We start from the raw sequence: 144,179 nt of genomic DNA on the forward strand, positions 1-144,179 counted from the left end.
TTTGTTTCTCTTGCCTTCATGGATGTATCTTGCAAGAAGTTACTGTGGCCAAGTTCAAAAAGAGTATTATCTGTGTTCTCCTCTAGGATTTTGGTGGAATCTTGTCTCACATTAAGATCTTTCATCCATTTTGAGTTTATCTTTGTGTATGGTGCAAGAGAGTGGTGTAGTTTCATTCTTCTGCATGTGGATGTCCAATTTTCCCAGCACCATTTATTGAAGAGACTCTTTTTTCCAGTGGATAAGCTCTCATGCAGAATAGAAGGAGAGATAAAGAGCTTCCAAGATAGGCAGAAACTGAAAGAATATGTGACCACCAAACCAGCTCTGCAAGAAATTTTAAGGGTGATTCTTAAAATTCCTCTTTAAGAGGAAGTCCAATGGAACAATCCACAACAACAGGGACTGAATAGGTATCATGATGACACTAAACTCATATCTTTCAATAGTAACTCTGAACGTGAATGGGCTTAATGACCCCATCAAAAGGCACAGGGTTTCAGACTGGATAAAAAAGCAGGACCCATCTATTTGCTGTCTACAAGAGACTAATTTTAGATGTAAGGACACCTACAGCCTGAAAATAAAAGGTTGGAGAACCACTTACCATTCAAATAGTCCTCAAAAGAAAGCAGGGGTAGCCATTCCTTATACCAGATAAACTAAAATTTATCCCGAAGACTGTAGTGAGAGATGAAGAGGGACACTATATCATACTTAAAGGATCTATCCACAAGAGGACTTAACAATCCTCAATATATATGCCCCGAATGTGGGAGCTGCCAAATATATCAATCAATTAATAACCAAAGTTCAGATATACTTAGATAATAATACACTTATACTTGGCAACTTCACTGTAGTGCTTTCTACAATCGATAGGTCTTCTAAGCACAACATCTCCAAAGAAACGAGAGCTTTAAATGATACACTGGACCAGATGGATTTCACAGATATCTACAAGAATTTTACATCCAAACACAACTGAATACACATTCTTCTCAAGTGCACATGGAACTTTTTCCAGAATAGACCACATACTGGGTCACAAATCAGGTCTTAACTGATACCAAAAGATTGGGATCGTCCCCTGTGTATTCTCAGACCATAATGCCTTGAAATTAGAACTAAATCACAAGAATAAGTTTGGAAGGATTTCAAACACGTGGAGGTTAAGATGAAAGGGTCAACCAGGAAATTAAGGAAGAATTAAAAAGATTCATGGAAACTAATGAGAATGAAGATACAACCACTTAAAATCTTTGGGATGCAGCAAAAGCAGTCCTGAGGGGGAAATACATTGCAATACAAGCAGCCATCCGAAAACTGGAAAGAACTCAAATACAAAAGCGAACCTTACACCTAAACGAGCTAGTGAAAAAACAGCAAATAGATCCTACACCCAGCAGAAGAAGAGAGTTAATAAAGATTCGAGCAGAACTCAACAGAATTGAGACAAGAAGAACTGTGGAACAGATCAACAAAACCAGGAGTTGGTTCTTTGAAAGAATTAATAAGATAGATAAACCATTAGTCAGCCTTATTAAAAAGAAGAGACAGAAGACTCAAATTAATAAAATCTTTTTTTTTTTTTTAAGATTTTATTTATTAGAGGCACAGAAAGAGAAACACAGGCAGAGGGAGAAGCATGCTCCATGCAGGGAGCCAGACGTGGGACTCAATCCAGAGTCTCCAGGATCAAGCCCTGGGCTGGAGGTGGCGCCAAACTGCTTAGCCACCAGGGCTGCCCTCAAATTAATAAAAACTTGAAGGAGAAAGGAGAGATCACTACCAATACCAAGGAAATACAAACGATTTTAAAAACATATTATGAACAGATATAGCCAATAAATTAGGCAATCTAGAAGAAATGGACACATTTCTGGAAAGCCACAAACTACCAAAACTGGAACAAGAAGAAATAGAAAACTTGAACAGGCCAATAACCAGGGAGGAAATTGAAGCAGTCATCCAAAACCTCCCAAGACACAGAAGTCCAGGGCCAGATGGCTTCCCTGGGGAATTCTATCAAACGTTTAAAGAAGAAACCATACCTATACTACTAAAGCTGTTTGGAAAGATAGAAAGGATAGAAAGAGACGGAATACTTCCAAACTCGTTCTATGAGGCCAGCATCACCTTAATTCCAAAACCAGACAAAGACCCCACCAAAAAGGAGAATTACAGACCAATATCCCTGATGAACATGGATGCAAAAATTCTTAACAAGATACTAGCCAATAGGATCCAACAGCACATTAAGAAGATTACATTAAGAAGATTATTCATCATGACCAAGTAGGATTTATCCCCGGGATGCAAGGCTGGTTCAACACTCATAAAACAATCAATGTGATTCATCATATCAGCAAGAGAAAAAACAAGAACCATATGATCCTCTCAATAGATGTAGAGAAAGCATTTGACAAAATACAGCATCCATTCCTGATCAAAACTCTTTAGAGTGTAGGGATAGAGGGAACATTCCTCAACATCTTTTTTTTAATTATTTTTTAAAATTTTTATTTATTCATGATATTCACCACAGAGAGAGAGAGAGGCAGAGACACAGGCAGAGGGAGAAGCAGGCTCCATGCAGGGAGCCTGACGTGGGATTCGATCCCGGGTCTCCAGGATCGCGCCCTGGGCCAAAGGCAGGCGCCAAACTGCTGTGCCACCCAGGGATCCCCCACATTCCTCAACATCTTAAAAGCCATCTATGAAAAACCCACAGCAAATATCATTCTCAATGGGGAAGCACTGGGAGCCTTTCCCCTAAGAACAGGAACAAGACAGGGATGTCCACTCTCACCACTGCTATTCAACATAGTACTAGAAGTCCTAGCCTCAGCAATCAGGCAACAAAAAGAAATAAAAGGCATCAAATTGGCAGAGAAAAAGTCAAACTCTCCCTCTTCGCAGATGACATGACACTGTACATAGAAAACTCCAAAGACTCCACCCCAAGATTGTTAGAACTCATACAGCAATTTGGCAGTGTGGCAGGATACAAAATCAATCCCCAGAAATCAGTGGCATTTCTGTCTAACAATGAGACTGAAGAAAGAGAAATTAAGGAGTCAATCCCATTTACAATTGCACCCAAAGCATAAGATACCTAGGAATAAACCTAACCAAAGAGGTAAAGGATCTATACCCTCAAAACTATAGAACACTTCTGAAAGAAATTGAGGAAGACACAAAGAGATGGAAAAATATTCCATGCTCATGGATTGGAAGAATTAATATTGTGAAAATGTCAATGTTACCCAGGGCAATTTACACGTTTAATACAATCCCTATCAAAATACCATGGACTTTCTTCATAGAGTTGGAACAAATTATTTTAAGATTTGTGTGGAATCAGAAAAGACCCCGAAATAGCCAGGGGAATATTAAAAAAGAAAACCATATCTGGGGGCATCACAATGCCAGATTTCAGGTTGTACTACAAAGCTGTTGTCATCAAGACAGTGTGGTACTGGCACAAAAACAGACACATAGATCAATGGAACAGGATAGAGAATCCAGAAGTGGACCCTCAACTTATGGTCAACTAATATTCGACAAAGGAGGAAAGACTATCCACTGGAAAAAAGACAGTCTCTTCATGTAGGTTTTTAAAGATGGTATTGGAGCAGGTGGAAATTCTTTTCTGAACACTTCGATTTTCTCACTGAAGTGAGAAACCTTCAAGGAAGGTTGTTTGATTGAAATTATAAATTTGAAAATCATTGGCATAGAGATAATTCAGCTTGCAACAAAGAAAAAACTTCAAAGAACAAACTAGGCTGACAGGTTGATATTAAGATCATTGTTAACTGTTCTTTTCACTAAGCCTAAAGGCCACTGTCCTTTTGTTCAGGTTTTTTTTTTTTTTTTTTTTTTTTGTTCTCTAGAGGGCCAAATACCATGTTCTTTTAATGTTTCCATATAGAATTTTCATGCATTTTGATGAGAAAATATGTAAATATCATATAATTAGCCTTGGCACTGTTAATTTCTTCAAATAGAGTGTGGCATATACAGCATTTTCACCTAAACTGATTTTACTAGTCCTATTCTCTAGCTACTAATTTTCCATAAAAGTTTACTTAGAGGGAAAAGAGAAATAAAAGCAAAACATGTTTTATTAGAATTTTGATTAAACTGAGCTAGATTGTCCACAGTATGAGAATTCATTTACTGTTAATATGGCCTCTGTTGCTAATTGTCTTTCCCTACAAATCTAGCAATCTCTGTGAAAGGCTAATGCTGCTGGTTAGTAGTCAATGCATCCACAGCTAATATATCCAAATGCCTTATTTTTTAATGATCATATGTGTGCTTCTCAAGAGGCTTTTTAAAGTCCAGAATCCAAATAATCAAGCATTAAAATAAACAAAAAAAAATTAACATTTTATTTATTTATTCATGAGAGACACACAGAAAGAAGCAGAGACAGAGACACAGACAGAGGGAGAAGCAGACTCCATACAGGGAGCCTGATGCGAGACTCGATTCCCGGACTCTGGGATCATGCCCTGAGCTGGAGGCAGATGCTCAACTGCTGAGCCACCCAGGCGTCCCACAAAAGATAATTTCTTAATTTATTATATAGAAGCTAGAGTTCTATATTCCTAAACCCATTTAAGTTTCTCAACATACTGTCCAATTGGTGTTATTATCTTTAGTGTAGATTAAAAAAAAAAAAAAAAGGTGCCTGAGGTTAGGTCATTTTCCAGAAGTGGCATATCAAAGGAAGCAAATTTAATATCCATGTACTTTTGATTATAGTGTACTACTTCCCCAAGTCCAAAAAGCAAACAAAAATGCAAGACATTATGGATAAATAATACTTCAGGGAGGTTTAGAATTCATTGGCCATGCAAGCAAGAGTTATTGACCACTGGTTCCAAAGAAGTATACATCTTTTGTATGGAAAGAATACCAAGGATTCTTCTCATTGTCCTTTTTTTTTACATTATTATTGTGTGCATTTCCCTGATGCTTTGGTAAGAATTTGGAGTCTTTACAATGAAAGATGAGACCTTTATTGTGACAGAACAGCAATCTAATTTATCTCTGACAAGGTTCCCCCTTCATGCCGCATAAATGGAGCGCCAGCTTAATGATGTCATTCCCTATAATGTAGAGTATAAAACAAGGAGCAAGTCGTCTGGGGCCTGCACTGGAGAAAACAATGAACAATGTCTTTTAGTTTCCTGTGAACACCACTGTGAAGGTTCCTAAATTTATCCCTAGAGTTTCAAAAAGGTAGAGATTGAATCTTGCACTGAAATGAAACGAGCCTCACAGGATCGTTCTAAAGATAAAATGAGATAATTTGAGTAATGAGATCTAGCATAGTAGTGGCCAGCACTTAATACATTTTCACTTTATTTTCTTTTTCTTCTTTCTGTTTCTAAAGTTGATTACTTCACAATTTTGTGAGAAAATCTGTTTTTGCAATTTATTCCTAAAGTTTAGTTCTCTAAATAAGAAGGGAAAACATATAATTTTCTAGTTTCAGTGTTCTATATGCTAACATCCAATCTCATCTAGCCTGTAGGGAATAAATAAATTGACAGATCTGCTGAGGTTAAAATATTGAAGTATTTATGTTAAAAATATATAAACAGCAGCAGAAATAAACACAATATTCCAATGGAATGTAATAAGTAAAAAAACTTAAAGTAAAAATGGAATAGAGAGAAAGAAATAAGCTAGCAGAAGCTAGGCTTTATAATCATGTAGCTGATTTAAAAGATTTTTGGAATTTTCAGGAACTATATGTGAAAAAAATATACATTTAGGAAAGGAGGAAAAACATGGGAAGATACACAAGGTACAACAGTGTGGCATATTTAGAGAACTATGTAGAATTAGGCATCGGTAAAATAAAAAGGCCAAAACCCAGAGCTGAGGTGGGGTCCAGATCGTGGTCCATAGCATAGATGCTAAAAAGGTGCACTTTATCCTCAAAGCATAATGGAGCCACTGGAAAGTTGTAATCCTAGGAATGCTATGATGTGACCTGGGTTTAAGGAATAACTGGCATCAGTGTGGACTTTTTCAAATTAACAGCCAAGTTTCATCCTCAGCTCCTTTCTATCCCTCACATTCTTTCCATATCAAATGAACACAAAAGTTTGTTCATTTTGCCCCTTAATTACCTCTCAAACTTTTCCACTCCTCTCCATCCCTCCCAACACACTCCTGATCTGAGCCACCATTACATCCCACCTGGATTTTGTATGGGTTTCCTTACTGATCACCCCACAAACCCCTTTTCCTCAGGTCCAATCCATATAGCTTGCACCCAGAGGTCCTTACAAACTGCAGGTCTGATCCTGTCACACCTTCTCTAAAAATTCTCTAAATTGCCTTCTCATAACTTTACACAGAATAATCTGCAAGACCCTGAAGAACCTTGACATCTTCCCCTCTCCCAGTCTATTCCATCCTTTCCATAATACTGACCCCCTGGTTTTCCAAACTCCAGCCCTATGGAAGCCCAGTCATTGTTTCAGACTTTTCCCAGTGCTCTTCCTCTGGCCCAGGACATGCCTCTCTGACACCATCTAGCAGTGACACCCTTCCCTTCCCCTGGACTTCAGACTTCTCTTTCACTCTCACTCATTATGCTTCCCGGTTCAGTGTTTGTCTTCTTGCCTAGGCAGGGAGGTTGCAGGGTTCATGTTTTCCTTATTCACTGGTGAAACCCAACTGCCTAGTATGGCCCTGGTACACTGCAGATATTTAATGAGCTTGTGCTGAATAAGCTTGCTGAGTAAGTTAGTAGAACAGGTTCTCTCACTATGCTGTGTCATTGCTATAAGGACACACCTAAGCAGGATCCTTTGTCCTCAGGGCACTCACAGTCTGTTAGGTAAGAGAGAATAATGACCAAAATGTAATCATCTGTGATTCATCCTACTGCATAGGGATAAACAAGGTCTATGACAACACAGAGTAAGGAGTAAACAAAGCACAATCTCCATGGTAGGGGTGAAGTACTAGAGGAAAAGTATTTTCTGAGAAGAGTCAAAAGACACTTTTGTCAGGCTGCTAGACCCTCCGGGAAAGGGAGAAGGCAAAGATGTGTGCTATATAAAACAGAAAGTGGATCATTAGTGTCCATGGATCTAGTAATCACAGATTTGAGTATTTGATAGTAGCCTTTAGGGATAGAGATAGAGAATAGCAACAGATTTAACTTTCCTGAATCAGAAATACGAATTGTTTGTCCTGCAAGGTGAGTATGCAGAGCTGTTTGCTAATAAGTGAACCCAGCAGCCCCACCAATGTATCAGTTAATAGCTCCGCAGTTTTAAAATCTATTGCCATTTACTCAGAATAGTTCAAGATACTACTTTACATAGATTATAAATACTGTATAGATACTCTTCAGGATTCATTGACATTCATATAGCTTGAGACATAACCCTCCTAAGTTTGAAGAAGCCTAATATTATGAGCATTAGAGTATATATTATATATACCTAGTATATATGTACTTATTCATATACTTACAGTCCTATATACATAGAATATATAGTAATAAATAAGAATGGTTATTATTTATCAAATACCACATTTAACTTTTTTATTGTGGTAAAATACATATAGCCTAATATTTACCATGTTAACCACTTTTTAAGTATACAGTTTGGTGGTATTAAGAACTTTGATACTGTTGTGCAGCCATCACCATTATCCTCCAAAGTTCTTTCCATTTTCCCCAACTAAAACTCTATAGCAATGAAACAAAAACTCTCTACTCTCCCTGCCATTTTCCCTCTGGCAAATACCACGTTGTTCTCTGTATTTATGAATCTGTTTCTGTTTTTGATTATTCATTTGTTTTTAGATTCCACATATAAGTGAAATCATATGATACTTACCTTTCTCCATCTGAACCTATTTCATTTAGCATATCTTCTAGGTACATTAATGTTATCATGAATGGCAAGGTGACATTCCTTTTTCTTGATGAATGAGATCCCATTGTGTATATGTACTATTTCTTTATCCATTCATCCATCTATTGATGGATACTTAGTTTGCCTCCATATCTTGGCTATTGAAAATAATGCTGCGATAAAAATAAGGATGCATTTTTTTTTCAAATCAGTGTTTTTGTTTTCTTTCAGTGAATACCTAGAAGTGGAATTACTGAGTTATATGATATTTCTATTTTTCAGGTATTTTTGAGGAATCTCCAAACTCTTTTCAACAGTAGCTGCACCAGTTTACATTCCCCCAACAGCGCATAATGGTTCCCTTTTCTCTACATTCTCATCAAAATTTGTTACTTCTTGTCTTTCGGATTTTAGCCATTCTAACTGGTGTGTGGTTGTATCATATTGTGGTTTCCATTTGTATTTCCCTGATGATTGTGATGTTGAACACAACATCTCGTGTATTATTGGCCGTTTTCTTCTTTGGAAAAATATCTATTCAGATCCTTTGCCCATTTTTATTGGATTATTTATGTTTTTTTGGTGTTAAGTTATATGACTTTTTTTTTACTTTTTTTATATATTTTGGATATCAACACCTTATCAGTTAAAGCATTTGCAAATGTCTTCTCCCATTCAATAGATTGCCTTTTTGCTTTGTTGATGATTTCTTTTTAGTTTGCAAAAGCTTTTTAGTTTGATGTCCAATTTTTTTTTTAATTTTTATTTTTGCTTTCCTTGACTAGGAAGATGTATCAAGAAACATATTACTAAGGTTGATGTCTAAGAGTTTACCACCTATGTATATATTTTAGGAGTTTTATAATTTCAGATATTTAATCTGTTTTTAATTTATTTTTGCATATGGTCTGAGGAAATAGTCCAGTTTCATTCTTTTGCATGTATCTGTCCAGTTTTCCAAGCACCATCTATTGACCAGAATGTCATTTCCCAATCATCTATTCTTGATTCTTTTGTCATAGTTCAATTGACGGTATAAGTGTGGGTTTATTTCTGGGCTCTCTATCCTGTCTTATCGATCTATGTATTTATTTTTGTACCAGTACCATATGGTTTGGATTACTACAGCTTTGTAGTATATCTTAAAATCAGGGATTGTGATACTTGAAATTTGTTCTTTCTGAAGATTGCTTCAGCTATTTGGGGCCTTTTGTGGTTCCATAGAAATTTTAGAATTATTTATTCTAGTTCTGTGAAAAATGCTATTGGTATTTTGATAAGGATTACATCAATTCTGTAGATTCCTTTGGGTAGCATGGACAGTTTAACAATATTAATTCTTCCAATTCATAAATATGGAATGTGTTGCCATTTATTTGTCATCTTTAATTTCTTTATTTTGTGTCATCAGTCCCTTACACTCTTTAGAGTACAGTTCTTTTATCTCATTGGTTAAATTTATTCCTGGATATTTTATTCTTTTTGATGCACTTGTAATATGATAGTTTTCTTAATTCCTCTCCTAGCTAGTTTGTTATTAGTGTAAAAAATAGAAAGGTTTTCTATATATTGATTTTGTATTTTTGCAACTTTACTGTATTCATTTATTATAATAGTTTTTGGTGGAGAGTTAAGGTTTCCTATATATAACCATGTCATCTGCAAATAGTGATAGTTTTACTTCTTATGAATTTGGATGCCATTTGTTTTGTTTTGTTTCTTTTCTGATTGCTTTTTTTTTTTAATTTAAGATTTTATTTATTAATGAGAGATACAGGGAGAGAGAGAGTGAGAGAGAGCAGCAGAGACACAGGCAGAGGGAGAATCAGGCTCCATGCAGGGAGCCTGACATGGGACTCGATACCGGGTCTCCAGGATCAGGCCCTAGGGTGAAGGCGGGGCTAAACCGCTGAGCTACCTGGGCTGCCCTCCGATTGCTTTTGTTAGGACTTCCAATATTATGTTCAAGAAAGGTAGTGAGAGTGAGCATCTATATCTTCTTTTTGATATTAGAGGAAAAACTTTCAACCTTTTATCATTTAACATGGGAGTTGTGTCTTTTTTCATATATGGCCTTTATTATGTTAACATATACACACTTTGAGAATTTTTATCATTTTATGATACCCTCAAAGTGGGTATCATTTTATACCCACTTTGAGAATTTTTGTCATTAATAGATGTTGCATTTTGTGGAATGCTTTTTCTGCATCTAATGAGCTGATATTATTATATAATTTTATCAACATCATCATGTGATGACTTTAATCATCAGCATATCATTTAATCCTTCATTTTGTTAATGCGTATTACACTGATTGATTTACATATATTAAACCATCCTTGCCTCCCTGGAATAAATCCTACTTGATTGTGGTGAATGATCCTTTTAATGTGTTTTTGAATTTGGTTTGCTAATATTTTATTGAGGATCTTTGTATGTATGTTCATCAGGGATATTGATCTGTAATTTTCTTTTTTTGTAGTGTCATTGTCTGGTTTTGGTATTAAGATAATGCTAGCCTTAGCATGAATATGTTTAAACACATTTCTTTCTTTTACTTTTTAGACTAGGTTGAGAACGATAGGTATTACTTTTCTTTAAATATTTGTTAAAATTCATCTGTGAAGCCATTTGGTCCTGCAGTTTTGTTTATTAGGAGTTTTTTGTTTTGTTTTGTTTTGTTTTGTTTGTATTTAATTACTGATTCAATTTTAACTTTTCTGTTCAGATATCCTGTCTCCCTGATTCAATCTTAGATGATTGTTTCTAGAAATTCATCCATTTCTTTTAGGTTGTCAAATTTGTTGGCATATAGTAATGGTCTCTTAGAGTCCTTTATATTTTTGTGGTGGCAGTCATAACTTCACTTTCATTTGTGATTTGTGTGTGTGTGTATGTTGGGGGGGGGGTCCTCTTTTTCCCATGATGAATCTGGCTGAATGTTTATCAATTTTATGCTTTCAAAGAATCAGCTCTTGATTTCGTTTATCTTTTATATTATTGGTGGGGTTTTTTTTTTTGTCTTTATTTCATTTGTTTTAACTCTATTATTTACTTCATTCTACTAACTTTGGGATTTGTTTGTTCTTCTTTTCTTAGTTCTTTTAGGTGTAAAGTTGAACTGTTGAGATTTTTCTTATTTTTTGAATGAGGCCTGAATTGCTGTAAACTTCTCTCTTAGAACTACTTTTGTGCTTCCAGTGGTTTTGAACTGTTATGTTTCCATTTTCATTTCTCTCTAGATATTTTGGTTTTGATTTTTTTCATTGACTGATTATTCAGTAGCATGTTGTTTAACAAATCCCATGTGTTTCTTGTTTTTTCTTTTTTTTCTTTTTGTAATTGATTTCTAGTTTTATACCTTTGTGGTTAGAAACTCAATATGATTTCAATCCTTTTAACATTTACTGAGACTTGTTTTGTGGCATAACATGTGATCTCTCCTGAAGACTGTTACATGTGCACTTGAAAAGAATATGCATTCTGGTTTTGGATGGAATGTTCGGTTATTATTTGTTAAGTCCATGTGATCTAATGTGTCATTCAAAGCTGTGTTCCTTATTGATATTCTGTCTGGATGATTTATTCATTAATATAAGTAGGGTATTAAGGTCCCCTACTATTATTACATTACTATCAATCTCTCCCTGTATGTCTACTAACATTTGCTTTATATACTTAGGTGCTTCTATGTTAGGTAGATAGATATTTACAACTATTAGGTCCTCTTGTTGGGTTAATCCCTTTATTTTTATGCAGTGCCCTTCTTTGTCTCCTATTACAGGCTTTATTTTAAAGTCGATTTTGTCTGATAAGTAGAAGTACACTAGCTTTCCTTTGAGTTTCCATTTACGTGGAATATTTTTTTCCATCCTTTCACTTTCAATCCATGTTTATATTTTCATCTGGGGTGAGTGACTTTTAGGTAATACATAGTTGTATTTTTTTGTTGTTGTTGTTATCCATTCAGTCACCTTATGTCTTTTGACTGGAGCATTTGGTTTATTTACATTTAACGTAATTATTGATAAATATGTACTTATAGTCATTTTGTTAATCATTTTCTAGTAGTTTTTATAGTTCTTATCTATTCTCTTCTTTTTCTCTTACTCTTTCCATGTGATTTATGATTTTCTTTAGTGCTATTGCTATATTTATTTCTTTTTATTTAAGTCTTTGATCTAATATGTATATATTTGTTTTTATCAGTTAATTTTTTCTTTCATAATCCCTTTCTAATTATGGACTTTTCTGCTTAACAAAATCCCCTTAACATTTCTTGTAAGGCTAGTTTAGTGGTGTTAAACTTTAACTTTTCTTTGTCTGGAAAATTCTTTTATTCTTCAATTCTGAATGATAGCCTTGCCAGGTCAGGTATACCTGGTAGCTTTTGTTTGGTTGGTCATTTGGTTTGTTCTGTTTTCCTTTCAGCACTTTGAATATATCATGGTACTCTTTGACCTGCAGTTTCTGCTGACTTTTTTTTTTTTTTTTTTAAGTTTGGTATAGACTTACCAGGTTTTCTATCTATATAAATGATTTTCTCTTGCCATTTTTAAGATTATCTCTTTGGCACAGCCCAAGTGGCTCAGCAGTTTAGCGCCGCCTTCAGCCCAGGGCCTGATCTGGGGACCAGGGATGGAGTCCCACGTCGGGCTCTCTGCATGGAGCCTGCTTCTCTCTCTGCCCATCTCTCTCTCTCTCTCTCTGTGTCTCTCATGAATAAAAATAATTAAAATCTTAAAAAAAAAAAAAAGATTGTATCTTTGGCTTTGATTTTTGTGATTTCATTTATTATGTGTCTTCAGTCAGACCTCCTTAGGTTCATCTTGTTTGGGGTTCTCTGTTCTTAGACCTGGATGTCTGTTTTGTTCACCGGATTGGGATAGTTTTCAGCTATTATTTCTTCAAATTAGTTTCTGTCCCTTTGTCTCTCTCTTCTCCTTTTGGGACCCTGTATAATTTAAATGTCATTACACTACATATTGTCACAGATGTCCCTTAACCCACTAGTTCTTTTTTTTGTTTGTTTGTTTGTTTGTTTGCTCTATAGTTTTAGTGCTTTCCATTGCACTATGTCCTGAGCTCGCTGATTTGTTTTGCATCCTCTAGTCCTCTATTGATTGCCTCTAGGGCTTTTTTCATTTCAGTTACTATATATGTGTATTATATATATGTATATATATATATATATTAGCTCAGACTGGTTCTTCTTTTATATTTTCTATCTCTTTGTTGAAATTTTTACTGAGTTTATTTACTCTTCTCTCAAGTCTGCTATGATCTTTATGACCATGACTTTAAGCTCTTTATCAAGTAGATTGTTTATCTCCATTGGATTTAGCTCTTTTTCTGGGGTTTTGTCCTGTTCTTTTGTTTGGATCATATGCCTTTGTCTCCTCATTTTGTCTGACTCCCTGTGTCTTTTTTTTTTTTTTTAATAAACCATATGTTAGATTATCAATTGTTCCTGATGTTGAAAGTAATGGCCTTATGTAAAAGGTAGCCTGTAGTGCTCAAGTAGCACAATCCCACATGGTGACCAGAACTGACACTGACAGTGCCAGGGTTATCTTCTGTGTGGACTATGGGATCTGTACTATTGTGGCTAAGCTGCTACTGCTGCAATAAGGCTGGTGGACAGGACTGTCCCTTAGCCTGGCTGTCAGCAGTGATTTAAAACTACTGTAACACACTGTTAGGCAGGGATTATCCCTGGCACAGCTGGTTCAGCCATCCTTATGCTGCCCTTATTGGTGTGTTTGTAGGTAGGGCTTGCTCCCAGTATAACTAAATAAGAGGCCAGGCTCTAGCTATTGTCTGTGTGCTGTTGGGTGTGGCTACTACCTCCCTCCTTAGGGCAGGAGTCCCTTGGGAGAGGAACCTGTCTTGCTTGGGCTGCCTGTTGACTATGACAGGGAGTGGTCATTCTGAGGGGACCCGGTCCCAACTAAAACTACCCACTTGGCATGGTGGGGTAGGAGCTACTTTGGAGTGGTACCTGCTGGTGCAGGCACTTTAAGTGGGGGGCTGGGCTCCAGGGGAATGCTCAGGCAAGGCAAACAGTGCTAACAAGGCAGATGGAGAGTGTAACAACTTGTGCACTCAAGCTTTAGGCTAGAAGCACTGAAGGAGGACAAGAAAAATGGTGCCTGCCAGCACCTCCAATCCCAAAGAAAGATTTTGTAGATCCCTACACCTCTGGCACACATTCTAAATTTCATAAATAAATCTCCTTTAAGTATGCCCTAAGTGCTTTCCTAATTGTGCTTCTATTCTGGGTTTCGGGCCAAGTGATATGGCATGTTAGCTCTATATGGAGTGGAGACTCCATTTCCTAAGACCCTTGGGTTCTCTTGGAATTAAGCCCTGCTACTTTTCAAAATCAGATATTATGAGGGCTTGTCTTCCCAGTACCTAATTTGAAGATTTATCCTCTTGCTTTTCAGAAAGGACCTCTGTGCTTATGATATCTCTCCTGCTTGTGGATTGTTGCCATTTAAAGGGGTTGGTTCCTTACTGTGTCTCTTCCCTTCCTCCTTCTTTTCTCAATATGACCTGTTCTTTAAGCTTTTAGCTATGGAAGATCTGCTCTACCAGGCTCAGGTCGTTTTCAAAGTGAGTTGAATTACATGCAGTAATTGATTTGTTGTGACCATGGGACAAGGTGAGCTCAGAATCCTGCTATTCCACTATCTTCCTATCTCTTCTCCTCACACTAAATATTTTTCACATATTATCTAACTGTATCCTAAAAAAAATTTCAAGATATTGATATTAATATGCTATCATACAAATGAGGAATTTGAAGACTTCATAGGTTAGGTAACTTGTCCTGTATTTTATGTAAGAACTATGATTTGAACTCATGTTTCGGAGTTCACAACCCATTCCTCAAAGCAATATGATATATTGCCAAAATAGATATAATTGATATCTTATGAAACCATAGAAATGAGGAAAAATATTAAGGTTCTTTAAGGGAATAAATGAAAGATATAATACTATGACAGAGAAAATAGTCCTTAAGCTTCAAAAGCAACTGCCTGCATGTATATTGAGTTTGTTGGTTTTGCTTTCAGCAGGAAGTGCAGTCTGCATGACTAAGCTTTCCCACTGCTATGGGATTAATTTCAGGTATCAGAAGTGTGTTGGTGTGCACTAATGGCTGGGTCTAATGCTTCTGAAAGCACACCTCATCCCTCATGCCATGATAAGTCTTCTCTGTTGCCCTTCCATGTGTAAAATAGAATAAACTTCCTTGGTATTGTCTTATAAAATATATTACAGAGGACTTAGAGTGGAATTGCTTTGTTTTACAAGACAAACAGAAAGGGAGCCAGATAAGTCTGAACACAGATTTGCATATCCTTTCCACCTATGTGGGTTTATCTATTATTTGTTGTATTAAAAAAAAAAAACAGAAAACAGTGTTGAGTGTGCCTAGGCTTTTGATATAGGTTGACTCATTCTTGTTGATGAGAAGGGCAGGTGATAGTAACATATGCACAGGCATCTTTACTTTAGGATTTCCCTAATAACTACCCTTCTTCCTCCTTTTCTTCCTCTTCATCATCATTGTCATCATCCTCTTCCTTCTCCTTCTCCTTCTTTTCTTCTTCTTCTGCTGCCGCTGCTACTAGTCCTAGTCCTAGTACTATTGGTACTAGTTATTCTTCTTTTAACTGAGGTATAATTGACATAAAACACTATATTAGTTTCAAATGTACAACATAATAATTCCATATTTATATATATTATGAAGGTGTTATTACAATAAGTCACATTAATATCTATCACCACTCATAATTAAAGAATTTGTCTTGTTGTAATGAGAACTTTTAAGATTTACTCTCTTAGTAACTTTCAAATATGCAATACAGAATCATTATAGTCAGCATGCTGTATATTATGTCATCATGACTTATCTGTTTTATAACTAAACGTTTGTACCTTTTGACTCCCTCCACCCAATTTATCCATCCCTTGCTGCTGGCTCTGGCAACCACCTTTATTCCTTGTATTTATGAGTTTGTTTTTTGTTGTTGCCTCATTTCTTTGTTTTTAGATTGCACACATAAGTGAGATCATGCAGTATTTGTCTGTCCTTTTCTGATTTATTCACTTAGCATAGTGACCCAATGTTATATCTATATTGTTGCAAATAGTAAGATATCATTCTTTTTTATGGCTAAATAATATTCCATTGTGTATATATACCACCATTTATTGATATATTCATGTGTTGATGGACACAGGTTGTTTCCATATCTTGGCTATTGTAAGTAATGCCACAAAGAACATAGGAGTGTATATCCTTTCGAGTTTATGTATTTGTTTTCTGTAAACAAATACCCAGAATTTGAAGTACTAGATCATACTTTAGATGTATTTTTAATTTTTTGAGAAACCTCTCTACTGTTCTTCATAGTGGTTGAACCAATTTACCATTCCACCAAGAGAGCATGAAGGTTCCATTTTCTCCATACCCTCACCAATACTTATTATTTCTTGCCTTTTTGATAAAAGCCATTTTGACAGATATGAGATGTATCTTATTATACTTTTGATTTGCATTTCCCTGATTAGTAATGTTGAACAATGTTTCATGTACCTCTTGGTCATCTGTGTGTCTCCTTTGAAAAAAATGTCAGGTGTTACTTTGCCCAATTTTATGATTTTTTTTCTATTTTATGTTTTTTTTTTTTTACATTTTGGATATGAATTCCTTTTCAGATATGTAATTTGAAAATATTTTCTCCACTTTAATATGTTGCTCTTACATTTGGTTGATAGTTTTCTTTGCTATGCATAGCTTTTTTAGTTCATATAGCCCCATTTATTTATTTATGTCTTTATTGACTTTCTTTTGGTGTCCAACCTCAAGAAATTATTGCCAAAACCAATGTCACAGAACTTATGACTTATACTTTCTTCTAAGAGTTGTGTGTTTTCATGTCTTACATTCAAGTCTTTAATCATTTTGAATATTTTTTGTGTATGATATAAATTAGTGATCCAATTTCATTCTTTTGCATGTAGCTGTTCAGTTTTCCCAACACTATTCATTGAGGAGACTGTCCTTTCCCCATTGTACATTCTTGGCTTTGTTGCTGTAAATCAGTTAATGTGTGTGGGTTTATTTCTGGGCTCTCTATTCTGTTCTGTTGATCTATGTGTCTGTTTTTATCCCAATACCATACTGTTTTGACTACTATAGATTTGTAACATAGTTTGAAATTACAGAGTGTGATGCCTTCAATTTTGTTGCTCAAGATTACTATGGATATTTGGTGTCTTTTGTGATTTTCCCCAAATTTAGAATTGTTTATTCTTGTTCTGTGAAAAATGCCATTAGGATTTTAATAGGGATTGCAATGAATCTGTAGATTGCTTTAGATAGTATGGACATTTTAATAACATTAATTCTTCCAATTCAAGAACATAAGATATCTCCCCATTTATTTATATCATCTTTAATTTATTTCATCCATGTCTTATAGTTTTCACTGTACAGGTTATTCAGCTTCTTGGTTATATTTATTCCCAAATATTTTATTCTTTTTCATCCAATTATAAATAAGATTGTTTCTTAATTTCTCTTTCTACTGGTTCTTACTAGTGTAGAGAAAAAAAAATGATTTTCTGTATATTGATTTTGTATTTGCAACTTTACTGACTTCATTTATTAGTCACAGCATAGTGAGAGAACCATGTCTGGTATAATATAAAAGTGTTTATATATATATATATATATATACATATATATATATATTACTTCTTCTTTATCCATTCATCTACTGATGAACACTTGGACCTGCTTCCATAATTTGGCTATTGACCTGCTATAAATATAGGGGTCCCTTTGAATTAGTGTTCTTGCATTTATGGGGTATATACCCAGTACTGCAATTACTGGATCTCTTAGGATAGTTCTATTTTTAACCTTTTGAGGAACCTCCATACTGTTTTCCACAGTGGCTGCCCAAGTTTGCACTCCCACCAATAATGCAAAAAGGTTCCTTTTTTCTCTATATCCTTGCTAATACTTGTTTTTCCTTATGTTTTTTATTTTAGGCATTTTGACAGGTGTGAGTAATATTTCATTGTAGTTTTGGTTTTATTTCCCTAATGATGAATGATGCTGGACATTTTTTCATGTGCCTGTTTGCCACCTGGATGTCCTCTTGTCTTTAACTTTTGATATGTTAATTATAAGGTGTTCTATTATGGGTTTCTTTGAGTTTATCTTATTTTGAACTGTCTGGGCTTTTGTGGATATGGATAATTTTCCTTCTTCAGGCTAGGGAAGTTTTCAGCCAATACTTCTTCAAATAAATTGTTCCCCTTTATCTCTCTTTTCTCTCTGGGATCCCTATAATGTGAATAATAGTTCACTTTGTATTGTTTCTCAAGTATCTTTTTGGCTTTTTTTTTTTTTTAAGATTTTATTTATTTATTCATGAGAGACAAAGGCAGAGACATAGGCAGAGGGAGAAGCAGGACTTGATCCCAGGACCTGGAGATTGCAACCTGAGCCAAAGGCAGATGCTCAACCACAGGGCTATCTAGGTGCCCCATTTCTTACGTATGTTAAGCTATCCTCACTTTTGCTTTTTCTTTTTTGCTACTCTGATTGGGTGAGTTCCTCTTCCAGGTCTTTAAGCCCAATGATTATTTTTTTCTGTATCATCTAGTCTTTTATTGAGCCCTGTAGTGTATTTCTCAGTTAAATTATTGTATTCATGAGTTCTATGACTTCTGTTTAGGAATTTCTTATATTGTTATCTTTTTGTTGAAGCTCTCACTGAGTTCATTTTTCTTCTCTGTTTATGTGAGTACTTTTATGAGGGCATACTTTTATGACCAGTTTTTTGAACCTCTGCTTATCTCTAATTCACTAAGATTTCTCCTCACCTTGAGATTTTATCTTATTCTTTTATTTGAAACCTGTTTCTTGGGGATGCCTGGGTGGCTCAGAGTTTTAGCACCTGCCTTCAGCCCAGGGCCTGATCATGTAGTCCTGGGATCAAGTGCCACACTGGGCTCTCTGCATGAAGCCTGCTTCTCCCTCTGACTGTGTCTCTGCTCTCTTTCTCCGTGTCTCTCATGAATAAATAAAATCTTTTTAAAAATGTTTTTTTAAAAAAGAAACCTGTTTCTCTGCTTTTTATTTTCTTTTGTTGTTGTTGTTGTCGTTATTTTTCCATTTTGCTTGACTTCTTGTATTTGTTCCTGTGCATTCGGTGAAACAACCACCTCTCCCAGTCTTGAAGCTTTGGCCTTGTATAGGAGATGGGTTCAAATCTGCCCTAGCTCTTAGTTATCTCTCAAACCTTTGTGATTGTCCAGGAAGCTTATTTTATTTTTAATAGCTCCCATTAGTAGAGGCTGTGCCAAGACCAGTCAGTGTCCCAAAGGGGAGGATCTTGGCACTTAGCTTCAAGCTTATGGGAAACCAGAACTTTAGGCAACAGCTTTTAAAAATATAATTATATACAATCCTATGGAATTTTAACTGTTAGCACTGCAGACCCCAGAATCAGGCAATCTAGAACTGTCTTCTGGAGAGCACTTGCCAAAAATGGGGCTCCAGATGACTACAAGCTTCTTTCTGGGTAATTCTAGTGAACTTTAGTGAGGCAGAGAGAGTACAAAGATGGTATTCCTTTGCCTACATTTCTGAGAGCACCTCCAGAGGCTCTAGATATATACTAAGCTTGCAGCCTATTCCAATGCTGAACCTCCAAGACTAACAAATAGTCTTCTTTCACAGAAAGGGTAAGTATTTAAGTCTGCTCTCTGCAGTGGCCTGAGGATGGTAGTCTCCCAATAACTGTTTCTCTGATTGTTATAGTCCTATGGGACCTGGGCATGCACGTCCTCCTGGCCACAAGAGCCAGGCAATCAAGGGGCATGCCTTGGGCAACACCTGTAAATCCAGGGCACCAGACATAAAAACTGTATAACCTGACATGTATAAGAGCCCTTGTCTGATAGTTGCTAGAGCTCTGGAGCATGGCAAATGGAGGGCACAAAATTAGTACCTGCCTTCTGATGTCTCAAGAAAGGTTTTACAGCCAGCCTTTAGATGTGTGTTTAATTGGAAGTGTGCCCCTCAGGCTGTAGCTATGATGATAAAGTAATAGGCTCTTAAACGGAAAGATTGAACTCCTGGGTCTGTTGCTTCTTTCTGTGCATGGGAGTGCTAGCAATTTAAGAACATTTCCTGTGTTGCTTATATGCCTGTGGGATCATAGAGTATAAGCTCCCCTGGTCACCAGAGCCAGGTGATGTAGAGGTGTCCTCTGGCATTAGCCACAAAAATCAGTACCAGACAAGGGTATAAGCTTCTTCCTGTAAGATACCGGTGATCTGGAATAAGGCATAAGGAGAGCAGAAAGGGATCCCTGGGTGGCGCAATGGTTTAGCGCCTGCCTTTGGCCCAGGGCGCGATCCTGGAGACCCGGGATCGAATCCCATATCGGGCTCCTGGTGCATGGAGCCTGCTTCTCCCTCTGCCTATGTCTCCGCCTCTCTCTCTCTTTCTCTGTGACTATCATAAATAAATAAAAATTTAAAAAAAAAAAAAAAAAAAGGAGAGCAGAAAGAATGTATCTGTCCTCTGCCTCCATTCCCTGAGATTATTTTGGCACCTTTAAGAGTGCCAAAACAGAAAGCTGCCCTGCAGGCCAAAACTCCTGGACAAGCAAATAGGCTGTTGTTTCCAGAAAAAAAAAAAAAAAAATAGGGTCTTGTTTCAGTTTGCTATCCATGCAGTGCTCTGAGAGTGTTATTCTGCCAAGAACTGTCTTTCCATTTCTTACAGTCACATGGGAACAAGAATGAAAATCTCCTTCACCTCCAGAGACAGGTGAGCAAGGGGCATCTCCTGTGGCAACAACAAAACCCTGTCACCAGATGTAAAAACTGGAGCACCAGGCATGTGTAGGAACTTCCTTCTAGGAAATACTTGTGCTGTGAACATAGCAGGAGGAGAAAGAGCAAAAACGGCACTCTCTGGTTACAACAAGACAAATGGGAATGCAAAGATATCACCTACTGAAAAAAAAAAAAAAAGGAAAGAAAAGAAAGGGAAAAAGAAGAGGAAAAAAAGGAAATAACAAGGAAATGGGGGTAGGAGATGGTGTTCACCAGCTTTAGCAATGCAGAGGGAGAGTGTGCAAGGTGACACCCGTGGGAAAGGAAAAACAAAACAAAACAAAACATGAAGATACTTGCTGCCTTTAGCAAGGCAAAAGGAGTACAGGTAGATTGTACTCACTGGTCTCTGACCCCAGAGAGTATCCTAAACAGGCCTCTGTCCCTCATACTAAAGTTTTAAATTAGGAAATAAGTTTTTTTCACATAAAGTCTGGGTGCTTTTCAATGGGCTACTTCTGCTTTGGGCTTGGAATGCATGAGTCTGCACACAGGCCATTTAAGAGTTGGTGTTACTTAATTTGCCGCAGCCCTGTGGGTCTCATGGGCAGAAGTCCTGTTTGTCTTCAAAGCCAGATAGTTTGGGGACTTGTGTCTCAGGTGTCAGTCTTAAAAGTCAGGGTGTCAACAGTGAGATGTGAATGCCTTGTTCTTTAGAGAGAATCTCTGGGTTTTGAGTTTTCTCCTGATTGAAGGTTCACACCACTTTTTACTTCTCCCTCTACCCAGAAGAAATTGTTCCGTATATAGCTATACATTTCAGCATGTCTGTTAGAGGAGTTGAGTTCTGTTTCTTCCTCCTTTGCCATCCTCCCAGCTCTCTTCCTTATACCGCTTGTGCTTTGCTTTTCTTCGTGTCCATTTCCATGGGCCCACTTCATATATTTAGTTCATGAGACATTCTGCTGGACTTATGTTCTGATTAGTACCCTTAGTTAAGTACCTTGAAAGTTTTAGGTTAGAGCTTCCCCACAGAGCTCTTCCAGACTTAACAAGACTGTCCATTTGACACTTCCCATCAGGGTAGGCAAATCAAACATAGTCTTCCAACTTTAATAACCTTTAGCACTAAGGATTGTGGAAATAAATGAAGACCACTCAAGTTAGAATACACAGCACTTGCTTAGTCCCCTAGATATTCAGAGCTATAACAAGAGTCAGCCACCATCACTTGTGTTTGGCAGAAACTCAAAGACAGGACAAGGAGTCGTAAAACTTTAGAGTGAAAAAAAAAAAAAAAAGGTAGGCTTCAGGTCTGCTCTGATTGGAGGTTGTTGACATGGGAAGGCTAGAGGTAGGCTAATTAGAACAAGGCATTCCTGTATGGTTGACTGGGAAAGCATATGTAGCTTTTTCTGGTAGGCTTGAGGTGGAAGTAAAGACAAGATAGGTTGGCAGTCATTGACCAAATCCTAACTGGTTTGGTCCCATTGCTATTGAGGCTGTGGTTTGGCTTCCTCAGCTAGTTGCTGCAGAGACTGTGAGTCAGAAATCTGGCTATTTTTCCAATTGCATATTAAGTCTTTTCAGGATGCACACATGGTTAAATATTCTCCTTAGCTTCAATGACCTGGATCTATCAAGGGAAACTGAATTGTACTTAGGTATATTACAGTAAAAGTTACAAGACACAATATGTAGTAATAGGTATGTATGCAAGGTGTAAGTGGTGGTATTGTTTGAGAGAGAGATTATTATTGGGAAAGTCAGGGAAGGATGAATCCTATGCCAGGATTAGTAGAATTTTGCTATCCCAAGAATAAGGAACAACATGTGTAAGTAAATGCAGAAAAATATGAAGTAACAATATATGTGAAGGGATGTGACTATTTATTTTGGAATTTTGAAATACTATGCTAAATTTTGAGAATATGGCTACACTCAAATCCCAATAGGACATTTTATACCGTGGTAAAAAGTTTAATTACTCTTAAAGGAATGGGGATCAAAGAAGGTATTCTCAGACCCTGGAATGCTGATGTCCAGTTTGCTAAACGACAAAATATACTGTCCAAGGTGTAGATATTTACAAAAAAGACCTTGGGATGTCCTGTACACAATGACTAGAGAAAAAATGGAGCTAAGGTCAGTAACAATATGTTAGAAAGAATGGCTCTGTGTGGTTGAAGATAGAACAGGAGTGTTAGAAAAATGCTCCAAGTACACCTGGGTGCCTCAGCGGTTGAGCATCTGCCTTAGGCTCAGGGCATGATCCCGGGATCTGGGATTGAGTCCCACATCAGGCTCCCTGTGGGGAGCCTGCTTCTCCCTCTGCCTGTGTCTTTGCCTTCTCTCTCTGTATGTGTCTTTCATGAATAAATAAATACATATTTTAAGAAAAAGAAAGAAGAAAGAAGAAAGAAAGAAAAGAAAGAAAGAAGAAAGAAAGAAAGAAAGAAGAAAGAAAGAAAGAAAGAAAGAAAGAAAGAAAGAAAGAAAGAAAGAAAGAAAGAAAGAGAAAGAGGGATCCCTGGGTGGCACAGCAGATTGGCGCCTGCCTTTGGCCCAGGGCGCGATCCTGGACACCCGGGATCGAATCCCACGTCGGGCTCCCGGTGCATGGAGCCTGTTTCTCCCTCTGCCTGTGTCTCTCTCTCTCTCTCTCTCTTTTTCTCTATCATAAATAAATAAATAAATCTTTAAAAAAAAAAGAAAGAAAGAAAGAAAGAGAAAGAGACTCCAAAATCAGGGCATGGTCAAGACAGGGAGGTAGCAGCCTGTAGGAAAAAGAGCAGGAGAGCAGGGTGGTTGGGTTCTTCCAGAAACCAGTATCTCGCTCACTTGTGTGTCTTATAAGGACTAGGTATGAACATTCTATTTTATAATGATCAGTATTTTAAAAAGCTACTCAGCATGAGACACATAAAGGCTGAAATAGATGCACATTTTGAACATACAAAATGTTTGTAAATATGATTATGATTGCTCCCTTTCTATTGTTAGCATTTACAATAATAACACAAATAATTAGGAATAAATGATAAAAGAAAACATAAAAATGTTTGTCTTTCAGCTAAAGATCTCTAGTGTCATGCTTTAGAACAGGGGCTAGCAAATTATGGCCCATGGGCCAAATCCACCTTGCACCATTTTTGTAAAAACATTATTAGAACACAGCTATACCTATTCACTTACCTATTGTCTATGGCTACTTCACACTACAGCAGCAGAATCAAATAGTTACAAGATATGGTCCCCAAAACCTAAAATATTTACTGTCTGGACATTTACCAAAAAAAGTTTCTCAGCCTCTGCTTTAGAACCTAGGGACAAATAGAGCAAAATACATTCTAATGATGTGGCATGAAAATGAGCACAGTGAACCAAGCATATTTTATGTGCCTAGATCTTCATAGGAAATATTCTCAATCGTGTGATATAGATGAGGAAGATAAGGCTCAGAGAGGTTAAGTAATATTTTGAAAGCATACAACTAGTATAAGTATAAGACTGTGCTAAGTTCTGTAGTGACACAAAAATGACATGGCAACTTGCTTTTGAGGAATTAAAAACTAGTGAAAAATTCAGACATGTAAATATGGCAAGGTATGCCATATATATGCACTAAGGTATGTGAAGTGGTATTACACGTATAATATATAGATTGCAATCTGATGTTAAAGTTAAGAACACACCTCTCAAAGCCAGACTGCCAGGGTTGAACATCTGGCTCCACTACAAGTGAGCTGTGCCACCATGGGCTAGTTACAGAATCTTTCTGTCACATACTTTCCATATTCATAAAGTGGAGATAGCAGTCAATTACCTTATAGGGGTGTGAAGGACTAATACATTATTTCATTCAGTGTATCCTATTGAGCACCTACTAGGTGACAGTATTCATTGAGGCACTTGAGATACTTCATTGAACAAAACAACACTCCTTATTTTTTGAAGCTTACCATTTGCCAGAGGGAGACAGGCAGTTAACAGTTAAGATTGTAAATAAGTCAATTGTATGAAATGCTAGAAGAGAATGGGTACTTCTGAAAAAAAGAAAAGAGAGGAGAGAATGGGGATCCATAGCACCGAGCAGTGGGGAAAAGAGTGGTTTGGGAGAGCCTCACTGAGAAGTTGTGGTTGTAATGAAGATTTGGAGGAGGTGGAGGGTTGGCTCTGTGGCTGTCTTATCCGAGAGAACAGCAGGCACAGAGGTCAGCGAGAGCCTCGATGCTGCCTGAGGTAGTGTCTGAGGAGTAGCAAATGGGCCAGAGTGCCTGAGATAGAATGAGCAAGAGGAAATTGGTGAAGAGGGGTCAGAGAGTGTTTGGTTCACCTAGCACTTTAGGGACCTTGTGAGGACTTCGGCACTTACACTGTCTAAATGTTCTTCCAGGGTTTTGAACAGCAAAGAAGATCACGCATCAACATTTAGAGTAGTGTTTTGCCTGTCTAATAAGAAGTACTCAATGCATATTCGTTGTAATTATTATTATTATTACTATTATTATCATGGTGCATCAAGGAATGAAGGATAACTCATTGTCTATGAAGGAAGTCAGTGATATGAAACAGGAGAATTAAATTGTTATTAGACTGCAATTAGTGTCACACCAAAGAATTTGTACATCATTGAGAAGACCATGAGGAACTGAACCAATTTGAAAATCATAGTCACAGGAGGACTATGGAATCAATCTTGAGCAAACCCAATTTGAAGGATTAGTATCATACCATAGTTTTAGTTAAGTCATTTGTCATATTCATACACAAGGCAATAAAAATCTTCAATATTAATAAATATCTGTTATGACCTACAAAGGCTTCTAGTTGCTTTACATGTATTGCTTCCAAAACTCTAGAAGTTGTACTTTTATCTCCATTTTATAGACTGATAAAGACCAAGAAAGATTAAGTGTTTTGCCCAAGATTATATAGTACCTTAGTTTGGGTTCTCTCAAAACCAAGGGACTACTTACAAGCTAATATATGTGCTACATGCAATCTCAGAGCAAAACAATGGTACAAAGGACGGTGAGGCAAGAAAAGAAAACATAAGGTATTGTATTACCCAATTGACCACAATTTTTTTTTTTTTTGACCACAATTTTTAAGACAACACAGTCAACTGCTCAGTCATGCTGGACAGCTTTCAGACAGAACTTACAGATCCACCATGTCTCAGAGGGGAAGAAAGGAAGGAAATTTATCTGATGGCTCCTTCTTGTCTTCCTTTCTTTGATTCCAGTTATCCCATAGGATGTTAACTCCCTTTTCAGTCTGGATGTGTTAATTGGCAAACTCTGGAGAAGACAGATCCTCATTTTCTGGCATGGTGCTTTACACAGGCCCCCATTTCCTTCACATGGTGCTTCCCATAGGAGAGCTTATCAGCGCCCACCTGGATACTGGAGCAGTTGGGCTTGTACATGGCAAGCATGCTGGAACCCTGCCAAAGACTGGCTTCCCTTTCTGGGAGGCTGAGATAACCAGTGTTATAGAGGAGGCACCATGGCATCATAGCAGTTGCTCTCCTTTAAGCAAGTGGGGTTCACTGGATGTTTGTGGTTGATAGATTCCTGACAAGTGCATACACTGGGTCAGATGCACACAGCTAGGAAATAGATTTTCCAGGAAGAATAGATTGAACCAGGAAGTCTGATTCCAGAAACATCAAAATATGTCCTTAACTGCTACTGCAGATTGCCTACTAAGGCTACTCCAAGAAAGGGTCACAACCCTTTAAACAAGGATAATTCAAAGAGATCAAGATTTTAAATTCTGCCCCATTCAACATTACTGCACAGACTCATATGTTTTGGTCCTTCATTTTATGGATTTTCATTAATAGTATGTGATTTTTAATAAAACAATGTATTAAAATCTAACCTTACAGAAACAAATCAATTTTATAATAATAATTACTATCATATAAAACTATTTCTCTTTCATACCAGAAAAGCTTTCATTTTACTAATAACTTTTTTTGCTCTAAATGGTGGTACATATTGGACCAATTTACAGATCATTAATTATTTGGTGTAGTACTGTACGGAAAAGAAATAATTCTAGTTTATTGACAAGGGCACCTTCACATAAGGATTTAACCACAGATCATAGTGTCAGAGACTTTAGGGTTCATTTAGGCCAATCTTTACTCAAAGTACTTAAACACTTCAAGTGCATTAAGGAAGTTGCTGACCTGGAGCTGTGTCATTCTGCTGTTTGTCAACTATAAGGAATAGTAAGACCTATATAGAGGAACAGTCTTTGCTCATCACAATTTCTAACCCCTTATATTTGAGAAGAAATAGAGTAATTAGTAAAGTAGAATCTATTTATCACGTATGCATTAAATGCTTATAAAATTTTAAAACATTGTTGTAAATGTTGTGGGGAATAGTAAGTTACAAGTGACAAAGTATGTCCCCTCTAAGAACTCACAGTAGTAATAGATAACATTGTTATATGCCCCTCATAGGTATTACTCATTAATTCTCAAGTCAATCCCACGAAGCAGTCCCAGAACTATTCTTATTTGATAGACATAGAAACTGAGACTCTGAAAGGTTAAGTTCTACACAAAGTTATTTAAAGAGTTCATGCCTGGGATTTTAATACAAGGAGTTTAGCTCCAGAGTCCCAGACTTTAGCTAGAATATTAACTGGGAAAGAGAGAATCAAGTTTGATGTCTCTGAAATGAAGAAAACTATATGGAAAGTGTTACAGTAGAGTCAGAAACAACATAAGATCTGTGAGGGAAGAAGACATTAATTCTAACAGGTGTGTGTGTTGGGAGGCCATGAAGAGAGGGAATCTTGATTAGATTGGTGTCTTGAATTACTAAAAAACAAAGTAAAGGTCCATTGGGGATCTTTCTAATGGAGATTAAGATTTAGTTATTATAAAGTATTCATATGTTCAAAGATTTCATAGAACAGCAGAAACTTACAGTTTTGTTCCTGGCAATAGAAATCCATGGTGTAAGTCTAGAATTTCTTTGTTATCAATTAAATCCTTAATCTTTTTTGTTTTTTTATAACACTGTTTAATAATTAGGAGTTTGGGGATCCCTGGGTGGCGCAGCGGTTTGGTGCCTGCCTTTGACCCAGGGCGCGATCCTGGAGACCCAGGATCAAATCCCACATCGGGCTCCCGGTGCATGGAGCCTGCTTCTCCCTCTGCCTGTGTCTCTGCCTCTCTCTCTCTCTCTGTGACTATCATAAATAAATAAATAAATAAATAAATAAATAAATAAATAAATAAATAAAAATTAAAAAAAAATAATTAGGAGTTTGTCTAGCTGCTCAAGACAGAAATCCTTGATCTCATCTGTGACTCTAATTTCTGTCTTCCCTTTTAAATCTACCATAAATCCCTATCCTTAAAAACCTCTGGAATCATTCAGTAGTTTCTAGCCCTAGACCACTCTTCAGTCACTATTGTCTCTCAACTGGAATGATATAGCAGACTCATGGTTAATATTCCTGGTTCTTCTCTGCTGTCCTTTGAATCTGATCGTGTAATATTCCAATTCAGTTATTGAAGTGATTCCTCATTGGTCTTTTAGGATATCTATATAGCTCAACATGATCTAGAAGCTCCTAAAGGCTGCAACCCATGTTTCCTATCTAGCTTCATCTCCCATCAGTCCTTCATGCTTCTTCAACCACTTCTCACCCCCGGTTTATACTCCCTGGTCTAGCCTATATACATTTATAATAAGCTCCACTTGTCTCTATCTCTTATATAGGCTCACTCTTCTACCAGGAATAACCCTTCTCTCTCCCAAACACTGGCTGTTTTGTGTCACTTATTAACTTGTGATTTTATATATCCTTTAGGTCTCTGCTTAGATGTTACATTCATTGAGCGGTCTTCTTGAGGACAGCCTGTTCCCCAACTTCTGGTTGGATAACTTCCTCTGATTTTCTTTGATAATCTATACCATCCCAACTGTATCATATGTCTCCCTCAAATCTAGGATTTGAGAAGAGAAACTTTATCCTTCTCAATGCCCATCCCAGTGCCTCTAATATAGGAAATAAATAAGTTGATGGGAAGGGAATGAACTAATCCATTATTTTCAACTCCCTATTATATGCCAGGTGTATATATTACATCTAAATTTTATAACTAACCAAAGTACACAATGTTGTTTCTATGTCGAGAGGAGGAACATGAGCCCAGTGTTACTTCTGTGTTCCCTTAGGTGAAAACAGCTACATAGACCATGTTGCTTTCCACTTTCTATCAATGTTATGAATATTTTATAGCCCAAATGTAAGATGTTGCAATGATCCCTGCTAAATTAAATACTGTGTGTTTCAGTTCCATTTTCTGATTATAGAGACGTTCTTAAATCCTGATTGTTATATCCAATAATCCACTAGCTTTGTGTAAAGCACATACTTAATAACTCTTCAATGTCTTAATCCAAAGAAATTATTGATTTTTTAAAAAGATAAAAAGTATTGATGACTAAAGGGAAGTCTTTAGGGAGTTAGCTAGGAGAAATATTAAAGTTTTAATTAAAAATGTGGGGCTATGATTATTTTACAAACTAACAATCACAACTGATAATTTCTTCTTTTCTATGTAGACATGAGAAATATTTTATGGTAGAAATAAAATATTATGATGATAAAATTCTACTTATCTAAAAATGTAATACCTTTCATAGCAAAACCTAATTCATGGTACTTTCACAGAATTTTGTTTGTTTGATAAAAACATGCTAGTGCTCATGATCACCTTTTCCTTATAAATAAGAAGCAAACTGTGAATAAAACAATATTTTCTTATTGTTTCTCTGCCTTATAATAATTTGCAGTAGTTTTAGAGAGGTTATTAAAGTAATTATAGATTTCCTTCCCTTCCCTTCCATAATTCTCTTGCTTGGGATCATGTCTCAAACAAACTTCTAGTTTCATGGTTGGCTTCTAGAGGAACCCAATCTAAGACTTTATCAGTTATGTCAGATAAAGGTACAAATTCCAAGCTGGTGCTCTTTAAATTTTCATCCTTTTCTTTAGAATGTCCTCCTCTAATTGGGATGCAGAGAAAAAGAGAGAGAGAGACAGACAGACAGACAAGAGAGAGCATGAGCAAGCTCGCTCGATGCATCCCAAAACTTTTATCCCCTAAGATATGATTTAACCTATCATGTATAAAGGAAATTTATTAGGCTACTAGTTACTACATGTATATTTGATTGTTGCTATATACTGAGTTCCAGCTTACAATGCTGTAAGCTTTGTGGAACCTCCACTCCTGTCAAAACAGAATAGGATAGGATAACTTGGGAGCATCACAGTCAAAGATGTAAATGGTCCCAAGAAGGTGTTTACAGCAATCTGAAGTAATTCACTTGGCAAAGGCCATTTTCTATACCTGATTCTTGCTTAACTCAGGGTGCTGGTAACAAAGATAAATGATGCCATGACAATTGGCACTACAAGCAGCCTGACATGTCACAGAAAAAAGGCCATCAGTTCTGATTGTTCGCCAGCAGTTTATTTCTCTCTCCCTCATCAGACTAAACATAGCAGCAATGGTGAGTGTGTGATTTATACTACTCAGTAGTATAGCTTGCACACATCCTTCTTTTGAAGGAAAATGATGAACAATACCTGTGACAGGTTCCTTCCACTCAAACATCAGAATTGTCTGATGACTTGAAGAAGAGGGTAAAGGGGAGTGTCTGGTCTTTGCTTGTCAGACAAATAATAAAGGGGAAATATTTTATTGGAAACATTATGTGCTCTCCAGTGGTGGTGATGAACTCTGTTCAAGGTTTTGAGAGAACCAAAGTATCCTCATTGATACTGTGACATGTGAGAGACAGGTTCACAGTTTCTTGCTTCTGTTGAGCTCTGTAGGAAGTAGATTGATGTGATAAAAAGAGCACAATTTTGGTAGTTAGACCTGGGCTAGAATATTGTCATTGCCACTTTCTGAATGTGACAAATTTGGCAAGATGTCTTCACCTCTATAAGCCTCAGTTTTCTTAATTGTAAAGAGCAGTATTAACAACTATTATACAAAGTGACTGTAGGACTTAACCTTGAAATTATAGAATTTTTACAGGCACATAGATGCATGTGAGCTACATGATATAAGAATACAGACCTTTTTAGTTGGATTGGTTTTACATGAGCCTCAATTACCGATTGAAAACCCTTCATATGCCATATGCTGTGTTGACAGTGGAAACTCAAAGTTGAGTAGAACATACTTGTCTGCACAAGAGTTCACAGTCCAGTTTGGGAAGAAAAATCTATATATTGCTGGAGTGTCTATATATTTTCTGCTAAACACTTGTTTTTCTTTTCTTTGTTTGTTAACAGAGAATTATCACTCAGCTTTTATCCACAGACAATGAGGGTCTTTTGTTTTGCCTTCCATCCCACATAATGAAACATATATGCATGTACCTGGAGTAATGTATTCTGTAATAATGTGTTATACATATATGTGTGTGTAATACAATTAAATATATTAATATGTAATAAAAACCTATCTTGATGATGATAAGGAAAGGTGATAATTTTACTCTTTTATCAGATAAAATAAAATCATGTTCTTCGAGGAACAACTTAGACGTAGTCAAATAAGGCATTACCTATAATATATTCTCGTTCAGTCTTATTATCTGATACCTGAATTTTGTCATTGATAACTCAAGCAGGATTTGTTTGCAGGCAAACAGTGGCTCTCAGTGCAACAAGCAAGACAAAAGAAGCTATGATGGGGGGAAATCAAAGGCAAAGGGTAGCAATTCAGATAGTGCTGATTCCTTAGGGAAAATGAATGGGCTTAGTTCATTTGGGCTTGATTATTGCCAAGGCCAGCAATCACAGGGACTGATGCCATAGGTAAGGCAGGGTGATGTGGTCCCTCATGTAGGGTAGTGCTCACAGTCAGCAAGGCTGCAGCATTATGTTTGTAAAAGGTTTGTAAAATTTAAAGAATTCTTACTTCTGACTGAATACAGTTGATTATTGAATAGTGTGGAGGTTACTCAAATTTGCATATATCTTTTGACTCCCCCAAAAAACCTAACTACTAATAGCATATTATTGTCTGGAAGCTGTATCAATAACATTAGTCAACACATATTTGTATGTTGTATGTATTATATACTATATTCTGATAATCAGGTAAGGAAAAATAAAATGTTACTAAGAAAATCCTAAGGAAAAGAAAACATATTTACAGTACTACTGTAAAAATTTCTTATATAAATGAATTCCATGCAGTTCAAACCCATGCTGTTCAAGGATCAGCTGTATATGCAGGAAATGGTTTATATTCCCTGGGGTGAAGTTAGAAAATATTGGTGAAGTTATTCTTGAATCTGAGTACTATACATTAGAATAACCTGAAAAGCTTTTCTAAAACTAAACAAAACAAAACAAAACAAAAGCAATGTCTAGGTCATACTCCCTAAGTAATTAAATCACAATCTCTGGACTGGAGTCATTTTATTATAAAAATAATTAAATATACAGCAAAATTTTAAAAAAAATTTACATGGAACATCCATGTATTTTCCATTTAGAGTCTACATTTAAAAGTTTGCTATACATGCTTTATCAAATACCCACCTGCATATTCATCTATCCATCCAGTAATCCATTCTATTTTTGGTGTATTTGAAAGTAAATTGCAGATATTAGCAGCATTTCCCTAAATACGTTAGCTTGCATCTCATTAACAAGAATATAGTATTATATACAACCTCATTTGATTTTTGAAGTTGTGTATGCGGGTGGGCCCCGCTGCCTGGTCTGCGGAAGCAGCTGCGGTGGCCAAGCTTCCACACCGTGGCCTTTGCCCTCTTTGGGCAAGTGTGGTCCCAATGGGGTATGCGCGCGATGCTCTGTCATAGAGGATGAGCTGATATATAAAATGTAATACACATCTCTCTAGTGTCCACTTGCTGAATTTTAACAAATGCATGCACCACTGTAACCCAGACTTTTTTCAAGATATAAATAAAATCCTACCGTGGTGCTACAAAGTTTCCTAAGCCCTTCCCTTGTCAGTATCTTGTCCCTACTCCCCAGAGGCAATCATTATTTGACATTTTTCCCCTACTACAGATTAACTATTGCCTTTTTGAGAACTTAATACAAATGGGTTTATATAATATGTACTGTTCTGTGTAAGGCATTATTCACTTTGCATAATATTTTGGAGGCTAATGCCTCTGATAGTGTTTTTTTTTTCCTTTCTATTGCCGAGTAGTATTGTTTGACATAAATATACTGTTTTTTTAAAAAAAAATAGTGAGGTGGGCACTGGACGGGATGAGAACTGGGTGTTATTCTGTATGTTGAACACCAATAAAAATAAATTTATTATTAAAAAATAAATAAATAAAAATAAATAAAAAATTTTAAAAATAAATAAATAAATAAATAAATAAACTTTTTTTTCATATATTCTCTTTTTGATGGGCACTTTGGCTGCTTTCAGTTTTTAGCTATCATAACTGATCCTTCTATAGACATTTTTTCACAAGTCATTTTGAACTTTTTCATTTTTCTAGGAGTGGAATCATTAGGCCATAGGGCACATTTAGTTCAGTTTTATAAGAAAATGCCTGAACATTTTTTCTAGATGATTATTTTTTTATTCCCACCAGTAATTTATTAGAGAATTCTAGTTATTCCACAACCTCACCAACACTTGGTTTCATTGATCACTTTAATTAGAGTTATTCTGACATATATATGTTGATGCCTCATTGTGATGTAAAATGATATTAACACTTTTTAATATTCATATTGACCATTTATCTATCTTCTTTTGCAAGGTGGCTTTAAAGTTTTGGCTGATATTTTTGGGTTCTTACCTTTTTACTATTAAGTTTTAAGAGGTTTTTTGTCTTGCTTGTGTATTGTTTTGTTTTCTTATATATTTCTCTACATATCCTGGACACCAGTTTTTTTTTCAGATACATGCTTTGTGAAAATTTTTCTCTCAGCCTATACGTTGAGCATTCATCTTCATGGTATTATTGTTCAATGAAAGAAGTTTTACATTCTGCTAAAGTCTAATTTATCTTTTTTTTTTTCTTTTATAGTCACTGCTTTTTTAGGCTAAGAAAAATTTCTTTTTCAAAACTTTGCAGGTGATTCTAACTTGAGGCCAAAATTGAGAACAACTGGATTACAGGGATCAGTGAGTTTCTCTGGCAAGCTATAGCATTAATCAGAACACAGAAACATTGAATTTTGGAGAAATTAGTATATTTGAAAGAAAACTGGCCTTGAGAGATTCAGGTGCCTCAGCTTCATCCCAGAGCATAGGTTTTGGTGGCTACTTAAATCAGACCCTCTCAGAGTTCCTAACATGTTTTCTGACTAGATTGTGATAATTTTAAATTCTGAACAAAATGGAAGTTGTAATATTGGGGGTATCAGTGACTGTAGTCAGTCAGGAAAAAGGAGAATTGAGGACTAAAATCCTTAACACCTGAGTCTTCAGCATCCTATCTCTACCAGGAATAGATTCAATATCCTGGGTCATATAATTTCCCTGTACTACTTTTATGGAAGAAGTTAAGGGAAAAACAAAAATTAAACCTAAAAAAATATTATTGGCAAGTGTTAGGTTAGTTTAAGCTTAATTTATTTTGTATTATTTATTTTAAAGATATTATTTATTTCTTCATGAGAGACAGAGACATAGGCAGAGGAAGAAGCAGGCTCTGGAGCCTGATGTGGGACTCGATTCCAGGATCCTGGGATCATGACCTAAGCTGAAGTTAGATGCTCAACCATTGAGCCACCCAGGCATTCCAGTTTGAGCTTAATTTAGGACAGAATCACAAAATCAAAATGCTTAGTAAGGAAAAATAAATTAGCTCATGATAGTACTGGTTGACATTTATGAAATACCTAATGTCTATCACCAATTGGCGAACTGTGGTCAACAAGCCAAATCTGTCCCACTGTCTGTTTTTGTAAATAAAGCTGTATTATAACATAGTTGCCTCCTTGATTTCCTTTTGTCTATGACTAATCTTACACTGCAATGGCTATTGAGCAGTTTTGACAGGAACCATGGCCCACAAAGTCAACAATATTTACTATTTGTCCCATTCCAGAAAAGTTTGTGGACATCTGTTATCCATTATTTTTAAATTATATAAGATAGCCATAGGAAAATGTCTTACTTCCATTTCAAAGTTGGAGAACTGAAGCTCAATGAGTTTAAGTGACTCATCCAAGGAAGTAAAAGGAAGACCAACATGTATGAATGACTTCAGTGTATATACTCATTTTGTTGCACCATATTCTCCCCCTCAGTGTATAGAAGAATGTAAATAAGATAAATTTAATTATTAATATCATTGAAAGAATTTGACATCCTTTCGATATTGGAAGACAAAATGAGTGATCAATGTTGAAAGATTACAACAAAGTATCAATATGTAATTAATCATGCTTAATCTAAATGCTAGATTTTATGAACATAATCTGAACTACACTTTGCAGTCCTATGTTTAACATTGATTCCTTCTTTGGACCAAAGAGATAGGACATATATGAAACCCTGTAATGCAAAGCAGGAATGGATCACAAGCCATTTTCAGAGTAGGAAGAACCTTTGGCTACAAAAGCACATGTGGTGGAAGAAACAACATTTTAACTAGTCCTTGACAAATAGGTAGAATTTAGACTTATAGCATTGCAGGCAAAGAAGCCAATTCATGTGTAAAGAACAAGCTAAAGTTCAGTTTTTCTGGAAAGTAGACTGTAGGAGGGATTGCTAAAAAAAAGTCAGAAAAGAAGGTCACTGTTAGATAATAGAAAGTCTTGAATGCCTGGTTAAGAAGCTGCAAATAAGTGGAGAAGATTTACAGCTAAGATGACCAAACATCTTAATTTGCCTGGAAAGCAATTTCTGGGGTACGGGACTTTTAATGCTACAACCAAAACAGTCCTGGGCAAATTGGGATGGTTGGCCACTCTATTTACACCTTACCCCCACAATGCACACACACACTTTTATAGTAGCTTATGTTCCTGCAAAAATAATGCAGAACTGTAATCCTTACTAACTCCTATGTTAAAGTTTAATAAAAAATAATCTAAAAGATCATAGGAAAAGAAAGGATGGATTGAGTCAACTGGAATTTACTTGAGAATGATGTGAGAATTTGCTACTGAATTCATTATCAATTATATTTCATTTTAGCAGATCCCAGCATTACTGATACGCAGTATGATAGCTATAGAAAAGTGTTATAGACCAGAGAGGCTAATTAATAAAACGTTCTTTTCTAAGGAAAAAAAAAAAGTGACAAATAATCAAGCAATCTCCTTTTTGAATTGGTTTTCAGATACAGTTTTTTTTAATTAAAAATTATCTCATCTTATTTTTTTGTTCTATGTTAATAAAGAGTTTTAAATTATAACTAGCACATTGGGCATTATTACAAACTTTGATTACTTAAGGACACTTGATATAAAATAACATTTGATTTATTCTTTTTTTTTTTTTTTTTTGCTCATTTAACCACTCAAGGGAGAGTTTTTGAAAGCCTACTAAAGGTGGGAGAAATCAAGATAAATAAGACAAATGCCCTAACCTCAAGTAGCTCAGGATCCCCTTAGAAAGAAAAATGTATAAAAAACAGATATTAACAAAACAAAGAGGTTAAAAAACAACGATAACAGTAGTGAATGCATGTTAAGTTATGTGGAAGAAAGGAATTATGTCCACTTTAGATAGGGTAGTCAGAGAAGTCTTCACAGAAGAGGTGAAATGTGAGAGGAGCCTCAACAGGTATTTAGGCATACATTAGTGTCCAAGTTTTGCTTTTAGAGAAATGAATGAATAAAATGGAGGAATTAGATATGAGAGTCTGTACTGAACTAGCAGACCGGCAGTTGGGTCTTGGTGATACTTGTGGGATACTTATTGAGAAAGTAGAGGAAGATGCTGGTAAAAATCAGTGTAACCACGGAATGGATATGGATCAAGGAGTAGGGTATATGAATGCCAGGGCTACCACTGTGGATTGAGACTGAGGAGAATGACAGTTGAAAGGATCACAAATGCTCTGAAGTGATCAATAGACTAAGAAGAAATGGCAGAGAAAATATACAATAGATAGGCAAAATTCAGAACACTTTGAATCTCAGTGCCAGGTAGAGATTTAAGCATGCTTATGCATTGTTTTGGAGATGGTAGACCAGCCTATGCATTCATTTCTTTTTTAGGATTTTATTTATTCATTTGAGAGAGAGTGAGTGAGTGGGAGAGAGAAGGAGAAAGAATCTGAAGCAGACTGCACTGAGCACAGAGCCCAACATGGGGCTTGATCCACAACTGCAAAATCATGACCTGAGCCAAAACACTTAATCTACTGAGCCACCCAGGTGCCCCCAGCATATGCATTCTTGAGAGCAAGCTCACACTCTTTAGGAAAAGTAGAGTAAAATTTGCTGACTCTATAACCTAGCTATTCTACTTTTGGATCTGTAGTCCAAATAAAATGTTCAGATCTGGAAGTGGGTTTTACAAGGTAGTAGCAAAATGTTAATGTTACCTGGCATCTAATAAAAAACTGTAGCACAACTGCACAATGTTAAAGTTGGAAAAGGTCCATATATACTAAAATACATACCCATTACAACTTTGTGTTGAAAAAAACCAGAATTTTATCTTGGGAAAATGGGCACAGGGAGCGTTGCAGCTTGTGAGCTACTGTGAAGTGGTGGAATGAGGCTTCAATATCACATAGAAAGCTGTATGTAATGCGAGTGCAAGTGTGGATGGTTCATAACATGTGGTGAATTGAAGTAGCTCTGTGTGTGTGTGTGTGTGTGTGTGTGTGCTGTATATTCCTACAACGTTCCAGTCTGTGGGGTACAGTTTTCTATATTCACCTGGTGTTTCTCCTGGACAGAATTATGCATAAAGAGAAATTTGTGTTATGCTTAAACTGTTCTCTATGTCAATGTCATTGGAACAAATTCATAATTTCAAAACAAGCATTATAGCAGAAATGGCTATGTGAATACATCCAAATAAATGAGAATAAGACGTTGTGAAAAGGAAAAAAAAACAGTATATAAAATAAAGGAGGGGATTTTCATGGACTGATGATATTAATTGATAATATATCTGAATTAAAGAATATTATTAATCAATCTTTAATTCAGAGGGAAAGAGAGGAGGAGGGAGTAAGAGAAAGGAGAAGTAAAGGAGAGGAGAGAGATTGGGAAGCGGGAGGGCCAGAGAGAGATGCTATATGGCCAAGGTGAATATTTCAGGGAAGATCCCTAAGAAAATCCAGGATGCCTGAGATTGTTTTCATGTGTAGTGGGAGCTAACCAAAAAGAGTTTATTAAAAAAAAGAGAAGAGAGAGCTGCAGAGGATCTTAAATCCAGGTATCGACAGTAAAGAATGGCATTAGTGATGGAAGAGTGCCATTGCAATGGCCCAGGAAGCTAAGCAACATGATCGTGCAGAACTAGAGACAGAAAGACAAAGAGGATTGAAAGAAAAAAATCCACACAGATAATAGTTGATAATAAACAGGAAGTTGATCTCTAAATCAGCCAAAGACGCTAGTCTGAGTAAGCTCCCTCGCATTTTGAGCTTTGTGAGTGGTAATACCCATATATCCTTCCCAATATATAGCTGACTGAAAAGAGCGAGCAGATTATATAGCCGAAAATCATTGATGCTGGGAAGTTGCAGAGAATACCCAATAATTTAGTGACTGCCGCTCAGCATGATCACGGGACACAGAGGGATGGTTATGCGGAAAGACAGAAACTGTAAAAGGAGATGCGAAAAGTAGTCTGCAGAGGAAATAAAAATTGTGGATTCAAGGACAAAAATGAGAAACCAGCCTCTGGATGGTAATGAACAGTAAGACAGTTGATGGTAAAAATGAAAGGTGATAATGAATCACTTTTACACAGATGAATATTCACTGGGGTGATATGGCTTAAAAGGGGGGAAAAGTGCATTCTAGAGATTGAAAGATCCTGCAGTTGGAACAGACTAGCTAATATTTCTCCTTTGGAATGATGTGGGCTGGACTACAATGTAAAAATATGTACTCCAAAGTAAAACGAGAACATTTTGATTAAAGGCTATATATAATACCAACCAAATACAAATAATGGAAGGAGAGGGTTATGGGGGGGTCGCTTAATAAGGGCTAGGTAATGTGATGCATGGTTATTTGCTTGCCAAATTAATGTGATTATGCTTGAGTAACCAGCTCTCAGGATGTTCCTTATTTCTCAAAATCGACATAACATTGAATTTCCTCTCCTCACCACCTACCTGTGACTGTGGACATAGAGTGCTTCCCTAAATATATTAAAAGATCTCTTTTCATGGCCACTCACGTGGCAGGGTACCTGGTCTGTCCTGAGTTGTCTTTGTTGACCTACACTTAGAACTCTGGTTCTTCCACTTCTCTAAAATTAACACTTCTGGGACATCTTGATGCCTCAGTTGGTTCAACATCTTTCTTAGGCTCTGGTCATGATCCCAGGGTCCCAGTATCAGGCCTGTGTTGGGCTTCCTACTCAGCAGAGTCTGCTTCTCCCTCTTCCTCTGCCCCTGCTCCTCCCCCACAAACTCCGCTCATGCACTCTCTCTCTCTCTCTCTCTCTCTCTCAAATAAATAAAATCTTCTAAAAAAAATCAACACTCCTAATAAACATGTATAAGTCTTTTAGACTGTCCTTAAGATGTGTATAAAACAGAGAAGGGTTTATATCATGCAATGTAAACAACTTAGAATAGAATATTAAGAAATTTTGCTCTTATGATGCCCTTAGTTAATGCACTGTGGAGTTTCATACATCTTTAACCCCAGTTGACTTTAGCAACTCCCCATTAGGGTCTTCTGTTGCTTTTCTTCCCCTTTTTGTCTTCTAGGTTCTTTTGATCTCCTCCTCTGTTTCAAGTTTAGTTTTCCCACGTAGCATCCTGTCCTTCTTCCCTGAAGCTGTGGTGACAATCAGCTAATACCAGAACTTATCAAGGTGCTTTTCTGTAAAACCGTTCTCTTCCTAATAGAAATTCTGGTTGTCAGAATGATAAATTATTTCACTTCTTTACACTCATTTTAATGGATAACAGTGAAAGTTCAGCTAGGTTAAATGACATATACAAGATCACAAACCTTCTAAGGAAGATGAGCCAGTACTCAAGAGCTGTTATTGCTAATGAAAAGGAGAAGCATATTTTGAGTGTTCCTGATGAAACAGGCATAGTACCAAGAGAGCCCATTGATTAACTACAGAGCTACCCATAGGGTCTGATTGGTTCCCCATAGATGCAGAGACATAGCCACATGCTAGTTTGCTCTGAGAGCATGCAGAGCCCTGTCTGCAATTTTGATATTTTCTTGTCCATGAAATTGATGCATTTTTCTCTTCCCCACTCTCTGTTCTCAGAGTTTTCTGGTTATTGGGAAGTCCAGTTATTTTTTGGATTATGGATGGTAGCAATAAAGAAGATATCTTGTTTCTGATTTGGCCAACTGTTCTCTTGTTTCCTCTGTAAGGCCGGCAGTGTGAGGATAGTTTTGGACTTGCCTATTAGAAAAGGGGTCTTTGTCATCAGTCTCTCTCTGCATGTGGAGAAGTGTGGTGAGAAAACTACTATCTGCAAAACATTGCTTTTTTTTTTAGGTGGGAAAAGATTATTTACAACTTTCTTTCCTTCTTTCTTTCTTTCTTTCTTTCTTTCTTTCTTTCTTTCTTCTTTCTTTCTTTCTTTCTTTCTTTCTTTCTTTCTTTCTTTCTTTCTTTCTTTCTTTTTTTAAAATTTATTTATGATAGTCACACAGACTGAGAGAGAGAGAGGCAGAGACATAGGCAGAGGGAGAAGCAGGCTCCATGCACCGGGAGCCCTACGTGGGATTCGATTCCAGGTCTCCAGGATCGCGCCCTGGGCCAAAGGCAGGCGCCAAACCGCTGCGCCACCCAGGGATCCCTACATGTTCCCTTCTTTAGAGATTGGCACTTACCAAGATGGTGCTAGGCTAAGCCACAAAGTGACATATGGATGGGCTGTTGTAGTATCCTAGCAGGAACTTTACACAGGACTCATTATGGCATATTCCTGGTCCCAGGAGTTTCTCGGTGTCCTTATTTTCTTGCAAACCAGGCCATGGAATGATTATCATTCCTCACTCCTTCCCCTTCCAGCACTGCAGAATGTGAACCTGCCCTACAGACCAGCTCATAGGTTTTTTTCATTTTTTACAAAATTTACAAATTTACAAAGAGGTATTTGTTTTAGCGGTAAGCGCATATCCTCTGGGTTCAAATTCCATCTCTGTCACTACCTAGTTGTGTGACCTCAGGCAAGGTACTCAAAATACCTATGCCTCAGTTTCCTTGTCCATCAAATGGGGCTGTTGATGGTAGTACCTATCTTGTAAGGTCAATATGAAGGTTAAATTAGTTAATATTTATAAAGTATTTATAATGGTGTGTGACAGGTATAGCAAAAATATTATAAGTGCCTATTAGATTAAAAATGCAATATATGACCTCTGAGAATAAGTAGACATGGGTCTCAAAAGTTAAAACTTTCCCCTAGCCCTGTGGATCTGGGTTTGGTACCCAATCTCAGTTCTCTTGGTACTTTTGTTCCTGATACATATCTCACTTTATTGAAATGACCTCATTCATGACTAACTACAGACTTCCTGAGTGAAGAACACTTTTGATCTGATTTATTGTTTTATCCCTACTACATATCACTGCATAATTAACTGAAGCCCTCACTATTTCAGTCTTCTGTCTATACTGCAAATTTACTTTTAGAAAAGTAAATGAAAGAGGGATTGGGAGTCTGTCCCCTGCTTTTTCATTTCTGACTTCTAATAGAAAGCCAGGGGGATGCCTCTTCTCTTCAGAAATTTCCTTGTCATCATAAGGAAAGAAGCCATTCAGTAAGTAAAAAATAATTATAATAGTAAAATTAAAAATTAAATAAAATAAAAAACAAAAGCCATGTAGAAGAATGAGGCCCTCCATACTGGGCCTGCAGCACTTTCTAGAGGATCTGTCTGGGAACAATCCCCTTTCAGCTTTTCCTTCTGTTACCTGTGGTGATTTCAAATTAGGGTAGATTGAGGTCATTCAAAAATCTTGTACAACTTACCCAGGGACCAGTGATGTGGAACTGAAGAGTTTGGAAATGGTCCAGGTTATTTTGAGGAAACTTGGGGCTAGGAGATCTGGAGCTTCTTAGAGCTACCTAATTTCCCTGTGGAAGCTTTTGGCAAGTGTTACACCATTGGTAAGACCAAATAGCTAAGGCAATTTGGCATGACCAAAGAGAAATGTGCTTAAGGGGAGATAAACTCATTGCTAGTGCCATCCACATTGGGAAAAAATTTGAAATTCACAGTAAACTATTTTGCATGTAACTGCTCATGTTATAAATATAGAATTGGAGCTTCAGAAAGTGAAAAATAATCATCATTAACAGTAATGGCAAATAATAGCTTTGAAAGACCAAGTGTAGAATTTCACAGATGAAGTACAGAATTTTACACTTAGATACACTGAGGATTATATTTTGTGTGTGTATGTACATGTGTATGCATTTGTATGTTAATTTATAGAAAACTGTTTTTAAAGCATAAGTTTCACCCCTAACAAAGGCAAATTATTGGGTTCAGCAATGAACTGACTCTTTCTAAGCTCCTCTTATCCATTTGTCCCAGGACTGGACACACTCATGGCTCTTACCACACTTTGATTCCAGAAATACTGTGGAAAGAGCTTAGGCCTTCTAGTCATGCAGACTTGCATTCAAATTCAAGCTTCTCCGTTTATTTGATGTGTAACCTGAGACAAGTTAATCAGTATCTATAAACCTCAGGGTTTTATCTAGAACAACTAGGGAGTAATGAAAATATCAGTTCTTCAGAGTAGTTGGGAGAACCAAATGAGAAAATATCTCTTTAATCACATGTCTCAATTCTTCTCAGTTAACAAGATCCACTAAATATTTACTGGATCTTCTAATTTATGGTAGAACAGATACCCTAGATCAGTGACAGTAGCCTGTGTGTTCTTGGTAAGAGTGAGAATCTGGACTGTTCTGCTTTCATTACACTTTATAATACATTTCATTAGGCTCTTTGCAACCCAAAGAACAGAGTACTGCCAAGACAAACAGACTTCCTTAAGGGGTGCTGCCATAACTACTTTATATTTTATTTTACAAAGGACTTTTTGTATAGTAAAAGGCCAATAAACATTTGTAAAATGAATTAATTAAAAACTAACAAGCCTGAATCCTCAATTAACAAGGTGTTGTTATTGTATTTTCCTACACTCCACTGAGGAGGAAAAACACCCAAACAAACAAATAATGACAAGCTACTATTGGAATTTAAGGGAATTCAATTGTGCATGAGCATGTGTGTTAATTTTTTAGGTATATTCTTGGGTAAAAATTCAATAGGATACACATACAAATTTTCTATTTCTTCTGCATCTATATCTTCCCTAGATTATGAAAATACATCCTCAGACAGGATATTTGATTACCACATACATTTATTGATTTGGGAGAATATGGTCAGTGGGGGAGAGGAGAAGAGAAGCAACACAGAATTGGCACTTAGACATCTGAGTTCTGATCCACAAATTAACTGTGTAAACTTGGATAAATTGCTTCCACTCTCTCAACTAGTTTTTCCATCAGTATGATGAAGAGATTGGATTTGATAATCTAGTATTTTCCAGTTCTAAAACTTTTACAATTTTGTGGCAAGAAATGTGGTTGTGATGCTTTAGAAACACTTGTGGATGCCTCTGTTATAGCATTTGACAACATATATAGGAATGTTATGTTTATATATCTGCTTGCTTCATTAGACTGTAAACTTCTTTAGGACCTGGCTTAGAGCCTAGGACAGAGTAAATTTTAAAAGATTAGTTGATTTTCATTAATTATACTGCTCAGATGTATCAAGAAATTTCCAGGTTTGATTTGTGATTCAGTTTGTCTCTTAAAAAATGACAACTAATGACAATTTTCAAGTGGCCTTACATCCTATAAACTTAAATGGACTTCAGATAAATGCACTGACCCCAGGTTAAAATTAACCAATTAAAACAATTTCAGTCTGCCATTTTTCAAAGGGTACAGATGTACACTGCTGAAAACAGTCCCAATTCTTTCTCATAGTGGGGGATATGCAGAATACATGGCTCTGCCTTCAAATTTACTGCAGTCAACATTTTTATCTGTGGCTTTGCCAAAGTTCTAGTAGACAGTTCATCAAATGCAAGAGTGACAAGAATTTGGAAAGTGAATGCATATAGTTTCTGACTGAATCAGATCTAAAGAGATTTTAACAGGCTGCAATAAGACTACTTAATTCTCACAAAATGCCATTTAACAAAGATGAATGTTCTCTCTAGAGATAAAAAAAAAAAAAAAACCACAGACACACAAATGTGTTTGAACAGGGTCAGGGAACTGTGGTTACAAATACAAAATATATTAAGTGTTCTAAAATAATTATAGTACTAATCATTACAAGAGTAGTGGTCATTTTTTGAGTACCTATTATATGCCACTGACTATCTCAGATGCTTCAAACTCTGAATTTGAAGACCAACACCTTTCCAGCATACCATATTGGAAGTGCATTTAAGACAACAAATGATAGGATTCCTAAAATGCTACCTGATTTGGGAATGAATTTAGTTAGGTGCTAATCAAGCCTGGTTGGAATTTGTGTTCAAGTCTAAATTTCACAATTTTATAGGCATATAACGAGCGTGTTCCAGAAGTTGAGGGGTCTAGTAACTTTATTTTCTAAGGATTCTATATGGATTTCTAAAGTTACTCCATATAAAACTCTGCAAGATACCATGTGCATACACCTGTGATATGGTGATTTATTATAAGAAATATATATTTTTGGTCTCTGCCCCTATTCTGGCTCACATCTCCAGAAACCCTTGGAATTTCCTGTTGAGAGCAATAAAAGTGTCCTTTGTTATATTAATAAAGTGATTTGTGGAAACCCCCTAGGAATGGGAGCTAGTGGCCAATGAGCCAAACTCCAGATTACATGGAATTTTTAGTCTTATCCCCTGACCTCCAGGAAGTGGGTGTGGGGCTGAAAGTTGAATTAATTATCAATAACCCATGATTTAATCAATCGTGGCTATGCAAAGAAGCCTCCATTAACCCTGAAAGGATAGGGTTCAGAGAGCTTCCAGGTTGGGGAATGTGTGAAGATTGAGAAGAGTGGCACACTTGCTGAGGGCATGGAATCTCTGTACCCTTTGCCCATACTTCGCCCTATTCTTCTCTTCCTGAGTTATATCCTTTTATAATAAACCAGAAATGTAGAAAGTAAAATATTTCTCTGAGTTCTGTGAGCTGTTACAACAAATTGAACCTGAGGAGGAGGTCCTGAGACTCTCTGATTTATAGCCAGTTGATCAGAAATGCAGTTAACATGAGCTTCTGACTGGTTTCTGAAGTAAAGGGAGTCCTGTAGGACTAAACCCTTAACTGGAGGAATCTGATGCTCTCCTGGTAGATAGTATTGGAATTAAGCTGCATTGAGTTGAATTCTGGGGACACCCTGCTGGTGTCAGAATTACTTGGTTGTATGATAGGAACCCTCCACACACACATATTTGAATTGGTCTCAGGACACCAATTTAGGAGTTATGATTCTGACCCCTAAAAGAGTATGGTTAAGATATTTCTGTAGATTCATTGCTTTCAGTTTTTAAAATTTACTTCTCATAGTAATCCTACACATTATCAAATGATAAAACTGAGACTCTGAGAAGTTAAGCAACATGTCCAGCATCATACTTTTAATCAGTAGGTATGTGATCCAAACATGGATGATTAACAATTCTAAATAATACATCTCCCTCCACATTTTCCTAAGTATCTGCAAATAGGGGCAATTTTAAAAAGGCCTTCAGTTTTGGATCTTTTTAATTATTAAAGCCATGCATATTTATTGTGGAAATTTGGGAAATAAAATAAAAATAATAAAATAGTAGAATAATACCATCCTTAACACGACCATACATAAAATTACTCTTAATATTATACTGTATAATTTTGTGGTATTTGCGTACATATATTTTATGAACTACATACATATATAATTCAAAACAACCATTATATACAAATTTATACACACATACAAATATATATAATTTGCAAGAGGAAATGGGACCAAGTACTCTGTGGTGTTCTTTGTCTTTGGAAAGAAAATGTTGTGAGCACAGTCTAAATTTCTAAATGTTCTTCAAAAACATACATTTTATTTGCTTCAGCCTAAAGAAATATTGAGAGGACACGAGAATCCATTTTTATTGACATGCGAGTAGAATGATTCCCTCACAAAGTTGAGACCTATTGTCAGTCATTAGGGACTGAAGAAACCTTCTGGTCTGTCTGCCCTCAGACCTGGAGATGTATCAGAACAGTTCAGAAGAGTCCGTGGTTTCTTTTTGCTTCTGGGCCTGCCTGATCTAGCCCCTGTCCAGCTAATTTTGTCTCTCTGCCCTAAATATTTTGGCTTTATTATCTCCCCTAAAATTGCCAAATGCTATCCAACCTCATATTCTCATATCAACTCATATTGACAAGGTCTAAAAAGTTTTCATTAGATACTTTGATCTCTGCTCCAACATAACGTCTTCAGGTGTCTTTCCTGACTGGCATACCTGGGGCAGCTCTGGCCTTCCTTTCTTCTTTACATCGCCCAACATTTACCCCACTTTGGTTTCTGGATCCTACTTTGTTACCTGCAGTTGAATCGTATTGCACACGTATTTGCTCATTGCTATTTTTCTTCTCTTTTATTAAGTCTAGGGGCCATAGGATACTTCCATCTTGTCAGTAGTAACCTACAAAAGTGGCTGGCATGGGGTGGGACCCAACACGTGCTTATTGCACAAATGAATAAGCAATAAGTTCAACTATATGGTACAGTGGGCTTGTACCATATAGTTGGCAAAGAGATTCTATTTTATTTGGAGCTGATTGGGAAGCCATGGATGAGTTTGGAGTTACTAATATTTCTATTGTCCTGATTTGAGGGAAATCATTTAAGAGAGTGAAATTTACCACAGAAGTGGACTTGTTCTTTTCTATTGGAGTTTTTAAGAGAAGAACACAAGGGATCCCTGGGTGGCGCAGTGGTTTGGCACCTGCCTTTGGCCCAGGGCGCGATCCTGGAGACCTGGGATCGAATCCCACATCGGGCTCCCAGTGCATGGGGCCTGCTTCTCCCTCTGCCTGTGTCTCTGCCTCTCTCTCTCTCTCTCTCTCTCTCTGTGACTATCATAAATAAATAAAAATTAAAAAAAAAAAAAAGAGAAGAACACAAATCAGAAGTTGTCCTGAAGAAAGGCCAGGAAGAACACCGCTTTGCCAATATGAGGAAGTCTAAACAGGGAATAGGAGAATAGGAGAGAATAGGATAGGAGAGACCCAAATGGGGGAGGGAGTCATGGGGCACCCGGGTGGCACTGTTGGTTAAGTGTCTGACTCTAAGTTTTGGCTCAGGTCTGATATCAGGGTTGTGAGATCAACATGGAGTCTGCTTGAGTTTCTCTCTCCCTTGTTCTCTGCCCCTCCCCACTGCACTTTCATACTCTTTCTCTATCTCTCTTACAGAAATAATAAATTAATTAATTAACAACAACAACAAAAAAAACCCAAAATAATAAAAAAACAAGAGTCACTTCACAGTGGCACCTAATAGATAAACCTGGGGAAACTCGCAAGTCCAAGTCCAAGTGCTAACATTGTCTTTCTGAGGACTTTTACACTTATTTAAAGGGTCCAGAGTAAGCAGAAACAATCTTATTTATTTATTATTTTTAAATGTTATTGTGATCCCGGGATCACTACCTGAGCCAAAGGCAGATGCTCAACTGCTGAGCCACCCAAACATCCCAACAATCTTATTATTATTATTAGAAGAATAATGTTAAGCTTATTCATTGTCTATGTGGATAGATATTATAAGCCTCAGAGGTTTTCTATTTACTTGCATTTTTAAGATCCTGTGAAAGAAAAATGCAATCAGGTTGTGATTTTTGAGGAGAGAGTTATCCATCAGCATTAGAGTCTTGATGAAGCTGCATAGATTTCCTAAGAAAGATACTTCTGCAAAGGTGATAACATAGTTATCTCCCTGTCACGTAGTATAATTGATAGCACTATTCAAAATTAATGGACTCTGGTGTGTGGTAGATTAATGCATGGTGTGCTCAGAGCAGAAACCTACCACTTTTGGGATTTCAACCCAAATCTGGAATTAAACTAAAGTGAAAGGGGGAGACTTTGTGGCTAAGGATACAGTAAAGACAGACAAGTTTTACATGACATTGGCCATAAAATTAGGCTTAACAACCCCACAGTCCTACAAATGAGACAGAAGTATGTTCAAAGGAAGCCCACACTTCTTACTAGAGTCATTTTTCGTATTTATTTCATTACTCAGAGCTCATAGTTCCCATTAGTGGCTCTGCTTGAGCTCCTGTAAACCTGATAACATACGGTACTTAAGAAATATTACATCAATAGGGAGTTTCTATTGGTCTTCTGTGACCTAGATTAATATTGGGACAGTTTAATAGACACAAGTTGGCAAGCTAATAAGAACAAATTTACTAGCAGATGTCGTCAAAGGGATGATTATTTTCTACCTGGATTGTGGGGGAAGTGAGGGTAAAAAATGAAGTCAAATCAGGAAGAAGCAGAAAAATGGAAGGAGATAGAGCCCACAGAGGCTGCTACTCATCAAGAAGCTGATGCAGAAGCAGCAGGTTTTCTTGTTCCCTAAGGACTGGACTGAGAGAAGAAAGTACTTTTCTCTAAGGCTTGAAGAGAGCTTGCCCAAGGAGTGAAATAGTGTATATTATTGTGTTTGTGTGTGTGTGTGTGTGTGTGTGTGTATATATATATATATATATATATATATATATATATATATATATATAAATTCCTGATTCCTGAATATACAAAGCAAGAATTTTGAAGCCATAGATATTTTGGGTTAAATCCTGGCCCTTTTATTTGTTCTGTGTATCATTCTTGGACAGTTATTTAAACTCCTCAGGTATAAATCTCCTTATCCATACAATGAAAGCAAGCAAACCTAATCTGTAGAATCATTGTGAGGAATAAGTCAGATACAATATGTCAGACACAGAGCACATTGCCTGGAACAGGGACTGTCATTGACACCACTTGGTTGTATCCTGTACAATCACAAAAAGGCACCATTTGCATCTTTATAGGCCAAACTTTCAGCACCCCTCCATGATACACACTTCCATCTTCACTAAGCACCTTGGATAACAGCACTCTAAGTCAAGTGGTCTACTCATCGTCATCTCTCAAGGTGTCTACTTTGAAAGTAGGCAAAATCAAGATGGTCTGTGATGTTTATCACACATATTCTGGTAAAAGCAGGGATGAGAAAGGCGAGCTGGGGCCAGTTTCTGGGTCAACTGTATGTGCTCTTCCCTCCATTTCAGATAAGATTCTTCCCTCATAAAGTCAGACATTTTGTGGCTTATCAGGAAGTATTCCATGATGCCTTACATGCTTTTTCACCCCATGCTGAATTAGATATCAGTGTCACAGGTTATCACAACCTCCATCATTGTTCCCACAGGTTAACTATCTCAGTGGAGCTGACCCTCTGTATATTTAAGATTCTTTTTGAAATTTATTTATTCATGAGAACAGAGAGAGAGAGGCAGAGACACAGGCACCCCAGGACCCTGGGGTCACACCCTGAGCCAAAGGGAGACCCTCAACCACTGAGTTACCCAAGGCTCCCCAACATCCTATTTTTTTATGTGTTATTATCTATGACTCCACAACAAGAGTGTGAATTACTTAAAGTCTTCATTTATCTTTATATGTTTAGTTCCTACAACCATGTCTGGCACAAGTACTGTTCAGCATGTGTTTATTAAATGAGTGAGTATACAGAATATTATATGCAAATCTAGTAAGACATAACCTTGAGAAAGTACCAAATGCTTCTGAGCCTCAGTGTTCTCATTTGTAAAATGAGAGATCATGCATACCTAAAATGTGTTGAGCTACATGAAACACCTATCCAGAGTATGCATTCAATAAGTAGAACAATGGCTTATTACTGTTATATTATTCTAAAAATCCTACACATATAAAGTAAAAAAAATGCATGATTATTGAACAATTTTTGAACATTTATTGCAAGCCATGGAGTCCCTCCATTCTTGAGGTTTCTGTCCTTCCACAAGATAACATTTTCCCTTTTTTCACCACAGGAATCTGTTTCTATTTTCATTTTGCACTCTATCATAACTTCTTACATCTGTTCTGTCTGACACACACAAATCCATTAAGTCTAATGAATATCTATTCTGACATCATGCTGTTTAAATATGGCTAGTGTGCCTAATGATTTTGCTTGTAACAGTGACTCTGTGTACTATGTATTTCTAAAATTTAGCAGAGCCAAACCTCAGTTTAATATCCCTTAAATGTAGAGAGTAGCAGTTAAATTTCTACTAGTACTTTTGAATATTGATTATATAAAAGATACAGTACTAGCCACTGAAGAGGGATATAAACTTGAGCATGGCTATGCTTCCTCCCCTTAAAGTTCAAGATGTTAGGGATGCCTGGGTGGCCCAGTGGTTGACCATCTGCCTTTGACCCAGGGTGTGATTCCAGGGTCCGGTATCGAGTCCCACATTGAGATCCTTATGGGGAGCCTGCTTCTCCCTCAGCCTGTGTCTCTGCCTCTGTGTGTGTGTGTGTCTTTCATGAATAAATAAATAAAATCCTTAAAAAAAAGTTCAAGGTGTTAGATCACGTAATATATATGTGATCACACAGTATATATGCTGAGAAGAGACACTCAGTGATAGTCTCCATAATAGTATATCAGATCTCTTGAGTTAAGGAAACATTGGTTATGCCAGGTTGGGACCATATGCTTTGAAAATGGAGCTGAATAAGATATATACTCTGCTTTTCTGGAGCAGGTGATTTACTGATTAAGAGAGAATAACACCACATTATGTCAGTATAGGAGGTTAAGCATTTTATTAGCATTGAAATAAGCAAAAGGAATATTGGTGATAATAAGCAGTCAAAAAAATTGGACTAGAGATTAAAGAAAACCTTGAGAAAACAGTGACCTGAACAAAGTTTTGTTAAAAAGACTGCTAATGGGAGTGACCACATTATGATCTTGTGAGAACCAAAAAGAATCTATTTTTTAAATTTGCTTAGAGATTTTATTATTTATTTATTTATTTATTTATTTATTTATTTATTTATTTATTATTTAGAGTGGAAGTAGGGGAAGGGGCAGAGGAAGAGAGAGAAAGAAACTTTAGCAGACTCTGCCCTTGAGCACAGAGCCAGATATGGAGCTCAATCCCACAACCTTGAGATCATGACCCTGAGATGATGACCTGAGCCAAAACGAAGAGTTAGGCACTTAACTGACTGAGTCTCCCAGACACTCCCCCTAAAAGAATCTTTAACTCAATGCTTCACATAGAATAAGTCCTCAGAGTTAGAAAATATTATTATAAAATAAAATTTTTAACAATCATTATAATTATCAAATACTTATTTCTAGGTGGAAACAGTTGAGGTCAAAGGACATTCTAGGCAGAAAGAAAATAGGAGATATAATACAAATGTTTGAAAAAGGTTGGTGTGTATGAAGTTACCACCAACTGTGGTATTGAAACCACAGCTTAAGGGTGAGGATTGGTGGAAATTAGGTAGGGGCAAGATGGGAAAGTGTAGGTATGTCATGCCAGGCAACTAGATTTTATGAGGAGATATGGTTTTAAGAAAGCATGTGACTCAGATTTATTTTTGTGAAAACTACTTCGCCACCACATGTAAGATTGATTTTAGTGGTTCATGAGAGAACACAGAATAGTTAGAGGCCAGTGGTGCAAGTGAGAAGGGATGAAGGCCAGAATGTTGGGCAGGGCTAGAGGAGGAGGAGTCATCGTGAGGCCATTTATTTGATGACTTGCTTGATGAAAATAAAGGGGAGACAGAAGGATCAATGAGAATACCAGGATTTCTATCTGGATGGATGGTGGCATGGAGAGAAGCATAGTTCAGTTTGGGTCATATTGACTTTAAATTGCCCAGTGGAGAAGTCCAGCAGGCATTTTCATATATACATCTGAGCTCAGGGAAACCACCACTGTTGGATATAGTGGTTTGGGAGTTTTCTGCAAATGGAGACCATAGCAAACTTAGCATGGGATGGGATTGTCTGAGTAGAGCCTGTAGATGAGTAGAAGAGGGTGAGCTAAGTATAAAACTGGATAGAGATTTAGGACGTATTTAGGTATGCGATGGCCCTAAATAGAAAAGTGGCAAGATCAGAGTGGTCTTTAGGAGCCTAAAGCTGATGGCTGCCTATAGCAATTATCAAAAACAGTTCATAATAAACATCTGGGATCCCACAAAACAGATTTCCTGGCCCCACTAAGGGAATCTGATTGAATATATTTAGTAGGGGGCCTACGAACTGCATTTCCCAGCAAACACCCAAAGACCCAAAAGCAGAAGTTTCAGAGATTGTACTTTGAGAAGCACAAGGGATATCAGTGTGTATCTAGGAGAAGATGACCTGGGGAGCTTGATCGCCAAGGTCTGTGCTGGAGGAACTAGATGTGAGCCTCCTCAGATTTACTTGGCAGGTAAGTGACAAAAAATTCTTGTTACCAATCGTCAGTTATTTCCTGAGCCAAAAATACTGTCCAAACCCATGTCAAAACTTCACATACCCGGTGCAGAGTTTGCAGACACAAATAAAAGTCAGGCTGGGGAAAATGAAGGAAATCCAATGCAATATATTTGTATTCTGTCGCTGAGGCACTGTCTAATGTTGCTGTAACTATGATGTATAGGTCTATCAAAGCATGTGTTACCATGGTCTGAATTTCCCGACTGGAGAAAAATGATTAATGTAGAGATTTGCATTCAATGTGGGCTTGGACATCAATATTTCAGCTTAGGTAAACAGGAGCTTTACCTAATTTATTGGCTCTCATTATGGATGGCTTGTAGAAGCCAAATTCCCCCTCTGCCTCCAAAATGACCTTTCATGCTCTACAAATCAATCTAGAAGAAGTGAAGCAAGTTGGTTAATATTTTAGGGAGAAAAAAATGACTTCACATGTCAGAGACTTAATTGTTGTGATTTTGACCCATTTTGAAATTAGTTAACATTTGCTTCAGGCCTCTGACTTCATGCATTATTTATTTTCATGCTGGCCTTCCTTAAGTCTCTCCATGTGCAATATGCCTGTAACATGTTTGAAGCTTTTTCTCAATATTGCACTTGAATAATAGCATCATGAGGTAGAAAATGTAAAGACCCACATTTGTCACCTCTCCACATATGCAGGCATATGCACACGTACAGACAAGTGTGTGTGTATGGCCCTGCGTACACATACATATACACCTGCACTCATACATATACACCTGGTTTTAGGCCAAGCTGCTTTTGAGTATATTTTAGCTCTCATTGGCAATGTTTCGAGGTGTTACAGCCAGCATTACAGAGCAATTTCCCTCTAAGAGTTTTATGTTGCAAAGTATGTCAGAAGTTAATCAAAGGGTAACAATGCAAAAGCCTGCACATACGCTTCTTGGATACCGGAGCCAGTCCGGGCTGTCAGTCACTGCCAAAACTATAGCACACATGGGCGTATTGCTCCTTTTTCTTTCCTGTGAGAAAATGTTTCTGCCCACAAAGGTCAGTGCTTTTATGGCATAAATCTATTAGCCTATTGCTGTGGTATGAATCCCAAGGAGAAGGCATCTCGTCAGCTGTCTGGCTCAGATGCAAAGTCTTCCTTGCAGCAGAAGGTCAAGCTCTGCATCTTGCCTCTTACTGTCCACATCAGCTTTGGTCTGTCCTGTCATAACCTCTGTGTCCCAGTGAGTAATCACTTACCCTTGGCCTTGAAAATGACTATCCCATTACTGGTTCTGTGTAATCACAGGAGAAGAGTGCTTTTGGAATCATTAAACTAGCTACGCCCTCCAGCCAGTCTAGATGCCCTCGGAGCTTGGATGGGGTAAGGTTATCCATGAGAACATTCTGTTATGCCAGCTCTGTGAGAGGAGGGCTATTTAGCTCTCAGAGAAAAAAATGCTCAGAATTTCCTGTGTATTCCCAAAATGTTTACCACCTTCTAATCACCTACATTCCTTTAGTCTTGACACTCATTTGAAGTTAAACAAAAACCACTGTAAAGATGAGGCTCGACAGCTGTTTCCCAGATGTACTAAAATAACCATTGCAGCTGTCTGAAACTAGGGCATTTGCATTTGCATCAGTTTGGATTAAATCTTTCATTGATTTGGGTCATGATTTATGTACAAAGCTCATAGAACAAAGGATGTACATGTCCAGAGCAGCTGTTTTAAATCTTTAAGCAAGAATATAGAAACTTGAGATTGCATTCACCTGCTAAAAATGTAATCTTACTGAAGATAATCTTCAGTGCACAGGCTTTTACTGAGTATCTACTATGTTCATAGCACATTTTCTCCATATGCTTAAAGCCCAGTTATCCTTCCAACTTTACTGTCACCTCCTGGAAGCCGGTTCCCAGAGTTAGAATTAATTGATATATTCCCTCTGGAGTTTGGTTCCAAACTCATCAAATGTGAATATAATGGTCTCATTTCCCAGCAGTGTTCATGGAAATAATTGCTATGGTATCCTGTGCCAACTGGAAGGAGGGAAGGAAAGAAGGAAGGAAGGAAGGAAGGAAGGAAGGAAGGAAGGAAGGAAGGAAGGAAGGAAGGAAGGGAGGGAGGGAGGGAGGGAGGGAGGGAGGGAGGGAGGGAGGGAGGGAGGAAGAAACGAAGGGAGGGAGGGAAGGAGGAAGAGAAATATATTTCTATTAATTCAAAATGTATAGTTTTAGAGCAAATATTTATATAATAGTTATAATTCAGAAGAACTACTTTGTTAGCTCTGAATATTATATTTTAATATTCTCATATATTCTTTAGTGTGGAGCTTATCAATATCCCTTGATATTCTTCAGATGGAAGAATCTGAAGTCTTCTAAATCCAAATCCTAAACTCTCACACCCTGATTTTGTTGCGGAGGACAAAATCTTCATTTTTCTTGAATTTCTTTTATCTTAAATTCAGAATCCCAGATCCCCAAAGTATCTTGGTTTTCCTCTTACTTATAGAATCCTTCCCCAGTGATTATTTTCCCTTTGTCTTGAACACTGTTCTACCAACCACCCTAGATCAGGATTTTCACATTGGCTTTTCTTTCCTTGTCTTATGTCCATAAGGCTCATGCTTATCTATATCAACAAATCCAGGCTATCTTCCTAGTGCAAAGACTATTATTTATGGCTGAAATCTTGAGACACCTTACAAATACTTCAAATGCAACATGTTCAAGACAGAATATATTATCTTTCCTGCCAGGACTTTTCTTCCTACACAACCCATCTTGGTTCATGACACAACCATCATCCACTCAGTCTCTAGAACCACAAATCCCTGTGTCTTGCTCAATTTCTCTCTTGCTCTCACCTTTCGCATCCTGTCAATCTTGATTCCAAAAATGCCTTTCAAACCCAACTCCTCACTAGTTGCCTTCCATTTTTCACATGGACTGTGGCACAATACCCACACTGAATTCATTTTCATCAATTTGCCTGCTGCAGGCTCATCTTTCTGTAATGCTACAGACATTCTCTATCTTAAGGTAAATAAACAAATGTGTGTGTGTGTGTGTGTATGTGTGTGTTATGTCCCTTTCATCTTCAGGAAAAGTAGTTTTCTAATTAATCATAGCATTCACTTATTCATTTATTAATCATAACATTCATGACATTTCTTCTTCGAAGCTGACATTCATCCTCACCCTACATCATCCTAGCACCTCGCAACACCCATCCCAGACACTTAGCTCCACACTTTCTAAACAGTCTTCTTGAAATTTTCAAATGTAGCACTGCCTAATCACACCTTCCCCTCCTCACCCCCACCACCATGCTTGTGCATATGTAGTTTTCTCTGCCAGGACATGCCTTCCTCCCTGCCTGATGAACTATTGCTCATCTTGGAAGTGTGAGTTCTATAAAGACAGTCCTAATTCCTGGCACCCAAACACAATGAGTGTTCTTCCTTCTGTACTTCTGTAGACCCTGGGCTTCTCACTATTAAGAACAGTGTGGTCGCTTTTCAGATTTCTTTCTTTCACCTACCAACTCAAGCCTCCTCAAGACACTCTTTTCATCTTTAGTATCTGACAATTTGCTTCCAACTTAATTTTTTTATTAAATAAATGAAACTTTCATTTTGTCTAACTTAAATCTTGATATTTTATTCTTTTTTTTTTTTCTTTGCCTTCATTCTGGTGTAAGACCTATAGTTTGTTCCTTTAATTATCTTTTTTAGTGCAGGTTTTATCCTTGGTTCAAGAAAGATGAATGAAGTCACTGTGGATGCATGATGGGGTATTAAATATTTTATATATATGTTAAATTCCCATATTGTAGTTTCTTCCACTAGTGAAAAAATTAACCATGTAATATTCTACTTATTCAGATATTAATTTATTTTAATGAACTCTTATCAGAAATACAATGTGTCCCAGACACTATGTGGGGTGACCAGGGTGCATAAGTGATTGTATTACCATTAAAAATTAAAGACATGTTGATGTAGTCTAAGGTGTTTTGCTATTCAGAAAGTCAATTAATGTTCTAAGAAACTTCAGTTACCATTCATCTCTCTCAAAGACCAGTGAAGAGGATTGGAGGACATGGTCCCTAAGCTTCATAAAATTGTTTTCTCTCCAGCTCTTAAGTTCCATTTACTTAATAATCCCTCAAATTTCTTACCAATCCAGAAACTAACCAAATACCTAATTGATTAGCTTTTTCTCCTCTTTCTCACTCCCTCTCTTATTTAGCCTTTTCTGACCTTCTGTGATGACTTACCCTTCAGTTTGCTGCATTACCCCCAAGCTGTGCACAATCTTTGACATGCATTTCCTCTTCTGTTTTCCTCTTGAGAATCAACTCTCTTGGCTTCATCCTTCCAAACCCCATCTCCTTCTCTTCCTTTCTAGTTCTAGTGTTCTCCATCAGTTACCTGAATTCTGCATCACAGAAGTGTAGAAGTGAGAAGAACTATATTCAAATGAGGTGGAACTGTCTAGAAATGACAAGGGACAATCTATGTGAGCAAAGTCCCATTGTGGGAGGTTTTGTTTGTTTTTTGTTTGTTTGTTTCTAATAGAGGTGGGGTAAATTGTGAGCATACCTGTTAATAGTTTTTGTCTTATCAGTGACTCAGCTGTGGTCACCTCCTTCATGCACATACTAAATCATCAAACATTATATTACATGAAAAATGTTATGACAGAATTAAGTGCAGGGCATTCTGAGTATGTCTCAAAAAGTATCAATTTTAGTCCTGGTTTAGGAGAAATAAGGACAAGAGTATAAGAATGATCAGTGGTTGTGATGAATAAATTTGAAATGATACGTTTAAAGTTTGCTTGGTGACTATATGTCAATGTTAATTGGAACCTGTAAAGGAAATTATCTGACAAATTTATTAAGTTCAAGACTCTCCCTAAAGCACATTATTTATTAGTGATCAGCTTTTTTAGTTAGGATTCTTACATTGGAGGTGTGGATAAAATGCCAACGTGGATGGAATGTGACTAGAATAGTGTCCCCTGAAAATCTAAGAATCTTTCTTTTTCTAGTGGAAGTTTCGTACCAATTTATCTTCTCTTATGATCTTAAAGAAGACTGATTTCTAATACTGACATTTCATGTGTCTCATAACATATAAAACCATAAAATGTCTTCTATTGAAATGTTACATGAAGAATGGAGAAACAATGATATTGAAGATATTAATGCAGTGTTAGGTTTGTATATATTTGAGTAAAAATGTTTACACTGATAGTTTAAACATACAAATGAGAAGATTTTTCACCTTGACCTTTGTGAATGTGAATGTGAATGTGTATCTTATTATTTGACGTTCTTGGGATATTAAAATAAAACCCATGATTGTAAGTCATAAGAGTTAGAATGATTTGAAGATACAGAGTTCTTGAATCTTAGAAGAATCATAGGGTTTCTACTGAAACTGCTTTGTACTCTTAATCCATTCATAGGGAATAATAACAGAGTGTATCAATCATGATTAATTATGCATTTCTTTGAAAAGAAAATAAACATAGTCCAAAGAAGGCTTCTTTATTACAATTTTTTTAAACGTATAAATCTTACTGCATCAGAATGTTTTCAGTATTCTTTCACGCTGAAGAAAATGCTCATGCCGAAGTGTGTGATTACAGATTTAGGATTAGACTCATCACTTCCATATCAGTGTGAATTAAAGTTGCTTATTAACATAGGGGCGATACCTTCGGAGAAGTCAAATCATAGAAGAACATACACATGTTTTTCGCTTGCTATTTCAGAAGCATTTTGTAATTATACTGGATTCATTTTCTAGACCCCTCCCTGAGCTAATGAGGTCTGATACTGCTGCGGCTCTTTGCTTTCAGAAAATTGAAGTTAGAGAGATTAAATGACTCTAAAATGACTCTTGTTTCATCTTGCCAGGTCGTTTCTGAAGGCTAGGCTCAACATGGGTCTAAATTTTATAGGTGGTGTTTGAATCACTTGATAAGAACATTATTTTCTCTTACTGCATTTTTGTTCTTTTTCTGAATTATAGAGATTCTTGATTCGTGCTGAAAGAATTGAACTTATCTGATGCTTATGTTACAGATTTTATTTTCGTGTTACATTCTTCTCATTCTGCTCCCCTTTCTTAGATAAATCAGCGCTTTCACTGGACTGATTGGACTGAGAAGGCAAGGCTGAGTGAGGTAAGCCCCTGGTGAGCTGCCATGAGCACCCACATGTTAGGGCCAACAACCTTGTGGAGAACCTCAATTTAACCACTGTGTCTTCAGAGTGTGCTAGGTCCTACCCTGATGTCTTCCTTGATCAGACTCCCACAAACAATCACATGGGTAAAGCAATTGCTGTTTTGGTCCCTTGGGCTCAAATTGGTCAGCAAAATGTGGCAGTGTACACATATAGAAAATACATAGACAATTTATTTGAGCTGGTTAGGAATTGTCAAGAAAAGGTGAGATGGTAGGAAAACATAGCTGGATCGTGATTATCACTCAGGAATTTGTCCACTTGCTGTAGGAAAGGGAACCAGGACACTACAGGGTTTCAGGACCCTTCCTACCCATTTTGCAGGGAAGTGGCATGGAATCCTTTTACTGAGTAGAAACAGATGGTTTGACACAACACATGCTTTGAAATCGGTTCTGGAATTGGGAAATTTAAAAAGGGACCTCACAGGACCAAAATAAGGTATAACTCCAGTGAGTGCCAGCTTCTCTGATAGAATTTGGATTCTAGGAAAAGCCTTTAAGTATGTTGGCTTATTGGGCTTATTGTCTCTGGTTTTAAATTGCTTTTCTAGTGTAAACTAAATGACTTTTCTTTAAACTAATAGAGAAATATGTAAGTAAAGTCTTTAAAATATTTATGCCTGTTGATCTGTTTCAATTGGGGATAATCTCTTTTAAGGGACTCATCAAAAACAAATACTAACATTTATATTAAAAAATGCTTACTGAGTCATTGCTTATAATAATGGAACATTGGGGAAAAACCCTACTATCCAATAATTAAGGCTTGCGAACTAACTTGTGACATAGCCACATAATGGAGTATTATGTAGCTATCAAAATTATCATTTTTGAAAAAAAAAATTGTAATCCTAATAGAAAGTATTGAGGCAAGTGAAAAAGCACTATTAGAAAATATCTGTTAGATATGACCTCAATTTATAATAGAAATTAGATGGAAAGAAAATACAGCAATTGGTTGGTTCTAGGATGCAGATGTATTCCCATTTCATCATTGCAAAACTCAGCATGTGTCTTACAATTAATGGAACCTTCTAGTTATAATTACAAGCATTTGGGGTTTTTCTATTTGTTTGTTTTTTAGTGTTACATAAAATAAGGTTGCACCTCTTAGATTTGAAAAAATAATATGCCAATATAATAGGTTCGGATTTTACTGCGTGGCATTACTATGTACTTTCCCCCCTCAATGAGGGCATGCTTGTGAGAGTATGCACACATTTAGAAAAGAAGCAATTCTATTTCAGTCCACTGATATGTGACATTCTGTACACTCTCACCTAGTAAAATTTTAGTTTATCTAGGACTCTCTATTCAACACCCTAAGCAAGTTTCTAGGGTCTACCTGGGTCAAAAATTCATTTGGGATCAAGTTAATTTTTCACCAGAATTCTGTTTGGAAATCCAAAGTACTCAGATCTATCTATGGACTTTTGTACCTTCCAACAACATGAGTCCCTTACTCATCCCAGTTCACTCAGAGAATTCTTGGTGTGTGACTTGCCCATCAACTTTTCTTCAAATCTGAGTCTCTTTCTCTTATCCTGTTCAGTCTGCTATTCTCCACTTACATTCATAATATATGCTAATAAATGTTCCTCATGGGGGCTGGGAGCTCAATGAGAAGGGTGTGGCTTAGAATTCACAAACTCTTAGGTTTGAAACCTGTTTCTGCCCATCACTAACTATGTGACCTTGGGCAAATTACTAACCTCCCTATAACTCAGTTTTTGTCTTGTAAAGTGGAAATACCAGTCCCATAGGAATGTTGGATGGATTTTCATGAGCTAATGTGTATAAAGCAGTAGATACATGTTCATATGTCCAATAGATATTCATTTTGCTTTCTTTTTTATTTTATTGATATATGGCTTTGGCAAATAGACATGACCTCTCACATAGTTTTCCAAAAGGGTTCTCATCAGTGCACACTTAATTCATTTCAAACCCAGGAGACTTCCCCATGCCTTTGCTACCTGGGAAACCTTTCCAACTACACTTCTTCCACTTACATATAAAAACTTCTTCAGGGGATCCCTGGGTGGCTCAGTGGTTTTGCGCCTGCCTTTGGCCCAGGGCGCGATCCTGGAGTCCCGGGATCGAGTCCTGCGTGGGGCTCCCGGCATGGAGCCTGCTTCTCCCTCTGCCTGTGTCTCTGCCTCTCTCTCTCTCTCTCTCTCTCTCTCTCTGTGTCTATCATAAATAAATAAAAATAAATCTTAAAAAAAAAGAAAACTTCTTCAGAGGTCTACAAATTCTAGCTTATACCCCACAGTCATCTTTCCTCGATTCTATTATCCTTACATAACCAAATTAACTCCTTTGGATTCTAAGCTGACTGAATAATTATCTTCTCTGCACTGACTCTTACAAGGTTGAGTAAAATGGAAAGGGTGGAAAGGTAGAGAAATGTATGAGATTAGCAATAGGATTTTCTAGTAAAAAGCAAAATCCTGGGGCCTACAAGATAGACCAAAGAAAAGTGAGTTCTCTCTAAGTAGCTCCAGAAAAGTATCCTGAATTAGAGCTCTGATTTTCTAATTTTCTTAGGACCTCTGCATCCTAACCTAATCCTGTTGTCTTATTTGCTGTCACCTTACTTTGTGCTCTTTCTTACCCATGTTAGCCTTAATGGTTTACATTCTAACCCTACATTCTCTCCACCGTACTGTCTGATTCAACCCTATGTTTCCTTATAATTTGCTCAAAAAAATTTCCTTATATTTAGTCTCTAAAAAAAAAAATCAGTTTGACATTCAGACTTCATTACTATGATATTAGGCCTGACTTTATTCATTCTTTTTCTAAAACTTGCCCTATTCTCCTATTGCATCAGAGACCTCAGATGGTATAGGTAAAAACAGGGACTCATAAGAACATATCTTGGGATACCTGTGTGGCTCAGTCAGTTAAGTGACTGGCTGCCTCTAGGGTTTGGCTCAGGTCTTGATCTCAGAGTCATGAGATGGAGCTCCGTGTTAGGGTTCTGTGCTCTGTGGAGTCTGCTTGAGATTCTCTCCCACCTGCTCACATACTCTTCTCTCTCTAAAGTAAATAAAAACTTTTTTTAAAAAAGGGCATAGCTCTACCTCTCTTTAGAAGGAATTGGAGAACTCAAATAATGTTGAGAAAAAAATTAATAATGCTTTAAAGTACATCTATCGGGAAAAGCTAAATGGTCTTATACAGGGAGTTATGGTGCTGTCTACGAGGGAGTTTTATTTTAAAATCTAGTTCCTACCTCTCAATTGGGGTTTATAACTCTTTCTCATTACTGAAAAATGTTGACCTGAGAGGGTGAACCATAACCATATGAAAAGTACCACAAAGAACTTCACAATAGGTAAGGGTTAACAGTCTACAAAAACAGAAAGCTATGAGAGTTTAAGGTCCTCTAGGAAGAAGCAAACATCCCGGGAAAGACAAGAAGGGCAAAAAGAATACTGAATTACAAAATGCCAGTTCTGGACATAGTACATTTACTCCCACAACCACAGATTATCACTAAATTCTTTAATGAGAAAGAATTAGAATTTAATAACAAAGCATAGAGGGTAGGCTTCAGTGCAACCTCATGTTTTACTTACAACCTGTTCTCTAGAGCCAACATTCTTTAAGTGAAGACAAGCAAATGAAAACAATATATGCAATATATTCCATAAAAATGATAACATTTGCTACTATTTATTAATCATTGTCAAGCAGTGCTGTGAGCACATGGATTCTTTCATTTAATGCTACAACCACCTCTGCAGCAGCCACTGTTGTTCCCCAGTTTTTTCAGTTGGGAAGAAAGCCTGAGGCTCAGAAAGGTAAATTAGCTTGCCAAAAGTCCCTAAGTTAGGAGCAAATAGCTTTTGGATTTGAATGCAGCATGTTTAACAGTGCATACGGAGCTCTTAATCAGGAGGTCATATTGCTTTGCATAGTGAAGAGTGGAGATAGGATTTACTTGGGAGAGTTTGGAAGGGTGAGGAAGAGTTGGAAAGTCTGCAGAACTGGCGGGTGTAAAGTGGCTTAGGAAGGTGCAGGAAGCAGTAGCAATTCCTGCTCTTCCATGCCACTTCTCCCAGGCTCTGCCCATCGCTACCTCCACCCAGTCTTATCTTCTTACACTTACTATTTGTCCCAAGGAGGCCATACTAATCTCCCCCATTCTCCCACTGAGTAACATGTTCATATTTTTTTATGTAGTAAATATATCTCCTCCTGAAGCCTCCCAACACTCCTTCCCTTAAAAAACAAAAACAAAAAAAAACAAACAAAAAAACCCCAGCAATACCTTGTTTGCTGCTTGAAATGTGTGAAATGTGATTGTGTTTACTTTTTGAGATTGAAACCAATCACATACAAAAATACCTTTTTAGAGGAGAAAGATGTCAGTTCTAGCTGCATTCAAATATCCAATCTTTTCTGACTCACATTGAACAACCTTGAGCAAATCATTCTCTAGTTTCTTTTCTCTGCTTGTGCTTTACAGCAGCAGTGAGAAAGGCTGCTCCAAGTATGGTACGATCACTCAAATATTAAAGCTTTTTACGCTCTTTGCTTCTGTTCATTCTTTCTTTCCTTTTGATCTAACAAAACTTCTTAAATTATAAATTAGAAAGTTGAAGCTTTTTTTTTTTTTCCCTTTCCAAGATAAGGGAAAAATTTATGACTTCAAAAAACTGTAAGTAGCATAGGGCAGCAGACCACATCAATGTTTTCATTTGGTATGTGGCAAGAGATACCCTGAGAAAGATTCCACATTAGGATGATCTCTTATGGATTTCTGTTTGTTTTTAAATATAGTGAAACAAGCTAGTTGTTTTTACTTCGAAGATGAAATATCCCCATTCCCTTTTTAAAAATATATAATCAGCCATTTTACAAAATCCAGCTCTATTTTGCCTCTTGAGATTTCCTAGTACATCAGCTGGTAGATGATTACTTTTCACCCTTGAAACAAATGAGAGAAAATTAGTCAATCTAACAAATAATATAGTGGGGAAGTTAGAAATGGAGTTCTTTTGGGGGGATATTACTTTCTGCAATACAACTGGCTAGTCATTTTGAGAATTTGTCTTGTTTGTTTTTATCTTTTCTGATATGTAAGAGTGTAACCTTCAGGTTACCTCTTCTGACTGTTTTTCCTCCTTGGTCAAGGTGATCTTCTGAGCTCTCCTGTCTTGATGTGCAAACAAATATCAAGGGATTCATCACACTGAAGTATGAATAAACATTTGTCTTCACACTAGCATCGGAACTTCTTCAGAGCAGGGAGCCATGCCATTTCCTCCCTTTATCTACCAGTACAGTATGAGGCAGAGTAGATACTCAGTATGTGGTTTTGGAAATAAACTGAATCTGGCTGTACTTTAATGGAAATATGATTAATGATGGGGACATTTGTCCAGGATGTTTTATCTCACTGAATGGAAGAGAAAGTTTAGAGGTGAATTCCAACGTACAAATAAAATGACAAGCATAAAAACATACTCCAAGTATTTCTTCCCTTCCTTAAGCCAAGAAAAAGTGCCAAAATCTCATAAGAACAAGTTGGCCCAAACTATGTTTGAACAAGTCAGAAAAATTGTGAGAATAGGATTTTTTTTCTCACTGCATCATTTCTGAAAAAGAATGAAAAAGATAGTACAAATCTGGGGAGTTAACAAAGACACTTAACTTTCATGAGGAAAAAAGTAGCAATAATGCAAAAGCGTAAAAACCCTTAGATGGTCTTTGCATGATGATCTCAAGCATTCTAATTTATCCTGTGGGTTTGTCTGTTTTTTTTTTTTTTTTCCTAAGCTCTAAAAGATACTGTTGCATAGTCCACATTCGTGGCCAAACAGCTGATGTATATGATGTCCAGAAACCCTCAGGACAACTATTAGGATAAGATGTGACATTAATAATGATGCTTCTCTGAATTAGAATAGCACTTCACAGTTTATAAATATCTCTACATATAATATCTGAATTTATTCTCATCAAAATTGTATATGGTAGAAAAACCATGTCCTGCTATTATATCCCCATCTTACAGAAGGCAAAACAAATCCTCAGTATCTCCCTTAGGATAATAAGGCTTTAAACCCATCTATGGCTTCAACAGCTGTGATGAGAGTCAGCCATGAGATGCCATAGCAACGGGCAGGACCCGACCAGCTCAGTCATTCAGTCCACCACCAGGGTTTGATACCGATACCGAGATTTTACTTGACTCATGCCAAATACAAATTTAAGACAAACAGCTGAGTTCCTGCAATACAATAAATATTTTTTGACCCTTCTATGATGTAGAGTCACATAGTAAATGTGTAAAGCATTAAAGGAAATATTATTTACTGATTTTTTTATATAGTTGCAAGCATTTAAAGTGGTTACTTGAACTTCTCATAAAACTCCACAGAGCCAGCATTATTACGTCTATTTTCTACAATATTTCCAAAGTAGCAAAGCTATAAAATGTTGGAGCTGGAACTTCAAACCAATTTTGCCCAACTCCAGAGTCCATTTCATGACATCATCCTGCTTTCCTGAAGATGCAGCAGGGGATGTTTTTTATTACTAAGACTCCTAGAAAACCTGAGTAGGTCTTTGAGGCAAAATATGCTTGAAAATAAAACATTATTTCCAAGTAGTAGTCATTATCAGCTCATAATTGAAAGCAAGCTTGAAGAAATGCTACAAACCAGTGTGTTCTGACACAAAAGCTGTCTGCAGGCATGTGGTTGTGGTTCCAATTCTCACTTTGTAAACAGTCAGGTTAATCTGATTTGTTTCTTCTTTGCTTTTGTTTCTTTGAAATTGATGTCAGCTTCATTCGTGGTAGGAAATTGGTTGTTCCACGGCATTCAAAATCACATGTTTGCCTCACCTGTCCAGCTGAATTTAAAATGGAAAGACTTGTCTTACAGCAATTGTATATACGATTTATATAAGACATGTGTATCTGCAGATAGATTAATTTGGTCTAAAGTTGTTATAATGACAGGATCCCTGCATGCCAAGTACAGGATATGATAATGGAAAGAATATGGGGTTTCAGAATCCAGCTGTGCTCTCTTTTAAAACTGAGTGACCTTGAGGAAGTCATTTCTCTGCTCTGAACCTTGGTTTGTTTTCATGTTGTTACAAAGATCAAATAAAATCTGAAGGACTCTAAACATGAGGTTGATTGTCATCATCATCTTTGTCATTAACAAAACAATAGTAGGAAAATATTTTGATAAAAGAGAAACAGTATTCTCAACAATATTTTTGTGAAGATTTAGATCAATTTATTCACAGGAAGAAATAGAAACGACAGTAAAAAGGAGAAATTTGCAAAAGATAGGATGGTAAATCTATATTTCCTCTCTCTTCCTGTTTCTCATTACCTTAACAGTGCCTCTTCCTTTCTGCATTCCTTTCCTCTGTAATCTCTTGACCCTAGCTGAAGAGCAAAGAATAAAATGATTAGTCTTTTATGCTCCTAGTTGTTTCCCGGGGTTATGGTGGGGTGGGGTAGGAGCTAGTGGCAGAGCAAAGCTAGCACTTAACAAGCAGTTGGCAAAGTCTCTTAGGAACACAGAGATAAAAAAGGAAGAAGGTGATGTAGATACACTATGGTCAAGCAACTTGAAGGTCAGGAAAGGGCCAAGGATAAAAGAAAGATGGTAGGACTTCCAAGTGTGGTTGGAGTTCACATTTTTCACAATTACAGGGAACTGAAAGCTTTTCAACTTCACAATCCTCATCTAAACAGCTTTTGTTTATCTCAGAGGGTAGATATGGTAATTACATGAAATAGTATATATAAAATTGTTTTGAAAACTATGCAGTCCTATACAAATGTTATTATTGAATATCACTATTCCCTTACCCTTATCCTTACTTTTCTAAATATGGCTTGTTGGACATAGGTACTGCTCACAATGGTTTGCCCGAAGACACTCCTTTTCAGGTGTGGTGTGTAGTGTTTCACAAGAGTTAACATAATCATCATTTCCTAGCAAACTGTTCTAACAGATCACGAACATGCTATTCTATACTCTTTGTTAAATACGATTTTTTTAAACTTACTCTAAAAAAATCAGTGCAGTGATATTAAAAGAATTTTATATGTCCATTTATTTGTCTTTAATTTATGCAGGTATATACTGAAAGCAAACTATATGCTAGGTGTTATGCTGAGTTCTACAGATAGAGCAAGCAAACTTTGTCAATAGCCAGCAAGGATATGAGGGATTAGACTTCACATGATACCCTTATTACACATATAAAATAATTTTTCTCTGGACCATTCTTTTTCTTCTCTTTCTCTTTCTTTCCCTCTCTCTTTCTTTCATGAAATTTTAGAAATTTGCAATTTTAGAAAGAGCCTAGGGGATTCTTATGATAGTGATTGGAGGATTTTGAAAACCACTGTTAATAACCATTGCTGCAAAAAAGACATTTGTAATATATAATGTGTTCTTTCTAACTCATAAATTTCATTAATTAACAAGTAGCTGGAAAGACCTGTTTGTTTGTTTTTAACCTTGTTAAAGTTAGACTGAAATATCACATTAGCTACTAGATCCCACATTTGCTTATTCACTGTTGAAAACTATTTCCTTATTGAGGCCTAGTTGATTCAAGAGGCCTAGTTGTGAAGTTGAAAATGCATCTTATCTGCATTTTGTCAGCATAAATTCAAGCCTTTTAATGGTCAAAGGCAAAGATAGACTTCTTGGGTCTGTGAGCCTTTCTGATTACAGTAAGAGAGCATATCAGTCAAGTCTAGACTCATATTTTGGTTCCACTATCTAGAACCTAGTCACAATCTAGTGATTTTGCCCTTCTGATTTTGCCCTTTGGTTGCTGTCTAAAAACTGGGACTATAATACTGGTCTGAATAGTGTTGTGCTTAATGAATGGAATAGTGTATGTGAGCATGATCAGCACACTGGTGTTGAGGAAATGGTCAAACCAATGAAAATCCACTCAATATTGACATCTTTTAGATTAAAGAACCAAGGTTTTTTTTTTGTTTTCGTTTTTGTTTTTGTTTTTGTTTTTGTTTTTAATCCCTTCACCTATTCAACTCCTACTCATTAGTAGGATGAATTTGGAAATTAAAAGAAGTCATTTGGAAAGCTCAAGATTCTGGCTATCTTAATTTTCTTTAATCTGTCTATGAAAGGGACTTGAATGGCAAAGAAAATGAGAAGGCAGCCAGCTCCAAGAAATTTCATGTATTATTAAATATTTTCAAAAATATTACCTTTCTTCTGTCCACTTCACTCTTCTTTGTCTTTGATATTTAAATCTTAGGGCAAAAATAGGAAAACACAAATATATTCCCTTTCATTATGTTTAAATTCTAAAAAAGAAGAGGCTTTCCTCATTAGAATGAAACATTCTTTTTTTTTTTGAAACACTCTTATAATAAAGAAATTTTGAATATGAAAGAATTAACTGTTAAGATTAGTAAAATAATAACATGATTATAAACAATGCGATAAGTAATGCTGTTATTTAGATATTAATATATCAAAAGCAATACTATTTGGATATTTGAAGCTGCATATTACACATCCCATGTATTATGCCAAGTAATAACATTAAGACATCAGCAAAGCAAGTATTAATTTTACCCATTTTACAAATGAGGAAACCGAGGTGCAGAAACACTGAAATTATTAAATGCAGGAGGTAGAACATGAATTCTACTCAACAAATTTGTTGTTCTTTTTTGTTCAAAATACAATCACATAAACAGTCATAATATTTTAATTCTATTATTCTTCTTTATTTCCCATATGCAAGGCAAAATCAGCTCAAAACAAGTGCAGCTCTTCAAAGGAATTTATTTATTTATTTATTTATTTATTTATTTATTTATTTATTTATTTATAAAGATTTTATTTATTCATTCAGGAAAGACACAGAGAGAGAGAGAGGCCCAGACATAGGCAGAGGGAGAAGCAGGCTCTCTGCAGGGAGCCCGATGGGGGACTCGATCCCAGATGCTCAACCGCTGAGCATCCCTCAAAGGAATTTATTATAAAGCGATTTCATACAGAAATTATTGTAGGGCTTGTGCTCTTAAAAAAAAAAAAAAGTGAATATACTCATGATGCTGGTCCTCCATGAACTCTAAATAAAGACATGAATAGGTTAGAAAACAAAATTGAGAGTGCCTATTCTGAGCTAGACACTACGTGCATAGGCTATTTTGTTTCATCTTCGCACAGAGTTAATATGTGTTTTCTTGACTTTACAGATGGGGAAACAGATTGAGGTATAGTTAGCAACATACCTTACCCAAGTAGACATAGGCATGAGGAGAGACAAAGTCTAAACTGGAAATTTGATTCATGTGACTTGAAGAATAATGCACCTTTCTCTCTGTATCTTTCTGCCTCCCAAGAGGGAAACAAATGATTTGTTGGGTTGATGTCACCTCCTCCCATATCCCTTTCCCCTATCTGGTGAGAAGGTTGAGTGGATCTCAGGTATACTGAGGAATCCATGGCTTTACAGTAAAAGGAAACAGGCCTCCCTGCACCCTCTTCTTTCTTGTGAAACAAATAGCATATTATTCCAAATTGCACCAAATGGTGGGTGCAAATATATACCAGTCTAAGGGTTATTTATATATGTAGTGAGGAAAAAAGAGAGAGACACTTAGGTCTTTTTTTTTTAAGATTTTATTTATTTATTCATGAGAGACACACAGAGGGAGAGGCAGAGACATAGGCAGAGGGAGAAGCAGGACTCCATGCAGGGAGCCGACCTGGGTCTTGGTCGGAGTCTCTAGGATCACGCCCTGAGCTGAAGGCTACGCTAAGCTGCTGAGCCATTTGGGCTGTCTGACACTTAGGTCTTAAAAAAAAAAAAAAAATCAGATGGATTTGGGGCTGAGAGTATCTTTACCTGTATACAGATGGATTCAATGAAAATTGGTTAAGCCTCATGCCTTCCAAAAAGGCAGATGACTCACTCATTCCAGTTGTAAATGGTTAAATTTAAGAAGCACTTTTCTGAGAAAAAAAAAAAAAAGATAATACTTTTAAGGAGAATTGATTGACTAATGCCCAAAGGAAGAGCATTCTCAATTTTATTTCCTCCAGAGATCTTTGAGCCACTCTGCAAACCAATACCTAAACGACATGGAGAGAAACTAGATGGAAATGAGCCATAAAGAAACTGAAAACTGGGAACATTGTATAGCCATTATCTGAGCCGTTAAAACTCCAGCTAAGCAAGAGGGTGACCAGAGCTCCTCTACCTTGCACCTGAATCACCAAGCCTTTCATGTATTCTTTGGGGTTGCTTTGGAATCAGCTCAACATTTTATTTTGCCTTATAAGTGTGGGATAGTGAGAGAGTCATAGCTTTGGAGTCACACAAAATTCAAATCTCTCTTTGCCGCTTACCAGCCAGAAATCAAAATTGAAACCCACACTCATGTGGCTCCAAAGTCCTTGTTCTTTCTTTGAATCACATTGTCTTTAAAAGTAGACATTTCTCAGCAGCCCTTTGTAATATCTGATATGCCACCCTTGGAAGCAATTTATAGTTTAAGAAAAGGAAAACTAGTATTTATTGAATGCCTGTATGCCTATCACTCTGCTAGGTACTCATTCATGTGTGTATAAATGTAAATATATATACCAATATATATAGCAATACATATTGGTATATATATTATATATATTATATCCTTATCAATATATGAGGTAAGGATACAACTGGGGCTGGAAACTAAATACACACACAAACACACACACATATTTGCATTTGTATTTATCTATCTATCTATCTATCTATCTCATACAATTGTATATGTACACATACTCATATATATATATATACATAAGTATCTTACATAATTAACACAATAACCCTGCTAGTAAGGATCACATCAATTAAGGTATACAATTAACAAGTTGCTACTGGAATTTGGTTTTAGAGAGGCTTGATTGCAAAGATAAAGCTTGTTCTACCATAACTCGCAGCTTTGGGGGATCAGTGTTCCTTTCCATTAAAAAAATTAAAAAAAAAAGTGCTTTTCTAGTATAGGAAAACCTAGAATAATAAATTCATGCTGGTACCCAGTGAGGTCTGTAAGCTCTTTGAGGTTAGGGAGATTTTTTGTTATATCCTACACTGCACTCCATGTGCTGCCAATCTACAAGAAATATCTAATAATAACAACCACTTAGAATCTGTTAGCATCTGGGGTGTGTCTGACAGTACAAGTCTATAATTATGATATCTTACGGTTAAAAGGTCATGAATCTTTGTATTTATCTATTTATTTATTTATTTATTTATTTATTTATTTATTTATTTATTTCTTCTGGCAAGTTTGTAAATGACAGATTGGAATAGTTGACTTCAGTTTTGTGGCTTCTCCTTAATTGCTTTTATTTTTCTTCTGCAATAGGACTTCTCTTGTGATTTTTAATCAGGCTTTTAGCAAAAATATGAATCAATTAGCAATTTTCCACCCCTTTTATGAATCCTACACCTCTTCTCCCCTCTTGTGAAAGATACTTCTACATCCCAGGGCATAGACAAAGAAGTAAAGCCCAAGGTGAGAATAAAGGAATTCCTTTGAAATACAAATGGGATAAGGATGAACCTGGAGCTGGACACCAATCTTTTGGCTTCCTGATCTAATTAGTTGGTTTTCTTTGATAATTATGCTAATTATACTATTTTCTCCCTTCCTTCCTTCCTTCCTTCCTTCCTTCCTTCCTTCCTTCCTTCCTTCCTTCCTTCCTTCCTCCTTCCTTCCCTCACCTCCTTCCCTCCCTCCCCTCCCTCCTTCCCTCCTTTCTTCCTTCTTTCCCTTCCTTCTTCCTTCCTCTCTCCTTTCTCTCTTGTGTACATATGAAAGGGGAAAGTGTACTGGCAATTTAGAGAAATAAGATAAGGTTTAGAGGCTCAAGGAAAACTAAGTGGTCTGTAGGTTGCAGAAAGTAAAATGTTGTGTGCAAAATCTGAAATGGTAGTGATACTGTCAGTCTTTCCTTTGTTTTTAGTTCCAATCTTGACAAAGTTATACAGGTTTTTTTTACTGCTGCACAACAGAATGAAATCCCTGGCATATGCATCCCAAATTGTGCAGTTTAATGTTTTGGGATATACAGGAATCTATATATATTCTAGCATAGTTCGGATCATCACTATGTTGTTTAGCATATTTGTTACATCAGGCTGATATGCTGGATGAAACCAAGGTCTCTTATTAGTAGAAAAGGGAAAGTTGTAAAGTAGAAGGCATATGGTCACTTTAAGGTTTTGATAAACCATGTGTTTTGGATGAAAACACCATGCAGATTCAAAAGTTTAAAGTGCTTTATTCAGAGGACCAGATATAGAGTTCAACTAGCTATAGACTCTTTTAAAAAATAAATTTTGGTGGAAGCCAGAGATTCCCTCTTGGAAAATAAAAATTGTTATATTTAAATCATGTCTGTGCAGAATGAGAGAAAGGAAGTAAATAAGGAAAAACTATGTAAGAAAATGAAGGGAAAAAAGCAGGAGGAAAGAATGAGGGGGGTTTGGAGGGACCACTAGGAAGTATTTGCCAGTGGGGTTGGACAGTAAGCTAGAAGTCCCTATTTTGGAGTGGAATGTCAAAGACAAGTTTGTCCAAAGTTATGTGTCAGCCAAGAGAAGGAGAAATGTAAGCTTTGTTTCACAAGGTATTAAGTGTGAGTCAGGTTGCAATTCAGATCATGTGTCAGTTCTGGGGCCCTTGTGCTTTTTAGCCTACTGAGCTTGAAGGATTTCTCATTCATCTATCTATGAGTTTGGCACTGAAAAGCCAATCAATCAGTATCTGTGGAAGAGAGAGGAGGAAGGAAGGAAGAGAGGAAGAGAGGGAGGGATGGAGGACAGACCCAAACAGGAGAATCAATAAGATTGAGAACCAATAAGAAGTTCATCCATGGAGGGATGCCTAGGTGGCTGAGTGGTTGAGCGTCTGCCTTAGGCTCAGGGTGTGATCGCGGATTCCAGGATCAAGTCCCACATCAGGCTCCATGCAGAAAGCCTGCTTCTCCCTCTGCCTATGTCTCTGTCTCTCTCTGTGTCTCTCTCATGAATAAATAAATAAAATCTTAAAAAAAAAGAAGTTCATCCATGGATAATTTGTTATATACATTTTCCATTCAACAGACTATGGCACAACCATAAATGTATTGCTGGATATGTATTATGGCTTGACATGAAGACATGTTCATGATATAATAATCTTCACACAGGTGAAGCACAGTATTTTGGTAGCATATTTATTTGTTTAAAATATGTATAGAAAAAGTAGGGAAGTGCATTTAACAATGTCAACAATTATTTTTCTTTTCTTTCAGAATTCCCCATTTCCTTTTAATATAATGCCCTTTATGACTTTATGATAACAATCATAGTAATAATAATTACATTGAAATACATGAGAGAAAATAGGAGTGTTCTGGATAAGTTCTAGAGAGAGGTTATCACACCTGGGCCACATTTCTTGTAGGTGCCTCTAGCATCTTTATGTAGTTGGATGTGTTTATTCACATCCAGAGGACCTGGGGGGCGATGCTCACAGGTGTTTACCTTTCAGCTCTCTCAGGTGGTCTTAGACTGTTCGTCCTTTTCTATAGCTGGAACATGCTCTCCTGTCTTAGTATTTCTATTGCATTTTAGCCAAGGTTGCTCAGAAGGGTGAAGGGGGGATGTTGATAAAAATAACTTGGACACCTTATAAAAAGGAGTGGATAGGTAAATTAATGAATGAATAAATGAATGAACGAATGAATGAATGAATTGTAATTTGAAATCAGAGGTCCAAATGCAGTTCAGCTACTAACAGTCTTTAATGTTTTAGCATCTGCCATCTTCCAAACTTATTTGCTTCATAAAATAATTATAGCAATATATATGACTCTCAGAAATATCAGGAAAATTAAATGAGATAACATGTAAAATTTTCTTCATGAACTTTAAGCAACATAAGCATACTCCTTACTTATCTGGAACACAGCTCTTTATACTTTTTCCTGTAATAATTTTCCTGTGTGCATCATTTCCTCCAACAAGATTCTAAACTCTTTAAGCATTTGAACACAATCTGGTTGAAAGCTGTCTCCATGTTTTTTTATCACACTGTCTTTCTCCATAATTGGTTGCCAATAAATATTTTATTTGTTTTATTTATAAAATGCTTATACAACATCCAACCCTATTGGAAATATTCTCTCAAAGTAACTCATTTAATCCTCATTGCAACTCTGTGAAGCAGGTACTACTATTATCCTGTCACTAGAGACAAGGAAAGTAGGGCACAGAGGGTTTAACTAACTTGCCTACAGCCACACAGGTAATGAATAAAGAAGCCAGATTTTGAGCCCAGTTACTCTGACTCCAAAGTATATAAAATACATTTAAAGGGTTGCCACTATTATATCACCAGAATGGATAGAAAGGAACTTCTTTGAATGGATAAGATAATTAATGCAATTTATTAAGCAACCTCTATGTGCCAGGCACTATTCCGAATGATTTATATCCATTATCTGATTTAATTTTTTGAAGGAATATCAATATCCTCATTACCCTTCCTCTCCCACTTACATAGGAAAAGATTATGTAAATCTTTGAAAAAAATCGTATCTCCATAGCAAATTTTTATTAAAGAACATTTTAAAAGTCATAATTAGATTTTAGGTGATAGCTTTATTTAGTCCAGACTGATTTAATTCATTTCCACTGGGGCAAGTACCTGTAGGCTAACTGGAGATAGAGGAGGCAAGTTAAACCCATAGATTCTAAATGTTACAACTCACTCATATTGCTCTCAATATTAGCCAGATATTTCACCAGATATTTCCTCTTAAAGAGAAGACAAATGAATTTAGGGCCCATACTTAGAGTAGCAATCTGAGCAGAAAAGAGGATGGACTTTAGAATCAGACAGCCCTGGATTCAAATCCTCTGTTACTCTGTGTGTGTTCTTAGGCAAACAACTCAACTTCTCCTGGTCTCTCTGTAAACAGAGATTAATAATACTTATATATTAGAGCTGTTGAAAATATAAATACAGCCATGCAAGTTAAAGGGCCAAGAAGAGTACTAGGGAAGGCAATGAGCTCCTGCAACGGGAAAGGTGAGAAAAGTGGCCTGTAAGAGACTGAAAGAAAGCACAGAGCAGGGCAAGAGTGTGGCAAATGACACGGTCAGCAATGACCTTATCATGCAGAATCTAATGAGCCATGGTAAGAATTCCTACTAAAAGCAGTGAGAAGCTTTCAAGGGCTTCTAAAGAACGAAGTGGTATGTTCAGGTGTGTTTATTTTTTAAAGATTTATTTACTGGGACACGTGGGTGGCTCAGTGGTTGAGCATCTGCTTTTGGTCCAGGGTGTGATCCGGGATTCCCAGGATCAAGTCCCACATCAGGCTCCTTGCATGGAGGTTGCTTCTCCTCCCTCTGCCTGTGTCTGCCTTTCTCTGTGTCTCTCATGAATAAATAAATAAAATATATTTTAAAAAAGAGATTTATTTATTTATTTGAAAGAGAAAGAGAGAGAGAGCACAAACCAGGGGAGGGGTAGAGGGAGGGGAATATAGAGAATCTCCAGCAGACTCCCCACTGAATGAGGAGCCTAATGCAGGGCTCCATCCCATGCCCCTAAGATCATGACCTAAGCTGAAATCAAGACTCGGAAGCTTAACTGACTGAGCTACCCAGGAGCCTCTCAAAATACCTGTTTATTTTTTAAAGAACTCTTTAGTTAAAGGATGCATGCAAAAATTATATAGTTTTACTTTAAATCCAGTTTGACTTCTTACTAAGTGTCAAGGACTATACCAACATTTTTTTCTTCTATATTACCTAGTTTAATTTTTATACATCCTGAGAAAAACTGAACCTAAAAGATTTTACATTTTACAAATGAGGAACTCAAGTGATAGGAGAACTAGAATTTGAGTTCAGGCTTATCTGACTCCAAGTGCTCTTGACACCACCTGGCACTCATTGCTATCACTCACCGCTATGTGTAGCAGTGTAGGGGGTAGGCAAGGAGCACCAGGAGTGTAGGGTCTCAGGCAGATATACCTTAATATAACCCTCATGTAGGTCACACCTGCATAACCCCTTCTCTTTGAACACAGCTAGACCTGGAACTTGCTCTTAATATGGCAAAGGTAAAGGAGATATTCATTCCCATGACAGCATTATGTTATGTAAGACTGCTTTAGCAGACTGCAGCACAAGACTCTTCTACTGGCTTTGAAGAAATAAGATGCCATGCTGTGAGAAAGCTATTTGGCAAGGAACTAAGGGCAGCCTCCAGGAGCTAAGAGTGGATACCTGGCTAACAATCAGCAAGAAAATTGTGCCTCAGTCTTACAACCACAGGGGACTGAATTCTGGGAACATCTACCTCATCTTAGAAGAGGTCCCAGGATCCAGAAAAAAATGTGGCCCAGCCAACACTTTGATAGCAGCTTTGTGAGAACCTGAGAAGAGGAGGCAGCTAAGCTATGCCTGGATTCTTGACCCACAGGTCAGTGATTGTACACTAGTACAGGTTCTGCTGTATCGAAGTGAAAGAAGAAATTGTGGCCACTTGAAGAGTAATATTTGACTCAAGGCTGCCCAATACCTGGAAAGAGAGAAAGTGAGAGAAGAACAAATTCTCCAATGCAGATTCACAAGTCAAGCCAGAGATAGGGCATAGATTATAACTGTAAAGGATACAAGGTGGGGTTACCTGTGAATTGACTCAAAAAGCTCCAATTCTACCTTTTCCGTTTTTCCCTTTTCTAGACATTCTGTGCTTATCTTTAAGAGTAATTTTGGATTTTACCATACATAATACAGGAAGATAGAATTCCTGATATTTAGTTTTTTGTCCCAAGTGACTTTTCTTTAGCTAAGTTCAACTGTTTATTTACTTACTTATTTATTTATTTACTTACTTACTAACTTACTTATTTAATATCTTCTGAACAGTCAGCCAGAGAACACATGGACTAGGTGCTTATTCCATATACCATGTTCACAAGTAAAACAGAAATATTGAGCCATTAATTGAACATTTTCATCCATATTTAGGGTGATTATGTAATTTTTTCTCTTTTCCTTTGAAAAATGATATAACAATATAAAGATATTTTAAAACAATTTTTAATGAATTATACTATTTCCTATATATGTGTTTGTCTTTTTTTACCAGTCATTGTCCATATGCATTTATGTGTTAGAAAAGTATGGTCTTAATGAGAATTTTTTTTTTTTTTTTTAGCTGAAAGAAATAGCAAGCCCAACTAAAACTGACTTGTACTATAGGGATTGTGATCTCATATATTTCAGGAAGTCCAGAGGCAGAGGTCATTTATTTAATGCCGGTTTATTCAAGGTAAGAAGCTAACAGAGATATAAAGGCACTTTTGCCAAAAAAATATTGGGGAAAAAAAGTGGCTATCGAGATCAAGGTTTTAGTTTTTTTTCCATCTCTACAAACTGCTGTAGTCAATGTTGGTTCCATTCTCTGGTCAAAAGATGCCTGCAATGTTTACAGGTATCACATACAGATAAGATGGTGAGCTGAGAAAGCAGAGAGAGCCCACATCTTCTTGCAGCTTTCTTAAGAGCAAGACTATTTTTTTTGTAAAAGCCCTCATCAGATTTCCACTTTAGCTCTTGAGCTAGATGTTACACACCTTGTCCTAAACCAAGTCACTGGCAATGAGAATCGGATACCCCCCTAAAACAAGTAAAACAGTCTAGAAGTTGACTGCCTACAAGATGAGGCAGGAAGATAGCAGAACAAAATCAGGTAAGGCACCGAGGGAGAAACAGATTCCAGGTGATGTCTACTACAAAGTGCATTGCATTTGTGTTTAAACTGCTTTCCTACATCATCTTAAAAATATATATTATTGTGATGAAATACCATAATTTACTAACCTTTGCCCTAATTCTTTGTTTAATTTCAATAGGTTTATACAATAAAATGTGAGATCATGTTTTTCAAACCTCAAATTTCTTTGCCAGTGATTTCTAGGGATTAGAGTGGGTGAGATTTTTCTATGAAGCTAGTTTAAGTTATACTAGAGAAAAAAAAGTTTTATATGAATTGAACATTAAAGAGATGATACTACTATTTTAAAATATCATCTTGGTATTTTAATTAGCCCTCAAACAAGCAGTAAAATATATATATAATTTTTCTGGGATTGAGAACTAGACAGTACAGGCAAGGTCCATGACAGGCTAATTTATTCATAATTAGACCCTGCTAGCATTTAGTTTACTTATGTTATCTCGGGCTCTCAAACTTCTAAGTAAATTTTACTTGGGAAAATCCCAGAATTTTTTCAGCATTTTTAATATCAACAACAGCACAATCTTCTCCATTTATTGGGTGCCTATTATCTGCCATATTATCTTTTATTATTATAATTAACCCTAAAAAATCAATATCATTACCTCCAGAGATTACCTGTAAGTAGATTACAAAAGGACACTTTCCAGAAAGTGGTGAAAATAGCTATCTCGTCTTTGTTTTCTAACTCAAACATCCATAGCATTTCATTGAGCTAAATTGCCCAGAATAGTAGCTGCTTAATAAATAGTTGTTGAATCAGTGAATGAAAAAATTTTAAGCTCAAATGAGTGTTTTTGCTCCCCTGGATCATTAAAATGCCATTTAAATATCACACCATATATTCTCTACCAATTAAGGTACATTTAGCAGAATATAGTCCATTCAGTTTAAATTGATTCACTTGATTTGATTTGGTTTGTTGTAATAGGTGAAAGTATGGTCCTCCCCAGAGCTTTAAATAATGTTCCTAGTTCCCCCCAATCGCCCTACCTAAAGTATAGCTAATTATGTAGGAAAAAGAATCTTCTCCACAGGAAAGTCATTTTGTCTGCCTGGCTATTTTAGATGGAGTTTATTAGCAGAATGGAACCAGTAATGAAAGGATGGCTAACATGGGTGACCTTTCTCATTAGTCACAAAGATCAGAAGGCATAAAATTGTGGAGAAACCTTTCCATCCTTACAACTTTGTTAGGAAGAATTGCAGATTAAATCCATAAACTCAGGACACTACCATCTTGAAGCAGAGCACTTTCAATTTCCTTTGGAAGCAGGCAAGCAACAAGTGAGCCAGCTCCTATTTCACATGCTCACTGACACGAATCTTGTCAGGATTTGAAGTGTAGTATGAGTTTCTGTGCATTTGTACATGTCTGTGTATGCACATGTGGGTCAGCCTTATTTTGCATCTCTCATGCTACTGGTTTCATACTTATGATCCAGTGAGTTGTATTCACCTGTTGCTGCCTGGAATCCTATACTCATCTGAAGACTGCTGTCAGCACAGGCTAGACACCACAGTACAGTTGTTGCTAGAGATGATGAAATAATAGATCCTTCATAACCTCAATCACTGTGTGTCTTAAGCCACCAGGTATCTGCCACCATGCCACTCACTTATGCTTCCACATGAGTGTTTAGGAAGTAAAAGGGAAGTAAGAAATTTAAGGGATGTTACACTGGTTGACTTCCTCATATATGCTGGCTATAAGGCACTTTGTGTATCACCTTCTTAGTCCTCCCAGTGATTCTTCAGTTAGATATTATTCCAGTTTCACAGATGGGAAGCAAGGACCCTGGGAGTTAAACAGCATACCTGGTATCATAAAGCCAGTAAAACTGCAATTGCAACTCGGGGCTCAGTTGAGGAGACAAAAAGAAATCTAGAGATTTTTGTAAAATAAAAACATTATTAATGGGCTCTTGATATAATCACTCAGCAGATTAATACAACTGCTTCTTATTCTAATAAGTATGTAGCATCCAGATGACACATTGTTATATATTATGATCTTATTGTAAGCACACATCAGAAATAGGATGTTTAATGCAGGTAGCCATATTTATGAAACATTTAAAGACTTCTGTGTGTACACAGAAAGATGCTGAAGGAATAGAGAGTTCAGAAATTATATGACAAGAGAATTTTATTATAAGCTACAATCATAAAATACCTCAATCTAGCTGTCTCATTGGAGCACTTGAGGCTAAATACCAAAAAAATTAATTCCCTTCCTAAAGATCTCTGACCTTTCCACTGCATCAAGTGATGGTAATAAAACAATCTCAGGAATTTTCCTTACAAGGAGTCACACCTCAGGCTGATTTTAAGTCAAAGGCCTTGCCTCCAGAGTTCAAGTAGTATCTTCCCTTGGGGTAGCGTAGGTTCCCCAAGAAAATGACCACATTCCATTCAGTCCTAGGAAGAGGGTCTAAGAAGCTGTAGATTCATATTAGGTAAAATTTTATAAAGATTATAAATGTCTGACAACAAAAGGGGAAAGAAAGAAAACTCCTATTCTCCTTCTCAAAACAAAGTGATCTGTCAAAATCCCAATATTATGGGATAAAATCATGTCTTAACTGTCTCAAAAAGGAGAAATCAATGCTTGGATACATTTATTTTTATTTTAGGTTAGAATTAATAATTGTCAGAGATGAATACTAACCTGAGTCCATTTGACTCCAAGCTTGTGTTCTTGATTTCTAGCCATTGGTTCCCAGAGACATTTAAGTGGAAATTATTCAGTTGCCTGTCAGGGGTGTGTTGAAAGGAACCTCACATTGAGAAGCAGGCTGGTCTTCGTAACCTCTTAGATCTTTTCATTTTCTCAGCTTCTTTGATGTTTTGATGCAGCTGGGTGACATACTTAAAAAACTCAGGTAAGGCTAATGATGAAAATTGGTGCTTAAAATAGAGCTTTGGAGGCTTTCACTTACCTTGATCTTCTCTGTATAACTCTGTGGATGATTGGCATTTGGCTCCATTAAAGGTTTATACACCATGGGCAAAATGTTAGAAATTGCTCCCTCCAACCTTATTATAACATGGTTCTTGGCAGCTAAGCCACATGCCAACTCCTGAGTGGTTTACTTGGTGTGAAGATAATTACTCTAGGGTTAATTACAGAATTCTTCCAGCTTTATTACACAGATTCCTCAGAGAGAGTGTCTATTTTTTTTTTTTTGGATGCAGTATGTAAGACTGACTACATATAAATGTGCTGTATCATTTGCAGGCATGAATCCATATAATTGAATAAACTTCCAAGAGGCTGAATGGTGAAGTTTACTTGGTTCTTCCATTCCTACCTCCCATTTCTTTTTTTAAACATTGTGGGCATACAGTGATAGTGTGTTAGAAATTTTCTAGATTTACCATGGGCTAATTGGGCACATGAGTTAGAAATTATGAGATTTTTTAAAACTGTAAATTCCTTTCTCTGAAACATCTAAAACTATTGAATATTCTCATTTTAAGTCCTTTTTCTGCATTGTCTCCAAAGTTTTGTCAACCAGATTTTTTTTTGCTTCAATTAACAGAAACCATAAAGGGATTTAAATAATGAGGACATCATATGATATGTAACTTTCAAATTACAAAAAAAAAAAAATACAGATATAGGGATATAGCGAGTGGGAATTATATAAGCTGTCTGGCTCTGCCTCTTTGGATTCTCTTTGTTTTCTTCTCAGTGTCTTCGCTGTCTTCAGGGTGGCTCATCATGGCTGCAGAATGGTTACCAACTGCAACTGGGGCACCATGTTTCTCAGGCCACATTCATTGGGAGAAAATGAGAGATATTTCTAATGCATGCAATATGAGTCCTTCATTCAGTTTATGCGGCACAACCTAGGTTACTGGACCAGTACGAGTGTAGAGAGAAATGCCTCTGCAAATCTGGAATGATTCAGAATGATTGAAATTTATTTCTAAAACTGAGATGTTAGTTCACAAACTGACTGTTTCACATGGAGGGCAAGGAGAGACCAAAGAAAGAAGTAGACTACTACAGATTTATAGATGACATGTTTTAATAAGCAAAGGAAAGCTTTCCTTGGGGGCAAGGGGGCATGGGACAAGTGGATGTCTGCACCTACACACCAGAATTTTTTAAGTTTATATAGAGTCCTCACTCAGCAACACTTTAGTCTCTAAAAGCATATGTTTCGGGGACATCTCCCACTGTGAGAATGGTGGACAGAATATAAAGTTAAAGGACAGGAGAGGGGGTGAGCAATCTCTGGTAGCTTGGGTTTAGCTTGTGGGTCAGCCAGCAGTCATGTTCTTTTCATTACCTCCTGAAGCATGGGGATGGATTCAATTTCCATTCTGTCTTGTGAGAAGGGCAGAGTGGGTACCTGAATATCACTGGTGTCCTGCTAGCAAGCAAGGAGGTGTGATAAGTAATGGATAGGCAACCAAAGGTTTCCTTTATGCAAGACAACACATTCTTCCAGTAACTCCTCACTCTCCTAAGCCTATTCTCCTTTCACAGATGCTTCAGTGCTGGTGTTCTCAGGATTCTATACTTGAAATTTTGTCTTTACTCTAGAGATGATTTGTGTGTTATTATAATAGATAGCATGCATATCTATATCATAGATGTATATGACTAAGGGAACAGACTCTGAAGCCAGGCAACCTAAATTTGAATTCCATTTGATTATGCGTTGCTTGATTCATCTTAAGCAATTTCTTAAATTCTATATGTCTCATTTTCTTAAAATGGAAAATTAGGACAAAAACAGAATTTATCTCATAAGGCAAAAGGTTTTATAAGGATTCAGTAACAAAATATGTAAAACTCACAAAGTCCCTGGCCTCATTTTAAAAAACCTTCCTTATGGTTCTTCAGCCTCAAGAAAGGTTAATATGAGCAAAGGAAGGAAAAAGAGAGAAGACAAGGCATCATGTCCTGTGTCTTATTATTTTATTTCAGGTTCAAAAGGACAACAATGATAAATGTTTTAAGAAACAACTTGTGTTTCTTTATACTCCTTCGGAGGAGGAAATCAACATGCATTGTGATCTTGATATATGCTGAGCGCTGCTGGGGGTACTTTAAATTCACCTTCTTTTGTAATTTCCTTCAAACCACATGAAGCAACATTGTTGTTATTCTTTTACAATAAAAGATCCCAGGCTCAGAAAACATGAAGTACTTGCCCAAGGACAGATAGTACATAGGGAAATCAGGATTTGAAGTCTGATTAGTGTAACTTTGCTTGCTTATTTTTACTTATTCCTTAGACTTTGGTTTAATCATTGTTTCTTCTTTAATGCCTTTTCTGACCACTCAGACTAGTTTCTGTGATTCTTTGCTTTCAGAAGAACTTCTGCTGCAGTGGTATTGTTCATCACATCACCTTGTCATTGTCTGATATTGTCACATTTTTATGTGTTTTCCCCCATAAGACTATTTCCCACCCAGAGACTTTTACTTCCTGTTATGTTTTCAGCAGACAGCAGCCATATCAGTAAGTGTATATCGAATGAACAAATAAATTAATGGACAGACATGAGAGTCTTTAAATCCTATGCTGTTCTTTCTTCTGATACTTAGATCTTCAGTCTTCCCTTAACAGAAATGTGCCACTTTGGGAAGGTGGGAGATGTATGTGTGTATGTATGTGTGTGCATATATATGAAAACCAAATGATTTGGCAAAATCTGATTTACATATACTGGTAAAATAGGTCATATTAGTGTAGATTTATCTGTATATTCTGGAGATATTCTAGTAAGCTAGAACTCCAAAGGACCTCAGTACCTTACTTCTTCCCACTCAAGGCTGGGATGGTGTAGACTGGAAAAATGAAGGACAAAAAGAAGTAATCAAGAAGTCCCTTGATTAATATCGGGAGGAGATATGGCAGACTTGAATTCTTAGGTCTCCTGCTCTTAAATGAAGATCTACCTTTTAAACATTTCTGCAGGGCACACACATCTGGTTATATCACTTTGTCAGATCATTTGACTTTCCTTTGTAAAGCAGAAAAAAATCTTGAGAAAACTTTAGATTATAACAAAAGAACAAAACGTATATGTATATGTGTGTGAAAATGGAATACAAATCTTATAGTTTCTCGTCCCCCTTTAGCTTTTTCTTTTCACTTGTTTTTCCCTTCTTTGTTACTATTCTTAATTATTCATTTATCAGGGGCATGCATATTATACACAGTCAGAAAATATCAATTTATTGTAAAGCCAAAGATTTAGATATTTATTGTGACGTGGAAAATGGGTTCCAAGAGAAAGGTTTGTGGTTGTTCTCCAAATTAATGTACAATATATAGAAGCACTGAAGGAAAACAATTTTTATTTTCACAGTAAGTAAACACTGACTTTGTCACTTTAAATAGCTCTACAGCTTTCTTTGGAAGGCAGGTAAGGAACACTTCATAAAAATAAATTTTATGGATGCAATTTATTTCTTACATGTTGGGTTATTCATAAATCTATTAAAGCCACTCAGATGATTAGGTGATCATATTTACATAGCAAATATTTACTAAGTGTCTTGTAAGCATTAAGTGTTATGCTGAGTAAAATGCTAGATGAGTCTTAGTTATTATTCTCAAGGAGTTTTCCATCCAGCAGCATCAACCTTATGTATGGTACACACCAGTTTATGAAGGTTGTCGTTATTGTCATTTTTATTTGCATTAACACATGTTGATAGTTATAACAGTCTTAAAGCAAGGTGGGTGAGTATGTTTTTTTCATTTTACAAATGAGAAAATGGAGATTTAAGGATGTCAAGTAACTTGGTTCAACTCAAAATAGTTAAATGATGCCAAGATTTGAATTCAAAGCACTTAACATAATGCCCCATGGACTTCACACAGCACCATGCCTTAGATTCTAGTAATAAGGGAATTTGCATCACTTCGTTTCTTATATTATGAAGCTGGAACTTCAATGTATGTTATTAGTATTAATAGTCTAAAACAATAACACCAACAAAGTGAAATGCTATCACTGCATAGTTAATTTTTCTTACAAAGCACATCATTTATCATAGTATTGAAACTCATTTTGTGTATATCAGTTACTACACTGGATTGTGTGTCTGTATCTTGCTTTCTTGGTTTTTTTGTTTTGTTTTGTTTTGTTTTGTTTTTACCTCTCCCTTCCAGAAAACAAACAAAACAAACAAACAAACAAACTCCTGGTATTTTTACATATAGTGCTTACTCAATAACAATGTGTTAGGTTGAATTATATGTGTCTACCTCTACAAGACAGTTTATTATAGTGTTAAACAAGTTCTGGTGTCAGACTCTTTGGGTTTCAATCCTATCTCCACCACTGATAAGCTTTGTGACCTCTGGCAAGTTTCCTAATCTCTCTGTGACTTTGTCTCCTCATCAAAAGCAAAGATTAATGTAATTATGTCATACTGAGTCCTTATTAAATGTGAAGATGTTCGTAGCACACTGACAGCTTCAGTTAGAACTGAATTTCTTATATTTAAAACTTATTCCTGTTTCTTTCTCATTTTACTATTGATCTCAACTTGATTATATAGAAAAATCTCCTGGCAACCTGCGTAAAATGTAGAGTCCTGGACCCCACTTCCCAAGGTAATTATACCCTGCAGGCTTGATGTGGACTCAAACAATTTGCATTTGTCCCAAGCATTCCTGGGTGACTTTACTGTACGTGGTCCACCATCCACATTTCGAGAATTCAGCAGTGGGGTACTTACATATACATTTTCTTGTGTAGTCTGCATACCATTCCCGGTCCCTGTCCTGTGTCCTGGTTGGGTGACAACACTGTGTGTTTTCATAATTCCCTGAATTGCTACCCGCAAGATGGCAGGGACATTCCAGGTTTCCAGTCATATTCACATTTCAACCCTGCCCAGCATCTTCACTGAATCATTAAGTCTCTAAAAGCTGGAGGGAACTAAGCTTTTTCCACTAAACCACCAATCTCTCTAATTTTTTGGGAAGGTACCTTGAAATGTCAAAGGGACCTCAGAAGCAACATTTTCAGCATAGCTATTAGTGGGTAGACCCACAAGCCAGTTTCCAGGAGTTAAATGCTGATGACAGTTCCTTCTTTAGAAGGAAAATAGAAAAGAAGAAGAAAAGTTAAGAAGCTCATATTAAAATTATGTACATGTGGAGTTAGAATGTGGCACTCATGCATTCAGATGCCAGAAATCCTTCCTGGAAAGCTCATATGTAAACAAAAGTTGGGGCTTCGGTAAGAAAGTAAAGAAAAAACTGAGCTAAGCCAGCTCCTTGACTGGAAGGAGCTGTAAATAACAAAAATTGCTTCTGCTTCTCTAGTGCTAAGTGCCAGGCACTATGGCACGTATCTTCTGCCCATTTTACAGGGTCAAGATCTTATATATAGATACGGCTAGCCAGAGGTAGAGATAGGAGTAGCTCAGCCTCTCTCCCTCCCCAACCTCATAAAAAGAACACACTAGTAGTCTCGTTGGCTTCTTTACCATGATATTTCTGGCCAGGTTATCTCTGCCAGAAAGGACCTGTGGATTTTTTTTTTTAATTAATTTTTTTTTTTTTTAGGACCTGTGGATCTTAATAGTGCCATCTCAAAGAATAATTCAGCCTGATTGAAGGAGAAGAGGGGAAGTAATTAGTTAAGAGGATTAACTGAGTTACAAAATGAAACCCCTTTATTTCCCTTTAGTGAAAAGTAGAAGGAAGAGGCTTTGAAAAAAGGAGGAGAGATGCCTGGGTGGCTCAGTAGTTGAGTGTCTGCCTTTGGCCCAGGGTGTGATCCTGGAGTCCTGGGATCGAGTCCCACATCGGGCTCCTTTCAGGGAGCCTGCTTCTCCCTCTGCCTGTGTCTCTACCTCTCTCTCTCTCTCTGTGTCTCTCATGAATAAATAAATAAATAAATATTTTTAAAAAAAGAAAAAAAGAAGGAAAACAAAGCTGAAGTATGTTGAGTAGAGAGAGGTTTTACTTTGTTTTAGTGGTAGAGATCATTGTTAGGTACAATCCGTGCTCTCCTAAACTAAGGGGTAATATGGTATTCTAACCTACTGGCTGAGAACACAGTCCCTAGGTTTACATTTCATCTGCCTCACTTACTTTGTGACCTTTGCAGTTACTTAAACCCTGCATGCCTTTGTGTTTTGTCCTACCTCGTTTTCTCTATAAATGGTGATGGTGATGGTGATGGTGCGCTATCTCTTTGGACTGGCACCAAGAATAAATTATTTTAATGTAGGTAAAATGCTTAGAAAAGAGCCTGGAACACAATGACCACAACTGAAACATTTGCATTTGCATACAGTCATATTCATGTCTGTATTCTTTAAGCTGTGAGCTCTTCGAGGTATGGAGACATATCTAATTGTTCCTCATTCCTTCAGTTTCTAGCATGGGAACTGATTCCGAGATGAATTAGCTATTCAGATGAATAAGACTCTGTATTTTTCCTTTTTCACGAAATTCATTCCACTAAGCACCATATAGGAATAGTTCTGAGTAGTTTAAGATCATGCCAGAGAAGCTCAGGGTTTAAGCACTTTTCTCGTTTCAGGTATTAGAGGGGAAGTTTTTGTTATTGTTGTTTTTTGTTTCAGTTTGACCACACTCAGAGCCTAAATCCCATCCAAAGGAAGAAATGGCCATAAAAAAGTAGATGGAAAAAAGGTAAGAGAAAGAAAGATGCCAAGATAGAAAATATTTATTAAAAGTCACGGGTGCCTGTCCTGCAGCAGACGTCATCTCTTTTAACGTAGAGGGTTTTTTTTTTTTTTTTTTTTTTTTTTTTTTTTTTTTAGCTCTCTCTTCAAATATTTGCTTCATTTGAAGTATTTTGTTTACTTTGAGTAGGAAGTTCATTCATGAACATGAGTTCAAGGAAATCCACGCACACTTCCCTACACATGCACACTGTGTAGGAGGAAGAGAACAATCTTCATTTTAACACTTCTGGATGTCAATAGAGATGTTCCATAACAGTAGCTACCTTATTGGTGGCCTGCTGACTATTTCTATTCTAGCAAAGAATGGAATGAATGTGATTAATATGAGGTACTGCAGAACATATTCTGTCACTGACCCAGAAGAAAGCCTCTTTCAACTCTCTGAAATTCTCGCTTTTTCCTGTTTACAGTATGTGGGCTAACCAGCTGTGTGTTTGGTTCTTAGTATGAATGGATGGATGGATGGATGGATGGATGGATGAATGAATGAATGAATGAATTTTTCCTGTTCAAGAAATCTACTCAACTCAAATTTCTGTAGCACACTGGGCCAGGGAATGAATGTTTACCGAAGTCAGAGAAGAAGGAAGTTTGTTTCAGTTTTACCACAACCAGCAGTTAAAGCAGGTGGTGTGTTTAAGAAAGCAGTTAAATCCCAGCATTTAAGCCTGTCATGATCTTCATTTGGTCACTTTATAAAGAAAAATCTCTGACCCTCCTTTTCTGGTGAAATTTGCTAGGAAAAATCCATAATGAGGTCTGATTATTGGAGGCTTAAAGTTTCTTTTCTGGCATTCATTTAAAAATAATGAAGGCTCGAAGCCACCTTAACAATAGATCTGATTTGACCTGACTGATTAAAAGGGTCAATGGGAATTCATTTTTTTTCTCCATTACGGGGTGGGGGGTGGGGAACAAACTTAAGAAAAATAGGCCTTCTGCATCTATATTAGGACATCTTTGTGATTAGAAGAGTCAGAATTCACATACAGCTGAGCAAAAGAATTCTTTAGTAAAAGAACCTGTACCACCAAACTGTAGTTATCTTAAGTCAGGTGGAAAGCCTTTTCTGCTGTATTTGTTTTATTTGCCTAAGTTGTCTTTATGGAAGGAGTATATAAATAATTATATCAAGAGTAATTGAGAAGGTTTTCCATTGGTGAACATTTTGGTGAAGGTTAGTCTCAGATAAAGCACATGCACCTCAAACAAAACCAGCAACCTAGATTAGGTTTTACAAGTGGTTTGAAGCCAGAGAGCACTAGAATGAACAATAAATCTGTCACATATTGCTGTGTGATGTTGGCTGAACTACCTAACGGCTTGAAGCCTTAGTTTTCTCTTCTCATCTGTAAAGTGAAGTTAATACTTAAATAGCTCAGACCCTCAATATATGGAATGATTGTGTTGTCATTATTGGTTTTGTTGTTGTTATTTGATTATGTTTATACTTACCTGGCCTAGTATCTATTTCTGATCCCATCTACTCAATGAAATATTCTATTCTTGCCCACAAAAAATGAGCAGATAGACTCCACTCTTTAAAAATGCTATTTAGGGCAACCCCAGTGGCCCAGTGGTTTAGCATCGCCTTCAGCCCAGGCCGTGATCCTGGAGACCGGGGATCAAGTCCCATGTCGGGCTCCCTGCATGGAGCCTGCTTCTCCCTCTGCCTATGTCTCTGCCTCTCTCTCTCTCTGTGTCTCTCATGAATAAATAAATAAGTAAATAAATAAATAAATAAATAAATAAATAAATAAATAAGCTATTTATTTGAAGCCCACTTATGAGTCAGTTACCTGAACACTAAGATGATTTTCTTCTCCATGTTAATAATAGCCAACTCATTTCTAGCACCTATTCTTTGCCAGACTTTGTGCAAATACTTTACATATATTGTGCTGTTAATCTCTATAAATGTCCCATAGAAAATTTTTAAAAAAGCTAAGGCTTAGCAATGGTATTATTTTCCAAGGTCACACAAGGTAGTTTATAGCAGCACCAAGCCCAATCCAGATTTTCCCAACTCAAAATCCCTGTCTTTTTTTTTTATTGCACCATTTTGCCTTTCACTGGTCAGAAAAGTAATGATCCAGGACAGGATGGCTCAAACATGGGGCTAATTTGCAAAAGCTCACCAAACTCAGAATGTAGCTAACTTTTAGACCATTGTCTCTTTGTGTTGGTATATCTCAGGAAGCCTTCAGTTACAAGGAACAGGAAAACCTGACTCAAACAACTGTACAGATAGGGAAATTAATCACCCCACCTACTACAAGATCAGAGATAGGAAGAGTGTTAATCTTAATTCATTTTGTAGTGCAACAGCACTTTAAAGGTCCAATGTCCTTTCCATCTCTCCTTTCTGCCTATTCAGTGTGACTTTTTTTTTTTTTAAGATTTTATTCATTTATTCATGAGAAACACACAGAAAGAGAGAGACGGGGGCAGAGACACCGGCAGAGGGAGAAGCAGGCTTCATGCAGGGAGCCGGACATGGGACTCCATCCCTGGTCTCCAGGATCATTCCCTGGGCTGAAGGTGGCGCTAAACCGCTGAGCCACCCAGGCTGCCCCATTCAGTGTGACTTTATGTTTGTCATACTAAAATGATTTCTGAAGGTCCATATATCATATATGGATATTTCTTCCTGTATCTCTTTCTTAGGAATGTTGAATCGTTTTCCAGAAGCCCCAGTAGACATTTTTAATTTTTTTTTTCATTTTTGTTTTTTTTAATATCTCATACTAGGATTGGGATATATGCCCATAATAAACAATCAATGGCAAATAGATTGTGATTAATATGACAGGCTCAAACTTTTGAAGTGGGATGGATGCTGGAACACAACCAATAAACCTCTCAAATGCATGTGTGTGTGCATGTGCACATGTGCACACACATGTGGGGAGCCACATGGAGGGATCTTGCAATATTTCTAAACACAGTGGATAATATCCCTACTTCTCTGAAAATAGAGTAGCTTCTTATTCTTCTTAGTGGTATCCATTCCAATGTGGAAATAGGGAATATGTGACCAGCTTTTACGGAATTGAGAATACTCCTTCCAGTTATTTAAGTATACGGTAGAATCCATCAGATATGAGAAGTCAGGTTTGATAAAGCCAGGAGTGCCTTGACTCTGGTCCAGTTTGTTATCACTTGCCACTCTCTAATTGAATAGGAGTGGCAATTGGATAAATTAAATAAGCTCATTCAGGGGAATCACTTGAATAAGAGAATCTGGAGTCATAATGCCAAAGGCTTACTCATAAGGAAAGTCCTTCAACAGTGCATTTTAAGAACTGTGATGAGTTGATTTATATTGTATAGAAGTTTCAGTGAGGTCTCCGTCAATATTTTCATTTCTTTTTGGATAAACACTTTGGATTGGTATTGCGAAGGAATAGGGCTAGGGAATTTTGCAAATTGATATAACTTTTACATTTTGACTATCAAACTAGAAATATGTTTCATGAAAATTTAGTGTTGATTTATTTTTAAAAATTAGCATTCTAATAGGTATATAGTGGTATCCCACTTGAGTTTTAACTTGCTTTTCCCAAAGGATTAATGATGTTTTGTACTTTTTCATGTGTTTGTCATTTCTATGTCCTTTTGATGTGTATAAATATTTGCCCCATTTTTAATTGGGTTATCTGTCTTTATTTATGATTTAATTGTAGGAGTTCTTTATATGTTGGTGATACAACTCCTTTGTAAAATATGTTCTATAAATATCTTCCCAAACTATAAATTATCTATTATTTCCTTTACAAAATCTTATATTAAGCAGAAGTTTTAATTTTGATTAAGTCTAATATATAAAGGTATAATTTTGGTGGTTAGGGTATCTAAATAAATTTTGTGTATACTTAGATTGCAGAGATATTCTCCTATATATTTTTCTAGAATTTTAGCTTTTATGTTTATGTATATGATTAACCTCAAAATAATTTTTGGGTATACTTTGAGGTCGATATCAAGGTTGTCCCCCTCTACTTTCTATGGAAGTGCAGTTATTTGAGCACGAGCATCATTTGTTGAAAAGATAGTCCTTCATTGGTTTGCTTCAGTGACTTTACAAGAAATGAATCATCTATAAGAGTTGGTCTATTAATGGTTTCTTTATGAAATTCTATTAACTGATAATCTCTTTCTGCTAACACTTCGTGATTACTATAGGTTGGTCTTGATTCCTGTAAGTTTGGAAGTTAACATTATTAGTCTTCCAACTTTTTTTTTTAATTAAAAAAATACTGTCTTTATTATTCAAGTTTTTTTTTACATACAAATTTTAGAATCCATTATTAATTTTTACAAGACTGCCTGCTGGAATTTTGATTAACATTGCATAGATGGAGGATAGAGACACAGATATACAGATAAAACTAGAAATAATTGGTATCATAATAACAAAATAATCTTAGTAATGTAACCCATAGACATGATAGATTAATGACATAGCTGGGTCTTTTAAAACAATCTCCAAATAGAACTTTGCAGTTTCTGATGTAAAGTTTCCACATATTTTGGTAAATTAATTTCTAAGTAGCTTTTGTTTGATAATGGTATGATAATGATAATCATTTTCCATTTTGCTCTCCATTTGCTTATAGGTATGTAATTGATTTTTGTTAATTAACCTAGCCTCCTGTGATATTGTTAAACTCATGTTATTACTTCTGGTAGGGGTATTTTGGTATGTTTCTTATCAATTCCTGTAAACATACTCATATCATCTGTGAATATTTGAACTTTTCTCTTGCCTTTATTTTTCTTACCTTTTATACTGGATTGAAACATCTGTATGATTTTAAATAGAAATGGTAATAAGAGATCTTAAGGGAAAATATTCATACTGTTCTATTACATATAATATTATTGGTAGGATTATTATATATGCCCATGATCATGTTGAGAAATTTTCTTTCTAACCCCAGTTTGCCAATAATTTTTGTAATGAATACATGTTAAATTTTAACAGTTCTTTTTCTGTCCACTCCTTCTGGGACTCCATTTATATCTAAGTTTAGTCACTTAATACTGTCCCATAGCTTACTGATCCTCTGTTAACTTTACTTCAGTGAATTTTTTTTTTTTTACTTTTTTTATGCTTCAGTGCAGAAAATTTCCATTTCTATGTCTCTCTCTGTCTTTTTCGTTATTAGATTGGCAGTTAATTTTATCCAATGAATATTTCATTTGAGGTGTTGGATTTTTCAATTCTAGGAATTTTATTTTACTCCTTTTAAATATCTTCCCTTTCTCTTCTCTTCATACTCTGGCTTTTCTCTACCTTCTTGAACATATTTCTTTAAAATAGCTGGCTTAATACCCTTACCTACTAATTCTGTGATTTGGATTTGATATGCTAATACTTTTTCTTTCTTTCTTTTTTAAGATTTTATTTATTTAACCAAATAATTTTATTTATTATCCACAGAAAGAGAGGTAGAGACATAGGCAGAGGGAGGAGCAGGCTCCCTGGGGGGAGCCTGATGTGGGACTCCATCCTAGGACTCCAGGATGAAGACCTGAGGTGAAGACAGATGCTCAACCACTGAGTCACCCAGGAGTCCCTTGATATGTTAATACTTTTTCAAAGTCTTCTTCACCTGTGTTCATGATGAATATCATTCTTTGGTTTTTATATATAAATAAAATATATATATATATTGATATCAGGGTAGTTTATAAATTGAGTTGGCAAGTTGTTTCTCTATTTTGTGGAATATTTGAATAAACTTAGTTACATATATTTTTTTATTTGAATGCATGATAAAATTTACCATTGAAGTGACTGGTCTGGTAGTTTTCTTTCCAGAAGATAATTCAATTATAAATTCATTTTAAAAACTTTTAACTTAAGCTCACACTACTTTAATTTCCTGTTACTTCCCACATCAATTTTGACAATTCGTATCCCTCAAGAGAACTGTTCATTTCTTCTAGGATTTTTTAAAATTATCAGCATCAATTTGACTAATATTACCTTTATATGTCTTTATAATCCCTATAAATCCAGTGGTGATGTCTTTTTATCATTGGTAATATTCTTAATTTGGGATTTTTTTCTATTTTACTGACCACTTTGCATTTTTTAAATATATATTTTCCAAATGCAGCCTTTGATATTATTTTTCTATTGTGTTTACACTTATTACTCTGAATTTTCTTATTTAGTTTTACTTCCTTCTACTTATTTTGGGTTTAATTTGACCTATTCATCTATATTTTTCAATTGAAGCTTATTTCTTTGATTTGAGAGCTTTCTTTTTAGTAAAAGCAATTTTTTTAAAAGCTCCTTATTTTAGGGATGCCTGGGTGGCTCAGTCAGTAAAGTGTTTGCCTTCCAGTTCACATTCTGATCCCAGTGTCCTGGAATGGAACCCTGAGTCAGGCTCTCTGCTCAGCAGGAAGCCTGCCTCTCCTTCTCCCTCTGCCAGCTGCTCTGCCTGCTTGTGTTCTCTCTCTCTCTCTCTCTCTCTCAAATAATAAATAAGTAAAATCTTTAAAAAGCAAAAAACTCATTTTAGGTGGATTCCATTCATTTTGATAAGTTATATTTTCATTTTCATTTCACTCAAAATATTTTCTAATTTACCTTATAATTTATTTTTTCACTCCATGGAGTATTTAGAAGTATGTTGCATTGTTTCCAAATAGTTGTGAATTTTCAAAATGTTTTTTGGTCTTGATTTTTAATGTAATTTTGTTGTGATCAGAGAACACACTCTATATTATTTTGGTATCCTTTAAAACTTTCTTAGAGTTCTTTGTTGGCATAGCATATTACTTTTCTTAGTTAACCATTCATTCTTGGTAAAGAGCACATATTTGCTGCTATTAGGTAAAATGTTCTATAATGTAAATTAGAAAAAGTTTGGTGATAATGTTCTAATGTTCTCTAAAGTTACTGAATTTTGGGAGCTACTAGTTATATCAATTACTAAAAAAGGATTTTTAAAGTCTCCTACTGTAATTATGTATATTTGCGTATTTTATTTTTCTTTCGGATTTGTCTTCTCCTGTGTTATGAATTGTGAAGCTCCATTTTTAGATGGATAAAAATTTTTTCACAGTCCCTAATAAATTGGCCTCTTTATCATTATAGGGCATTTTTTCATTGCTGATAATATTCTTTGCTTAAAAGTCTATTTGTTTGACATTAGAGCAGTCACTCCAGCTTCCTTCAGATTAATGTTAGTGTAGTCTATCTTTTTGCATTCTTTTAACCAATTTGTGTATATTTGTCCCACATCTTTTGTTATTTTTTCCTATATATTTACAAGTGTTTTTAGTAAGTAATATTATTCTATTACAAATATCATATTGACTTCTAAGTACCCTTTTCTATATTTTATGTTGTTAATGATAACTCTAGATTTTATAGTATGCATATATAACTTATTATAATTGACCAACTATTAATATTATACCATTTCATGAATAACATGATGGTTATAACAGTATATTTCAATTTATTCCTTTCTTGTCCTTTGTTGTATTGACATTATACTTAGTTCTATATATGTTTTAAACCTCATAATACATTATAATTTCTCCCTAAGTAGTCAATTATCTTTTTTAGAGAAATACATACATGCATGTATTTATGTGCCATTTTGGTGATCTTTATTCCTTAGTGTAGATCTGGGTTTCCCCTGGTATTGTTTTTCTTTAGTTTCAAGAACTTTCTCTGGTACTCTGGGTAGGGCAGATCTTTAAATTCTTCAGCTTTTGTTTGTCTGAAAAAAATTAAGGTTTTACTTATTTTTTAAGGATGTTTGTTGGTTGTACAATTCTAGATTGATTTGTTCTTTCTTAACATTTAAGAAGAACATTCCATAATTTTCTGACTTAAATTATTTCTTATGAGAAGTCAGTATATTTCTTATTATTGTTCATGTATATATAATGCAATTTCTTCTTCTTACTACTATACTTTATCACCGGTTTTCAGCAGTTTGACTCTGATATGCCTGGATGTGATTTTCTTTTATTTTTCCTGCACAGAGGTTTGTTGAGCTTATTAGATCTATTAATATTTTTCATCAGATGTGGTGAAAATAGGGTCTTTTGAATTACACTTTATTTTTATTTCATTTCATATTATTCCATTTTTATTTTATTCCAGTATAGCTAATATACAGTGTTGTAGTAGTTTCAGGGGAAGAATATAGTGATTCAAAAATTCTATACATTGCTCAGTGCTTGTCATTACAACTGTACTCTTTAATACCCATTTCCCCACATATTTCCCCTGTGGTAACCATCAATCTGTTCTCTATAGTTAAAAGTCTAATTCTTGGCATGTCTCTCACATATGAGTGAAATTATATGGTATTTGTCTTTCTCTGACTATACTTATTTCACCTAGCATTATACTCTCTAGCTCCATCTATGTTGTTGCAAGTGGCAAGATTTCATTTTTTTATGGCTAAGTAATATACCAACACACACACACACACACACACCACTTCTTTATCCATTCATCTATCAGTGGCTGCTGATAGCTTAGCTTATCTTTGGCTGCTTCCATATCTTAGCTATTGTAAATAATACCACAGTAAAAAATAAACATGGGGTGCATATACCCTTTTGAATTAGTGTTTTTGTACTCTTTGGATAAATACCCAGTAGTGTGATTGCTGGATCATAGAGTAATTCTCCTTTTAATTTTCTGGGAGACCTCCATGCTGTCTTCCACAGTGGTTGTACCAGTTTACATTTCCACCAACAATACATAAGGGTTCCTTTTTCTCTGCATCCTTGCTAAGTTATCTCTACCTGTGTTTTTTATTTTTAGTCATTCTGACAAGTGTGAGGTGATATATCATTGGACTTTTGATATGCATTTCCCTTGTGACGAGCAATGTTAAGCATCTTTTCATGTGTATTTTGGCCATCTGCATGTCTTCTTTAGAAAAAAAATGTCTATTCATATCTTCTGCTTATTTTTAATTGGATTCTTTGTTTTTTGGGTGTTGAGTTGTATCAGTTATGTATATATTTTAGATATTAACCCTTTATCAGATATGTCATTTGCAGATATCTTCTCTCATTTTGTAGGTTGCCTTTTAGTTTTCTTGATTTTCTTTTGCTGTGCAGAAGCTTTTTATTTTGGTGAATTCCCAGTAGTTTAATTTTGCTTTTATTTCCCTTGCCTTAGAAGACACATCTGGAAGGATTTTTATGGTTTCAGATCTCACATTTAGGTGTTTAATCCACTTTGAATTTATTTTTGTGTATGGTGTAAGAAAGTGGCCTAATTTCATTCTTTTGTATGTGGCTGTCCAGTTTTCCCAACACCATTTGTTGAAGACACTGTCTTTTCTCCATTGCATATTCTTGCCTCTTTTGTCAAAGATTAATTGAACATATAATTGTGGGTTTGTTTCTGGGCATTATGTCCTGTTCTATTGAACTGTGTATCTATATTTATGTCTGTGCTATACTGTTTTGATTACTACAGTTTTGTAATATGACTTGAAATCTAGAATTCTGATACCTACGGTTTTGTTTTTCCTTTTCAAGATTGTTTTGGCTATGCAGGGTCTCCTTTGGTTCTACTTTAGTATTTCTTGTTCAAGTTCTGTGAAAAAATGCTGATGGTATTTTGATAGGGATTGCATTAAATCTGTAGATTCCTCGAGTAGTATAGACATTTTGACAGTTATTTGTGCTTCCAATCCATGAGCAGGGCATATCTCTTCAGGTGTTTGTGTCATCTTCAATTTCTTTCATAGCTTGTGATCCTTGGTATAACTGCCATCAGCCTTTCCTGTTTGAGAGAGGATTTTTCAAGAAATCCCCACTTATATCACCATCACAAGGTACCACCATCTTGCCACTCAGTAGTCCACTGACAGAATGATTGCTCAGAGACTGTTTTGGGTTGCAGTACACTTCGTTCTCTAGGGCTGGCTGGTAACCTGTATAGGTTACTTCTTCACGGAGTCATTGTAATCAAGGATCTGGGCTTTCAGTGGTCAGAATGTTCAATTTCACTTTGCAGTTCTTTTTGCAGAGCCTGTTTTTGGGTTTTGAACTGCTTATGCTCAAATGCAATAACATTGCTTTCTTCAGTTCTTTCTGAAAAAAAAAAAAAGACACTAGCTCAGGAGATAGCTGAGCTTTGTGGTTTAGGAGATACATGTTTTCATCTCTAGTCTCTTACAGTTGTTTAAGTAATTAATTTTGTGCCTGAAGCTCTAGTTTCCCTTCTTTCAGTAACAAATAGTCACTCATCTCTTTTACCTTGTCTTTCAGCAGGTAGTTTTGCTTTGTTATTGCCAAAGATTGGTCTTTGACAGACTAATTCAAGCTCAAGCTCTTTGACACCATTTACAGAGTGATTAGGTTCTTCCTTTTCTGAATTAATAGCTGTGAGCTTCTCTTGCACATGTGCAGCTTTTTCTTTATTCTTCCTTTCATTTTCAATCAGCCTGATAGTTCTGGTGATAGAGCAGTCTTTCACTTCAGGTTGATACTTGAGAAGTTCATTCCTGAACTTCTAGTTATAGCTCTCCTAACTCTCTTTACATTCAGCTCCTGCTTGCTAATGTGTCAGTTATGCTTTTATTTTCTTCTTCTTGTAGCGTCTGAGCCAATTCAAAAGTTTCAATTCATTGCTTCAGCTCTGCTTCTCTGCCTCTTAGCAAATCTCTCTCTTTTATTAGAAGCTACCTCTGAGCATAAATTTCTTTGGTTTCAATATCTTGGTGCTTTTGAATTCTTTCAAGAGACATCTTTTCCTGAGAAATGAGGTTTCAGCCTTTGCTTGACAAGCTTGCCTTGGTTTCACCTCTTTAGTTAAGTTTATTCCTAGGTATTTTATTATTTTTGGTGCAATTGTAAATGGGATCACTTTCTTAATGTATCTTTCTGCTGCTTCATTATTAGTGTATAAAAATGCAACAGATTCTGTGCATTGATTGTATATGCTATGACCTTACTGAATCCATTTATCAACTCTAGTAATTTTTATGTGGAGTCTAGGGTTTTCCATATATATTATCATGTCATCTGCATATAATGAAAGTTTTACTTCTTCTTTACCAAGTTGGATGTCTTTTATTCTTTTTTCTTGTCTGATTGCTGTGGCTAGAACCTCTAGTACTAGTTTGAACAAAAGTGATGAGAGATCCCTCATCTTGTTCCTGATATTAGAGGGAAAGTTCTCAGTTTTCCCCCATTGAGTTTGGTGTTCATAGTGGGTTTTTCATATATGGCTTTTATTGTGTTAAGGTGTGTTCCCTCTAAACCTACTTTCTTGAGGGTTTTTTATCATGAACGGATATTGTACTTTTTCACGTGCTTTTTCTACACCTGTTGAAATGAACATATGATTTTTAGCCTTTTTCTTATTGATGCGATGTATCACACTGATTGATTTGTGAATATTCAACCACTCCTGCATCCGGGAATAAATCCCCCTTGATCATGGTGAATTATTTTTTAATGAATTATTTGATTCAGGATTTTTACACCTATGTCCATCAGAGATATTAACCTATAGTTGTTTTGTTTTGTTTTGTTTTGTTTTGTTGGTGTGTTTATCTGGTTTTAGTACCAGGCTAATTGAGTCCTCTTAGTATGAATTTGGGAGTCTTTTTTCATCTGGTTTTTGCAGTAGTTTGAAAAGAATAGATATTAACTCTTTAAATGTTTGGTAGAATTTACCAGTGGACTTTTGCTTGTAGTAAGTTTTTTGATTATCAATTCAAATTTATTGCTGGTTATAGATCTGTTCAAATTTTCTATTTCTTCCTGATTCAAATTTGGAAGATGATATGTTTCCATTTTTCTTAGGTTGTTCAATTTGTTGGCATATAATTTTTCATATTCTCTTATAATCTGTATTTCTGTGGTGTCCGTTATTTCTCCTCTTTCATTTCCCATTTTGCTTGTTTGAGTTCTCTCTCTTTTGATAAATCTTGCTAATGTTTTATCAATTTTGTTTATCTTTTCAAAAACCAGATCTTGGTTTATTGATCTGTTCTCTTGTTTTTGTTTTGTTTTCTTTTTTTTTTTTTTAGTTTTTATTTAAGTTATTTCTCTCCTAATCTTTATTATTTATTTTCTTCTACTACTTTTGGGTTCTGTTTGTTCATATTTTAGGTTAGCTCTTTTAGGTAAAAAATTAGGTTGCTTTTTGAATGTTTTCTTCCTTCTTGAAGTAGGCCTGTATTGCTATAAACTTCCCTTTTTGAACTGTTTTTGCTGCATCCCAAAGATTTTAGACCATTGTATTTTCATTTTCATTTGTCTGCATGTATTTTTGATTTCCTCTTTGGTTTCTTAGTTGACTCATTCATTATTCAGTAGTGTGTTATTTAACCTCTGTGTATTTGTGTTCTTTCCAGATTTTTTCTTGTGGTTGATTTCTAATTTCATAGTGTTGTAGTCAGAAAAAATACATGGAAAGACTCATCTTTTTAAATTTGTTAAGACTTGTTTTGCAAGTCTTTAATGTGTGATCTATTCTAGAGAATGTTCCATGTGCACTTGAAAGGAATGTGTATTCTGCTGTTTTAAGATGGAATGTTCTGTATATATCTGGGCCAATGTGTCATTGAAAGCTACTGTTTACTTGTGGATTTTCTGTTTGTTTGATCTACCCATTGATATAAGTGAGGTATCAACTGCCTTAAGTACTTGGGTACTCTCATGTTGGGTGCATAAATATTTATAATTGCTTTATCTTCTTGTTGCATTGTTTCTTTAATGATTATACAGTGTCCTTCTTTGCCTCTTGTTATGTTTTTTTGTTTTAAAATCTATTTTGTGCAATATTAATACTGCCACCCCAACCTTCTTTTGACATCCATTTGCATGATAAAAACTCCATTCTTTTACTTTCAACCAGACCTATTTTCTACTTTAGGTCTGAGCCTCATATAGGCAGCATATAAATGGGTCTTGTCTTTAAAAAAAAAAAAAAAAAAAAAAAAAAAGATTTTATTTATTTATTCATGAGAAACACAGAGAGAGAGAGGCAGAGACATAGATAGAAGGAAAAGCAGGCTCCTCACTAGGAGCCCAATGTGAGACTTCATCCCGGGACTCCAGGATCACACCCTGAGCCAAAGGCAGACACTCAACCACTGAGCCACCCAGGCATCCTGGGTCTTGTCTTTTCTAACCATTCCATCACCCTATGTCTTCTGATTCGAGCATTTAGTCCATTTACATTCAGAATAATTATTGATAGGTATGTATTTATTGTCGATTTCTTACCTGTTTTATAGTAGTTTTTTATAGTTTTCCTCTGTTCCTTTCTTTTCTTGTTCTCTTCTTTCATAATTAGTTGACTTTCTTTAGTGATATACTTAGATTCTTATCTCTTTATATTTTGTGTGTCTATCACTCGTTTTTATTTTGGTTACTGTTCAGTTTATATATAACGCTTCTTCATGTAGCTATCTATATTACGGTGATGGCCATTTTAAGTTTTAACCCATTCTTTATTCCTCTCCCCCCACACACATTTTAGACATATTGTGTCATATTTTTCATCCTTTTATTTTGTGAGTCCCTTCATTATTTTTACAGACATAATTATTGTTACTGCTTTTTTTGCTTCCTACTTCCATTATTCAAACGTATTGCCTTTCCACTCACAAACTTCCCTTTAACATTTCTTGAAAGGCTGTCTTAGAGGGCTTGAATACCTTTAACTTCTGTTTGTCTGGGAAAAACTTTACCTTTTTATTCTAAATAATAGCCTTGCTGGATAGAGTATTCTTAGCTGCAGATTCTTTTTTTTTTTTTTCCCCCTTTTTGCACTTTGAATTTATCATGCCACTCTCTTCTGGCCTGCATAGTTTCTGTTGAAAAATCCCCTGATAGCCTTATGAGGCTTCCCTTGTATGTAATTGCTTTCTTTTCTTTTGCTGCTTTAAAAATTGTCTCTTTATCACTACATTTTTCTATCTTAATTACTATGTGTCTGGTTTTGAACTTCCTTGGGGGAATCTCTGTGTTTCCTGGATGTGGATATATGCTTCATTCCCCAGCTTCAGGAATTTTTAGCAGTTATTTTATCAAATAAATTTTCTGCCTCCTTTTATTTTTCTTCTCCTTCTGGGAGCCCTATAATATGAATGTTATTATGCTTGATGAAGTCACTGAGTTCCCTAGGTCTATTCTCATTTTGCATAGCTTTCTTTCTCTCATTTGCTCAGCTTGATTACTTTCTATTACTCTGTCTTCCAGGTCACTAATTCATTCCTCTGCTTCTCTACTCTCTATTTAGTCCATCTCACGTATTTTTAATTTCATTTATTGTATTTTTCATCTCTGATGGGTTCTTTTTCATGTTAACTCTTCATTAAGAGTTTCACTGATATCTTGCACCCTTCTCAGATCCAGTACTTTATGATCATCACTTTAAATTTTCTATCAGGCATATTATTTCTATCTGTTTTACTTAGGTCTCCTGCTGTGGTTTTGTCCTATTTTTTACTTCAGGCATATTCCTTTGCCTTCTGATTTTGTCTAAACTGTCTATGTCTGTCTCTCTGTGTTAGGAATGACAGCTGTCTCCTGCACCTGAAAGTAGTGTCTTTATCTAAAAGAGATCTTGTAGGGATCCCTGGGTGGTGCAGCGGTTTGGCGCCTACCTTTGGCCCAGGGCGTGATCCTGGAGACCCGGGATCGAATCCCACGTCGGGCTCCTGGTGCATGTAGCCTGCTTCTCCCTCTGCCTGTGTCTCTGCCTCTCTCTCTCTCTCTGTATGACTATCATAAATTAAAAATAAATAAATAAATAAAAGAGATCTTGTAGTACCCTGCTATGTGGTGTTTCTTTCACCAGATCCTGGCATCTCAGGAGTGTGTTCTATATGTGATGTGTGCACTGTGCTTTTGTGGCTGAGCTGCTTTTTCCTTCAGTCTAGTTGTCTTCAATGGCTTTATTTGCCTACTGTGGGCAGTATTTAGTCCCTATGATATTAGTAGGCCAATCTAAGGATTCCTTGGACTTGACTTGATTCAGACCAGGCATTTGCCAGAGGTGTAATAGCACCAAACTGCAAGGCACATTCCTTATATTGTCACCTGAGAAGCTTTTATTGGTGGGCAGGGTCTGCAGTTAGACCAGTTGTCTGCCTCCAGCCCACTACTGGTCCCCTCGTCTGACTGATATATATGGTTATCTTTCCCTCTCTCTGAGGCAGAAGTAACCTTGAGTGGTGCTGGCCACTGTAGGGGCTTTACTTCCAGACCTGTGGCACCACCCTGTATTGGAGAGGGTGGATTTGCAGAAGCATAGCGCAGGGAGCAATGGGGTACAGTGATGGTGCTAACAAGCTTTGAGTACTATCAGTCCTCTGCAGGAGGGGTACTGCAGTGTCTGGACTGAGGCAGGCTGTTCAGAGAAGTGGATTGGTAAAGCACAGTGTAGGGTACTGACAAGTTAAGCAGCAAGTCCAGCAGATGGGTAGGTGTTTATGTTGGCCGGAGGCAGAAGAGGGAAATGGTATCTGACATTTCCTTTCTTCCTAGAGGAGTTTCCCAGTGATTTCTTCCAAATAACCCTTCCATATGCCCCAGGTGCCTTTGAACCTTCTGCTTCTATGCTGTATCTCCAAGGGTAGGGACTCCATTTCCTCTAGCCCACCTGCTCACCCAGAGCTGAGCTGCTTTTTTTCTTTTCTTTTTTTTTTTGAATCCCATCTTTTAAGTCGTGCTGGTTGTAACAACTCACAAAATTCAGCCTCTATGGTTTTCAAAGCCAAATGTTATGAGAATTCATCTTTCCCAGCTGTGGGGGCCTTTTTCTCTCCTCTCCCTGTGCCAGTGGTGTGCCTTCCTCCCCTCAGACAGTCCCACAAGTCTGTTTAGTTCCCAACTGTGTCTCTGCCTTTCCTCTCCTCTTCAAGTGTGGTCTCTTCTTTACATTTAGTTGTGGAGTCTATCCTGCCAATCTTTGGGTGGTTTTCTGGGTTATTTACACTAATGTGAGTGCTATTTAGTTGTACCTGTGGGGCAGAGTGAGTCTAGGGTCTTCCTACTCTTCCATCTTCCCCAGAAGAGCTGTTTTCATCATTTCTTTAACATTTTCCTGCTTCTCATTCTCTTCTAGTACTCCCATCACAAATTTTGGCTGTTAGGTATTTTCAAACAGATGAATGAGGATGTATTCCCCCACCCTCCACCTTCCCATCTCCAGTCTTTTTACTCTTTATGCTTTAGTCTATAGAATTTCTATTGCCATGTCTTCAAGCTTATTTCTATTTTCTTTTGAAGTGTCCAATCTAATGGTAAATGCTTACTAAGGATTTTTCATTGCAGATGCTGTGTGCTTTACTTTTATAATTTTTCTCTTTTCTGATAGTTTCCATTTCTGTTCATATTTTCTATTCATTGCTTTAAAGTCTTTTTCTGCTAATTTTAACATCTCTGGATATATTTATGTTTGCTCTTTTTAATATTTAAATAATTTAAATTTTAAATATTATGTTTTTTCTGCTTTTTCGTGTGTCAAATAATTTGTTATTGTATTTGACCATTGTGGGTATTATATTGAAAATATTTTACATTTTGTTGGTTTTCCTTGGAAACTGTTGATTTTTATTCTGACATAATTTACTGGAAATCAGCTTGATTCATTAAAAAACTCTGATTTTAAATTTTGTGAAGATGATTCTACCATAGTCCTTATTATAAGACCGATGTAACTCTTTTTCTAAAAAGTGTTTCTTTTGTTTTTTTTTTTTTGCTTTTTGTTTTTTTGAGGAGTCCTAAATTCAATACCTGGGTTATTCAGGAGAGTTACTCATCTGGACTGCTCAAAATGTCTGTATCTTTCAATATTGTACTGTCAGAGGGATTTCTACTTACCTTGCAGCTTTCTAGTAGCTGTTCTCTTCCTGGCCTTGAAAAATCTCACTATACACATGTGTAACTTGGTATTTAGCCAAAGAGTAAAGGACCTCCTATCCTTATTTTTAGTGCTACTTTGTGTATCTCTATCCTGGTATTCTCTCTTACAAATTCCAGCTGCCCCAACTTGCAGTTATTGCTTCCTGCCTTAGCAAGGCCACGATCCTCTGCTTAAGTTGTGAAAAATATTGATGCTGAATCTCAGCTCATATCTCCTAGATTGTAATTTCTTGGATTTTTGAAAGTCCACAGTTCTTATCTGTTTAGATTCATTGTGGGGAAAAACAAACAAACAAAAAGAACTTTTTAATTTTAGGAAGATTAGGGGAGACTTTGTGAGTGAAAGATCAATTCATTTGCAATATTTCATGTGACAAATATTGAAAATATGAACTAGAGCAGCAGAAATGAGATTGAAAGACATGAACAGATATCAGGGATATTTAGGAAGTTACCATATCACCATATTTGTTTATAGATAAAGGAAGGAAAAGGGACAACATCTAACACAATCATTAGCTCCTGCATGATGTTGATAATAATGCCACCAAAGAAGAAAGCAAGTACATAAATGGAATGACTTCACTTAAACATATATTTCATTTTGCAATGTCCTGATAAAATATGATGAGGACCTGAATAAGACAGTAAATTGGAGACTGGAAAAAGATAATAAACATAAGGTATATCTATCAAATACCATTAACAATATTTGGTGTCCTAATAGATGTAGGTAGGAGAGAGACTCAGAAGTTTCTAGTTTAAGTAGTAATGCAGTAAATTGAGATTGAGAACACTGTTGAATGTGCTAGTTTTGAGTTGGAAGTATTGGGACAATCAGGGCAGGTAATGAATTCTAAATTGCACTTAGTGATTTTGAGGACACATAGGCAAAAAAGTCTATTTAGTGGCCAAATATGTAGGCATAATGGCAAGGAGAGGGGTACAGTTTAGAAATAGAATGTTTATTTTATTGACCATTTTGACCAGTCAGCTGTTACTTTGCACATTATGAAAAAGCAAATCAGAGCAAAGAGTTAGTTGTGAGTCCAAATGATGAGCAGATTGTAACAAAAAAAGAAAGAAAGAAAAAAAAAAAATTTTGCATTTGGGAAAATTCTAAACAGTGTGTGTGTATTGTGTGTGATTACCTTTTTTCTGGTGTTGTTATTCTGTGTCATTGCAATCGATGTAATTGGATCTTGTGCATACTTTACAACATGTGTTTTGCCCAGATGAAGAGTAATCACAACAAGTAATTTGAACTTGTCATTTGGTAGCATTACTATAAATGGCAGGAGAATATTCCGTTAAATCTTTATGACTTGGATATGCATTTTTGTAACCATTCCAAAAAATTTACTAAAGGTGGCAGATGCCTGGTGGAAATCTTCCTGTTAGACTGTTCTTGTGGTGAAAAAAAAAACCATAATGGACATTTTGTCCTCCACTCTCCTGTGTATTTTTACTCTGTAGAATCACAGGGAAGCACATCACCTGCTTTCCTGCACACACATATTTAGACATATGCACATCCTATAGGTAAATAAGAATCTGAATATGGAATGATTTCTGTACTACTTTGCTATTTGGGGGGAAAAATCAAGTCACCAAGTCTCTTCTGCAATGGGCTTACAGTTTTTCGAGCACTCTGTTATCTATCATGCTTCTCTGTGATTCACTCTCTTTCCTATAGTTGGAATGCCCTTTATCTACTTTTCCTCCTTGTCCTGGTTCCCTGTCTGTTATTGCTCAAGATTTTCTTGTAGTGTTCTTGCCTTAGACTGATGTAGATACTCCCATGTGTGCTTCTTATGTGATTACTGTGGGATACTATATGTGTAGGACACTATATGTGCAGCATTTGAGCTCTTATTATTCTGTTATGTCAGTTATTTGAGCAATCCGATATATGACTGTGATCTTCCTGAGATCAGAAACATTTTCTTACTCATCTTTTTATAGCCCCAGTATATTGCACTGTGCCTAGAACATGACAAGCCTTTAACCGACCACTCGACCATCACTCCTAACCCTGAGTGAATTTGTCTTTTTATTAGTCAACAAAATCAGAACTTTCTCTTGGGTAAAAGTGAGGAGCAAATAGGCACGTGCTGAACTCTATCCTAGGCACTATAGAGATTTACAAACCCTGTCATGAATTCTTTGTAATTAAGACAAAGTAAAATAAATATTCAATCCGTGTGTAAATAGAAACATCTAATAAAATTTAAAAAATGGAGTGGTAAATTCTCTTGAGAGTCTTCATGGGAGAAATATCATTGTCTCTCTGCTCTAGAAATATGTAAATTTCTCTGGCCAGAAAAGAGAGTGTAGCAAAGATTGAGCAAAGGCAGAGAAGCATGGGAACACAGGTACAGCTATGGGGGATGAGAGCTAGTCAGTTCTCTAGGGCAACTGCTTTAATAGAGAAGGAAGCAAGGCCAAGGTGCTGATCTGAAATGGGTGGAATTAGGTAGTAAATGCAGTCAGCCACAAACATGAACACCTGCATCTGAAAGAATTATTAAAATTGCTGTAGGTATGTGTGTGCTATTATGAAAACAAATTTAGTGCATGTGTTTATAAATTTTCATTTATTGTGAATATTTTAAACCCAGGTTATCAGATATAAGGTAAAAATACTGGACAAATGACTTATGGTAATTTGAAAACCAGCAGTAATAAGCAGTTGCTTTTCTTTAAAAAAACACAACAACAAATTATGTAGGGAGATGACACTATAGGAAACCTTAAAAATATATATCTATCTATCACTGGTATATTATATAAATTATAGATTAAAATTAAAATTTCAGTATGTTGGCCTTGATAAATTGAATATTGTCTACTATTCTTTTCCTTTTCATCCACCTTCCTTAACTTTCTGTTTCTATCATTGCAGTCTTTTGCATAATGTCAGGTTTAGCCAGTAAATTTCTCTATAAGAAAATAGAAAAGAAACAAACAAACCTATCTACTGCCCATTCCTATTAATTGACAACAGTAATGACATATTAGTATTTGTTCTCTTACCTAGTAGAAGTGTTATAGAGGTCTACCCATTGCCTGGAAACTTGATCTTGTCAAATGAATCAATAATGAAAGTACAAATTTATATGAAGGGATATAGGTAAATACCTTTAAACAGTATCTACCATCACAAGAAAGATACATTCAAATCCTAAACATCAGTACCTATGAATATTATTTTATTTGAAAATAGGTTGTTTTCTTTTTTAAGATATAACTAAGTTAAGGTGAGGCCATACTCTATTAAGTGTCCTAAAGCCAGTAACTGGTGTCCTTATAAGAAGGCCATGTAAACGCATGACTCATGTAAAAGATCTTGTGACAGCAGGCATATATTGAAAAACAAGCCAAAGAATGCCAAGGATTTCTGACAAACATTAGAAACTAGGAAGAGATAAGGAAAGATCCTTACCTAGAGCCTTCAGAAAAGCATGGTCTTGAACAAATCTTCACTTTGGACTTCTAGCTTCCCAAAATGTGAAATAACAGATTTCTATTGCTTTAAGCCATTTGGTTTATGCTAACTTGTTAGGGCAGCCCAAGAAACTAATTCAGTGTGTTAATATAGCACTCTTCATGCTCACTAAATGAGGTGTTATAGTATGAAGTGAAATCCCTGAACAGCTCTTCGGAGTGCACCTATACCAGTTTCCTTTAAGAGAGAGAAACTTATAGAATTGGCACAACATGCCAGTCATAGGCTTTGATTATCAAAGAGATAATGATTGCCAGTTCCAACTCTAATCAGTTGTGTGACACTGGGCAAAACATTTATTTTTTTTAAAGATTTTATTTATTTATTTATTTATTCATGATAGACACAGAGAGAGAGAAGCAGAGACAAAGGCAGAGGGAGAAGCAGGCCCCATGTAGGGAGCCCGACATGGGACTCAATCCCAGGATTCCAGGATCATGCCCTGGGAAGAAGGCGGTGCTAAACCTCTGAGCCACCCAGGCTGCCCTGGGCAAAACATTTACTTCTCTCACCTTCATTTCCCTATCTATATAATGGCACTAGTTGGCCCTTTTCTATGGCCTAGAGAGATTAAGTCCTTCAGGATAGCACAACTAGTAGGATATAGAATCAAGCCTTATGGTTCAAAGGCTTCTAGTTTATCCCACAAGGAAATATATATGTAATATGTACCTGCTCAAAAGATCTATGAAAACTCTAAAGGAAGTTCAGCCATTCTGATAGGCCAAATCAGTGAAACTTTTTCAAAACAAGTGGAGTTAGAGTGGCTACATCTAGCCCAAGGAGAATTTTGATAGGTGGCAATGTCAGGGGCCATACAGACAAGTCAGGGACTAGGACTCAAATCCAGCAAAGATGCTGAGGCTCCAAAGTGGGTGGCTTTTGCTGTTTTAAATGAACAGCAAATAGACCCATGGGATTAAGTAAATGTAGTAGAAAATGAGGTCAGAGAAGTAAGTCAGGCCAATTCTGCAGGGCCTAATTACTTGCTGAGTTCTGGAATGCATTCTTGTTAGCAAGACACCATTGAAGATTTTTAAGCAAGAGAGTGGCAAAATATATGAGTTCTATGAACGTCATTCAGTAATTCAGATTTAGTCATTTAAAGGTATAGTTTATAATAACATAACATTATGTAATACATATCTATATCAGAGGTTTTGCATGCATAGTTATATTGACATTTATGTTTATCTTTATCTGAAAGGATATGTACCAAAATGATAGCAGTGATTATCTCTAGTAATAGATATCTGGGCAATGCTTACTTTTACTTTTACTTTTTTGGTTTGTGTTTCCCAACTTTTCTGTAATGAACTGCTTTTTATGTCAGTAACATGGCAAAATTCAAGCTAGGGACAAAAAGGCCAGAGGAAGAATGTAGCAGTAATTCAGAACAGAAAAGGTAAGGCCCTGTGCCATGGCTGAGTCCAAAGCAGGCATGAAATACATTTCCAGGTAGAACTGACAGGATTTGACAATGATTCATAGGGGGAAGATGTTGGAGAGGTGGATCTGAAGATGACACAAATATTTCTGTTCAAGACAATAGGAAGGGTGGAGCTTCCATTAACTGAAAGAGGGAGATCCCAAAAGAAAGAGGTTTGAGCAGAGGGTCATGAGAGGTATAGATAATGAGGTTAGTTTGAGACATACCGAATTTGAGGTGACAGCTAGACTGCCATGATTTTGAGAAGAAGTCACAAGGGCTATCCCAGAGGGCCAAAGTGTTGAGATAGAAAGAGACAATAGATATGGTAAGATATTTCCAGAGGAGCTTTAAAAAGCCAAATGATGATAAGTATAATTGTCTGCCTGGTAATAAAATCTCAGAAGCCTTCTGATGTAGGTAGATTCACATGAATTGTTTTACTAAGAGATATAAAGTGATGCATTCTTAGAAGATAGATATAATTCACAAATTATAGTTAATGTGCTGTGGAATTATTAGGCGTTCAAATATAACTAAAAATGCAGTAAACTCAACCACCTCATAATAAGGAGCTGACAAGCGACGCAGAAAGTCTGCTTGAAAAAATACATCCCTGCTGCTTGTCACAGTGTCGTCCCAGATTAGGTACATAAATAAACATGTCACTCACAGTGTTTTCACATACTCCCACAAGACTGTCAGCAAAATGGGGTAAGAGAACAAAATCACAGGCCTGACTAACAGAATCAAACAAATAATAGTAACAAAAAAGGAAGAACCCTCTTGGCTCAATGTTATGTGCCTATAGAGTATGGAGGAAGAGCCCATGTGTGTCTGGGAGAATGCAGTAAAGCCTGCCCATCCTAGTGGAGTCAGCTTCAGAGTCTAGTGATCACATTGTTCCTTTTGGCAGCATTTTGAACACCATATTAAAAAAAAAAAAATGACACCACACACACATATGCCATATTGCCATGTCAGTAGTAGAGACTATCTGGCATTGTTACTCTATTGTGTGACCTTCTTGCCAGATGAGTGAACAGAAACTGTGGTGCAGATGAATGAGAGTTTGATCCATAAGGTTTTAGTCAAATTGCTCATATTTTTGAGCCTCAGCTTCATCAGCTTAATTGGGATTATGATAGCAATCTACAATGGATTGGGAGAAATGACTTAAAGAAGGTATTCAAAGAGTTTAGAGTGTCCTAGTTAAAAGTGGAATATTGGGGAAAAAATTCATCTCTCTCCCTTCTGAAAGCCACCTGAAACAATAGTAAAAGGTTAAATAGTAAAAGTACAAAGAAGCAGAAATTTACCAGGATAAAGAGAACAGAAGAGTAGAAAGAAAAAAAAAAAAAAAAAAAAAGGAAGCTGGAAAACAGAAGATGAGTAGGAATTGATTTAGCTGACATGAGAAAACTGAATTCTAAGCCATTTAGTAGGACAATTGGAAAGCAACAGTGTTTGTGCCAGAGATCTTTAAATCACTCAAGAATTTGCAGCATGAGGGACCTCTGGAAGCAGGAGTAGGAGCAAGTGGGGGAGGATAAAATGGGTTGAAAGCCTCTTTAAGAGGCTAGATCCTCCTATTCCATCATCTAGACTATGTGACTAAACAACAGGATTCCTTTCTTTTGCTTCCCATCAAAACAGAAGATTAGATTATTTCTTTAGACCAAGTAAAATTAAGCGTGTCTTTGTTTCGGGATATGATACTGAATGAAAATAATGAAAATAAGTAAAAATTTGCATAACAAAATAGAGTTGAAATCCAGCCTTCCTCCCCTACTTTACTATCATAATCCGGATAGCTAGTTTAGACTTCCATTCTGAATCTTGGATTTCCACCCTGCCCCCCACCTACCCAGATGAAACATTTTAGATCAAGAGAAGCATTTAAAGATACTGATGTTAAGTCACTAAACACACTTACACACACACACACACACGCACACAAGTTTTCTTTTCTTTTTTTTTTTAAATTTTTTTATTTATTTATGATAGTCACACAGAGAGAGAGAGAGAGGCAGAGACATAGGCAGAGGGAGAAGCAGGCTCCATGCACCGGGAGCCGACGTGGGATTCGATCCCGGGTCTCCAGGATCACACCCTGGGCCAAAGGCAGGCGCTAAACTGCTGCGCCACCCAGGGATCCCCTGTTTGTTTGTTTGTTTGTTTGTTTGTTTTGCATACAAGTTTTCATATGAAAACCAGACCAGGGCAGCCCAGGTGGCTCAGTAGTTTAGCGCCGCCTTCAGCCCAGGGCCTGATTCTGGAGACCTGGGATGGAGTCCCACGTAGGGCTCCCTGCATGGAGCCTGCTTCTTCCTCTGCCTGTCTCTCTCTCTCTCTCTCTCTCTCTCTGCGTCTCTCATGAATAAATAAATAAAATCTTAAAAAAGAAAAAAAAAAAAAGGACCAAAACAAAGAGAAATAAGCAACTGGAGGAACAGAGACTATGCAGGAAAATAGAAAGATCAAAAGAATCTTCCTTAATATTTCTTATGAATATAAAACCCAAAATAGGCTGTCCTATGTAACATGTAGTCTTAGCCACATATGCCTATTTAAGTTCAAATTAAGTAAAATTAAATAAAATAAACATCCTGTTCCTAGTGGGTACTGTATTTAGAAGCAAATAATGTAGAACATTTCCATCATAGCAAAAAATTATGTAAAGTGCTAATGAAGAATAAGAATTAGGAATTTTAAAAAAAGAGGCTTCAGAAATTAAAACCACGAGAAGGAGAACTGGAAGATACAGGTAAGGAAATATTGCAGAGTAGAACAAAATACAGAGGAGAGAAAAGATAAGATTCATCTAGGAGGTCCAAAACCAAATTAAAATGTCCAGAAACGTAATCAGAAAGAGAGAAAATCACTTAAGAGATAATGTCCTAGAATTGAAGGACATGCTTTTTTGATCAATGTCCCTGTTCATGAACCAGCATAATGGACAAATTTGACCTATGTCAAAGTACACTACCATAATATTTCAGAACACTGGGATGAAGAAAATCCCAAAATATTCCAGACAATGGGGAAAAATACATAATATATGAAAGTTTAGAAATCCAAATAATTTTGCATGAATTTATCAATAGCAGCACTGGAGCTAGGAAAAGAAAGTTATTACTAATCTAGAATTCTATATATATAGTCAAATATATCAACTTTATGGGTAAAATAAAGTTATTTTATATGCATACATGGTAGGACTCAAACATTTAGCTCCTGGAGGAGATGTTCCACCAAAACAAAGAGTAACCCAAGAAAGAGAAGAAATGAGATTCTGGAATTGCATGATCTAATTTAAGGGAATGGAAGGGAGAAAGAAGGAGTAAAGAGAAGGAGAAAAAGAGAAGGGATTTGGGGATAATGGTATGAAAGTGATGAGAGAATCCCAAATGACAGCTATCCACTAAAGATAGCAATGAGTGTGTGAAGAAGGTGCAAAATGCCTTGGAGAGATGCCCTCAGTACACTAAAACTGAGAGAATTCTGATGTATTTGAATATATTGAGAAAAGATATGGACAACTGGAAGAGAACTTGAAATTTAATTATAAAGTGCCTAGAAAACTAAGTAAATATATATCCTATTAACTTTAAACAAAACATAGTATTTGATAACATAGAAAAAGTAATTATAGTATACTATATGGCTAGGCAGTGAACCAGTTTCACATACTCAAATAAATATAAAAATACTGAATATTGAACTGACAATACTTCGGATAAAACTATGTTGAATGGTTGGGGGCAATGAGAATTCTGCATGTTATTTTTAAGTGTGAGAACCATATCTTCATAGATAGGTAATACCAGAATTTAAAAATCAATAAATAACAATATAACATAACTTAGAGATAAGGTAGTAACATTAAAGTGTGTTTGCCTCTGCAAAACATTACATGTGAGGAAGGGAGTTTAGAGCATTGCTTGTAGACAGTTTGACTTTTAGCTATGTACATCTATTATTTTGATAAAATTTTTAAATATTAGTATATTAATAAAAGTTTAGCATGTTGCATGACATATATCAACTCAATAAATGGTAGCTGGATCTGAATCAGAAATATAACCAACTTTATGTTTACTATGACTAAACCTTTTTCCTTTTAGAAAAGGAAAACCACTATCAAATACACATAATTAGAAATGTTTATGTAGGGGCGTCTGGGTGACTCAGTCAGTTGAGAATCTGACCCTTGATTTTGGTTCAGGTCATGATCTCAGGCTCCTGAGATGAAGCTCTATATCAGGCTCTGCAATCAGTGGGGCATCTCCTTGAAATTCTCTCTCTCCCTCTTCCTCTGCTCTGCCCCCACCCCATGCTTTCACTCATGCATGAAAACTCTTTCTCTCTCAAATAAGTAAATAAATATTTTTTTGAAAAAAGAAGTGTTTATTTAAGTTTATTATGTTGAACTAAATTGTCCTATAGGCTTGGAATCACAGAGCCTACAGATCCATAGATATGTTTTCTCTTTTCTTTTCTTCCTATTCTTTCTCCGTTCTCTTTCTCTCCTTCCCAACTACCTCTCCCTTTCTCTCATCTGTTCTCAGTATTTTAAATCAAGATTTTTTGTTAGCATCTCTTGGAAAGAAGAAGATATGGCATTAGTGGCCCATGTCCTTACATGGCAGTAATGAGCTGAAGTTAACTAGTGATTTCCCCATTTAAATGAGGTATATGCTCTCCAGTTTGCCATAGACCTACAACAACCTTTTGCTTCTTCCTGAACCTGACTTTATGAAAGTGCATTATTTATCTGATATTGACATGGGAATAGTGAAGTCTCCATTTTCAACTGTCACTTAAAAAATGAGGAGCCATTTTTACTCTGATGACATTTACTATTGGTTAAGTCTTATATGCCTATTTGCATTCTCATGCAAATGTCAACTTGACTGGTGGATATGAGTGGAATTTGCAGAAGGGACTGTGACTGGGGACATAATGTGAGAGCCACTATTACAGGGAGACACATTTGGCACCTGGGCACTTGATGAGATTTCCTAGGAGCCAGGGTGTCTGGAGATGGGGACCATTGACAGGGGTAGTAAGAATGTGTGGGTGTGGTCTTTCAAGACTGCTGTGTGATTCTTGTCAGAAATGCTGGAAAGTGGCAGAGATAACATGAACAGAAGGATCTCTGTTAATACTCTAGAATCCCTATATTCCTTCCAAAGACATGCTAAAGTCAGGGAGGTCTTTAGTATCAGGGGCTTTGAGCTTGGCTTTATAGAGGACCTACTATATAGATATAGTTCATAATCTATGTGGGTAACACATTAATAAAAAATTAGAATATAGTAGAAACATGAATTTTAGAAAATGCAAAGAAAGCACAGAACATAGAAAAGAGCTAGCTGACTTTGTAGGGACTGAAAGAAAGTTTCAAGGAGTGACACGTGAAGATCATCTTGATAAACCAGAGATCAATAGATGGATTAAGGGGAAAATTCACACTGTAAATACATTTAGAGAGATTTAATTTACTTATCAAATTATTTAATAATTTATTCATCCATTCAATTCAGTATATAAAGGACATAGACAGTGTACACAGGATGTACAGACCTTGTTCTCAGAAAGCTTACAGTGTAGTGTAAAAGACAGATACATGCAGTTAGCACAGTAGAAGCTAATAAATGACAAAATAGCAGTAAGTAAAAAAGTAACAAGGATGCTTGACTCTCTGAGGAAGTCGACAGCTCTAGAATGATTACTGAATTCCAGAGAAACTGATTTCTCTGAGAAACCATGATGCTATGATTGACTTTTACAATGAAGAGATAGAGAAGAGGAGAAATCTGATGAGCTAAAAATTAAATGGTCTAAGGAATAAAAGGAAGAAAATATATCCAAAAATAGTGAGAACTATTGAATCAGAGATTGGTTCTTTGTTAATAAGCTTTTAAATATATATATATATATTTTTTTTTTTACTTTTATATATATATATATATACCTATATATATATATATATATATTTAAAAGCTTATCTCTCTCTCTCTCTCTCTCTCTCTCTCTCTCTATATATATATATATATATATATATGGAACAAAAAACAGTGATCTAGATCAACACTTCCTAGAATATGTTACCAAAGTTTGATTCCTTGAAATACATTTCAAAGTAAAGCTCATCTCTTTGACAAAGCAAGGCTTGATCTGCCATATACACTACTATTATGGTTCATTGGGCATAGTATACATTCCTTAATTTTAAGTTACCCTAGGTTGTCAAAAAAGGCAAAACAATAAATAAATAGATAGATAGATAGATGATAGATGATAGATAGATAGATAGATAGATAGATAGATAGATAGATGATAGATAGATAGATAGATAGATAGACAGATAGATAGATAAAACTTGGGAGATCTAAAATATTTGATTTTATGAAAAGGACCTACTAAATCCACTCAGCCATTTCAAGGATTAAGAAGATTCTGTGCAGCAAAAACATGAAATGTCCTTTAGTATTGAAGCAAAGAATCGTTACATTTTTATTTAGTCTAAAAACTTAGAGATGCCTGGGTGGCTCAGCGGTTGAGCATCTGGCTTCGGCCCAGGGTGTGATCCCAGGGTTTCAGGATTGAGTCCCACATCAAGCTTCCTGCATGGTGCCTGCTTCTCCCTCTGCCTATGTCTCTACTTCTCATGAATAAATAAATAAAATATTTTTAAAAATTTGAAAAAAATAAAACTTGATATATTTGCTTCAGTACTATGATATAAAAGTCTTATGACTCAGAGTTAGACAGGTTGCTTTATATCTAGGCAGGATAAGATGTGGAAAGAGAGATTTAGAGTCAAGTGGAACTGTACTTGAATTTTTGCATTGCCATCTAACAGGGGAAATATAAGTCAAGTAAGTCAAGTAACTTCTTTCTTCCGACTTTATTTTCTTCATTTGTAAAAGAAGAATGGTTCTGCCTCACTTCCAGGTCTTTCAGTAGCCCGTGCTTACCCTAAAGCTATCTGTTTATAGTTTGATATCACAGTCCTTAACTAATACTTTCTAAGGACCAGCAACTATATCTTTTTTTTTTTTTTTGTCTTCTTCTTTCTGTATATTCAGTATCTACCAATCCCTGTATATTCAGTTTCTGTGCGCCTGGCACATAGAAGTCATGCAACTGATGTTAGTGGCCCCATAATAAAAGAATTTCCTCGAATGAGTGACAGTAATAAGAATTCTCTTCATTACTGATAGTCTTTTCTGTCCCACCTCGTACATATATGCTCACACATACCCCGTACACCAGAGGCACAGTTTGAAGCTTTTTCAATAAAAAAAAAAAAAAAAATAGCTCAGTCAACACAGAGAGACACACGGTGATGCCATGTGGTAGTGAATACAGTATGAATTAAAACCATGGCTCTTTTATTAGCTGCTTCAGAACGGGCCCCCTCATGAGCATTCAATTTAGATTTAAAAGATCAAGGAGGAAAGTTATTGCATTCTAATTACCTTTAACTTCCACCTTTACATGGTTGGTTAGAGATGACAGGATAACTGCCAACTGGGTAGAGATGTTTCCATGAGAGAAGAGGGGTAGATGTTTCAGTGTCCCTTCCTCCCACCTTTCTGGCCCAATAGGTTCCATCATTTTCACTTATCTCATACTTCCAACAATGTCGCAGGGTCAAAACAGCCTCAGTATAAACAAGGAACAGTCTCTCTATATCAGTCATGAAGCTGAAAATCTAAATGTGGCAGATGAGTTCTACCTTAGTAAGATAGTAAGTTCCCTCCCTCTCGAGTTGTCCCTCCTTGTTTCTCTGTGTGTTCCCATAAAGCCACATTCCCCCATTGTAAAAATATATTTTATGTCTGTTTCTTTCACAAAGACTATGTTGGGGGTAGATAATGAGTTTTTAGATTTCTTTATTCTTAGGACTAACACATAGCAGTTATTCAATACATGTTTATTGGTTGGATAAATGATATAATCAAACATGGGTGGAACAACCATGTGGCCGGGAACATATAAGTATCTGGTACTTAAAGTATCTGGTACAGGTGGGTTCTCAGCTCTGTTCTTCATTTGTACAGCTCTCAGTTATTAGGCTCTAGAGATGCAAAGCAAAGGGCTTCTTCCTGACAAGTCCATCTGTCATCCTTGATTAATTCTTTCTGCTGGTGTGGACGGAAAGAAACCAAGAGAAACTCACTTTCCTTTTTTTCCCCCATAGATCCTTAAGTCACTTAGAGTCATCTCACGATTTAGGTTTCTGTTCATTGTCTTGGGTTGAAGAGACTTCTAGACAGAAGTTACATCTAGCTCTCAAGTGAAGCTCCTGAGCCTTCCTACTCAAGATGACATTAAGAAAGTGGAAGAGAGAGAATAAATGATTTTTATACATTCTTTTACTTTTGCCATAGTGATTGCCCTATGAGATAATGGGTAGCCTGGAAGTGGGTTGTTGTGGGTGGTGGTTACAGTAACATAGACCTAGGATCCATTATTGCTATGACACCAGGCAGATGTTTCAATGAGAGGACTGGAGAAAACAGAGAAAAGATGTGGTTGATGACACATGATAAGGACTACATGAGACACATGATCTTATTTAACCCTTAGAGCAATTTTATGAAGTGTTACCATTATTCATTTTATAGATGCGTAAATGGACATTGAGAGAATTTCTATAATTTGTTCAAGGTCACACAGCTAGTAAGTGGAGAAACCAAACCTCAAATCCATCTATTGTTGGCTTATTCCAATAAGCATGTTATTAACTGCTATGCCATATTGCCCCAGGCAGATGTACATGATCTTAGAAAAAATGCTAATGTACTACATAAATGCAATGTTATTCTATCTTTACTCTTGCTAAGCTAGTGCTAAATTTGTTTTTAAAAGAGCTGTAAACTTCAGTCCCCAAGCCTAACATCTGCCAGAGCTTTATTTTGTGTGTGTGTTTTTCCTTTATTATTATTATTTTAGTTTAAGAAATTTTCCAGTATCTCATCTACATCTTTCTAGAACATATGTAGGTTTGGGGTGGGCAGAGTTGTGAAGGCTGATTAGATATCAAAGTACCAGCTGTGGGTCTCACTTCTGCTATTCCCTTCCTTGGCAGTCAAATAAACACATACAAAAAATAGAAATAATGGAAGAGAGTGTAATATTTTAGTTATGCTCTCCAAAAAAGTAGACAGACTTTACATATCCCCATTATGCATTTGCCCCACTGTGTTGCCATGGGACAGTGAGAGAGCAGAGCAGCATGTGTGTGCACTATTGAAGATGAACAAGGTAAGGGAGATATTATACAGGAAGATATTATACAGGAAGATCTCTTCCTCCTGGATGGAGAATTTATGAAAATGGCTTGGTATCTGATAAAGATACCAGAGAACAACCAAAACTCTGGACTAAGTCTGCAATTTCTCTGACAAGATGAGCTCTAGAAATACTGTGTGATGACAGAAATGAGGATTCCAGTTTACAATTAACATAAGCAAATACATGGTCAATTACATGAATCTCTGAAAAAGAAAACCAAGTCCCCATTAGCTTTCCTAACCAGTAGTTTTTTTTCATCATTTTCTTAGTGAAAAATTATATTATGAATGGTAGGCCCTGTAACTAATCTCCTGGTACCCAAAGCTTGAAGCATAACTTTTTTACTAAGGTGTCTAAACATAACATTATCTGTCCCCAAATGGCTTTTTCTCTTGACTCTCATGCTTTTCATGAACTCTGTATTCCCTGTGCTCTCTGAGCATCTCACCCTTCCCTGTAGTGACTGATCTTGTGCCTTTACATATTGTTGCCTCTCATCAAATTGCTTTTTCCCTTTCCTTTTCACTCTGCCATGCCAAACTTCTTGAATGATATCATTTTTTAAGACCTGACTTATATGTCACCTCTCCTCTGAAGTCTTTCTCAATTACCTCTGTAAGTAAGACATTTTCTCCTTTGAGGTCCCACTGTGTTCTGATGGCATGTGATACATAGCCTACCAGAATGGAAACAGGTTTTACTGACATATCATAAATGTTTCCAATATATATTGAATACCATGAGGGATAAATAAAAATGGAAGAAAATATCTGTCTTCCTTATGTTTAGAATTATAATGGAGAGACAAACAATAGACATGCAATTATTATAAATATAATAAAATTCTGGATCTTTATATATTATAGAAAGAAAAGATAAAGTATAGAGTGGAAAGTAACAAGGGAAGGTGATCAAAGGCCTTTGAGAAGATGACTTGACTGGGACCTGGAGCATGAGAGCTGGCCAGGTGAATATTTGGAAGTGCAATGTTCATGAATGAAGCAGGAGTATTTGGGAATATGTGAGGAACAGTAAGAAAGATGGTGTGGCTGTGGAAAAGTGCAGAAATGAGATCAGTAAACAAGTCATGGGGTTAATAAACATTGCCCTATAGGCCATGGCAAGCACTTTGAGTTCTAAATGTGAACAGAAACCATGGAGGGCTGAAAGCAGGAGGGTAATATCAAGTGATTGACTTTGGCTGCTGTGAAGAAAGGATCATAGGGGTGAGAAGAGAACAGAGTCAAGGTAGAAAGCTTCCACAGTGCTCTAGAGTGAGGAGACAGAAGCCAGTTTGAACTATACACTTTAATCTATGTGCTCTCTTGAGCCAGCCTTACTTCTGTGTCTGATGTTCTCAGCCCTTCCTACTCAGACCTTTGCCCTTGGTGTCCCAATATCAGAAATGCTCCTCCAGCTGGTAATCTAGTCCCCATCCTTCAGATCTCATCTCATCGGGGATGTACTTAAAGAAGTTGTCCCTGATTATTCTATCTGAAGCCTGACGTGTCAGAGAGCTTCTGTCCAACCCACCAGTGTGTTTCCTTCACAGCAGTCATCACTGTGAATATCTCTCTTGTTTATTGATTTTTGATCCATTCCTTGTGTTTATCCTCCACTTGAATGAAGGAGCATGAAGACAGGGGTTCTCTCTGTTTTTGTTCACTTGTATATACCCCATTGCCTAACAGCCATGCCTGGTACATCAGAGATATTCTAATAAGAATTTGTTGGTGAGTAAATGATAAATAAGAAAGTGACTGAATGAACTAACCAAGTAGAGTAGGCAGTATGGGGCTCATAGGAAGCATACTTGGCCCAATCTTGAAAACTTAGGGAAGAATACTTAAAAGAGATTTTTATAGATTGCAAATTCTATTTGAAGGAAAGTAACTTTCAATATTAGTTTTCAAAGTTTTCCTCACTTAAGGACCTGGTAGAAGCATTTTGGTGTTTTTGTTTTGCTTTGCTTTTCCAGATATAATGTAAAGATCATCTCCCATTCAATCTTCTCTTTCACTCCAGTTATTCATGGGAAAGCCCAAGAGCCTCTGATCCCCAATTTGTATACCAAGTTTGGTTTTGCCTCACACCAGGTCAGGCTGGATTTAGAAACATATTGAACCATTTATGCTATTTACACAAAATATCTGCTTATGCATTCGTCAGGCTTCTTACAAGTGCCAAGCTCAAATGTCTTTGTTTATTATCACTAGATCATCAAGGCATTGGGTGCCATCTTTACTTAATATCCTGGGAATGGGTGTGGCAGCTGCATCTCTGCCTCATTCTGCATTCTGATATGAGTAATTGCTCTTCCCCAAATTTCTGTGTCCAAAGTTATACCCTTGGAAAAGATTGGATCCACCTAACACCAAAACAGATTCTTATTTCATTATATCATACTACACAATGACATTTTATATCTCAACACTAATCTCTCGTTGGTGTTGATGGTTTTGTTTTTGTTTTCTTTGAGAGGAGGCAATATGTGAAATTATTGAATAGAATTTTTAGTAGAGGCCGGGATCATTTAAGGATCTAATAATCCATCGTCATATCATGCCTTACCCTAACTCCAATCTTGAGTTAAGTATCACTATGCCCTTTTCAGCTAAAAAAAAATTGTGGAGGAAATATATCTAACCAAAGTTCTCATAGCTACTAAATCAGTGGAAGTGAGTTTCAATCCTGTGTTTGTCTAAGACCCACAAAGCCCATTTTATGTTCTAATCTTCTCTAATCCTTATATTATCATCAATAGTCCCAATGAAAAGGCTAAACATTTAAATATAATCCTGCCAAAGTTCCAGTACCTGTACTTGTCTTTAGATATTTTGTCGAGTATAACTATTTTCTTTTATGACTTTTTTCAACATCTCTATTGCTTGATTTTCAGAAAATTATGAAGAATGTATGATTTCTCCCTAGATGTGCTTATAATATAATTAACCCTACTTCATTTGGTAAACATTTATTGAGAATTGATTATGTACCAAGAAAATCATCACAGAGTGAAGATATTTAGATGAATGAGACACAGTTCTTCCTCTGGAAAAGTTTATATCCTACTGGGAGAAACAGTCATTAAAGCAATTAATTATAATGATCCATGAAGTAGTTGAAATAAAGACACGTCAGATGTAGAAAAACAAAAAAATTACTTCTCCTAGGAGGATCTGGAAAAACCTTCATGGAATAGATGAATATATGAACCTTCATGGATATTTGAATATCCATTGAGGGATAAGTAGGCATTTACCAGGGTGTCTTGTATACCAAGTGGTTTTATAGCAACAAGGTGTAGCTGTATGAAGTGCTAATGCTTTGGGACTATCACTGGCCCTGTGGTGAACAAACTGTATAAATAAGAGGAAACAGAGGGGATATGGTAAAGGGGATGAAGACACAGATTGTTGTAGGGAGCATCCTGCACTGGCACACTAAGAAGTTTAGGCTTCACAAAGCCACAATGAGATATTACCTCATACCTGTTAGGATAGTTATTATCAACAAGACAAGAGATCACAAATGTTGGTGAAGTCATGGAAAAAAGGGAACTCTAGGACACTGTTGGTGGGAATGTAAATTGGTACATATAGTAATTTTGGAAAATAGTATAGAGTTTCCTTTAAGATTAAAAACAGAACTAGCATATGATCCAGCAATCCCATTTCTGAAAATATATTCTAAGGAAATGAAATCACTACCTTAAAGAGATATGTGAATTCTCATATTCAAAAAAAAATTCTCATATTCACTGCAGCATTTTTCACAATTGCGAAGATATGAAAACAATCAAAATGTCCATCAATGGATGAATGGATGAAGAAAAAGGATGAAGAAAAAAAAATATATGCAATGAAATATCAGGGTTTTTTTAAAGGAGGAAATCCTGCCATTTGCAACAACATAGATGAACGTGGAGGGTATTATGCTAAGCAAAATAACCCAGAGGAAAACATAATGTAAGGTACCAAATGTAGAGTCTAAGAAAAAAAAGAATAAATTCACAGAAACAGGGACTAGAATGGTGATTGTCAGGAGCTGGAGGGTGGAGGAAATGGGTGGATATTGATAAAAAATATATAAACTTTAAGCTATAAGGTGAATAAAGTCATAGGATCAAATGTACAGCATGGTGATTATAGTTAATAATATTGTGTTGTATACTTGAAATTTACTAAGAGAATAGATTTAAGCATTCTCATCATGTATACACAAAGGGCAACTATGTGAAGTGATGTGTTAATGAGTAGATCATGGTACATATTTCACAGTGCATGTGTATATCAAATCATCACACAGCATACTTTCAGGATACATAGTTTCGCCAATTACACCTCAGTAAGCTGAAAAAACAACTTCAGTCTTCATCTGGAAGAATAAGGAACACTTGGAGGTTTATGGAGTAAAGGGAGGCTGTGAAAAAGATAAACAGAATGTTTCAGATAGATGAGAAGTTCCTATTTCTGTGTATTTACTAGGAGTGCAGACCATATGCTAGAGAGAACTAGGGTATCCTTTCTCCTATTTACCTCACATGCCAGCCATACTGAGCTTTCCCTCATTGTCCCTCTTGTGGATCCCCCATGTTAGATCTGTACTCATGGAAGGTGCCAAAATGTTGTTCACCAGAGGAGGAAAGTCTTCCAGCATCCATAAAACTCTGGGTCTTGCTGTTTCCTTGCATTTTGCTCCAATCTAACCATTATACTTGCTAAGGATTAAACAAAAAGACAGGGAACTATAGGTTCTAAGAACATGGGCTCTGGAACTTAGCTGCATAGATTCACATTCTGGCTATGTTGCTTATTAGCTGTATGAGATTGGAAAGGTTCCATGACTTCTCTGTAATTCACTTTCCTCATCTGTAAAATGGTGATCATAGTATGATCTACCTGTGTGGTGGTATGAGAATTAAAGGACTTAATACATGTAAAGTACTCCAAAGAGTACCTGGCACAGAGTAAGTACTCAATGAGTATTTATTATTATTCTAGTATCCAAAATTGGTTATAAATTCTAAGATGCTCAGCCATTGTAATCCCTATTGGGCAGATTCCTGTAAACAAATTCGATGACTCTAAAATATGACTCCTATACTAATGCTAGTTTCTTTCCCAAGAAAGCAAAGTCAGTAACATTTGCTGAGTATTTACCATATGCTGGGCACATTAACAAGAATTATGGCATTTACCCTCACAACCACAGAGTGCTTGATATATATATATATATATATATATATATATATATATATATATATATATTACATTATCTTTCTTTTAAAAAAAAAAGGAAAAGGAGGCATAAAAAGTCATGTCACTTGTACAAGGTCACACAGCAAGTGTTGAGACAGAATTATAAACAGGGTAGCCTAAGAATAAATTCAATGTTTTCCCTACACTACCCTACCTTTCAAATTAGAGAGGTCAGAGTGGTTTAATATTTTTATCCCCTGTAGTTAAAAAAAATAGAGAGAGGGTCTCACTATAGACAAATAAAACTCCGTCTTTGTGTCATTGCTATAATTTGTGTTCCTTATGTTTTTATAACAGATGTTTTCTTCTAAATTCTTTCACATTTCCAGTCCCATTTGCTTCCTATAGCAGTATATGTATTATTATTGCCTTTTTATACATGATAGCACTAGAAAACCAAGACATAGCACCTTTCTTTGCCCTGGATTGCTCTGAATTGAATCTTCTGGGTATGCATTAGGTCATTCAAAGGCTTTTTTGGTGATGGGCCAGGCTTTATCATGATTGTGGACTCTGCTTTCTTGGTATTTTATGGCAGTCGTCCACATTAATACATTGTTGTTTGTCAGGAGCTCTAAACATCATAGTGGAAATATCTTAGTATCAGGATAAACCAGAATAGTACAAATAAATGTGATTAAAAGTGATTGAAACATTGTGTCAAACTCAAGAGCCAATTTGAGAGCCATTAGGCATAAGGCTACCATTTTTAGACTCTAACTTTGTGGTATAGGCTTGAGATGGGACCCAAAGTACTTGGTGGTCCAGTAGGGATATATTCTAATTTCACCTTATATGTAATTATAGGGTCAAAGTGTACATGTTTAAATTGAGGGGGAGGGCTGTGCATTAACACTGTCATCTAACTCTCAATTATTATATCCACTGGTCAATATGATATAATTCAATTTTCTAGAGCATTATAGAATTTACCTTTATGACATGCATTAGAAATAGGAAAAAAGTCATTTGGGCTACAGAAGGAAACATTGATTAGATTAAAACCACACAGTAAATGTCTGACTCTTATTCATCTTCCACATCAGTCACACCTGTGTTGTATGGATAAATCAATGTAACATTCAATTGTTGAACATATGCATAGTTGTTATGTGTCTACCAAATTGGATGTCTTCTGTCAAAAACATGAATTAAAGTTTTTCATATTTAACCAAGATATTGCCATCAAATAATGTATGTATGTGACTTATATGGTAGAAGTGTAGTGAGAACTATCTGCTGGTTTTTACTTATAATGTAAACCAAAATGAATCATGAAAATTATTTTTAATATTTAATTTTCAATGGAATTCCCACAAAGGTTCATAAAAAAAGACAAATTTTAGTTATATTTTGGAAAGAGTGTTCCAGGCAGAGAGAACAAGCATCACAAAGGTTCCAAGTTGCATCCATGTTCAGCATGTCCTAGTAAACAAGGAGATGGCGATTAATTAAGAGGAGTGTGGTAAACACAAAATGATGTTGATAAGCAGGGGCAAATTGTAAAGAAATTTGTAGGCCAAAGCAAGAGAAAGAGGGAGCCACTTAAAATTATCTCCAAATTTATAATCCCTCCTTACACAGTTTAAATTCTATCATCAACATGTTAATCTCCTTTTAAAATAAAATATTTTTAAAAAGAAAGTGGCAAATGTAGCACAGAAGATGACATCTTTAGAGGAAGGAGTTGAGGTTTTATTTTATTTTTATTATTTTTATTTTTTTAAAGATTGTATTTATTTATTCATGAGAGACACACAGAGAGAGAGGCAGAGACACAGGCAGAGGGAGAAGCAGGCTCCATGCAGGGAGCCTGATGTGGGACTTGATCCCAGGACTCCAGGACCACACCCTGGGCCGAAGGCAGGCTCTAAACTGCTGAGCCACCCGGGGATCCCCCAGGAGTTGAGGTTTTAGAGCTGAGAGGAGATCAAAGTGTTAGAAGGATTATTTATTTGTATATATTAAAATATCCAAGTGCTAAGACAGAGTATTATTGGAGAAAATGACAACGAACTAGGAATGAAGGGTGATGATATCCAGTGCGGAAGGTTTACAGAGAGAATGACAGTAATGTACCCATAAATATATAACAACCAACTCTCTGGAAAACGAAATAAAAGAGCCCTGGTTTTTAGTGTATGTCATTATTTATGAGGCAGATTGCACCATGGTGCCTGCAAGCTACTGAGAGAATATTGCCAAACACAGAGTTGGGAAGAGATGTGCACAGTCAACTATCACAAGTAGGTTCAAGCCAGCTTCAGCATGACACCAGAAGAGTGTGATATAAGAATCATCTGGAAATGGTGCTGAGGAGGGGAATGACCTTGGCTCCAGCTGTCAACTCGGTACCAGGCCCATGGGAGAATAAAAAGATCCCCACTTGGGAAGACTGGGTGGGAAGTAGAGACCTATGGGTGGTAAAGGGAAGCCAATTTTCTGTAAGTGCAAAAAGTTGAAGAAAACATTCAGAGAAGAGTTTGAGGATATAGAATATTTGACCAGTGATACAGCCTGAATTCCAGAGGGTTCGGTATAGGAATTTTAAGGTGTGAAAATGAAAGGAACAAGAGATTCTGCTTTATGGAGATAAGAGCATAGGAGATGAGGGGTGACCTGTGCATCTAAGACTTTCTGCATTGGAGGGCAAAAGCAGCAATAGGGTGCATCTGGAGCAGAGTTCTGTTAGACTCAGATCTGTAGTGGTGACAAGACTGTGTTAGTGTACCTATAGCATGTGTGACTGGGTTCTCTCCTGACCCTTGTCAGAAATGGATATACTTACTCCCAAGGGCTGGAGTCCTTTAAACTTTCATCGTTGGAGCTGAGGATATCAGAAGAGGTCAAGGTTACTCAGACTGTTTGAGTACTCTTTTGTCCCTTAAATGGCCTCATTATCCAGGGTCCCCTCCTTAACTCATTAGGTTGGATTACTTCTCTGCCTTCCAAATTCCACGACCCTCCATACATCTCCAGCACTACTCTCAAATCACCCTGTTATACATAATTAAATTTATCTTGCTGTTGCTCCAATATGATGGAAGTCCTTGAGGGCAAATCTCTTTAGTCATCCTTGCTTTCATAGCTCTATGTCAATGCCTAACCCAAACCTTGAATATAATGGCCTTCAGAGAATGTTAAGGGGAATCATCACCATAATAAGATTTATCGTTTGTTGAGATTTTATTATGTGCTAAACTATGCTAAGGACTTCATAAGATCATCATGTAATTTTCACATGCCTATTTTATCCCCCATTTTATAGAGGGAAAAACTGTAGCTTAGTGGATTAAATGACTTACTAAAAGTAAAAAACTTTATAATTGCCAGAATCAGAGTCCTTTATTTGAGATTATGCTTTGGCTTTTTTATTAGCTCTATTTTGAAGGAAGCTGTATCCCTATGTAAATATAAAAGAAGAGTTTCAGAATTTCTTGGATTTACAATGAATTTAACAGTTCTGACCATACTCTGAGATTCTCAAGCAGGATCAGATTTAGTGTTTATAATCCTAAAGGCACCTGATCTGACAGGTTTAGATGAAACCAGGAGCAGTCAAACTGATAGGGTCTGCCAGCTGGTTGCCACACATCTGGTGAGGAAGTAATCCGATAAATCAACCTAAAGATAAGCCAGATGTTAGCCTGAATCAGGGAGAGTGACAGACATTTAGCAGTCAGAAAGAATAAGATGTCAGTAACCAAATGCTAATGATTGGTGCAAAGTGTTCCTTGTAGATTTTTTAAAAATTCCAGGTGGAAACTTAAATCCAGTTTAACAAATATAATGAGTATATAAGATGTATTGTGCCAAAATGACAAAAGAAAAAAAAATATTTTCAAAGCTGTGGTCTCTGTCCTTGTGAAGGTCAGAGTTTAAAAGAGAAGAACATGAAATAACTGTCCTGTGATATATGAATTGTTATAGTTGATGAGGACACCAGTGTGGACATTGATGACATACAGTAGTAGCAACTAACATTGCCTAAGGAGGATCAACAAAAGAAAACAAGATTTTATCTGAGGCTTAAAAGAATAGTAAGAGGTTACAAGTAGAAAGGATAGGATAAATCTTCCTGGTAAAATGAACAGCATGAGCAAAGGCAACTGGCATAAAGGCATTTCTAGGAATCTAGAGATAAGTAGCTCTTTTGTTGCACCTAGAAGACTGGCTGTGAGAATGGGGAATAATATACCTACAAAGGTTTCCGGGGCCTTGGATGCTATGCCAAGAGTTTGGACTTCAAAATCAACATAAATTTTCAACTGTGTCAACTATGTACTTATTGAATTCCTAAGAGAGCTAAGAATTAGTTATGGGAGATAATTCAATCAGGTAGGGTATGACACTTGCTACCTATAATGAACCTAGGTACAGCTTAGGGAGTAAAACATAATGCATGTAAAATTTTTGAAGAACAAATCCATTTCTACAAAATACATATTGTTTAGGAGTTCCCAAGAAAGGCAATCATTGTGACTTGGAGTCATCAAGGAAGGCTTCAAAGAGTAGGGTTTTTGAGCTATCCCCCCCCCCACAAAAATGGGTAGAATTTGAATAACTGCATTTATGATTGATGATTGCATAATATTTTTAGTTTATGAACTCAGAATTTCCCATTATCTTCCTTGTCCTTACAACTTTGTGATAGGCATAAAATAAAGATTGATGCCACAATTTCACATGTGCAGAAGCTCACAAGGGCTAAGTGACCATCATTGCACAGTTAAGCTATAGCGAATATAGGATCTTGGTGCAGAAATGCCTAACTCTATAGCCAGGCATCAGATTCTTATTAATTGGGAAGCCATCAGAAAAAATTATTAGATCAGAGTAAGAAAAACATCCTTGTCCCCAGCAGAGGAGTCCAAGCTTACGTGGATGTGTTGATATATAGATGAGCATAAACATACCTTCTTTATTGAGAGAAACCCCAGAATTCAGTGTGACTCAGAGAGCACCTACAGGCATGGCTGTGCATTGACCATCTGTCCTGAGAAAATAATGATCTGGAACATGGAATCAGGTTTATTTACCCTCTCGATACTCTCTTACACCCATAAAATGCAAACCCAATATTAGATTTGGCCAAGGCTGCAGGAAGCAGGGGACACCACTTTTGAGAGTCTCATACTACAGTCTTAGAAGATTTGGAAACTTCCTAACCCTGGTAACATGTTCCTTGTCATGATCAAGATTTGCTTGACCCTACCTTTGCACCCCTGCATTCCTAATTAACTGATTTTTTTTTTTCTGGACTACATGCTAAGAATCATTTTCTAATGAAAGTGGGAGAGGAGCACACACTATGTGCCAGGTACTTGGCTAGTTACCATGCATATAATAGCCTCTACAGAAGTCCTGAAAATTATATGCATTTGTGTCTCTAGCCTACCTCATGGTGGTTCTTGATTTTTAGCTATCTTTGGAAATAGGGAAGTAAACATGTAAGAAGGGCTAGTATATTTTAACAGCCCTTGAAAATCCAAGACCTTTACATGCATTACCCAATTTAATCTTCAGAATAACCCTGAGAGGTAAGTGCCTTTATTATTACCATTTGCACAGTTGAAAAAATTAAAGTCCAAAGTTCAAATAATCTTCCTATAGTCATATGGCCAGTAAATGGTAGAACTCAGTTGGAAACCAGATGGCCAAGCTCCATTAGATCCCAGCACAATCCTGTCTTATAATACGAAAGGAAAGATAAATGCCATTTGGACCAAGAAACCTAAACCCAGTCCACCACCTTTTGGTGAACTGAGGTAAAAAGGAAAATTCACTCCTTGCAATAGAGGACCATATACTTTTCATCTCTGATGTGCAGAAATAGCCAGTTAGTCTCTTTACTATTCTTTATTCTCATCTGGCCTATAATACAGTAATCATTAGGGTAGAATATGCTATCTTTTGAAAAATTGTATGTGTATACATACATATCTGTATACATATGTGTACACACTTAGGTCATACGTGCATATTTTTTCTAATTATGTAAAATTTCTTTTTTTTTAAAGGATTTTATTTATTTATTTATTTATTCATGAGAGACACACAGAGAGAGGCAGAGACATTGACAGAAGCAGAAGCAGGATCCTTGCAGGGAGCCTGATATGGGACTTGATCCCTGAACCTAGGATCATGCCCTGAGCTGAAGGCAGACACTCAACTTCTTAGCCACCCAGGCATCCCTAATTGTGTAAAATTTCTGAGAACATTGTGTCAAGTATACTCAAAACCATTGATTAGATAATCCGTTTTATCTCTGATTCTGAGGATGCCCCTTGGTCTGATTCTTTTGAGCAAAAGAAACAATGCTGCCAACCTTGTGCTTGAACAATGGAGAATGGGTAGAGAGGGGGCATTTTTGCCACTTCTTTGGGCTTCTCATCCTTGTAAAACTTGGGAAGAATTAGGGAATAATAAAGTAATGCATGAAACAGAATCATAATTCAGTCTAATTTCAGTTCCTTGTTAGCCTTATGATTCACAGCCTCTTATTTGTAAAATTAGAACATCCACCTCATAGAGTTGTCATGAAGATTAAATGAGAAAATGTTTCAACAACACCTAGTAAGGTATCTAGCCCATTTTCTTTTGTTCATTTATTTAAACCTATTATGATGTTTGTTTTAGCTTGAACATAAGATTTTTAAAATTTCCAAAAAGATACGTGGGTATAGACACAAACATTTTTGAGTGTTTTCCATGTATCAGATATTTTGCAGAGTGCAGGGTAGTCACCAAACTGAGGACAGACAGGGGGCTCTGTGTCCATAGGTTCATTCTCAGGTAGAAAAGGCAGCTATAAATACATAAATTAATTCTAAATTGTAAACAGCCTTATCTATTCAGGAATATGGTAGAGTCATCTAAGTCTTCTCTGAAGAAAAGTGAGATTGGAAAGAAAAATGAAGCTTCCAGAATTTAGGCAATGCTAAGACTCTTATGTATGTGCTTTATCAGTAGAGATGTGTTTCTGATCCTCAGTCCAGCATACGTGAGTTTAAAGTAAATACATATGTCTTATCCCGGCTACACCTTCATCCCTAATTCTTTTCTTTCTTGGTCATATAAATAGATTTAACTGTGACAAATCTCAAATAAATGTACTTAAATATAAGAGATTTTTTAACTCATGTTCTCTCTCATTCACATAAGAGTCTTGAGGTAGGTTGGTTGTCCATAATTGCAAGGACCTAAACACCTTCCATTTGGTCTTTCACAGTATATGGTCTTTTATCCCAAGATGCCTTATTACACAATATAGTGTCTATAGCTCCAGTCATCACTACCAGCTGGTAAGAAGAAAAAAAATGGACAGCAAGGGCATTTCATCCCCCTTTAAAGGTATTTTTGAGAAATAACACATCTGTGTACAAAGGAGAATGATAAATGTAATATATATCCTAAGCACCCCCATTTTTTAGATGGGAAACCTGAAGAGCAGAGAAATTAAATAATGTGACCAAAGTCATATTGCTAGAAAATGTATGGTTCACATTTATACCTAAGCAATCTAGCTTCAAATAACACTTTTTTTTTTTTAAGCTTTATTACACACACTTGTCCTCTGGATTTCTTGAGATAGTTTACACTTGTATTCCATTTTGAAAGATGAATAAGAAGCTGATCAGTTGAAGAAATTAGAGAAAAAAGCCCCTCTGAGAAGCAAGGGCAGAACATGCAAAAGAAAGGACTCAATGCACTCATGTGTACATGGGTAGATGCATCTGTTTCTTCACTGACTGTTCTTTTAAAATCAGTAGGATCAAGAGGGTAGGAACACATGTCCCAGTGCCTGGCACTTTGAGAAAACTCAATGAAGTTGAGTTTAGAGCAAATGTCAAAAGTGTGTCTGCAAAAGATTACACAAGAGCCTTGTGGGCCATACTAGCCTTCTGTTAGGGGACAGCATAATCAATTAATGATATAACTGTTGATTTCACCAAAACATTTGATGCAGTCTCTTGTAAAAATTTAATTGCAGACTTAATTCTTGTCTTCCACATGGATTAAAAGGCAGCCAGAGGAGAGGGATAGGAAAACATACCAGCAATATGTTCATTGTAGAAAGGTGTCTAAATGGAGGACAACGGTGATTTTTAGTTATGTTCATTGTCATTAGAAATTATCTGTATAGATGAATCAGTACAAAGTTTTGATCATTAAAAATCACCAAGTCTATATTAACAGGAAGACTTAATTTCTTACCACTTCAAACATTAACCTGAGAAAATATTTACTGTAGCATCTAGATACTTCCCATTCCTACCCTGTGGCTATCCAAGCCATACATTTGAGTATAGAATCCTAGAAGTTGAATCTATCTTAAAGAAAGATCAGTATTCTCAGCTGAATTATTTTACAGATGGCCCTACATAAGTTATAGAATAAGTATGCAACTTCTCAAACATCCTATGGGATCATTTAGGTTATGACAATCATTAGTTTTTGGATCTTTGAATTCTAGGCAACTGAAGAAATTCAGGACAAGAAGTAAAGATACTCTTACTATGGTCTAGGACTCTTTCAATGTTTCAAAATTAAAGAGCCCAGAGAGCCTCAAGGACATGAAACCATGAACGCTATGCACAATCTTAAGGAACATACATTTAAATTGCCTTTTCTTGGATTCCTGTAACATTTTAAGTATTCTCTTACTTTCACATATATCCCAAAGCAGAATGGTTATTTTCTTACCTCTTTTCCTGACCCTTCTTCTCATTTGCCTTTCTGTAGCCCTTCCTTCTATCTACCTTTCTCCATTCTTCTCTGTTCGTAGGAGGCTGACCAGTATATTCTCTTTGTCCTTTGGCTTCAGGTTGGCTTCAGCCAATGGAAGGCATTGGGAAGAGGTGAAAGGGCAGGTGGAGAATAAGCTCACATCACCATGGTACCTATACCCCTGTTATTGAAGCCCACATGTCCATCAGAGCACCCCCTTCTCCAGGGTACTTCTTCCACTAGTCTATTCATGAATGGTAAAGACACTCAGGGGTACCAGTGCCAATATCATGCTGCTTAGCAAATATACGACTACCAAAATGAAACAGAGTGCCTAGCACTGTAAAACTATCAGCAATGTTGGAGAGTGTGCTTATTCTTTCCTCATAGTGAGAACTCTAAAGGGAATAGAAGGAGCAAAATTGATTACATTAATATGCATGTACAAACTTCAGAGGGAAAATCTTCAATTAAATGTTTTAAGTGATATATATGAAATAAGAAACTTTGCATCAGTTTGTGCAGAATAGTATAGAGAGCAGCTTGATGGTTTAGAAAGAGCAGCAGATTTGAGCTCTGGGCACTTGCCAGGTGGTTATATTTGTGAAACTCATTTTCAGTTCACAGTGTACCACCTTTGCTCAAAACATCTATGTGGACTTCTAAACTGTTAACTCAAAGACAGGGTCGCTTTTTCATTCAATTTAGTGTTTGAGTCCTTAGTTCTCTATACAAAACATGAAATAAGTACCAAAGATTTGTGTGTGTGTGTGTGTGTGCATGTATATATGATATTTATGTATATATATTAATATTTTTGCATGCATATGTATCTGTTACTCAAATTTTTGATGGAATTTGCCCTTTTTAAATGGAAACTAGGATAAAACTTTTTTACTATAATAGAAAATAAACAGCAACATGACTAATAATTTTAGGTGATATGCACATGGTTTAGGTACTTGAGTCATTTCAGGGTACGGTATTAGGAAACAGAAAAAACAGAATCATTCTGCAAAAGGCAAGGAATTAAAAAAATACTTACAGGTAAGATGGCTGCTAGATAAGGATTACTAATACAATCCTGGATTTAAGTATTGGATGATATTGAAAAAGTTCCAACCCTCCTTACCCCCATATCATTCCTCTCTCTTTCTTAATCTTTAACTTTTTTAAGAGAGAGAGAGAAAAAGAGAGAGAGAGCAAGGTTGGGGGAGGGGCAGAGGGAAGAGAGAGAAAGAATCCCATGCAGGCTCCACACTCAGTGCAGAGCCCAATAAAGGGCTTGATCTCATGACCTTGAGATCATGACCTGAGCTGGACAAAATCAAGAGTTGGACACTTAACTGACTGAGCCACTCAGACATTCTTCTTCTTCTTCTTCTTCTTCTTCTTCTTCTTCTTCTTCTTCTTCTTCTTCTTCTTCTTTTTTTTAATCTTTAAAATGGAGATGATAATAACAATGTTCTTGTTCTGGGATTGTGGTTATGAGATGAGTTGTCAAATACAAAGCATGGAAAGTATAGTGCTTAATAGAAGATAAAACATAAATATCAGTTTCTATTATCATTAAAGTCATCATCATCATCATCTTTACAAAGCATTTAACATTTTTTTTAAAGATTGTATTTATTTATTCATGAGAGACACAGAGAGAGAGAGGCAGAGACACAAGCAGAGAGAGAAGGAGGCTCCATGCAGGGAGCCTGACATGGGACTCGATCCCAGGTCTCCAAGTTCACACCCTGGGCTGAAGGCAGAGCTGAACTGTTGAGCCACCCGGGCTGCCCAGCATTTAACAATTTTAAGAATGGTAAAGCACCTAATATTTATTATGACCCTATCACATGCTAGACCTCCTATTTCTTATGGTACTGCATTTAATCCTCAAATCAGCTCTGTAACAAGAGGTAGCATGATAAAGCAAGAAATCAAACTTTGCAATAAGAAACATTTAGGTCCAGATCCTAGATCTGCCACTTCTTAGGTATGTGACTTTGCCAAATTGCTTAACATGTTTGAATGTTTATGAATGTATCTATAAACCTGAAATAATAATAATTAAGTTGTGATGATGGTATATAGATTAATGCATGTGCCTATCAACATGGGCATGTGTGAATATAAGTATGTAGTGTGTATGTATAATTTGAGAGCCTAAAAATCATTTCTTAAATTATAATTAATCATATTATCCCCATGACCTCATTATTATCATAAATGAGACAAAACTAGGCTTAGAGAAATTTCATAGTATGCCCATGCTCAAATGAAGTTGCAGGGCTAGAATTCAAGGCCAAGCACACATAAATGTCAAAGCCTTGCTACAATGGCTCAGATAGTATCTTTGCCAAGATTGCAACGTGGAATGAAGTAGAGGAAAGGTACATGAACAGTCCACACTTTTTACTAAATTAAAATTTACTAACCCAAACCTATCTTGAATTCAAGTTGCTTTAAATTGGTTATTTCTTTTGGTCTCTTGAAGTCTTTGAGGCATCATTATTTTAGAGGATTTCCGTATACATAATATATTTATCATTTCACCAGAGAGATTGTGCCACTTCTTGATAAAGGATAGAGGGCAATAGAGTAGCTCTACAAAGGGGAATTTATAAATAAACAAATTAATGCATAAATAAGATAGTCCACATTTCCATTATAAATATAATTTCCAAGAAAAAACAGAAAACTTAAAAAGAATGTTCCAAATAGTACAAATGCCTGGAATTTACATTGATCTAATATGTAGTGACATTGTTCCAAGCACTTTATATACATCATTTAATTCTCACAAGAACTTTATGAAATAGGTGCTATTTTAGTTTTCATCTTGCATACAAGGCTACTGAGTCACAGAGGTAAGTATCTTGTCCAAGATTACATAGCTGGTAAATGGCAGACCCAGTACCTGAACCTAGGCAGCTGGACTTCAGAGTTTATACCCTACATCAGTCAGTCCTTGGAGTAAATTAAAGATAATAGGCTTATGCCCTTCTTAATTATTTCTAATTTATTTCCATTGCATAGTTATAGCCATCATTATTTTAACTCTGTTTGACTACTGTCTATTTAGTGATCACCTGCTAGGATCCAAGCAAAGCTGCACATGCCAGAATTAAAAAAAAAAATTAACAGTACTGCTTAAGAGCTGGGTAGAGATGGATATATAAACAAAGTGATGAAATTCAAAAGGATCGAAATTCTCAATCCCAGGCTTTTCTCACCTTATGTATTTTGCACCACTAGGGGAAAAGAATCTAGTTTGAAAAGCTATATTGCTTTCAACTAAAACAAAAATTGATTGGGAGCTTTCTTTCTTTTTTATTTCGGTAAGATAAGTTTGAGTCAAAATCAATACTCAGAAGAGCTCCAAAGAGAAAGAGATGTTCTCTGGGTACAAAATTCGTGAAGGGGTAATTCATTCCAGTGACAGTGGAACAGTCTATGAGTGTTTCTTTAAGCAATTCAACTTGCAGTAAAACCTCTTCAAAAGAGTACAGGGTTTCAAGAGAACCTGGGAGAGGAGAAAAAAGCCAACACAATGTCATGGTCTTACCATGACCAAATTCTCAATCCCTTTTCCCCTTCAGAGCTGGGTCAATTGATTTCTAACCTGCCAAATACAAGTAATTTCTTCACCCATTTTCTGACAGCCTCATATTTGGCAGCTGGGATTTAATCAGCTTGTATTATAACGCTGAAACTCAAAAGCACCTGGCCTTTGCTTCTGATGATCTTTACCCCTGTTTGTGTATCCACTAATTTTGATAAATGGCTGATGCCTGGTATCTTTTTGCCAACTTCATGACCTAGCCATTCAACAGGGGTTCTAGATCTTGCTCTTAAGGATGTATCCTCATGGGCACCACAGTCTTGGTTGTTCAATCCAGGATTCATTTATTTATTCCTCATCCATTCAATTAAAGATCAATTAAATGCATATTATAAAAGATATCTTGCTGTGTGAAGAAAGTATAGAAATAAGATAAAATATAGACCTCTTGTTGGGAGATCAAAACAAGGAGAGATTTGAAAATTTTGTTAAGTTGTATGGTAGAGGGGTATGTAATGAATCATAGAATCTTGGAATAGGAAATACCTACCCTTTGGGGTCCATAGAAATGTTGCTGTAGGGAGTGGCTCTTGAGCTAGGTTTTAGAGAATGAGTAGGAATTTTAAAAGAGAATGAATGATGTTAAATGCAGAGCAATAGTATGTGGAAAATGTTGAAGTGGTAAGATACGTTATTATCTGAAGGCACATAGACTTGCCTGCCTAATGAATGTTTAGAAAAGTGACTAGATTTTGTCAGCAATCAGATTCTGGAGGACTCCATGTTCAAATCTAAGTTTTGGGGACTTAATTTCAAAGCTATAGGAAATCATTGAAGGGGGGGAAAAAGCTGAGGCATCCATGATCACAGCATGTCTCAGAAACCTGTTTCTCTAGACCCAGTTGTCACACCTAGAAACCTGTAACTATACACAACAGAACCAGGCAAAACTGACCTTGAATGGTGCCTACATCTTATTAACTGTGCAATCTTAAACAACCACCTTAGTCTTTTAAGATCCAGTGTCCTTATCTGCAAAATTTGAAACTCTTCTGTGTCATAGACTTGCTATGGTAATGAAATTGTGGATTGTTGGTTTCCCAATGACTTGTATTTATCTATTCATTCAATTAAATAACATAGTAAGCACCTGTGATGGTTAATTTTGTCTCTCAACCTGCCTGGCCTAAGGAATACATAGATAGCTGGTAAAAAAAAAAAAAAAAAAAAAAAAAAAAAAAAAATCTTGTGTATCTGTGAGGGTGTTTCTGGAAGACATTAACATTAGATATCTGGGAATCTGTGTAAAAAAGATTACTTTCACCAATGTGAGTAGGCATCAACCAATGATTGAGGGACTGAATAGAACAAAAAGGTGGAGGAAGGACACATTTTTTTCTCTGTGTTAGAGCTAAGACAATCCATTTAATCTTTCCCTTGTACCTTAGCATTTCTTTTTCTCAGGCTTTGGGACTTGGACTAAATTTTATCACTGGCTTTACTTTGTTCTCCAGCTTGCAGATGGCAGATCATGGGACTCTTCAGCCTCCATAACCACATGAGGCAAGTCCTATAATGAATCTATCTATCTATCTATCTATCTATCATCTATCTATCATCTATATTTGTCTCTATGGAGAACCCTGGCTAATGCAGCATCTACCCTGTATCAAGTAGTGTTTCAGAAGATACAGTGGTGAACAGCAAGAAGTCTCTCTCTTCCTGGATTGATATTCTTGCAATATCTGACACATAGAAGGCATTCAATGAATATGTGACAAATGAATAGATATGCATTATTTGGTTTTCTATTCCATCAGATGTATACTTATCACTTTGCCGATATAAAATAAGAACAGACTCTCTCCCTTTATATAATTTTGCTCTGATCTGGAATATTATTTTCATCTTTGGTGGGAGACTCACATGCTCCAATATCATTAGTTATGTTTGCACTTTTGCTGTGGCATTAATAAGATAGTTTGAGGGTTTTTCAAACATTTTTAGAGAGCTGTTTTTTGTTTTTTTTTTTTTAAGATTTTATTTATTTGTTCATGAGAAACACACAGAGAGAGAGAGGCAGAGAAATAAGCAGAGGGAGAAGCAGGCTCCAGGCAGGGACCCCGATGCGGGACCCGATCCTAAACCCGATCCTGAACCCTAGGATCACGCCCTGAGCCAAAGGCAGACATTCAACTGCTGAGCCACCCAGGCATCCCTAGAGAGATAGTTTTAATTGTACTTAAGTCTTTATTTTTCATAGTGCTTGTGATTCTTTGAAATCACCACATTTTTTATGGGCTTATCTTTTAATTATCTATCTTCCTCTATTGTAAGTTCCATCAAAGCAGGTATGATATTTGTCTTATTTCCCATTGTATTCCTACCACATTCCCACTATATGCTTACCATAGTAGATTCTCAGTAAATAGTTTTGGAATGTAAATGCTTATTGTTCCTGTCCTTGACACAATCAGTTAAAAATCACAATCGGTTAATCGGTTAAAAATCGGTTATAGAAGATATGTAAGCTCCAGATGAGTGATAGAATTAGATGGCTTTAAAACTCCCTTTCCACCATGAATGTTCTTATTCTAAATTGTCAGCCTCTGAAGAAACTTTTTTTTTTTTTTTTTTTTACCTTTTAGAGCAGCAATTTTCTACAGTACTTTGGATACATAAAATGGATTCAAGAGAAGGAAAGAAGCAATAGTGAGGTGGTAAATAGCAATATTAGTAATGCTAGGCCACCTTATATGTCCCTGCATGAAATCAAATTTGTATGGTATATAATGCAAAGTCTATCTGATATGCTTAACTACTTGTAAGCAGTTAATATTTGCATATCACCATGGAATAGAGACTCTAGCAAGGTCATTTAACAGTTACAGGGCAGAAACTTTCCATTTTGTTAATCACTTACAACTCTAATTTCACACTACATCAGTCCTTTTACTCTGGTCCACAGCCCTTCAAAATCCCATTCTAAAAATCCACAGGAAAACATCTGTTCATAATGTGCTACAAATAACAGCCACTGATACTCTAATAAAATCAGAAATTTAAGGGCCAGAGTAGTACTTTTGGCACCACTTTTCTAATCCCCACCTTGATCTACCTGTACTTGCCTAGCCTTTCCCTCACCAGTTATCTCCATTGTCCATCTCCAAATTTTCTTTCCATCTGCCCTCTGATGACTTCTTCATAACCATTATTTCTCAGTCTTTTCCTTTCCAATTCTCAGCCATGCCTCTCAACTAAAGTACAAGGACTTACCACAACTCTTGGCATCAGTAGTCCGTTGGAAACAAGTCTCTCAGCACTCACTGGAACTCTCTCCAGTTCAAAACACAATGAGATACTCCCCAGACTTCCAACCAGTTCTAATGGGCTTTCCCACAGGGAGAAGTTCAGAAAGAGGGATCCAGAGGACATGGGTTCCTTCATGGCACTGTGCCCATTTGACAGATAAAGACATGTTGAGTCTCATCTCCAGTCACTCAAATTAATATTATAAGTCAATAAAACATTTCCACTTGGCCTTAGCAAAGGAATTTGAATGTTGGCTATTTTCTACATGGGAAGCTTTGATACAGCTTCATTTATAGAAGATGAGATGACATTGCAGAGAAAGAGCTAAGTTAAGGAAGTCAGAACAGTAAATCTGAACATAAAGTCAATGAGTATCTTATTTTCATGGCTTTCAAACAAAATAAAGCAGCTTTGCACCCTGTTCTCAAAGTGATACTTGGTTTCACCATTTTCATTTTCTTGGCTTTATTCATTGTTGTAAGGCAGGTCAGGGAAAAAAGATTCATCTGTATCTTGTCAAACTACATTTGTTGCCAGATGCATCATGGTTCTGATTTCACAATGATATCCTGATGTAATCTGATTTTCAAACAAATATGAATACTATCAGTTACCAATGAAATGGATTGTAAGAAGGCCATTGAACCAATACAAGGGAGGCTCTTCTTTTTTCCTTTCTTTCCTCTAAATTTTCAATATTTTTTTTCATTTATTCTTGGCATGTGAGCTAATTTCCTCCAGATCACATTAACACTGTTTATTGACTGTTAGTGCATTAGTTGAATTCCAAGCTCCTGCTGGTACAGAAGAGTGTCCTTCTAATGAGAAATGAGAGCCAGATATGGAAAGGTTTTAACCACCAAAATCATAACAATGGCAATTAAATGCAAATGCAGAAAGCAAATAAGCAATATTTTGCAGCCGTTTTCTAAAGCAGAGTTGTGATAGTGGTTTTGTTTCCCAGACACTGATTCATGGGCAGTCATAGCAAATGTTTATTACTTTCTACTCAGTCCTGTTTCAGCAATCTTCTTCACCAACAGTAGGCATTGTTAATCCTCTTTATAACTCCATATCAAACCATCTTTTTTTTTTCATTTATTTGATTAAACACTTATTTTTAAGCACATTAATTACTTATGAGCCTCTGAATTCACAAGAGTAAACTCCTCAGCATATCCCTGAGGGAACGTTCTTCATTTGTCCCTCCAGTTCCACTCTTCCACTTATTTCCATGATCTTTGGCTCTGGCTGGATTCCATCAGTGGGAAACATCAACCAAAGATCAAGGGGAGGAAAGGTAGTAATTCCGGTGATTGTTGACAGTGCAGTTGTTGAAGACTGTGGCTTGTTTATTAGGCAGCCCTTTCCTCTCTGGGCTCACTCTTTGTTTCAGGGCAGGGTGGTTGTTAGCCCTAGGCACTTCCTTATCCCTTGGGACTTCTTTTCATCTATCCCACAGGTTTATGCTCCTATCTTTTGTATTAAACTCTCCTCAAATAATGCTGATATATGTCTTTTGTTTCCTACTTGACCTAGATTGTTACAACTTTAACTTAAGTGTCCTAAGACCTTTAATGATAATGCCTAGGCCTCAGACTCCTGTGTGCTCTGTACCCACTTTCATTATACTTCACTTGACCCTCCCTGATGGCCTAGTCATTAGGATTTGGTACTCTCAAACACTGCACTTCACCAGAAGCCATTGATTCTCTAAGTCTCTCTAGTACCTACCCAGAACTCCTCAAACTATAAATTCCTCTGAACTTGTCTATAGTTTGTTATTTTTTAAATCCATACTACATGTCATATTTTAACATAATATCCTTAAAAGACTCCAGTGTAATGTAAACATAACTTTTATATGCACTGGGAAACCAAAAAATTCATTTGACTTGCTTGATTGCAATACTTCCCTTATTGCAATGTTCTGGAACAGAATGGACAGTATCTTGGAGGTACGACTGCAAATGAATGAATAAACAAATGAAAAGATGAACAAAGCTCACATCCTACTATTATAACAAGTTACTTCAGTAACACAATTAACTTACTGTTTTGGTTCAAAGAATCATAGAGTGCTTTGGGAACTAAGAAGGTTCCCATCCCGGTGTTCTGAAGCAGAGAGATTAGGAGTGAATGGTCAGAGGAGGCCTCTTAAGGAGATGATATTTGAGCAGAAACTTGATGAATAATCAGGAGTTATAAAATGCAGGTAAGTTGGAGTTAGGGAGCAGAGTTTCAGAGAGTGAGAGCAGCCCATGCAATAACACTCAGATGAAAGAAACAGTGACTAAGTGGAACTGGATTGTAGGAGTATCTTAGCCAGAATCTGAAGACAAAGCTGGAGAGGTAAATGTTAGCAATTTACAGAAGTCTTTGCAGGCTCTGCTAAGGCTCTTAAACTTTATTCTAAAAGTAAGAAGATCATGGGAGATTTAAAATAATGGGGAAAAAATTCACTGTCAAGGTAAAGCACAACCTCCTCTAATATAATTATGTAAAGCTCACTAATTTTCAAAATTCACCAAGAATTTTGTATTTCCTAATCCTGCAAGGAGGGATACTGCTCCTATACACAGGAAACCCCTTTGCTTCTCTCTTATATGTATGCTGCTCTGGTTTTATCAGTTTGAGGCAATTTTATGTTTTGCTGTCCCATATACAGCCTCCCAACCTCCCTGTAGTTGCGCTACCATTCCTACATGCATTCCTCTGCTTGAGCTGTTTCCTCTGTATGATCTATACTTCAAGCTGTTCTCCTCATGGAAAACCCATGGTCACATAGTAAGACTGAACTCCAGTGCAAAGCCTTCCCCACATCTAGAGGGCATGATGAATTGCTTTGCCCTCTGTGCTCCCAACAGCATGCTTCTGTAACAGCTAATGCCCAATTATACAGAAGTTATCTGGAGACACATCAGTAGTTCTCAATCAATACTTACCGTACTTTCCACCTCTAGGATATCCAGAGTGCATAACAAATGGTAGATGGTAAACTAATGTTTATCAAATAAAAGAGTGAAATATAAGAGATGCAAGGTGTGACTGGATGGGGCACTAGAGGTGAATGAGCATGAGGGAAGTACCCACAATGCACATTGCTCCTGACATTGCAGCAATCTTTTGTGATATCTTGAGAAACTGAATAGACAGTTTCTCTTCCATGTTCAGGTTGCACATTTTTCACCAGTGCATGCTCAGAGGTAGAGTCTGAAACCAGGACAAGGATTTGAGAGTGTGTGAGTGCCATTTAATTTAGATTTTATACTGAAAAATGCTCTCACATCTCTAGAAGCTAAAACAGTTTTAAAGCAAATTAATACAGAAATTAAAAGTACACTGAGCTACAGAAGCAGTGGTACCAAAGTGCCTATTGGATAGGGTATAGGAGAAAAGTAAGGTGTGGGAAAATGTATGCATGCAAGTTGCATCCAATATAAAGTCCTTATGAGGAAAATAATTGAAAGAGGATACTCCTTTATAAAGGCTCCACAGGGTTCTATCGCACTTGTAGTTTCAGAGAGAATTGTGTCTCCTGGGGGAGGGGGTGGGAGAGGAAGAAAGAAAGAAAAAACTGAGGGAAAAAAAAAAAACCATATGTTTGACATACAATCACTTGCTGACTCAGTTTTCTGTTGTTGTTATCCTAAAACACCATTTTCTTGATTGGAGTTTAATGGGGAGAGAATGTTACAAAGAAAACATTTAGATTCCACAAACTGAGTGTTGGTACACTGGGCTTCCTGCTGGGTGCTCTCCGATTCATTGTCTAATCCATACATTGCACAGTGGTGGGGAGGGGAGGGAGCAGACACCGCATCATATCTGTAAGGCAACACTAGACAAGAGAAAGGGCTTGCCCAAGGCCACGTGGCTAGAGACATCCAAGGTCTTTGGCTCCTGAATCTGGGCTTCTTCCTGAAGGACAGCAGACTCACTTTCTTCCGTCTAATGGTAACACCACTCTAAGTGTCAGTTTCCTCGTCTGCAAAATGAGATGAGTAATGCACAGTACTTGTAAGCATTCATACATCTATGTTACGGATGAAAGAATTGAAGTAAAGAGAAACTAGGACCCTGCACAGGCTGCCCAGCGAAAGAGTTGGAGTTAAACTCAGGGGTCCTGTGTCAGAGGCTGTGCTCTTACCAGACATAGTGTTTCTGAATCTCTTATGTTACCTGATTTGCAGGATTTTTATGATTATGTGGAATTAACACAGTTTTTGGCAAGTAGCTAGGCTTAATAAATAGTTACTATTGCTGTCCTCATCTTTATATTGACTCTCTCTCTCTCTCTCTCTCTCTCTCTCTATATATATATATATATATATATGTACACACACACATACATAGATATATGCATGCTTAAGTTTATATATATGCATGTTTACATATAAAATCTTATATGTACAAGTTGATACATCCATACACACACACTAATAATGGATTAGGAGACCTTGATTACTTTATAAAATTATCATTACAGTTGTTTCCAAAGAATCTTCAATGAGGCACAAAACATTGATCTCTTCAGACCAAAAAAAAAAAAGTTCATGACATTGACATTCACGTTAGCATATTAAAAGCTCTGTGAGGTCTTGGAGGAAGAAAAGGCATTTAGATTGTTTTTCCCAGTATTTCATGTTTGAAAGTACCTATGTGAGTCTTCAGCCTGACAGATGTTGTTAACCAGAATATTACTGGTTCCCCCAAATCCTGGAACTGACTGTCACCCACCCAAACTGAGGTGGTATTGCATTTTTCATCAAGAGGTGCTGTAGCTTGGAG

The 144,179-nt window shown here is 36.4% G+C and overlaps 1 long non-coding RNA gene and 1 pseudogene across 2 annotated transcripts; one reads left to right on the forward strand and one right to left on the reverse strand.

The window, feature by feature from the left end:
• The first annotated feature begins 7,015 nt into the window (after positions 1-7,015).
• On the forward strand, positions 7,016-77,213 carry LOC119864966. Of its 2 annotated transcripts, XR_005375607.1 has the most exons (4): positions 7,016-7,237; positions 20,738-20,782; positions 58,718-58,771; positions 77,100-77,213. It is a non-coding gene; the product is annotated as an uncharacterized LOC119864966 (long non-coding RNA). The 2 variants fall into 2 exon arrangements; XR_005375608.1 differs by lacking the exons at positions 58,718-58,771; positions 77,100-77,213 and adding an exon at positions 25,187-25,595.
• Positions 77,214-97,123: 19,910 nt separating this feature from the next.
• On the reverse strand, positions 97,124-116,846 carry LOC102153662 (annotated as a pseudogene).
• Between the last annotated feature and the right edge of the window lie 27,333 nt (positions 116,847-144,179).

This window comes from Canis lupus, chromosome 21 (assembly GCF_011100685.1).
Source record: "Canis lupus familiaris isolate Mischka breed German Shepherd chromosome 21, alternate assembly UU_Cfam_GSD_1.0, whole genome shotgun sequence".
Classification (NCBI taxonomy): Eukaryota; Metazoa; Chordata; class Mammalia; order Carnivora; family Canidae; genus Canis; species Canis lupus.